This window comes from Podarcis bocagei (assembly GCF_964188305.1).
Source record: "Podarcis bocagei genome assembly, chromosome: 17".
In the NCBI taxonomy this organism is placed as follows: Eukaryota; Metazoa; Chordata; class Lepidosauria; order Squamata; family Lacertidae; genus Podarcis; species Podarcis bocagei.
Genome location: NC_138143.1, coordinates 6200550 through 6320212, shown reverse-complemented (window position 1 = coordinate 6320212; position 119663 = coordinate 6200550). Strand labels below are relative to the sequence as shown.

General features: G+C 47.8%; 2 protein-coding genes across 5 annotated transcripts; both read left to right on the top strand.

The window, feature by feature from the left end:
• The first annotated feature begins 8772 nt into the window (after positions 1-8772).
• Positions 8773-45048, top strand: TFE3 (transcription factor binding to IGHM enhancer 3). Of its 3 annotated transcripts, none has more exons than XM_081175757.1 (10): positions 8773-9112; positions 24880-24993; positions 33213-33426; positions 34250-34525; positions 34641-34730; positions 35234-35351; positions 35483-35539; positions 39897-39972; positions 42392-42539; positions 42653-45048. In XM_081175757.1, the coding sequence occupies exons 1-10, from the start codon at positions 9003-9005 to the stop codon at positions 42959-42961; spliced, it is 1512 nt and encodes a 503-aa protein (XP_081031883.1). In that variant the 5' UTR covers positions 8773-9002; the 3' UTR covers positions 42962-45048. The 3 variants fall into 3 exon arrangements, with proteins under 3 accessions (XP_081031883.1, XP_081031882.1, XP_081031884.1); XM_081175756.1 differs by having other exon boundaries at positions 35480-35539; XM_081175758.1 differs by lacking the exon at positions 8773-9112 and adding an exon at positions 14334-14683 and having other exon boundaries at positions 35480-35539.
• A 3246-nt stretch (positions 45049-48294) lies between these two features.
• Positions 48295-110254, top strand: GRIPAP1 (GRIP1 associated protein 1). 2 transcript variants are annotated; one of them, XM_081175691.1, is made up of 26 exons: positions 48295-48574; positions 53477-53543; positions 54823-54884; positions 55053-55079; positions 56377-56484; positions 57429-57582; positions 58576-58796; positions 60302-60349; positions 60490-60521; positions 61042-61089; positions 62165-62264; positions 63290-63367; positions 67587-67679; positions 68149-68283; positions 69209-69304; positions 70888-71100; positions 74074-74187; positions 74339-74416; positions 75908-76003; positions 77391-77447; positions 79126-79225; positions 89143-89270; positions 90366-90494; positions 91837-91930; positions 102647-102801; positions 109168-110254. In XM_081175691.1, exons 1-26 carry the CDS (start codon positions 48533-48535, stop codon positions 109258-109260), a joined length of 2568 nt encoding a protein of 855 aa, XP_081031817.1. In that variant the 5' UTR covers positions 48295-48532; the 3' UTR covers positions 109261-110254. The 2 variants fall into 2 exon arrangements, with proteins under 2 accessions (XP_081031817.1, XP_081031818.1); XM_081175692.1 differs by lacking the exon at positions 67587-67679.
• Positions 110255-119663: the final 9409 nt, after the last annotated feature.

The window sequence follows — 119663 nt, the reverse complement described above, 5'->3', positions numbered from 1 at the left end:
CATCTGAACACGTGCAGAATGCTTAGGGATCCGTTGATAAATCGGGGCTTCTGAATCGAAAGTTATTTGCTTGCAGGCAGGGTTGAAGAAGCTAGTCTTTTTAAAAAGAAATGAAAATGAAACCACCACTGTTTGTTGTGAGAATGAAAGTGACCTTGCACTTTCAATGTGATAATGAGGAACAGTCAGGCAAGGGTGAATGACAAAGACACATTTGCACACAGCACAAAGATTAAGTCAAATATACAGCCGCACGACTGTGACAACTGAGAACTACTGGCTTATTGGTACAATTATGCACACACTACGGAAATGAATTTTGGCCTGGTTCACAAACATGCAGGCTCATCACTCGATGTACGAAATCCAAAGACTATCTGCATGTGTGAATGGTCCGTCACAAATATAACACCAGAGACAGTTTCATGTTATCTCACTACACATGCAATAGTGTTAGTTATGTCAGTTCATGCACTCAGTTGCCAGTCACCAAAGTCTGATTCCCACATGTGTGCGCACATCATTAAAGGTAAAGGGACCCCTGACCATTAGGTCCAGTCGTGACTGACTCTGGGGTTGCGGCGCTCATCTCGCTTTATTAGCCGAGGGAGCCAGCGTACAGCTTCTGGGTCATGTGGCCAGCATGACTAAGCCGCTTCTGGCGAACCAGAGCAGCGCACGGAAGTGTCATTTACCTCCCTGCCTGAGCGCTACCTATTTATCTACTTGCACTTTAACGTGCTTTCGAACTGCTAGGTTGGCAGGAGCAGGGACCGAGCAACTGGAGCTCACCCCGTCGCAGGGATTTGAACCACCAACCTTCTGATCGGCAAGTCCTAGGCTCTGTGGTTTAACCCACAGCGCCACCCATGTCCCGTGCACATCATTAGATCTACTTTAATGCTGTAGAAACCTGTTAATGCTGTCCTGACTCCACAGAACTGTATGTGAAGCGCTCGAAGCACACAGTATGCCTAGGCATACTGCTCAGAAGTAAGTGTTATTTAGTTTACTGAAATTCGTGTGGGTATGAGACTGATGCTAAAGTAGTAGAATGGCAGGTATTATAGGTTCAAATGAGAAAGATGCAGGTGTGCCTTCTACCTGATCCACCAAACGCTCACTCTGCACCATAATAAAGGCAGAATTGATCTCAGTGTGGGAAGAATAAGGCAGGGAAGGGTGCAAGGGCATGACTGAGAGCTGGAACATGATGCGCAGTGGGCATGGCAGACTGGAAGAGGTGTGGCAGGCCCTCTAGAAAGCCCTGGGAGGCAGGATTAGGCCCGGGCACCAGATGTTCCACCCTGCTACTATAGAAACTGAGAGGAATGGGTAGATAATAGGAAGACAGAAGGATAACTGACAGGTGGAATCCATAGTTGCAAAGCAGAAGTAGAGAAGAGAGTAATGAAGAGATAGTGAGTATATGCATATACTATATGTATATCCTTAAGTGGATATGATCTCATTTTATTTTCACAGCAGCCTTGTAAGGTAGACTTGGGCTGCATTACACTATACCATGCATAGGCAAACTAAGGCTCGGGGGCCGGATCCGGCCCAATCGCCTTCTAAATCTGGCCTGCAGATGGTCCAGGAATCAGCGTGTTTTTACATGAGTAGAATGTGTCCTTTTATTTAACATGCATCTCTGAGTTATTTGTGGGGCCTGCCTGGTGTTTTTACATGAGTAGAATGCGCGCTTTTATTTAAAATGCACCTCTGGGTTATTTGTGGGGCATAGGAATTCGTTCATTATTTTTTTCTTCAAAATATAGTCTGGCCCTGCACAAGGTCTGAGGGACAGTGGACCGCCCCCTGCTGAAAAAGTTTGCTGACTCCTGCCTATACCTTTAAAGCACATTCTTTTTCCTCAAAGAATTCTAGGCGTTGTAGTTTGTTAAGGGTTGCTGGGAATTGTAACTCTGTGAGGGGTAAACTGCTGGGTTGTGGGTGGGGTGGGGAATATGCTTCTAACAGCCAGTGGCGTAGCGTGGGGGGTGCAGGGGGGGCCAGCCGCACCAGGCGCAACATCTGGGGGTTAGGGTTAGGGGGCGCAAATCCACGGGTTAGGGGGCGCAAATTACTTGCCTTGCCCCGGGTGCTGACAACCCACGCTACGCCACTGCTAACACCTGCTTTAAAGTGACAGTGTGTTCATATCCTTGACAGTGAAGGCAGCGAGAGAGAGGAGGGAAGCATCGAGAGAGTGTGTTAATCCCTGCAAAGCCTGGCATTGAGCAGCCAGCAGTTCGCACAGCTTTGTATACCAGGCATATGCGCGCCCCAAACAGACACAGTCTGTTCCTCGCCAGCTCCGTCAGTTCCCGGGAAGACACCGCTCCTCTGCTGGAGGGAGGAAAGAGAGCTTTGCAGACCCAGCCCAGGAGTCCTGGAATGACACTGGCGGCTGCTGGGGATGGTGGTGTTAGCAATGCAGGAAGGGGTACCATTTGCCCATCCGCGAGCATCGCCAAGGGGTCGCCGCGCAGCGCTGCTGGCTCCATCAGCTGAGCTGCAACAGAGGCCCGGGCAGCTGCAAATCGCCCCATCATTTCCTCGCCTGCATCTTAGGTGCGCTGGAGAGAGCAGGAATCCGGCAGCTTGGAAACCGCAGGTCGTGGCGACAGCGCCCCCTTCTGACTCTGCTTGCAGCCGCAGGCGCGTTCCCTGCGCCCACTTTCAGCAGGGGGGAAGAAAAGCTTTTGATGAAATTTGACTGATGAAATTTAGAGGCAACCAGCCGCAGAGCTTGCCTTGGGGACCGCGGTCATCGGGAGAGTGGGGAAATATTTTGCTAATTTTTCATTGTGCCGCCTTTACTTTTAAAAAGTTATATTTTTTTTCCATGTTGGCAGCTTTGAGCAGCTATAGAGGAAAGATGGGGATGGTGGCATATGAAGGGTTAAATAAATCAAATAAATCAACTAGAAAGAGGCTGGATGTGAACCTCAGTGGTCTTGATTTTGATGTTCACTCCATATATGCCTGGGGCATTTATTCAAACAGCAATTTTTAAATACTAAAAGTGATCGTTTGTATTCCTCTCGCAAAAGGCCGCTAGTCCCATGAGTCTGTTACATTAAAAGAAATGAGAGTGGAAATAAGTGAAGGGGGATCTTGTGGCACGACAAAGACCCACAAATTTGTTATGGTATAAACCTTCTTCAACCATTGCCTGCTTTTTCAGCTGTAAGGCTTCAGCATTAACCTTAATGCAATGTTAGATAGTTCAGTGCTATTATCATACCCATACTGCAGATGAGGGAGACTGAGGTTGAAGGAGAATGCAGTGTTTATAGATTAATTTTAGACTCTAGGCAATAGTCATATGGAAATCCTCTCTTTAGATAGTAATGTGCATTTGCTTCGACATATGGCAAGCCATTTGGGAGCCTTCCTGCTCATGGGGTTGTGTTTTGTTTTTTACCAGCTGCGCAAATTCGCCACCAGATACCCCACACTAAAAGAAAAAGCCTAATAAACACAAAGCATGCTTTGTTCCTTGCCTGCACCGCGTATCACTGGCAGTTTCTCCAAAGGAGCCCATGGCTCTTATGTACCATACAGTGACAATTCATTTGTGCATCTGCCTCAGCTCATTAACAGGCACAAAGAGAGAGAACTTTTCTTAAAGCTCAGATTCATGATTTTGTGGGACACAGATCACAGAATTGTAACTTTTGCCCAACATGGGGCTCAAACCCACAACCCTTAGATTAAGAGTCCCATGCTCTCCCATCTGAGCTACCCTGGAGTGTCACATAGCTCAGACATCCTAGCGCTCTCATTATATTTACAAGGGCGCAAGGAAGCATTACCTGCCTTGAGATGAAGGCGCAGAAGAGGAGGTTCTGGCCCAAAAGAAGGTGTTTTAAATTGCTCTGGGCGGTTTCAGTTTTCAGCATATTCTATCCTTTTGTAATTTGTGTACGTGCTGTTCCTGACATGCTGCTTAATAAAGACATATGCCTAACGTGTCTGATTGCCGTTCCTTTTTGAAAAACTCTGCATTATCAGCTTTCCAACAACACTACTTCCTACCCCCACTTCAAAGAGTCCCATGCTGTACCAGCTGAGCTATTCTCACTGCCTAAAGCCATCAAGTGAGTTTGTGGTAGAGAGGGAGGAGATCTGAACCAGGGATTCTCTGCTTCATAGCTCATACAGTGGTACCTCGGGTTAAGAACTTAATTCGTTCTGGAGGTCCGTTCTTAACCTGAAACTGTTCTTAACCTGAGGTACCACTTTAGCTAATGGGGCCTCTCGCTGCCGCCGCACGATTTCTGTTCTCATCCTGAAGCAAAGTTTTTAACCTGAGGTAACCTGAAGCGACCGTAACCTGAACTGTTTGTAACCCGAGGTACCACTGTACAGTGGTACCTCAGGATGCGAACGGGATCCATTTTGGAGCCCTGTTTGCATCCTGAACAGAACGTAAAACGCAATAGTGCGTCTGCGCATGCGCGAGCATCGAAACCCGGAAGCAACGGGCTCCGTTACTTCTGGGTCGCCGCGGAGCACAACCCGAAAATACTTATCCTGAAGTGTATTTGTCCCGAGGTATGACTGTACTTGTAACTGCTGTTCTCCCACCTCTCAATGCTACTTCTACAGCCTACAGGAGTGACAGGACTCTTTCATGTAAAAAGGTAAAGGTAAAGGACCCCTGACAGTTAAGTCCAGTCACAAACGGCTCTCGGGTTGTGGCGCTCATCTCGCTTTACTAGTCGAGGGAGCCGGCGTTTGTCCACAGACAGTTTTTCCGGGTCATGAGGCCAGCATGACTAAGCCGCTTCTGGCGAACCAGAGCAGCGCAGGGAAACGCCATTTACCTTCCTGCCGGAGCGGTACCTATTTATCTACTTGCACTTTGACGTGCTTTCGAACTGCTAGGTTAGCAGGAGCTGGGACTGAGCAATGGGAGCTCACCCCTTTGTGGGGATTCGAACCGCCGACCTTCTGATTGGCAAGCCCAAGGCTCAGTGGTTTAGACCACAGCGTACAGTGACATTAAAAAGAAAGAAAAGCACCCCCAGACTCCAGTTCTGAAGTGGTACACCCCACTTGGGCACCTCAGGATCTGGCCCTTGATTCTGTTGCAGGTGTAGGCAATGCTTCTGAGTGTGCGCGCTAGTCTAGCACTGGTTTGCCAGTTTATTTGGAAATGCAATTCGAGGTGCTCACATTAGTGCTTAAAGCCCTACAGCAGAGATTTCCAAACTTTCCTTGCTGGTGACACACTTTGTAGAAATGCATCATTTCGCGACACAGTAATTCAGTTTTACTAGCAAACCGGAGGTTAAACTAACCCCTTTCCATTCCCCTTCCCCGTCAATGCTCTTTATTGGTTTCATTTGATATTACATCTGTTCCATTCATCATCAAAAATATCATAGAGTACAAAAAAGAAAAAATAATGAAAAAACACCCAAAATTAATAAAAGAAGTCAACACCTCCATAACTTTAAACCGTAAATAAATACTTTTCCAGTGTGACTTCCATCTGCCTCACTGTGGGTTCTTTCTTCCTTTTTTAACTGTGTTCTTTTTCACCTTATCAATTATCAGCATTATATACACTATATTATCCATCTGTCATGCAATTTGTGGAAATTAATCAAAGCTCACTAAAGATTTTATTTGGGAGCAATGTTTTTTTTAAGTACCCTCCATAGCACCCCCCCTCTTTTATAACATTTTGGCTTGTTTGATTCCTGATTATTTCTGTCATTTTTGCAAGTTCCAAATATTCAGAAAGTTTTATCTGCCATTCTTCTCTCGTTTGAGTTTTCTTTCCCTTCCAATTCTTAGCAATCAACATTGTTGCATATAGGAATACCCTTCTTTTATCAATTGGGATATCTGTTGTCAAAATGTCTAGAAAAAAGGCTTCTGGGTTTTTTGGGCAAATGTTCGTTTAAATGTTTTTTTTAAAAATCCTCATAACTGATATCCCTTTTTCATTTTATTGTTGTACATCACCACCACTAACCCCTTTCCAACCCTGGGAGCATTCACACAAGACACCTACAGACTCCAGCCAACACACTAACATGTCATGACACAGTTTGGAGAGCTCTGCCCTACAACAACTTAGGCCCCAAATATCCAAAGGAATGTCTCCATTGCTACTGACCAAGCTTCTTGTGTAGGTGAGACTCCCTCGAGGTCAGGTGAAGCCTTCTTCCCCATCTTCCCTTGCAGGGAAGTGGCAGCATTTGGTGGTTCGCCTCAGTTGCCCAAATGTCTTGGACCAGCCCTGCTGCCACCCTCAGGAAAGGGCTTCCTTTGCAGCACTGAACTATGGCCTCCCTCCCTGCCGAGGTTCATCTAACATAGTTGTAATGAGTGTGGGGTTGCTCGTGTGTAAGTTACCGCCACTCCTGGCTGTGTTGCCTTGTTAAACCTTTCTGTCTGGACAGCCCTTCACTTCGTGGCTGCCTCAGTCGCTAGCAGAGTCCGTCAGTGGGCGTTTCTTAAACCTTTTCCAGCATAAAAGTTGTTTGACGCCAAGTCTCCTCCTACTCTCCCTGTGCGGAAGTCTTCTGCGTAGGGTGGGCGTGGGTAGCGGAGGACCCGTGCTCTCCCCGCTGGTGTCCGGTGAAGAGTCCTGGAGCCCTCTCACCGATTCCCCCATCAGCCCCTCTATATCCCTGGTGTTGCGCTGATTTGCTTCCCCATCTGCGGAGCTGCTTCTCTCCCTGCTGGGCCCTTCTCCAGCATCATTTGAGAGCCTTCCCTCCGCCTCTAGCTCCGATGTCAGTTCCCTGACAATAGTGAAGGCATAGTTCCATTTGGAATGGCTTTACATGTTTTTACAATTGCAACCATTTTATCTGCTTTTATAATTCTATATTCTACTGTTGTAAACTGCCCTGCCCAGAGACCATATGGCAGGCATGTCCAAAGTCCATTTCAGGGGCCTAATCCGGTTTAACCCTGTGGCAGTTTATTTTATGGGGTAAAATCCTAAAAAAACCCTCAACAACTTCTTTTTTAAAAAATCATTTTTATTGATTTTCCAATAAAAAACATCCAATTAATATATCCAATCATAATACTTTATTATTTCAATTGAAGTATTAAAACTTCAACAACTTCAATCCTAAAAAAAGAAAAAGGTCAACAATTTTGGTTGGCCCTTTTGTCGGCCCCTACGGCCCTTCACTACATCAAATCTGGCCCTCTTTGGAAAATGTTTGGACACCACTGCCATATGGTGAAAGGCTGCTAAGAAATCTTACGAGGGAAAAGAAGTAAGTCTATAATATGCCCCACAATTCCTGATGGTAGAAAATGTGACAGCTCATGGTGATATGCCTAAAAGTGATAAAACAATCATTTAGTGCAATCATACTGGTGGAATTATAAGATGGTAGTAAGGTTGTGCCTGAATCCATTATGTTCCATGTTCCATGTCTCTCATATACAAGAATACGAGTAGGCACGGCTGACGAAGCCCGGTTGGGCGAAACAAGGAATTATCCTGGAATCCTTGTCTTATTTTCTGCATGTGCCATTCTTCCAAGTTCTTCGTCTGAAACCTGCATACAAGGAACGCTAGAATTCTTGAAATCATCTTTATGTGGAACACTACAAGATTGATACTGTATTAGAATTCCACACCGTGGATAATGCTAATATAAGAACTGAATAGATTGTATTTCCTGATCAATCTGCTGGACTTTAACTTCTCATAATATGTTTTCTTTCTATGATAAGTTGGTCTATAGAACCATATATCTTGTTATGATATGTTGAATCACATTTGATTTTTTTTTTATAGAGTTACATACAGCCTGTTACGTTTGTGTTGTTGGTAGTTAAGGTACTATCAACTTATCTGGAAACCAGTAGGTGGGAGGGAATCGGGTATGATTCACCACTAAACTCACATGTGATTATTGTGGGAAATGCCAATTAACGTGTCTCGGACTGCAGTATAAGGAAGATTTGGAAGATAATGACAACAAATAATATCTATTTTGCTGGTATTTATGAGATTCCGTAGATTCTTTCCTTATATGTATGGCAGCTTTATATTGTTTGCTGGCGAAGGGACAAGACAGAAGAGAATGTGAGACAGCAACTGTTACCTGTGGTAATGAAACCCATTGATTTATAGAATCATAGACTCTTAAGAGTTGGAAGGGAGCCAAAGGTCATCTAGTCCAACCCGCTGCAATGCGGGAATCGATGGCTCAATTCTCTGATGGCAATATTGTCATATTTGTCTGTATAACAAATCTCTTCAATAATTTAGGTGCTCTTGCGAAGGAATGAATAAAATAGGATAACCGTGAGTAACACAAGCAAGGTTGGAACAGGGTCTTAGCTGATAGTCGAATTAATACAGGATAGGAAGAGTATTGCAAGTTCCTTTGGGAGAGCACCAGATCAGATCCGGACCCTGGAATCTATTTAGCTCGATGCTTCTCTCACAGATCCCAGCTACTGGTTGCCTTAGGGAGACCTAACCTTCCCCCCCCCCCCAGTTGGCAACGTCATGCAGGTGGCCCATCCGTCTGAAAATGTGAGGTTCAAGGGCGCAAGTTGACATCCTAACTCGGACCTGCAATCTCAGTCATCCGCGGCGGCGATCATTCTGCACATGCTCAGAGGCACGCTTGCTAGCGATCCCAGTCCACGTCCCAGCTCAGCGCCGACCAATTTTAAGACACCGTCGCTTCGCCTCGGCGAAGAGATCGCCTCCGATCCCAGCTCCACCCGGGGGAGGATCCCAGTCTGATGTCATTTCCCGTGGAGATCTCCCCCCGCTTGCTCCCTCTCCAGCCGGAAAATGAAGCAACACTCCGGCTGGATGTTTTTCTCCCGCGCTGGGAGGAGACGGGTCTCTTGAACCCGCAGCTCTTGGGCCTGAATCGCTTCTGCGCCATTCTCCCCAACTTGGATCCGGAGCGCCTCTCCCCGCATTAACCGCCGGGAGCCCCAGATTATCTACCGGGGGGGGGGCTCCAGTCGGGGGGGGCGGGGGAATGATGTCCCATGACACGAGCGAGAGGCCCCCCAACCCGGAGCCGCCCCCCGCCACGGTCTACGTCCTCGTGGAAGACCCGCGATCCACGGACGCGCTCCAGCTGCTCAGGTGAGAAGGCGCCCCCTGCGCACTTAGGAGAGGATCGGGCGGGGCATCTTCGGCAGGCGCCCCTGGGGAGTCCGAGTCGCCTCCCGGATCACTTATCCGTGCAACGGCAGTTGTGAATCCCCGTGCAAGAAAGGCCGGCTGCGTTTCCCGCTAGGCTAGCGTTCCAAGGCGCGCGGACGGGACGACTCGTGGGGAGAGGCCCGACGCGTGTTCGCTGTCGCGGTCCAATTGGTCCCCACCGTGTGAACGGAGCGGCGGGGAAAAAAGAGAACTCTGCTCTTGTGCACAGGGTCAGAAGTGACTCCTGGAGCACTGGCGTTATTGGGAATCGGGGTCTGTGATTTTTTTATTCTCTCCCCCCCCCCATTATGGAAGGGGAAGTGTTGTTTATTGGTTAGGGCTTTTGCAAATGTCTTGGAGGCAGTGTTAGAAACTGAGATATGAAAACAAGGAGCTAAATGGCACCTTAAACTTTCTAGGTTGTGGGCGCAACAACAGAATGTCTAGGTGCACTTTTTTATAACGAGAATACCAAGCTGAAAATGAATGAATTGCAGCTAAAATATTATGTTCATTTTTCATATGATCTAGTCCTTCCCCTGCCTTCCCACCCCTATATATTCTTAAGAGGGTCTAGTTTCCAGTCTTCAGAGAGTAGCTGGAAGTGGGGAGGCAGAAAAAGGTACAGTGGTACCTCGGGTTACAGACGCTTCAGGTTACAGACTCCGCTAACCCAGAAAAAGTACCTCGGGTTAAGAACTTTGCTTCAGGATGAGAACAGAAATCGGGCTCCGGTGGTGCGGCGGCAGCTGGAGGCCCCATTAGCTAAAGTGGTGCTTCAGGTTAAGAACAGTTTCAGGTTAAGTAAGGACCTCTGGAACGAATTAAGTACTTAACCCGAGGTACCTCTGTACTCCTTTCCTTCCACTATGCAGTTTTAATCTGAAATCTTAGGCGCAGTACTGTGCCCAGAGCTTAGAAACTCCTTGCACTAATGAAATTCCCTGTCGCAAAATGCGCCTAGAAAAATGGGAGTTTCGAACCCTGCTTGGAGACCTATATGCAGTCGATAATACTTTCCTGCTTTCAGTTTAAGACACTTTAGCTGTAGACCTGCTGGGTTTAGGAACTGTGCTACCCTTATTTTATTTCCCTCCTTGCGGTGCATGGCATGTAAAACTGCTTTTCATCCGAATGTGGGCTCACCTGGGTTAAGCACAGAGAGCTGGTTCTAATGTCAGAAGCCTGGCCCTTAGGAAGAAGAGTGGAAAGGAGGTGTCTCTGAGCATGTGCCAAAAGCATGTCTCTTACCACCTCTCACCCAGTTGAGGCTGGACTTCCATGACCTAGGGTTAACTATATAACCCCAATTAAAATGAAAACAGAAGACCTAGACCAAACCCCTTAAGGGAATAGGAATTCCCCTGCAAAATCCAGGCCTCTCGGGTTTGGAACAGGGACACAAAAGCTCTGTGTCCTGCCGGCTCCTGGTGTTTTCCCAGCCCCGTGGTTTGAATTTGCAGAAAACCACAAAATTATCTGTGTGTTCGTGGTGTGTGTCTGGGGGGCGGGAGGAGACAGAAGTAGCTCAGTCAGTGACTCATTTTCCTCCTGTTTTGCTGACAGCAGTGCCTCTCTGGGTGCAGTTAGCTCCCAATTCTTCCCTTTTCTGCAAAAACTTTCTGCTGATCTCAACTTTTACCTGCAAACCGATCAGTGCCAGCCTTGGGCTCTCTTGTTGACTGTCGTTCAAATTCCCATTTCTGCTCCGTTCTCCCTGCCCCCAACCCCCAGGCCACCTGCCTCAGACTCAAGAGCTGGACTTTTGCTGAGATGTGCACTCTTGGCTCACTGGGCTTTGGAAAAACAACAAATGTAGATGATGGACCTTTGAGACGCAAGTCTGACAATGATGTGGGAACGGGATAGTGGTCTCTGTTGATCAGGGCAGGGATGGGGAACCTGCGGTCCTCAAGAACATAAGAATGCCAAAGCCCTGCTGGATCAGGCGAAGGTCCAATTAGGCCAGCAGCACTTACAATGCCCAGCCTGGGGAAGAAGCTCAGAAACAGGATTTGAGTGCAACTGCATTTTCCCTCCCTCCAGTAGAGCTAGAATCATAGCTGTCAACCTTCCCTTTTTTTGCGGGAAATTCCCTTATTCCAGCGCCGTTTCCCGCTGCTATCTCGGATTGTTAGATATCCCATAGACTGTCCCCGGGACAGGTGAGGCTGCTGATTCCTTATTTTTGAGGCTGCTGGTCCCTTATTTTCAAATCTGAAAGTTGACAGCTATGGCTAGAATATAGCCATCAAGGTTAAAAGACACTTGTATTGCTCAACTACAGCTTCCATTGACTACATCCCAGACCATTGGCCAGGTGGGAAGCCAAATTCTGGGGCTACCTTTGGATAAACCCAAGTAGTTTACCCACATTATGTCTGAAATATGTCTGGGGAGGTGATTGGGGAAACTGTGGACTTAAGAGTAGATACATTTGTGGCTTGTAAGGTATGGGCAGTTGGATGTTGACTTGTGAGACTTGGGTTCAGGTCTTACCTTTCTCATAGACTTTGGTTGCAATCCTAACTAACCCCATTCATTTGGAATAAAGCCCCATTTGATTCAGTAGGATTTGCTTCTGAGTAGACAAGGATGCGGGTGGTGCTGTGGATTAAACCACAGAGCCTAGGACTTGCCGATCAGAAGGTCAGCGGTTCAAATCCCTGTGACGGGGTGAGCTCCCGTTGTTCTGTCCCTGCTCCTGCCAACTTAGCAGTTCGAAAGCATGTCAAAGTGCAAGTAGATAAATAGGTACTGTTCTGGAGGGAAGGTAAACGGCGTTTCCGTGCGCTGCTCTGGTTCACCAGAAGCGGCTTAGTCATGCTGGCCACATGACCCAGAAGCTGTACACCGGCTCCCTTGGCCAGTAAAGCGAGATGAGCGCCACAACCCCAGAGTCAGTCACGACTGGACCTAATGGTCAGGAATCCCTTTACCTTTACCTAGACCTGGTTAGGGTTGGGCAGGGGTGAAACTAGGCTTTATTTCACCCGGGTCAAAGACCCAGATTGGCATCTGTGTATGCACACACATAGGCTGGGGGCCTCAACAGTGCCCCTCTGGACAAAGAAAGCTCCCCCCCCCCCCATAGATACAGCTCTGGAATGGGCTTAGTGAGTCATTCTCTCTGATCCAGTTTGTCCCATCTGCAAAACAGGGATAATACTATATTATTTTAATGTATTGTCATGCCTTCTAATAGGCACTCAGCCACTAAGTTCACTATCAACTGGAAGTGAAACAGAACAACACAAAAGAAGCTAGTAGCTTCTAAGTACTCCCTAGGTGAGATGTGGGGAACTTTTGCCCCTTCAGATGTTGCTGAACTACAACTCTCATCAGCCCCAACCAAAATAAAAAAATTCCTTCCAGTAGCACCATAAAGACCAACTAAGTTAGTTCTTGGTATGAGCTTTCGTGTGCATGCACACTTCTTCAGATACACTGGAGATATATCTGAAGAGGTGTGCATGCACACGAAAGCTCATACCAAGAACTAACTTAGTTGGTCTTTAAGGTGCTACTGGAAGGATTTTTTTTATTTTGACTATGGCAGACCAACACGGCTACCTATCTGTAACCAGCCCCAACCAGTATGGCTGATGACCAGGGATGTTGGGAGTTGTAGTTCAGCAATATCTAGTGGCTCAGAGGTTCCCTACACCTGCCCTAGGTATACAAAAGTATATAAATTTGTAAATTTAAACCATAACATCCCTCAAAATGGCCTGACAAGGACTTGTGAGTTTCCAGGATGAAATGTTGAGGTACCGGTTGTGGAGATGAGGGAAAGATTGGATCTTGGAACGGGGGACAAAAAGGGGAATTAACTCACATCCCTTAAAGTAAGCTTCAGAAGTGGGAATCAGGGTTGTGGGGTGATGTGAAATTTAAACTCCTTGCCTGTATTATAGAGTGATATTACAGGAGGAAGGATTGGGTGGGAGAGAGGGAATTCTTTCCCACTCCTCAAAACACCTCCTCTATACTGTATAACTATAACTGCCGGACCAAACTGCGGAAGGCAGTGGAAGACAGGAGTGCCTGGCGTGCTCTGGTCCATGGGGTCAGGAAGAGTCGGACACGACTAAACAACAACAAATATAACTATAAAATGCTGATGTTAGAACTATAGTAAGCTTCCTTAAGCTGAGTCAGACCATTGTTCTCTCTGTCCCAGTATTGGTAACACTGTCTGGCAGCAGTCTTGAGGGTTTCAGGCAGGGGTCTTTTCCATCCATACCTGGAGATGCTGGCAAAAGCACCAGTGCTCTTCCGCTGAGGGTAGCTATGTAGCACAGCAGGAGGCGGCTTGTGGGGTGGTCAAGCAAAGGTATCTGCTTCCCCCCTCCCCATGGGGCTTCTGTACCTTCCAGGCTGGCTGGAGTCCTCCCCTTAGGAGAGGAAGACACACTGCAACATTTTGTTGCAGGCCCCCCTTGTCTTATTTCAGCCACATGGTGCACTGGGTGATGATCTTTCTCAAATGCAAAAGAAAATGTTTCAGCAGACAAATCATTTTGAAGAATCCTGCGAATTGTGATGTTAAAAATTAAGTGTCTTAAAAGTTTCAATTTCAGGCGCATCAAAACCTCACTTTTTGTGCCTTCTGCTTTGCAAGTTTTGTCGCTGATTCCTTCTGGTCCAGCGCTGGTGCCTGGAAATGTTTAGCTGATATAGTTGCCAAGCCAACTTAGCCTCTTTTGCAACATCGTTGAGCGAATGTTTGTTTTTTTATCAGTTTGAGCTTTGAGAAACCGTGTTCAAAATACAAAAGTAAAATATTATGATAAATTTACAAGACATAACAGAGACTAATCTGTTTAAAATCTTGCCTCCGGTACCTTCCTTCCCATGCCTGCAACTCGTTTCTCTGCTCAGGGCGCGGCGACAACGCAGCAAACGAAGAAGACCTATAGTAACCATATTGAAGAATCCAGGCGCGGCCCCTTTAAGCAGCCCCCCCCCCGCTGGAGGAAAGGGCGGGGGCCCCTTGGGGGATTGGAATGAAGCCTCCCTGCCGCCCCCTGGCGGCCAGCGGGGCGCACTGCCGAGCCGCTTGCGCTCCCGGGCTCGCTATTAATAGCTTCCAAACAAGGGCGCGTTTGCGGATGCGCAACACGGATTGCGTTTGCTCGTGTGGATTGGGGGAGGAGGAGGAGAGATAAAGGGAGATCGCGGGTGGGAAAGTGGCCCCCTTCGCGGGAAAGCAGCTGGGGCTCCTGGTGGAGAAGGCGCCGCGCGTGGGCGTGCAAGACACACACACACCCAGGGCGGGCTCTGCTTTTGCGCTCCCCTCCTCCCCACGCAGCCAGGGATGCCGGGTTAAAATGCTTCTCCAAAATGGCCCGCACCAGGAAATGCAGCCGCCGCCGCCGCCAGCCCTGGGCAGAGGCCTAAAGTGGGGCAGGGAAGCGAAGGATCGCGGCGCCGGCGGGGAGCTGGTGGAGGAGCAGCCCGCGGCCAGCTGGGGAAAAGACGCCGGCAAGGGAGGAGGAGGAGGAGGAGGTGAGCGAGATCCGGGCCCGATCCTAGTTCTCACGGGCTTAGGAAACTCCCAGCAACGCCCCTCTCCTTCCCAACATCGTCTGACCTGGTTGGGGGGTGGTTTTTTTTGGGGGGGGGGAGAGAAGAGGTGGAGTTGTGGGCTGGGGTTTATTTTCCAGAAAAGCGCTTTTACGCAAAGCCAGCCAGCAGCACGATCTCCTTTCGCAGCTTCTTATAACGCCGCCGCCTCGCGCATCAATGGACACAAATAACGACAGGTCGAAGCAAAGCAAAGCAAAATACATAACGTGGCATTTGAGATTCAGATGCTATTTTTTAAAAATGTGCGCCCCCAACAATCCCAAGTTCGAAATGAATCCCATCTCGTTCAGCGAGCTTGGCGCCCAGCCAAGGATTGCAGGAAGTTTTTGCCACTCCCCGTCCCTGCCCCGGTTGGTGTCAAGAGAGTGAGAGAGTTGGCTTTTTTGTCGGAAGTTACTAGTCCGCTTGAGGGAGGTTGGTGGGGAGGTTTCTTAACTCCTCTGCAGAGAGCTGTGCAGCGCAGTTTCTCAGAAGAGGAGCTGCTGGGACGTCCACACTTCAAATCTCATCTTTGCTCCTGAGAAGTCATTCAGTGCAGAGATGAGGAACCCCGTGACCCGCCGTGGTAGCAGGAGTCCCATCATCCATGGCCCAAAACTTCCGCAGGGCCACCAGTTCTCAATCCCTTCACTAAGTGGCCTTCTGGTGCAATCCTATGGCTTTTACTGAGAAGTAATGCCCACTATGGTCAGTGGGGCTTATTTACACGTTAGCTCTCAAACTTAATCTCAAACTAATCAAGTTACAGGGAACCAGGCAGAGGGCCTTCTCGGTATTGGCACCCTCCCACCAGATGTCAAAGAGAACAACTACTACCAGACATTTAGAAGACATCTGAAGGCAGCCCTGTTTAGGGAAGCTTTTAATGTTTGATGCATTATTGTATTTTAATATTTTGTTGGAAGCCGCCCCGAGTGGCTGGGGAAGCCCGGGCAGATGGGCGGGGTATAAATAATAATACATTATAATTAATCCGTTCCAGGAGTCCGTTTCACTCCCGAAACCGTTCGAAAACGAAGGCGAGGCTTCCGATTGGCTGCAGGAGCTTCCTGCACTCAAGCGGAAGCAGCATCGGACATTCAGCTTCCGAAAAACGTTCACAAACTGGAACACTTCTGGGTTTGTGGCGTTCAGGGGCTGATCTGTTCGACAACTAAGCCGTTTGAGAACCAAGGTACCACTGTATAGGATTGCAGCTTTGCAGCGCCTAACACAATCTGAAAGTGCCATTGAACTCACTGGGACTTACCTCTGAGTAGATATTTATAGAATTGGTGTGTTTGTCTCCCATCTGCCATATGGCGCTAATAATACTGACCTTTGCAGGAGTGCACAGAAATAATGTTGATCAGTGTTTCGCAAACTTAGGTCGCCAGCGGTTTTTGGACTACAATTCCCATCATCCCTGCTAGCAAGGGATGATGGGAGTTGTCGTCCAAAAACAGCTGGAGTTTGGGGTTTCCAAGTTTGGGAAACGCAGATTTAGATGAATTGTTTAGGCTGCTGAAACATGCTATATAAATGCTGTCAGCTGATTAAAGAATTTTAGTTGATTGATTACTGGCTTTTTAACAAGTTGTTTGGTTGGTAAGTTTGATGTACATCAGACATAGGCAAACTCTAGCCCTCCAGAGGTTTGGGACTACAATTCCCATCATCCCTAGCTAACAGGACCAGTGGTCAGGGATGATGGGAATTGTAGTCCCAAACATCTGGAGGGCCGGAGTTTGCCTATGCCTGATGTACATATTACCAACCTCATTATAGATGGTGTTTTTGTGGCAGTGGTGGGAATATATATTGGAGGAAGTCTGAAGTGGACATACAATAGCCTTTCTCAGCCTAATGATCGCCAGATGTTGTAGGCTTACAACTCCCATATTCCTTGACTATTGGCTGTGCTGACTGGGGCTGATGGGAGTTGGAGTCCAACATCTGTAGGGCATCAGGTTCACAACTTTAGCTGAAAAAAACAACCACCACCATTCATTGTGAGCACAAGCTGCCTTCTATTTACCCCCCATTCTTTGGTAACAGCAGTGTTTATTGCTGTGAAAATAAACACTGCAACAGCTGTAGTTGATGAATCTTCTACTGACAGCTTGCATCCCTAATTGCTGATATTGGCTAAAGCCAGTCGTGAATATCTTTGCCCAAAAGTTGCATGACTGATCCATCCACACACTTAATCAAAAGTAAAGTTCTAATTGAAATGGAGGGGGTAATCCCAGGTTGCAGGTTTTAAAATCAGGTTAAGTGTTTTGTTGCTGTTGGATTGTCTAGTGTGCTCATAAATTGATTACAGCCCAACATTTGCGGTGCGGATAACGCTGAAGATTTCCTTTATGTTGCTGTTCAAATGCTTTCGCACCTGCCCCAAAGATCTCGAATGTACGTCATAGAAGAGCAGCAACTTGAGCTATGTCTTGTGTGAATGGTGCACAAGGGGAATTGTGGAAAGGTGGTTTTGGAAGGCCATGGCAGCGACTGTGGATAGATAATAATATTAATAATAATAATAATAAATTATTTATACCCCGCCCTCCCCAGCCGAGGCCGGGCTCAGGGCAGCTAACAAGCAATAATAAAAACAAGTTGAATGAATACAATTTAAAAACAAGATTAAAATACAACTTTAAAACATTGAAACATTAAAATGCAGCCTCATCACAGGAGGAGATAAGACTAGGGAGACAAATAGTGTGTTGTCTGGAGTAATGGCTTCTATGTTGGTTTGGAATGTGGCATCAATGCTTCAGGGGTGCAATCCTATAGGCACTTTCTGGGGAGTAAACCCCCCAGCCGCAGTGGGACATTCTTCCATGTAAACATTTATACGATTATGCCGCTAAGTCTAGAATTTTAAATAGAAAATCAATTCCCTTTAAAAAAAATTTAAAACCCTGCTCTTCTTTAGGGGCCATGTTTTTAATCAGAGTACTTCTAACTGATTGATCAAGCTGATTAGCTAATTAAGCATTTCAGCTCTAATAATAGCTGATATTTATTTACACTGTACAGCAATTTCAGGTGCAGAGAGTGCCTCACATACTCAGTGCTCTGATGGTGCTGTATATATTGAAAAATCTTTACAGTCGTGCCCCGCAAGACGAATGCCTCGCAAGACGGAAAACCTGCTAGACAAAAGGGTTTTCCGTTTTTGAGCTGCTTCGCAAGACGATTTTCCCTATGGGCTTGCTTTGCAAGACGAAAACGTCTTGCGAGTGTTCCGATTTTTTTCTGCTCCCCCCTTTTTCTAAGCCGCTAATAGCCTTTTAGCCGCTAATCCGCTAAGCCTTTAATAGCCGCTAAGCCTTTAATAGCGCTAAGCCGCTAAGCCGCTAATAGGGTTGCTTCGCAAGACAAAAAACCGCTAGACAAAGAGACTCGCGGAACGGATTAATTTCGTCTTGCGAGGCACCACTGTATTGCTGTAAGCAACAGTCCTATGGAATGAGACAGTGTTATTCCTTCAGTACTGCAGACAGGGACCTGTGGTTGAAAGTACTGATTAGCTGAAGGCCTGGTGCTTTCATGGCTGAGCTCAGATCTTGAACTGGAGAAGCCCACCTCCCAGTTCATGTGCTTCTCAACCACTACACTAGGAAGGGCCAGTCTGTGGCCCTTTAGATGGTGTTGGACTACACCCCCCACTGTCTCTGACCATTGGCCATGTTGGCTGGGTCTAAAGAGAGAACAGCATTGTTTTTGAAAACTCCCAGGCACATTTTGTGGCTGGTGCAGGTCCAATGGTGACTGACATCTCCACCTGGCTTCCCCCTCCAACTTTCTTAAGCAGAAGAGCTTATCTATTGCATATATACCCCACCTTTTTCTCCATGGAGTACATGGTTCACTCCCCTCCTCAGTTAATCCCCAAAACGACACTGTGAGGTAGGTTGAGAGACTGACTGGCCCACGGTCATCTAGTGAGCTTCATGTCTCAGTGGGGTTTCGAACCCTGATCTCCCAGGTCCTACTCCGACACTCTAACCCAGCCTTTCTCAATCTGTGGGTTCCCAGATGTTGTTGGACTACAACTCCCATCACCCCTAGCTAGCAAGGCCAGAGCTCAGGGATGATGGGAGTTGTAGTCCAACAATATCGGGGGGCCACCCTGGCTTCCTAGAGTACTTCTGCTTTGGGACAGTGCTATAAAATAAAGTAGGTAAATAAATAAATATGGGGAAAGCCAAGCATTCCTTAGAGAAGGATCTGAAATGTTTTCCTTGAAGCTTGAATTTGTTTTATTCTGTATTGTTTTATTTGATATTTTAACATAACTTTGATATTTTTTCTTAAATATACAACAAAATAGAAATTAAAAGAATAATAATAATAATAAATCTCACCCCCCCCCTCAAAAGCACCTAGATATTCTGTTATGGCGACTGTAACCTAGGTTTAAAATGCCATTTGGTGATTAGTTTATATATCTGAGTTTCTAACACTGGTACAACAGCACCTGAAGGTTCCTCCCAGATTTTATGCTATACTGTACCAGTTCTCTCTCCTCCGCCAATCCAAGTGGGATGAACTTTTGAGGTTACTTACACAGACCAGGTACAGATTGTTTTATTCCAGGAGTGCAGACACTTTTGACATTGTGCTAGAGGTGCATATATGTTGATGGGAGGTGTGAAAAGAAAAAGTGTTCTTGTCACAAGTGGGTAAGATGAAACGTGGGAAGGAGATAATGCTGTGGGTCATTTGCCTATTGGTCCAGAAGGTTGACAGGGTGTGTTCATAGGAACCGCTGCATGGCTTGTGGTTCTCTGTGTTGATGCAGGTTGCATGTGTTGAAATTATTAGTGTAGTTGAGGCAGTTCATTCCTTGTAATTGGTCTGTGACTAGCAATTTTACAAGTAGTACATGACTAATAAGAATACTTCAATGTTTATATAGTGCTTTCAGGAGTGACATTATAGACCAAACAATCCAGACTTTTAATCTACTGCTGCAGTTTGTTGTTTTATTGTATTTGGCAGTCTACATTGTGAGCAGCTCTGAGAGCCAAGGCTGAAGGCCAGCTAATAAATGATAAAAAGACTGATACATGCATTGCAATGTGGGCCCACATCCTTATTTGAGCATCAGAACCTGCCTTATATAGCATTAGAACATGGATTCATTCAGCTCAGTATTGTCTGCGCTGGCACCAGATCTTCAAGGTATCAGGCAGCGGGGATTGAATTAGGCACTTTGCAAACCGAGGCGCTTGCAAGGCAGATCAACACCATACATTGAAAGCCCATCCAATGCACCTTCAAAGCCCTTGGCTTATCCCACAGAGTCCCAGGAACTGTAGTTTTCCGCACAAGCTACAACTCCCAGCACCCTTAACAAACTACAGTGTTTGATGTGCTTTATGGGTCTGCTCACAGTCCCTGTGCTATTAGATGCATGTTGGACAACAATGGTAGTGTTGTAATAGGAATGTATACACTGAGGGGGAACCTAGGAAGCAAGCCAACTCCATATATGTGCCAAGCTTGGTGTACATTGAATGGAGTTACCAAACTCCTCTAGATTACTCTTTTGAAGTACAGTGGTACCATGAGTTACAAACACCTTGGGTTACAAACACCTTGGGTTACAAACACTTTCGATTACAGACTCCGCTAACCCAGAAGTAGTACCTCAGGTTAAGAACTTGACCTCAGGATGAGAACAGAAATTGTGCAGCAGCAGCGGGAGGCCCCATTAGCTAAAGTGGTATTTCAGGTTAAGAACTGTTTCAGGTTTAGAACAGACCTCCGGAACGAATTAAGTTCTTAACCAGAGGTACCACTGTAAATATGAACAGGTTGAGATTTGGTTTGTAGGCTTATGGCCTCTGAGGCAATTTCAATATGTAGGTACCATAATGTGGGAACAGGTGATCATTCAGGTACCCTTGTCCCAAACGCTTTAGGGCTTTTGTAGGTGGGAACCAGCACTTCTAATTGAACTGAGAAACTGACCGGTAACCCAGAGTAACTGTTTCAAAACTGGCATGATATATTATACTCCATACTGCTGGCCCAGTCAAGCAACGGGCTGCTACATTTTGCGCTACCTGTGAATTTGTCAGTCTTAAAAGGTGACATAGGATTCCTGTTGTTACCACTATAGGTGTAACGGTCTGCCACACAATCTTGGTTACTGCGGTGTTCAGCCGTGTACATTCATCCCACAAGGAGTAGGAACCTAGAGGCCGACGGAAGGCAAGGCAGAACCACGAAGTCCCTGGTTGAAATCTTGCCCTTTGCCAGAAACTCCAAAGCTTTAAGCTATAAGTTACTCTACTGAACAGAACTCTACAGTTCTGTGGTTCTATGAAGGAGAATGCTGTCAATGGCTATTAGCCATGAATAATGGCTATGTTCCGTCTTCACTATTGAAGGCAGTCTGTCTCTGAATACCAGTTGCCAGGAATCACAAATGTTGTTGAGCTCAGGTCCTGCTTACAGCCTTCTCAGGGGCGTCTGGGTGACATTTATGAGAACAAGATGCTGGCTTGAGGCAGACAGCTCCACCTCCAGGTCACCACTCAAATGTAGGGATGGTTGTTGTTGTTGTTGTTTAGTCGTTTAGTCGTGTCCGACTCTTCGTGACCCCATGGACCAGAGCACGCCAGGCACGCCTGTCTTCCACTGCCTCCCGCAGTTTCGTCAAACTCATGCTGGTAGCTTCGAGAACACTGTCCAACCATCTCGTCCTCTGTCGTCCCCTTCTCCTTGTGCCCTCAATCTTTCCCAACATCAGGGTCTTTTCCAGGGAGTCTTCTCTTCCCATGAGGTGGCCAAAGTATTGGAGCCTCAGCTTCAGGATCTGTCCTTCCAGTGAGCACTCAGGGCTGATTTCCTTCAGAATGGAGAGGTTTGATCTTCTTGCAGTCCATGGGACTCTCAAGAGTCTCCTCCAGCACCATAATTCAAAAGCATCAATTCTTCGGCGATCAGCCTTCTTTATGGTCTTTACTACTGACCAACACTGTAGGGTTGCTGCGAGGATTCAGGTACTGTACATGGATGTTTTTTGAACACCTGAAATGTCCTTTATTAAAAGGCCAGAGGTTATTGCTGGAAACACTGTGGATAATTTTTAATGTTAAAATACACCATTGGTATTTTTTAGGGGAGCTGTTACCCTGCTAGAGTAGAAGAAAAGCAGACCTGTTAGGAAGATGGGACAAGGTGGCTGGGAGAGGCCAGGTCTAAGCCTATATCTGGGTTTGCAAACACAACAACCCCATGTGGGTGGGATTCTCACTCCTTTCCCCCAAGTTCAGCCCCAATACTGCTACTTTCTTTTTATTATGACATTCTGTGCAGTCCGTAGTTGTGAAAGTCTCTTTCGCTTCCTGATATTTGGCACACCAAAGCCTTTCTGTTTTGGTGAGCTTCACACCCGAGTGGGAATTTGAACCTGGGTCTCCCAAGTCCTCGTTCAGCATTCTAATCCCCACAGCACCGGGAGGGGCCTGGGTGGTGGGGCAAAGCTTGTGGAGATACCTCCCCAGCGCCAACGTCAATGGGCAGGGCAGGTAGCCGTGGGGCTGTGGCCATATGAACACACTGACACAGCCATTCCACTCTTTCTGTTATGCCCACACAGCCCTGGCATCGCTGCTCCCCTGTCTGCTCCGGCCTCATCTTGATAAATTGCAACGAAGTCGGTTTTGGGAGGTGATCTCTGTGCCACTGTCCCATTATGGCTGCTGTCGTATGGCACACAGACTTAGGTGTGGGCATTCCACATTCCCATTGGTTCAGCCTTGCTGTGTGAAACAGGACTAAGCTGTACTCTACAGAGATTTCATAGAATCATAGAATCATAGAGTTGGAAGAGACCACAAGGGCCATCGAGTCCAACCCCCTGCCAAGCAGGAAACACCCATCAGAGCACTCCTGACATATGGTTGTCAAGCCTCTGCTTAAAGACCTCCAAAGAAGGAGACTCCACCACACTCCTTGGCAGCATATTCCACTGTCAAACAGCTCTTACTGTCAGGAAGTTCTTCCTGATGTTTAGGTGGAATCTTCTTTCTTGTAGTTTGGATCCATTGCTCCGTGTCTGCTTCTCTGGAGCAGCAGAAAACAACCTTTCTCCCTCCTCTATGTGACATCCTTTTATATATTTGAACATGGCTATCATATCACCCCTTAACCTCCTCTTCTCCAGGCTAAACATGCCCAGCTCCCTTAGCCGTTCCTCATAAGGCATCATTTCCAGGCCTTTGACCATTTTGGTTGCCCTCCTCTGGACACGTTCCAGTTTGTCAGTGTCCTTCTTGAATTGTGGTGCCCAGAACTGGACACAGTACTCCAGGTGAGGTCTGACCAGAGCAGAACACAGTGGCACTATTACTTCCCTTGATCTAGATGCTATACTCCTATTGATGCAGCCCAGAATTGCATTGGCTTTTTTAGCTGCTGCGTCACACTGTTGGCTCATGTCAAGTTTGTGGTCAACCAAGACTCCTAGATCCTTTTCACATGTACTGCTCTCAAGCCAGGTGTCACCCATCTTGTATTTGTGCCTCTCATTTTTTTTGCCCAAGTGCAATACTTTACATTTCTCCCTGTTAAAATTCATCTTGTTTGTTTTTGCCCAGTTCTCTAATCTGTCAAGGTCGTTTTGAAGTGTGATCCTGTCCTCTGGGGTGTTAGCCACCCCTCCCAGTTTGGTGTCATCTGCAAATTTGATCAGGATGCCCTTGAGTCCATCATCCAAGTCGTTGATAAAGATAAAAAAATTCCTTCCAGTAGCACCTTAAAGACCAACTAAGTTAGTTCTTGGTATAAGCTTTCGTGTGCATGCACACTTCTTCAGATACGATCAGTTGATAAAGATGTTGAATAAGACCGGGCCCAAGACAGAACCCAAGACAGATTTAAGGAAGGAAAAGGAGGAACCTGAGCTTACGCTGCCAACTGTGGTGGGCAACATGCAGTAAAAGATGGCATCAAGGAAGTTGAGAGAAACTGCAAGTGTTGGTATACTTACAATAGCCTTTTCCCCAACCCCCGGTGCATTCCATTTGTTTTGGACTACAACTCCCATCAGCCCCAGCAGGCAAGGCCAAGGATCAGGGATGATGGGAGTGGTAGTCCAGAACATCTTTGGTGCACCAGTTTGGGAGAACACCCGTCTGCTACATGAACAGTTGTTGCTACAAGAATTCTGGCTTTCTTCCTCAGAAGATCTACATTTGCTCCCAAGACTGAAGATGAACAATTTGAACAAGAGTTCTCAAAACAAACAGTGAGAGTGCAGCAAATCAAAAGGCACAATCCATCAAAATAATAAATGCAGCAGGCAGACATAGGTCCATTGCAGCAGCAGTAGAGAGGTCTCTAAAAAGCCATGTTTGCCAGGGCATCTAAAAACACTCTCCGTCTGAAGCCACAACTGAAAAGACCCTGCATTGCTGGCGGTTGGACTAGATGACCCCGTGGGGTCCCTTCCAACTCTGTAATTCTATGATACTATGACTCTGCGCCCCTGCTCTTTCTGGGTATCTTCTGTACTTCCATCAGTGAGAAACACAGAGAACAGAGAAACACAGGGCGGTCTACAACAGAAATCTGAGTGCGTTGTTTACCTCCTGTCTGGCAGGTTACCTGTTAATGCTTACTTGATTGGATACTCTGGGGAGCCCGACACAAGGTGGGTGTGAGTGGGACGAGCATATTAAGAGAAGTCCATCCCTAATGTACTTTTAAGATGCAGCTTTCCAGATACAAACAGTGTCCTAACTTAAACCTGGAAATGAATAGTCAATCAGTGCAGATTGGACAAGACTGGAATAATATGCTCTGACCTGGTCCAGTGGTGGCATTTCTGCACCTGTTGAATGTTAGGAATGTTTCTTCACATCAGTCCCGTGTAGAGCATGTTTCAGGAGTCCACTGTGAAGATTGTGAACGGCCCTGGACAAGTCAGATGTCTCCAGAAAAGGGCACAGCTTGCCTCCTCAACAAAGCTGGTTAAATGCATGTTTTCTGCTCCTATGGAGAGAGGCTGAGTTGGGTCTGTGTCTCAGCCTGTTGTCTGAGATAACGGCCCTTGCAGTTCAAAGAGAACTGGCCTTTCTGACCCCGTGTCCTTTGTATTTTTCTTCCAACAGCTTCAACTCCCTCCTTCCAGAGTCTGGGATTGTGGCTGACATTGACCTGGAGAATATCCTCTCGCTGAGCAGCGACAACTTCTACGAACTGAAGAGCCAGCCCATTGGAGTCAGGTAAGGAGCCAGAGGGCCGCCATCTTTGAACCGCCTTGTAAGCTTGAGGGTAGGCCTTCTGGGCTGCGGCGGGGAGAGAAGGGGAAGGCTTTCTGAATACCCCAAGATCACCTTGAGGTCAGTCTGGATGATTTGCTTGATCTGCTGCTGTTGCGCAAGTGAATAAGGGAAACAAAGACGGACCGTCCTTTCCCAGGTTTCCTCACGTTTGGATCCTTGCGGTGCTTCTGCTACCCCTCCCTGGGGCAAAAGGATGTGTAGGTGCCTCCATTATTTTTGCATTGATGATCCTTAGAGCAGCATGGTGGCTCGTATAAGGACTTCAGCCTCCTAGGGAGAGGAAAAGAGGCAAGATGACGTCAGGTCAGGCTAAGCTATGGTTTCTTGCCCACATCTCCGGACAGAATTGCTGCCCTTGTTGAAGATTCTAATATGGTGGTGCCTTGGTTCTCAAACTTAATCCGTTCCAAAACCAAAGCGTTCCAGAACCAAGGCGCACTTTCCCATAGAAAGTAATGCAAAACAGATTAATCCGCTCCAGACTTTAAAAACAGCAATCCCTAAAGCAGCAATTTAACTTGAATTTTACTATCTAACGAGACCATTGATCCATAAAATGAAAGCAGTAATCAATGTACTGTACTATAAAATAAATAAGGTGGTATTGTAGATGATAAAAAATAATTTTTTCCCCCTTACCTGCACTGATGATAGTCATTGTTTGGATAGGGGGCTTTTATCCATTTCCACAGCCACAAAATCAATCCATCAGTAGCTGGACTGGGTTCCACACAGTCACAAAAACAAATTAACCAAAAAAGCCACAAAAGCTCAAATTAAATATCAAAAACAAAAGCTCCAAGCTTAATCCGTTCTGGAAGTCTTTTTGACTTCCAAAATGTTCGAAAACCAAGGGGCAGCTTCTGATTGGTGTAGGTGCCCTGGAAACAATAGCTGACAGCCGCATTTGGCTTCCGAAAAATGGTTGAAAACTGGAACACTTACTTCCAGGTTTTTGGTGTTTGAGAACCAAGGCGTTTGAGAACCAAGGTGCCACTGTATAGGGGCGTGCACATGTTTAGGAAATGGCCGAGACTTCTGCCGACACAGCTATATTTTTTTTGTCCTTGCTCAGGAGACCTAGAAGGAAGCTTCCTTATTTGAAACAGAAGTTAAATTCAGACTGCTTGGGCATTTTCTCCAGTGTAGCGTGGTAAACACTGGATTTTCATAAAGGACCCAAATGGTTCTTGGGAAGAGTTGTGAGGGATTTGTAACCCGGATGTTTCCTTGCACACATGAGGGAACCCTTTTCTCTTGGTGGCCTGGCATTATGGACTTATACTTTGTCCCTGAGGTTCCTATCCTGCCCCCATGTCCTCTGTTCCTTTATGAGTCTCTCTGTACAAACGTCTCACTGAGCATGGTGTACAGGCAGCGACCATTCTATTATTATTATTATTATTATTATTATTATTATTATTATTATTATTATTATTATATTTATTACTACTACTACAGTATTATTATTTATTTTCTTTTTTATACATTTCAATAATTTTACAGTCATTTTACCATTTCAAAACTCGACTTCCTTCCCCCTCTTCCTGCGGTTCTTTAAATTTATTTTTTATATTTTCTGCATATTCAAAATTAACTTAATTTACTCATTTAGTCATCTCCTTTAAATATATACTCTTATAAAACTGCAGGTTGTTGCAACAATCCTGCCAATGTTCTTATCTGTTTACAGTTTATTTGTAAATATAAATATTTCCATTCTTTTATAAAAAGTTTGTTATCTTGATTTCTTAATTTTCCGGTAAGTTTTGCCATTTCTGCGTATTCCATAAGTTTTTGTATCCATTCTTCTTGCACTAGGACTTCTTCTTTCCATTTTTTGGGCAAGTAGCATTCTTGCCGCTGTAGTCACATACATGAATATATTTCTGTACAGTTTGGGTAGTTCTGTCCCTATAATTCCCAAAGGAAGGCTTCTGGGGTTTTTTTAAAGGCAGTGACCATTTTGCATGGAGTTTCCCATGTGTGCATCAGCAAAAGTCGGGGATTGCCTGTCAATTGGACTGGGTTTGGTAGGCACTGACTGTAGAAGTTGGCTGTTGTTCTCTGACCCATGTTCACCTTTGGACTTGGTGAGGCAGGCAGCCGTCTGATGCAATGCAAACAGTGGGGAGGGAAGCAAACAAGACGTGGGAAATTCCCCTTCTCTGCCAACCCTTTGCTGTCTCCTGCAGCCAATTCCTCAGAGCACAAGATCTGCAACTGGCTCAGAGGTAGAGCATCAGTTTTGCATGCGGAATTTCCCACATCAGTCCCTGGCATCTCCAGGTGGAGCTAGGAGTAGGTAGAGTCATGTCTGAAATCCTCGAAAGCTGTTTGCAGTCAGTGCAGACAACAGTGAGCTAGGTGGACCAACAGTCTAGCTTCCTAGTGTAATAAATGAAAATCTGCCCTAGGTTCTCCATCAGTCGGAGGAAATAACAGAGGCCAACCAGAGAATATTGAGAAGCAAAGCAGCTAGTAAGCCTGGTCTTTATTAAAGCTGTTGCAACAGGGGGCTCCCCTCACACGCAAGAGAAGGAGGAGGACCCTGAACCAAGGTGTGCCCGCCCTTATATAGACATTTTAAATTGCCAGCCCTGGAGTCCAAGACCACCCCCAGAAACATCATACGTACATCACAGAAGAGGTGTAGCTCAAGACCACCCTGCAGACACACCATACCTACATCACAGAAAGGGTGGTCTACAACAGAAATCTGAGTGCGTTGTTTACCTCCTGTCTGGCAGGTTACCTGTTAATGCTTACTTGATTGGATACTCTGGGGATCCTGGCCAGTCTTTTTTAAGGATAAATACTTAGTTCCTGAGCCAGGTCACAGGCTCACCCTATTCATACACAAACATACCCTTAAGACAGGGTTTGTGAATGAAAAGACAATGGGGAGGCTTTTCTGTTTTCCTTGACCTTGCAAGAGAAATCTTCAGGATGAGAACAGAAATTGTGCGGCGGCGGTGCGGCGGCCCCATTAGCTAAAGTGGTGCGTCATGTTAAGAACAGTTTCAGGTTAAGAACAGACCTCCGGAAAGAATTAAGTTCTTTACCCATATTAAATGTTCATAAATGTACCAAGCAAACACGTACATAAAATAAATATAAACCACATATCTGAAGCAGCACAGGAAGACAGTCCTGAAACCATTTTGACTCCCAAGCTGACCAAATGTTTCTCTGCAAGGAGGGAGGAGGTAAAAAAAAGCCTTCCTTGTTCCAGGAATTTAGTAATCACCATTTCAAAGGGAAATACTACCAGGAAAGGCAATCAGGTAAGGCATTATCAGATAACCAGGGAGACAAGAAAAACAGCAACATTCAAATTTCTGTTGTAGACCACCTTTTCTGTGTTGTAGGTATGATGTTTGTGGGGGGTGGTCTCTGGTTACAGCCCTTCTGTGATGTATGTATGATGTATGGAGGGGTGGTCTTGAGCTCCAGGAAAAGGAATTTAAAATGTCTATATAAGGGCAGACTCACCTTTGTTCAGGGTCCTCCTCCTTTCCTGCGTGTGAGGGGAGCACCCTGTTGCAACAGATCAATAAAGATCAGGCTTACTAGCTGCTTTGCTTCTCAATATTCTCTGGTTGGTCTCTGTTATTTTCTCCTACCAATAGGGAACCCATGTAAGGACTCTATACGGGCTCTTGGATTCCCCATAAGGGGAAAAGGGCATATTTTGTTTACAACAAGGGTGAGGGTATGCCGCAGTTTTTCAACTGGCATAGTGGTTTTTGTGTGTGTGTGTTTTTACCAGTAGACCATTTTTTTACAACCTCTTCCTTGCAGGATGTGGGCAGGGGCTGCTTAAAGAGAGAGAGATTCAGAGTTGCAGAGCAGGGAAGGAGAACAATGCAGGGAGATTAGGTGTGTTGGAGGAGAAGGGTTGGGGGCTGCAGTTAAAGGACTATGACCGGTGAGTGGAGATAGGCCCTTAATCACAGGGATCTGCTGTTCTTGTGGCTAATTATTAAGCAGAAATTGACCACATATCTTTGAGTTTCTTCCTCACATCCAAGGGGGCCTGAAAATGTTCCTCCCTCTCTCCCCCAGCCCCTTTTCCTCTTTCTTGAAGCTCTGATTTTAAGGATCCCACTGCAGCAACCTTAAACTGCATTTCTGGGTGTTTCAGTCTGATGGTCTGCAGATCAGCTGCAGTTATGTTGTACTCTGTTCATGTTACGGATTAGGACATACTCCCAGCACAATGATCAAAGCAGCCAAGCTTCTTCATTTATTTTGTTACTGTATGGATAGTTAATGGAATTTCCCATCCTTTAATGGCACTCACAATTACTTTTTAAATTTACATATGCAAAGGTGGCCTGCTTATTCATAATAATATACAGTCATACCTCAGGTTACAGCTGCTTCAGGTTGTGTTTTTTCGGGTTGCGGACTGCCGAAACCCGGAAGTACCGAAATAGGTTACTTCCTGGTTTCAGCAGTCACGCATGTGCAGAAGCGCTGAATCGTGCTTTGCGCATGCGCAGACGCAGACGCGGGTTGCAAATGCTGCAGGTTGCGAATGTGCATCCTGCACGGATCACGTTCATAACCCGAGCGTTCACTGTAATAATAATTCAGAATAATTTATTTATATCCTGCCCACCTGGCTGGGTTCCCCCAGCCACTCTGGGTGGCTCCTAACCGAATATTAAAATACAACGTTAAACATTAAAAACTTCCCTAAGCAGGGCTGCTTTCAGGTGTCTTCTAAAAGTCAGATAGTTGTTTATTCCCTTGACATCTGAGGGAGGGTGTTCCACAGGGCAGGTGCCACCACTGAGAAGGCCCTCTGCCTGGTTCCCTATAACCTCACTTCTCGCAGTGAGGGAACTGCCAGAAGGCCCTTGGAGCTGGACCTCAGTGTCTGGGGTGAACAGACCTCATCAACCTCTGTGCTCAGGGCGTCTCTGTTGCAGCACTCTGGATGTGGAACTCTTTCCCACTGGACGTACGGTGGTCCCCCATGTCAGTAGGTCACCATCAAGTCAAGATGTACTTTTTCGTTCAGGTCTGTGGAGGTGACTGATTTATAGAACTGATTTATAGTCCCTTCTGCTGGGTTGTGGGTTCATGACAAGTTTTACAAGTTTCTATGTTTTATTTGATTTGTTGCTTTTGTAATGAAAATGTTGTCAGCAACCTCGGGAACTTCTGGGTTCAAGGGCAGGTAATAAGTCCAATAAATAAATAAAATCAATAACACAAAGCCCATTCTTATAAATTGTCTGTGTAGTTTTTAAAGCTAGAATGAAACTCCTGGCATTTGTTCAGTCTCCACTCACATAACTTACTTATCACCTCCTCTTTTTAAAAAACAAAAATGAAGACAGGCCTTGGTATTTTGTAGGCTGGAAAGAAATTAGACTTTGTGATCTTTATTTTATTTTATTTTTTTGTAAAGTGTTTTATTATTTCATTTTATAATGTGTATGGTAGAGAACATTTATAACAACAGGCAAATTAAAAGATGAAAAACAAGAATATAAAATAGGCATTTAGAATGAGTAGTTGTACACGAGTTAAAATAACGAAGTTCAAGTAAAGATTATCAACTTTTTCAGATCATCAAGTCTTGTTCCAAATCTAGCACGCTTGTGACGAGGGTTGTCTTCAAATGATGGTTTTGATACACAGGTCATAAAGGAATGCCAGAGCATATAAAAGGTATCTGGAGGTTCTAGCCTTTGTTGAAATCTGAAATTATAATAATAAAAAATAATAATTTTATTGTTTATGTGCCACCCATCTGATTTGGGTTGCCCCAGCCATTCTGGGCGGCTCCCAACAAAATATTAAAAACACAATAAATGTCGAACAGTGAAACCTTCCCAATACAGGTCTCTGGAAAGTCAAATAGTTGTGTATTTTCTTGACGTTTACTGGAAGAGTAGCTCTACAGAAGCAAGCCATAAGAAACAGAGCTGAGTTGGAATCAGCCTTTTTTATTTTTTAAAAAATTGGTTTTACAAATTCATTCACACAAATAATATTCTTGCAAATATTACAATTTTACATAAGATTCTTTATCTAAAGAATTTTATGTAATTATTTAAAACCTGCCAAAGAGTGGAATCAGTGTTGATTGATAATGTGGAATTCAACACTGCCCTCCTCCAGTCCTTCCTTCTGTGCAAGCGGAAGAAGGGGAGAGCCCCGTTAAACTGAGAGCTGAGTTCTGCCCATGACATCAGTTCTAGAGGACAGGTTTCAAGGCTACCTGCAAGCAATTAACAACAACACACAGAGAGATAGGATTTGCAAGGTTTGACAGATTGTTGGGAGAACGATTTCCATGGTGACGCTGTAGGGAACAATCTTTGGGAAACGGCACTGCCCAGGTCAGAGAAGCAATGCTTCACATGGTTTTTAAATGGCATTGCACACTGGAGAAATGGGACGTGGGTGGCGCTGTGGGTTAAACCACTGTGCTGCTTGGGCTTGCCGATTGGAAGGTCGGCGGTTTGAATCCCCGCGATGTTGTTTGGTCCCAGCTCCTGCCAACCAAGCAGTTCGAAAGCACACAGTACAAGTAGATAAATAGGTACTGCTCCGGCGGGAAGGTAAATGGCGTTTCGTGCGCTGCTCTGGTTTCGCCAGAAGCGGCTTAGTCATGCTGGCAACATGACCTGGAAAAACTGTCTGCGGAAGCAGACAAACGCCAGCTCCCTGGGCCTGTAAAGCGAGATGAGCGCTGCAACCCAGAGTCCTTCGCGACTGGACTTAATTGTCAGGGGTCCCTTTACCCTTTACCTTTACACACTGGAGAAACTCTCCTCCATATCCAAAACAGTCTCCCGCTCCTGCTGGAAGAGTAGGTCCAGCAAAGGAACATATTGGCAGCTATGGTGGGAATGTTCTGCAGTGGCATGCTTTGGGGATAATGTTTTTGAAGAACTTGATACTTTATTACAGGCCTGAATCTCTTGCTTATACCCTCCGTGTTCCTCGTGAAAAGGATCATGAGCAGATGTGGGGAACTTGTGACCCTCCAAAAGTTGCTGGACTACAACTCCCATCAACCCTGGCCATTTGCCATGATTTCTAGAGCTGATGGGAGTTTCAGTTCAGCCAAATCTGGTGGGCCACTGGTTCCCCATGCCTGAACTTGAAGGGAAAATGTATTTTTGTTCCATATTAAAAAAAAAGGAAAGCTTGCATAATTTAACGTTTATCCAAATGAAATTCAGTAACATCAGCTTCCCCCTACCTGTGGCCTCCATTTATGTTTTTCAACTTCTTAGAGACACAGGATGGCGATAGGGACAAATATTTAACCTTTAACCGAACCCAGTGCAGAACTCTGAATGTAGAAAACAATTTTTTCTTTTAAAAGAACTTTACCAACTCATGGAACTGTTGTCTGACAAAGATGTATGCTCAAATGGATTAGAATCTCAGCATTAAGTATTCTATTGACATTCAACATTAAATTCTCCTGTTCGGTAGGTTTTTATTTCTATTCCATCTCTGAGGCTGACCTCCCAGTTTTATATATTTTTTAAAAATAGTAGTAACATAGCTTTTGACTGCCTGTTGTGTTCTGTATCCAGGTTGTGTCTAGGGCAGGGAATCTTGTCACTACAGTGGTACCTCTGGTTGCGAACAGGATCCGTTCTGGAGGCCCATTTGCAACATGAAAAGAACGCAACCTGCAGCAGCGCGTCTGTGCAGGCGTGGGTTGCGACTCGCCGCTTCCGCGCATGTGCATGATGTCATTTTGTGATTCTGCGCATGCGCGAGCAGCAAAACCTGGAAGTAACCCTTTCCGGTACTTCCGGGTCACTGTGGGATGTAACCTGAAAGAACGTAACATGAAGCAACTGTAACATGAGGTATGACTGTAGTTTCATTACAGGAGTGTGCAGAACCCTGGTACAGTGGTATCTCCGGATGCGAATGGGATCCGTTCCGGAGCCCCGTTCGCATCCAGAAGCAAATGTAATTAGCGGTGGCACGTCTGCGCATGCGCGTGCCGCTTTTCGCCGCTTCTGCGCATGCGCGTGACATCATTTTGAGCCTCTGCGCGTGCGGTGTAACGCGCTCAACATGAAGCATATTCAACCTGAGGCATGACTGTAGTGAGATTTCCTTGATGGCTGCTGAATCTTCCCTCTCTCCTTCCTCTGTTCCGGCAGCCCTCCGAGTGCCCCAGCTCAGGGTCCCGCCATGTCGTCCCGCGTGCTTCTCCGGCAGCAGCTGATGCGGGCGCAGACGCAAGAACAGGAGCGCCGGGAGCAGCAGCAGGCGGCACAATTCACTCCGGCGCCCCCGGCGCCTTCCACACCTGCCATTTCCATGAGCCCCCTCGCCCGCCCTGCCCCTGCCCAGGTTCCTGTGGAGGTACTGAAGGTGAGTTGGAAGGAGAGAGGAAGTCCAGGAGGGGTGGCAGCCGGCTCTGATCTTGCCCGGAGGGACTGTGTGGCAGGAGGAGGGCTGGGTGGCCTAGTGGTGGGGGCATTTCCTTCTTTGGGGGGTGGGATGCTACAGCACTGTAACAGGGAAAAGTGCAAGATGGCCATGAAATGGTTGATGGCTCTAAACACAGCTTGAGCTGGCTGGCGTAAGTCATCATTGAAGCATCTTTCTGCTGCGTGCTTGTGGTACCATTGAGGTTAGCGCTCCCAGCTCCTGCCAACCTAGCAGTTCGAAAGCACATCAGAGTACAAGTAGATAAATAGGTACCACTCCAGCGGGAAGGTAAATGGCTTTTCCGTGCACTGCTCTGCTTCGCCAGAAGCGGCTTAGTCATGCTGGCCACATGACCCGGAAGCTGTAGGCCGGCTCCCTCGGCCAATAAAGTGAGATAAGCACCGCAACCCCAGAGTCGGTCACAACTGGACCTAAGGGTCCCTTTACCCTTTACCTTTACATTATCAACATGGTGCACCTTGCGATGCTTTGGGCTATAACTCTCCTCATTGCTTTGAGCTCAGCCTGGCTCAAGGGGTGGGCAGAAGGATCCCATGGAAGAGTCGGCAGCATGCTCTAAGGCAGGGATAGTCCAAAACATCTGGCAAGCACATAGGCTGCCCCTGCAGTTGCTCCTTATTCTTTGAAATGAACCCTTCTCCTTCGTAAGTGCAGAGGTTGGGCTTCAGTCGCTTGAGTTCTGGCTGGCTGGCGTTCTTTTTCCTGTGGCTAATGGCCCTTCTCTTCTCACCTCTGAGCTCAGGTCCAGACCCACCTGGAGAACCCCACCAAGTATCACATCCAACAGGCGCAGAGGCAGCAGGTGAAGCAGTACCTCTCCACTGCCATGGGGAGCAAGATGGCAACGCAGGCTGTCGCTGGGACCAGTCCGGGGGCCTCCACCTGCTCCCCACAGGCTGCCTCAGCTCCTGAGCCCCAACATGGTTTGGCCAAGCAGCCGGGAGTGGCAGGGGGCCCTGGCAGTGCCCCCAATAGCCCCATGGCTATGCTGAACATTGGCTCCAGCTCTGAGAAAGAGGTGAGTAAAACTCTATCTCAATTACCTTTGTTTGTCCCTCCCTCCTTGCTTTTTTAAAAGACTTCTGATTAAGGTCTCTTATCTCAGGTTTAACTGCTTCCCTTTTAAAAATTAGATTGATGATGTAATTGATGAGATCATCAGCCTGGAATCCAGCTACAATGATGAAATCCTTAACTACGGAGGTCTACAGATGCCCAGCACTGTGAGTAGCCTTTTTTGTGGGTTCTCGGCAGAGGCGTGATTGTGGGGGGAAGTGGGATTTAAAATGGACCAGAACTTCCAGCCATAGCTAGCACAACTTACAGGGCTGTCAACTGATTATTATTATTATTTTAAAAAAACAGTTCATTGATTTAATCTCCTCTGTTGCATTAATGGGTGGAAGTTAATAAATCTTACTTATGCAGAGAAACTTTTCAGCTTCTGCTTTCGTCAGCAGCTCTGATAAAAACAAGGGGATGCTGTTGCTGAATAAATTTCTCTTTTGTTAATCGCAGTAGCATATATCTTGTTTTAACCAAATCCCCAAAGGGACCTGCAGCCAGCTTGTGTGCAGCGCTGCTGGGTGAATTGTAATACACTGAAGAGCAGAGAGCTGGCAAGGTGGTGCCAGAGCCCTGTGTCCTGGAGACCTTGACCACTTCTCACTTGGGCCAGTCTTATCCATGTGAAAGTAAGTTGAACTCTTCCTATGATTATGTGCAGCTGCCAGTCTCTGGAAACCTCCTGGATGTGTACAACAACCCAGGAATGATGGAGCCAGCTGTGACAGTTAGCAACTCCTGCCCGGCTGACCTGCCCAATATCAAGAGAGAGATGTCAGGTACTGGGGGTTCTTGCATTCCAAACCATCAGGGCTCAGCAGAAGTAAGAGGCTGTACAGCTGGGAAGGGGTAGCGACTTCAGAGTCATCCCTGACCATCATTTTTGTGGCTTGTGTGTCTTCCTTAGCAGAAAATGAAGCCAAAGCATTCCTGAAGGAAAGGCAGAAGAAAGACAACCATAATCTGAGTGAGTACCCTTTACTGGTGAAAACACCATCTTAAAAATGTTTAAAGTGATATTGCGTTGTGTCCCACTTAAGTGCTGCTGAAATTAATGGACCCAAAGTTATTCACGTCTGCAAATTTCAGTGGGCCTGCTCTGAGGATAAGGAATGCTGGATACCTTGATGACGGCAGGAGAGTATTTAGTTATCTATTTGTTATTTCGAAACCTAAGCATTGCATAGGGATGCGGGTGGCGCTGTGGGTTAAACCGCAGACCCTAGGACTTGCTGATCAGAAGGTCGGCAGTTTGAATCCCCGCGACGGGGTGAGCTCCTGTTGCTCGGTCCCTGCTCCTGCCAACCTATCAGTTCGAAAGCACATCAAAGTGCAAGTAGATAAATAGGTACCACTCCGGCGGGAGGGTAAACGGCGTTTCGTGCGCTGCTCTGGTTCGCCAGAAGCGGCTTAGTCCTGCTGGCCACCTGACCCAGAAGCTGTACACCGGCTCCCTCGGCCAATAAAGCAAGATGAGCGCCGCAACCCCAGAGTCGGCCACAACTGGACCTAATGGTCAGGGGTCCCTTTACATTTAAGCATTGCATACATGGGTGGAGAAGCTTGTAGGTACATAGAAAGGGGCCTTATACTGACTCAAGACAGTTTCCATTGTCTGCTTTGATTGACAGCAGCTCCCCCAGGGTCCCTGACAGAGGATCAGTCTCATCACCAGCCAGCATGGCCAATGTTCAGGGATGAGGGGAGTTGCCATAGAATCATAGAACTGTAGAGTTGGAAGGGACCAAAAGGTTCATTAGCTCAACCCCCTGCAATGCAGGAATCTTTTTGTTTTTTTTATAATGATATTTATTAATGTTTCACAAACAATAAAAACAAATTCCAACATTTAAACTACAAAAACAAAACAAATAAAAAATACACAGTAGAAAAACAGCTAATAAAAGAAAGAAGAAAAAAATAGAGAATAAAGAATAAGAACAAAGAGAAAGGCCAAAAATCAAAACTAAAAATAGATTAATATTTTCAAATCTTATATTTTCTTCACTAGTTTCTTGACCTCCTCACACCTCCCATTTTGTATTCCAGTTCAAATATTAAATTCAGCAAATCCTTACCCTCTAACGTTCATCCTTACCCCATATATTAACCTATTATTATAGATATCCATTTCCAGTTATCAATCCCTATTTACATTTTCTTAAGCATCTCTTAACCAGTACCACTTATTTTCAATCAAACGTCATTTCAACATTCCTTAATTTTACAGTGCTTCTGCAGGTAATCTTTAAACTTCTTCCAATCTTCCTGAGATTAAGAGACTCATGCTCTATCAACTGAGCTATCCTAGGAGTGTAGAATTTTGGGGCTAAGCTAGAGTTGATACAGTACACCATGGGTAGCCAAACTCAGGCCCGGGGGCCGGATCCAGCCCAATCGCCTTCTCAATCCGGCCCACGGATGGTGTGGGAATCAGCATGGTTTTACACGAGTAGAATGTGCCCTTTTATTTAAAATGCATCTCTGGGTTATTTGTGGGGCACAGGAATTTGTTCATTATTTTTTTTCAAAATATAGTCCGGCCCCCTACAAGGCCCATGGACCGGCCCCCTGCTGAAAAAGTTTGCTGACCCTTGCAGTACACTCTACCGTTTGGGGGTGTTAGTTACACGAATGCCTTTGGTCCACTGATGCATTTTAACCTACCAAACTTGAATGCATATTTTAAATTTTGTGTTCCCTATTATTGTTTTAAAGCAAAGAGCAAGAGGAAATTTGTGGTGGTGTTAACCAAGGTTTATGTTTGGAGGTTTCGATGCTAAACTGGTTGGTCCTGTTGGAATGATCCAAAATAGGGGCGGGGAATGAGGGATGGTTGGTTGACACCACTCAAACCAGTGTTGGGAGTGGAAGTAAAAGTGCAAGGCTGCTAGGCTTGTGGACCTGATCAGGTAGGAATGTGCAAACTGGCTGAGCCAGTTAACAGAGTATGCCCTGGGCTAATCTGATGGGTTAAGAACAAGATTGGCTGACTCAACTTGTTTGGTAGCGGCCAATGTAACTTCGCTATCTCGCCCCCCCCACATTTCCCCAAACATTTTGTGTGATGTACCAACACAGCAGAGACGTGGGTGGCGCTGTGAGTTAAACCACAGAGCCTAGGACTTGCCAATCAGAAGGTCGGCGGTTCGAATCCCTGCGACGGGATGAGCTCCCGTTGCTCACTCTGTGCTCCTGCCCACCTAGCAGTTCGAAAGCAAGAAGTGCAAGTAGATAAATAGGTACCGCTCCAGTGGGAAGGTAAACGGTGTTTCCGTGTGCTGCTCTGGTTCGCCAGAAGCAGCTTAGTCATGCTGGCCACATGACCGGAAGCTGTACGCTGGCTCCCTCAGCCAATAAAGCGAGATGAGCGCCGCAACCCCAGAGTCAGTCACGACTGGACCTATGGCAACCAAGAGGCCAAAAGGGCCGAGGGTGCCAATAAGGCCAAACATGGAGTCCGGCACTCTTCCGTTGCGCAGCTTGCAAACTGTCCGTGCCGATCCAAAAGTCCTTATGCCTCTTTGGCCGGTAGCAGAGTGAACACAGTGGCGAGAAGCAATTGCAGCCAGTGGGTAATAATTCAGAACAGACACAAAGGCGTTCCTTATCTTCTTAGCCTTTAATCATGAAGTTTAACAGCATAAATCAGACCTGGCGAAAGCTCGGCCATCCTCCCTCTCGCATAGCGTCCCAGAGGCAGACTGAGACACTCAGAGCAAACCACTCCCGTAAGTGTCTTTGACCACGCCTCAGGAAAGAGACGTCACTCAGAACTCTTTAACTCTGTGAGTTCTGAAACCCATAACAATGGTTAGGGGTCCCTTTACCTTTACCAACACACCATTTGGAGCTTGTATCTGAGCTGCATTTGTGGCCATGTATAAGCCTAGATTTTGCACAAGCACTGAGAAAAAAAGCACCCTGTGTGGTACTGGAACAGGCTGTGGCACAACAATAGGAGCAAATCCTGCACCAAGATGCCCCAGCTTCTGTGGCAAAAAGGCGCTGGATTCTTGCAGCCTTTATAAATTATGGAAGTTAAACCTGTTCGGGCAGCTTCTCCTTCACATGTTGATGGTGGTGGGGAGGAACAAGGAGCTACTCAGGTCACTGAATTCCTGACTACTGGAAATATTATTGAGCAGACTGCCTGGCGCCTGAGACTTCACCAGCCAGAGCTGGATTTAGGTTTGATGAGGCCCTAAGCTACTGAAGGTAATGGGGCCCTTTATATGTCCAGCTGTCCTTCGTCAACAACAAATTGTGGCTGTTTTTTGTGTTGAATATATACTATATGGTAATTTATGGACCTAACAGGTATCTGAAGCCATTTGCACATAACAAAACCAGTGATATTTTAGGGAGCAGGCGGGGCCCATTACCTATACCATAGGAGCCTACACAACACAAAACGCTGTTGCTGCATGTAGGTTTTATTTTATTTGTTTTTTATCTTATATTTTGGAAATGTACATCCAGGTTTTTTCCTTTAAATTTTTTGGGGGCCCCCAAGAGAGTGGGGGCCTAAGCTATAGCTTCTTTACCTGATACAGTGGTGCCCCGCAAGACGAATGCCTTGCAAGACGGAAAACTCGCTAGACGAAAGAGTTTTCCGTTTGGGAGGTGCTTCGCAAAACGAATCTCCTATGGGCTTGTTTCGCAAGACGAAAATGTCTTGCGAGTTCCTGCGGGTTTTCCCCCCTCCCCCCTTTTTCTAAGCCGCTAAGCCGCTTATCAGCTGATCTGATAAGCCGCTAATAGCGCTAATCTGCTAATCCGTCAATGGGCTTGCTTCACAAGACGAAAAAACCGCTAGACGAAGAGAATCACAGAACGGATTCTTTTCGTCTTGCGAGGCACCACTGTACGTAAATCCAGCACTGCTACATGTTTACAAGCCTATATTTACAACCATAAGGGCTGGAAGCCCGGGTTCTCTCTCTAAAGAAAGCTGAGATCCTTGGGAAGGTGAATCTGGTGCCCAGTTCCACTTGGTTCTCTGCTTGTGTGGCATTTCATCATACCCCCCAGCCCTCAATCCAGGGCTCATGCCAGTAAGGTATAGTTTGAGGTTTGGAGGTGTACCAGGCAGAGAGAAATACCTGGCTGACTTTGGACAAGACACCGCATTCTCTGCCTAGTCTACCTTATAGGGCTGTTGTGGGGTTAAATGAGTTGATCGAATGGCAAAATGCTTTGCTTTCTGGAAAGTGCTGTGGAAATGAGGTTTTTTTGTTATTTTCTTAAACTAATAAAGATAACATGAGTAGCTGTGCTTTAATGATATCTAGTGCCACTTATGTTTCTCTCCCTCTTGGCAGTTGAGCGGCGGCGGCGGTTCAATATCAACGACCGTATCAAAGAGCTGGGGACTCTCATCCCCAAATCGAATGATCCGTAAGTGTAGTAGATGAATGACAATTGCTCAGCACCGTGACATAAAGGCCTGTTGGGTGGGGGGGGGGTGCGTGGAGGAAGGCCGTGAGTTCCCCTCCCTTGAGAAGCCTGAAAGTGTACTCCACCCTCTGCCAACCTGGCACCCTCTGGAAGTATGGGGCTACAGCTCCCATGAGCTGTGTTCACTGGGGCAGATGGGAGTTGTAATCCAAAATATCGGGGGGGGGGCATCAGGCTGGTGGCAGTGCATTCACCCATCTTCTAACTGCTGTTGTACAGTGGTGCCCCGCAAGACGAATGCCTCGCAAGACGGAAAACTCGCTAGATGAAAGGGTTTTCCATTTTGGAGGTGCTTCGCAAAACGAATCTCCTATGGGCTTGCTTTGCAAGACGAAAATGTCTTGCGAGTTCCTGCGGGGTTTTTTCCTCCCCCCCCCTTTCTAAGCCGCTAAGCCGCTTATCAGCTGATCCGATAAGCCGATAAGCCGCTTAAAGCTGCTAATAGCGCTAATCCGTCAATGGGCTTGCTTCGCAAGACGCAAAAACCGCTAGACGAAGAGAATCACAGAACGGATTCTTTTCGTCTTGCGAGGCACCACTGTATTCTAAATGTGTCTTCAGTACTGATAGTTTGCCTGTTTGGGTGGCAGCATTTTTTTGTTCTTTGAGCTGTATCTTACCAGTGTACAGTGGTACCTCGGGTTAAGTAATTCATTCATTCCGGAGGTCCGTTCTTAACCTGAAACTGTTCTTAACCTGAAGCACCACTTTAGCTAATGGGGCCTCCTGCTGCTGCCGCGCTACCAAAGCCCAATTTCTGTTCTCATCCTGAAGCAAAGTTCTTAACCCAAGGTACTATTTCTGGGTTAGCGGAGTGTGTAACCTAAAGCGTATGTAACCCAAGGTATATAGTGCTGAGTAGAATATATTGTATATATGTCTGTATATTCATGAAGGATTCATTCTCTGAATGCCTCTCCATATGTAGCCAGAATGATACCATCTGTGTAGAAGTGGGGAGGTGTCAGTAGGCTTGGTGCAACCCCAAAGTTGGAAGAGCTCCAAAATCTTTAGGATAAAATCCCTTGGGCGGCAGGGGAAGGAAAAACTCAGAAAACAAACCAATGAGGTCTTGGCATGCCCAGTGGTCATGGAAACTGACTGACTGGCAGGGGGAGAGAAGGAAGGAATGGGGTATCCTGGCAGTGGGTAGGGAGCCTGCCAGCCAGCCATGTACACACAGCAACATTTTACATTACTTAGCCCACTAGCCACAATAACTAGGGCTGCAGATTCTAGGGCTGCCATCCTTTTGGTGCCCAGGGGCATCTGACTGTCGTGCTGTTGGAAACTGGTTGTTGGAAGTCTTCGGACTCAACAGGACCTTGGTCTGGTAATTCTTCTTAGTGTGTGTGTGTATGTATGTATTGGAACGCACAGACCTTAATTTATGATGAGTTAAAAAAAAGTTTGGAAACATTTCTAAAAAGACCAGAGGCATTTATGTTAAGTATTGTTGGCAGGGACACCCCAAATGCCTTTAGGGAGGTATTTTTATATGCAACGGCTGCAGCTCGGACTTTGGTGGTGAAGGGGTGGAAGGAAGAAGAAGCCCCAACAATAACAGATTGGCATAACAAGCTACAAGAATTTGTTGAAATGCCGCAGTTGACAAATAGCCTGAGAGGCACTTCAAAACAAAAAATTATGGAAAAGTGGGATAGATATAAGATGTATGTTCAAAAATACAGTAAAGGTTCGCTATCTGTGCTAGCATTCGATTGACGTTGGAGAGAGACTGAGTTGAGAAATAAGACCAAGGGTACATATTGATATAGGAATGTATTAGATAAAATGTAAAGAAATATACAATAATAAGAGTACATTCATTTGTAAAAAAGGGATATGTAACATGATAGACAGGAAGTCCAAAGTGTTGGTGTATATATGATTCTGGAATAGTTTTTTGCCCTTGTTTTTTCTTTCTTTCCCCCCCTTTTAATATATAAACTTTGTAGAGTCATACTTCGGGTTGAAGTAGCTTCAAGTTAAGTATTTTCGGGTTGTTCTCCACGGCGACCCGGAAGTAACGGAGCGCATTACTTCCGGGTTTCACCGCTCGCGCATGCGCACTCAAAAATGACATCATGCGCAGAAGCGGCAAAATGCAACCCACGCACACACAGACGCGCAGTCGCGCCTTACGTTTATTTCAGGATGCGAACGGGGCTCCAGAACGGATCCCGTTCGTATTCAGAGGTTACCACTGTATACATGTTGAAAATTATAGTATAATCAGCCTTGCGATGTAATATGACAATGTTTACCGATGTAACGTAAGAACTTTAATAAATAAATAAAGGGAATGCGCGGACCTTGCTTGCCCAGGTGACGAGCTCCTCTTCCCCCACCTCCCTAGGGAGATGCGCTGGAACAAAGGAACCATTCTCAAGGCCTCGGTGGATTACATCCGGAAGCTGCAGAAAGAGCAGCAGCACTCGAAAGAGATGGAACTCCGGCAGCGCAAGTTGGAACAGGCCAACCGCAGCCTGCAGCTCCGAGTGCAGGTAGAAGAAGCGGGTGCTGTGCTCAGGAGGGGGTAGGGGTGGGGCGGGATGCAGAAGGTGTAGTTCAGGCATGCTGCTGGGTCTCACTCTCCCGTCTCTGGTCTCTTCCCCAGGAGCTGGAACTGCAGGTGCAGATGCACGGCCTGCCCTTGACTTCGGCACAGGGGCTTCTGAGTCAGCCCTTGGGAGGAGACCCGGTTCCTTCCTTTGCAGAGTCCCTGGACCTGCCCTTCACAGCAGAGGAACTGGGGCTGGGCCTCGCTCTGGGCTCCGACGGGGGAGCCCTGCAGGATGTTCTCATGGACGATGGGACCGCTCTGTCCCCGCTGGGTGCCTCTGATCCGCTCCTCTCCTCCGTCTCGCCTGGCGCCTCTAAGGGCAGCAGCCGCCGCTCCAGTTTCAGCATGGAAGATGATTCGTGATGGCAGCGCTTGGGACTTTTCGGCAGTGGAAGAGGAGCCGGAGAAGGCTCCCACCCTTACTCACCGTGCCCTGCTCCTGCTCTTGACTGTTCCTCTCCCTCAAATCTTGGAGGCTTCTTCCCCTCTGCTGCTATAGGCTGTGCCCCTTCCTTTCCCCGACATTCCATATTTTGGGAGAGCTTGAGCTACTGCCTCTTTAGCAAGAGGGCCATGGGAAAGAGGGCTTGCAGAGCCATATAGTACCAGTCCTCCCCTGGAGCAAGAGAAATAGGGTGTCCCATCACAAAGTGAGGGACCCTAAGCCTTCTGGACCCAAGCTTCAGAAACTTTGGGAATAGTGGATTTTTGCGTTTCCCTAAACCTGCCATTTTAAACGTTAGTAGGGCGTTTCTTTAACACTGTGTGAGGAGCGTATAGCCACAAACCTCAGTTCATCCACTCCAACCCTCAGTTTGCATTCTTGCGCCTTTGCTGTATATAATTTGGGGAAATTAAGGTGGGAGAGGAGGAGAAAGTGGCCTCCTTGCTTTTGCGTAATTTAGAGGCACTCTCCCCTTTAAAAGAAGTTAGGTTTATTTTATATAGGACGTTTTTTATTCGTAACTCTCACCCTTTCTTGTTTAAGTCGGCAAATTCAATGTTTTATCAAAACTACCGCTTTTAATTTTTAATTTTTTTTTCTTCGTCTCTTTCCTTTAGTTCTGACCTGACCGCAGAAAAACTTGATTTTTGTCCCTTGTGACTTCTTTGTGGGCAAAGAAAGGGAGTGGGGTGCAGAGGCAGAAAAATCCGTGAAATAATGTTCTTGCTCATGTGGTTGCATTTAAGGGTACATTACTGCCACACAGCATTTAATTGTCACCCCTGTTTGTTTTAATATAAATGAAGCTATAATCAAGTTTTTTTTATATACTCAAAAACTTTTTGCATACCAAATGGACATTAGGAGAAACAGAGAGCAAATGAGACTGTACTGTTTATTGAATCCACTAGTTTTTTAAAATACTGGAAGCGGGCTTCTGTATGACCCAACTCTTTGCTGGGTGTAAAAGTGTGGCCGCAATTGCTGCAGAGACAATCATTTGGGCTCCAGTATTAGCCTCACCACTGTGTGAATGTGTGTGAACAACCCTCGAAACAGAAGTGGTCACCCAGGAGTAGCTGTCTCAAAATATTATCTAAAAGCACTAAGCTTTTATGGCTTTCTAGGGTAACTTGTGCCCCTCTAAGAAGTTATTAGATTCTACCTGCCGTCGTCCACTGATCATTGGCCATCCTGGCTGCAGCTGATGGCAGTTTAAATCCAACAGCTTCTAGAGGGCCTTGCGTCTCTCCCGCACTTTAGAATCACAGCATAGTCTGAAGTCTGTGCTGGAAAATGGAATACCAGACGTCTGTCCTTTAGGAAGTGTAATATTGGGTGGGATTCAACTAATGAGGCCTGTCCACAGAAGCCCAGTGCCCAAACCTCCATTTCTAGTGTGGAGCTTCTCTTTATCTCATCCGCACGTCCCATGAAATTGGCTCTGGGGAGGTTGGGAGAACTTCTGGAACAGTGGGCGGGGGATTGCTCCATCTGGCAAGCCAAAAAGGAACTATCACCTTAGCAGGGTGTTGAATTTCACCCTTTGAAACTGAGAAGAGCTGCCTTACTGGAGGTTGTCATGGGGTAGGAGGAAATATGGGTGGTTTCTAGGCTGGGAGCTTTTTGAGCTGGAAATGAGGGTAACAGGAGTGAGTGTTCAATGTAAACCAGACGCTGTAGTGGTATTCCAGTGTGTGTTGTTTGTAAGAAGCAAGAGGACCGAGAGCAGAGGAAGTTGCAAAAATGAGATTAGGGCAAGTGGTCGTAGATCTTAAAAGGAGTAGAACTGGGTTCCATTAACTAAAGGTTGAGTCTGATTAAGGGGATGAAAGGGATAGAATTTCAGGCTGAGAGAAGGGACTGGTTTTCCTGGTGTGGATTCTACACCCTCAGTGATGACCCAGATTGCGCCTTCTGTCCTTTTACTTTGTATGTTTAAACATTCCCACTACCAGTACTAGAGGCTTCTAAACAAATAAACCAGCAATGACCATTTTCTATAGCTACTGTAGTACCTGTTTCCTCATTGTGTCGTGTGGAGAATTCAGTTATGAGTGTATATAAAGAGTTTTTCTCTCTGTTTTTAAAGCCACACTAAGATGGTGGGACTTTGGTGGTGCGATTCACCTAACCAGACCCTGTCAGCGGAAGTGTTGTGCTAAGACTTCTGCTTGCTCTATAGGGCTTTCATCCCTTCTCTTCCTCGACCCCCGCTGGCCTCCATGGAAGAGAAGCCCCCTTTGGCTCAGGGTGCTGGTCAGAATATCCTCCAGAGCAGAGCATGGGGGAAGGGTTCTTTTTGGTGTGTGTGTGGGGGTCATTCTGTCCTGCAAACTGAAATGCTTGCACAGATGGAATAAGAGGAAGAGAGTGATGCTGAATTCCACCCCTGGTGCTGAATAAGGAGACTGCTACACAGTTCAAAATATGCTGTTAAGGCTGGCAGAAACCAGCAGCCATGAAGTTTGTACATATACCTTATTTTAGGCCAGGGATGGCCAGCTTTTGAATTTGCAGGAGTCACTTGGTTACTCAAGGCAGCATTTCCCCACGCATTGATTACAATTTTGGTATAGCTGAGGGTGGGGGCCTTCCAATTTAGTCACTAATCCACAGTATACTTTTGCACTTGAGAGTCCAATTCTGAGACCATACTGCTAAATACACATATAGTCAGGAAAGGTGTGCATCAGTACGACTTGTCACTGCTTCTTTCACCTGTCACTCCCAGACAGGGATGTGGTAATTTCTCTTGCCACTTGTGAATATTTTATGGGGGAATGCTGCCAATCATACAGGTGTCTACCCTTCGTAAGTAGCAGATAACTGTGGTACAAGAACCTGAGGGCAAGTACTTTAAATCTCTTGTTGAGGCTGAATGAAAGAACTACAGTCAGCATTGAAGCCATGTCTGTACTCTAGGAGACTTCAAGAGGCTTAATGTTTTTTTGTATATGGCAGCCATACTGTGAAATACTGCAGCTAATGCCAAACCATAGATACATACACATATATGTTTGTACACGTGTATTTTTATTGGCATAAATCTTCCCTGAGAGACAAAAGAGATAGGTGACGTCAAACTACTGCATTTGCAGCACCAAAGTGACCTCCCTGGGGCACAAGCTTGTATGGAAGTCCAGGGCTGCCCAGATGACAACACCCTCCTCTGCCTCGCTGATGTGGACCAAACGAAAGCAGAGTAATACGTTAGGCATCAGCTTGGCTGCAAGGGTTTCTGGAAGGAGGTGTACAAAGCGCCATCCAACCACCTTCGTGTAGGGCTTACTCCTTAACCTTTCCCTTTCCCGAATATATCCTGCAAGGCAGCAGAGGTTTAGGATCAGTTTTCCAGGTTGGAAAGCCCCATTTGCTCCCCACTTCCCTCTACAGCATGTGCAGAAACCCACCTCTTGACCGTCGGACCCATGATGGCTCTCGTCCACCTGCCAGAGCCTGTCTTCACATGTAGGGGAAGCCCCAAGGGTTTGAGACCCATTGGCTCCCTTCACCTGGTTTAGCCAGCCAGTCAAAGCTGCTTCCTGGGATGTAGCTGCTAGTGCATGCTGACAGCTTCTAGGAGCCACAGGTAAGAGCCGAGTGCAGGGTGGAGACCAAAGGTGGACAAAATGACCCAGAAGGAGCAGGAAGTGTCACCCACCAGAGGTACTACCCCTCCCCTAACACCCCTCCCAACCCGTTTATGTATGTGTATATATTATATATATATATACATACCCACCCCAATGGCCTCACTCTGCTGCAAGGCAGCTTCTAGTGCTTCTGCAAGAATAACCCAGCAACGGCAGCTATAATCATATCTTAAACCAGGCTTCCTCAAACTCAGCCATCCAGATGTTTCTGACCTACAATTCCCATGATCCCTAGCCAGCAGGACTAGTGGTCAGGGATGATGGGAACTGTAGTCTCAAAACATCTGGAGGCCTGAGTTTGAGGAAGCCTGTCTTAAACTCTCCTGTCCAAGGGCAACCAACTTCCACTGACTGAAAGCTGCTCTAGGAGGGAAATGTGCCTGATCTCCATGGAGCCCACTTCCGCTTTGTGGGAACGTAACTTTCTCTCCCTGACTACACTGTAAATGGTTGCTGTTTTCCTTAATTATTTGAGGGGGGGGGGGAGGAAAGCGGAAACAAGGAGGACATCTAAATCTCCCCCTCCTGCGGTAAGAGTCTAGTAGTTTTCCTAATCTCTGAGAATTCTTCTTGCAATAGTTCTACAGCGTTCACTTCCTAAAAAATGTCCGCTAAGAGAAAGAAAAAGAAATTGGGAGAAAAGCAATGACAAACCTAGACAGCATCTTAAAAAGCAGAGACATCACCTTGCCGACCAAGGTCTGTATAGTTAAAGCTATGGTTTTCCCAGTAGTGATGTATGGAAGTGAGAGCTGGACCATAAAGAAGGCTGATCGCCGGAGAATGGATGCTTTTGAATTATGGTGCTGGAGGACTGCAAGAAGATCAGACCTCTCCATTCTGAAGGAAATCAGCCCTGAGTGCTCACTGGAAGGACAGATCCTGAAGCTGAGGCTCCAAGACTTTGGCCACCTCATGAGAAGAGAAGACTCCCTGGAAAAGACCCTGATGTGGGGAAAGATGGAGGGCACAAGGAGAAGGGGACGACAGAGGATGAGATGGTTGGACGGTGTTCTCGAAGCTACGAACATGAACTGCGGGAGGCAGTGGAAGACGGGAGTGCCTGGCGTGCTCTGGTCCAGGGGGTCACGAAGAGTCGGACACGACTAAACAACAAGAGAGAGAGATATATTAAAAGGATGGAGCTTGACGACCCTCGCCTGCTTCCAGTCAGGCCAGGAGGGCTGCGGTGCCCCCTCCGCCGAAAGGGGGGCTGTGGAAAGCGCCGAAATCTATCCAAGAGCGCGGGCCTCTGTGGGCTCCGCTGCGGCCTCTTTCCACCTCCGCCCCGTCATCCGGCTCCGCGTCTTAAGGCGCAGGGAAAGGAGCGCGCAGCTTCCCCGCTGAGCCAGCGGCCTCCGCACTTTTTACTTTCCCCCGTTCCATCCCATAATACTGGCGGGGAAGGGAAGAGGAGAAGCGCGAAGAGTTAAGCTGACTCCTGGCCTCTTGGTCATCTTCGCTCGTCGCGCTTCTCCTCCTCCTCCGCGCTTCCGGTCTTCGGCACCTCTATGCTCCCTTACTTCCGGTCTCCGGCCCGTCTACCCTTCCCACTTCCGGCCTCCAGGCGCCTTTCCCTCTCCCCCCCGCCTTCGCTCATGCCGCTCTGCTTCCGGTGGGAGTGGGGAGGGAGGAGAGAGCGAGAGCGAGAGAGCCTGAAACCCCCCATTCAGAGCGTCCCTCTTCCCGGCTTCCTCTCTATGATCTCCTCTTAAAGCCATCCCGGGCCGGCCGGGGGCGGGGCTTCTCCCCCTCCTCCTCCCCCGCCTTCCCTCCTCCTCTCGTGGGTCGAACCAAGCAGGATCCGAACCGGGGGCCGGAGGGGGAGGGAAGATGGCGCAGGCCTTGTCTGAGGAGGAGTTCGAGCGCATGCAGGTGCGTATGGCCGGGCGGCCCGGTGGGTGGGTGGGGAGCGGAGTGGGGCGGGGCGTTGGGAGGAACAGCACCCAGTGGGTGTCATGAGCGCGGGGTGGGGGTGGGTGCCGTTGAAAGTATTCAGGGGTGATGGGGGTCCAGTTGCCATTATGATTTTTTTGGGGGGGGGCAGGGTAGAGATGCAGAGAGTGATGATTCCTGAAGATTTGAGGCTGGGGGGCCAGAACTGGGTGGATGCTGTTATTATTTGTTTATTAAATCTGTATAGCACCTTTCAACCCAAGATCATCCATAAAGAGAACCTAAATACATGATGATAAAACCCCAATAACAAACCAACAACGCCCCCCTCCAATACATATTTAAAATGCTGTAGACTGTTTAATCAAAGGGACGCGAGTGGCATTGTGGGTTAAACCACAGAGCCTAGGACTTGCTGATCAGAAGGTCAGCAGTTCAAATCCCCACGACAGTCAGTCCCTGCTCCTGCCAACCTAGCATTTCAAAAGCACGTCAAAGTGCAAGTAGATAAATAGGTACTGCTCCAGCAGGAAGGTAAATGTGCGCTGCTCTGGTTTGCCAGAAGCGGCTTAGTCATGCTGGCCACATGACCCAGAAGCTAATGGTCACCGACTCTGGGGTTGCGGCGCTCATCTCGCTTTATTGGCCGAGGGAGCCGGCGTACAGCTTCCAAGTCATTCTGCTAATGATCAGGGGTCCCTTTACCTTTACCTAGATTGTTTAATCAGTTGTGTGATATATGTGTGTGTGCGTGCGCGTTTGCTGCATTTGTTCTTTTGGCTTCATGGTTAAAAACTCATTAGGTCAGGGCTGAGGAGCCTGTGGCCCTCTAGATGAGCCTTTTCCAAGCTTAGGTCCCCAGGTGTTGTTCGACTACAACTCTCATCATCCCTAGCCAGCAGGAAGAGTGGTCAGGGATGATGGGAGTTGTGGTCCAAGAACATCTGGGAACTGTCCTCATCCTGCCCTTCAGGTTGAGAATGGCTGCTCTAGATGTTTCTGGGTTGCAGCTCCCATCCCCCCAGTGTTCCAGCTGGGGCTGGAATTCAACAAGATCTGGAGGGCCACAGGTTCCCTGCTTGTGCCTTAATCCCCACGACGGGATGAGCTCCCGTTGCTCGGTCCCTGCTCCTGCCAACCTAGCAGTTCAAAAGCACATCAAAGTGCAAGTAGATAAATAGGTACCGCTCTGGCGGGAAGGTAAACGGCATTTCCGTGTCCTGCTCTGGTTGGCCAGAAGCAGCTTAGTCATGCTGGCCACAGGACCTGTAAGCTGTACACCGGCTCCCTCGGCCAATAAAGCGAGATGAGCGCCGCAACCCCAGAGTCGGCCACAACTGGACCTACTGGTCAGGGGTCCCTTTACCTTTAAGCCAGCCCTTTGCCTGTGGGAATTATCAAGCACAGTACTTTTGAATTGGCAGCCTCTGCTGATGTTTGCTTTAAACCTTTCGGTCTGCTTTCTGTTGCCTCCCCCAAAATTATCATTGGCAAATTCTCAAACGAACTGAAAATAAATTTATTTATTTTAATCTATATACTGTCCTTTATCAAAAGATCTCATGATGGTTCACAGATTTTTAAAAATCAAAAACCCCATCCTTTTCGTGGCCTCCTGTCTGTGGAAGTGTCACCTCATCTAAACTAAGCTGAGCACTAACACTGATGTTGTTAAAAACCCTTGTTCAAAACCCACTTATTTTCTCTGGCCTTCACTGGCCATTAGTGCCAGCATTATGCATTCTTTTTTATGATCTTGTCATTTCAGATGAAAGGCGGTATCTAAATATATTAAAGAAATAAACATGCTTCCCCCAACCCAACCTACCATGCTCTAACTCTACTTTTGCCTCCCCACTTCTTGCAGGACTTGCTGGCCCTCTGTATACTAAGAGACAAAGAGAATGAAGAATGGAGATCCTTTGCCCTTTAAATCGTGTGGGGAATCTTTGTTCCTCCAGATGGTGCTGAATTACAACTGCATCAACCTCAGCAAGTATGGCCAATGGCCAGGGATAATGGAAGTTGTAGTCCAGCAACACCTGGAGGGCCAAACCTTCTTCACATCTGTTTTAAATAGTTGTAGAAGAGGGGATTCTAGCAATATGCTTTCCTCTCCTGCCACCATTTCCTCTTCTATTTAACCATTCATGGAGCCCTGTTCTCATTTGCTGTTTGGTCCTCCTAGCATACACAAATGTATGCCAAGGCATCTTTGCTGATTTCCATCATCTTGCACCTTGCTGTGCCCCAGAATCTTTGGCGCCTCAGTTCATCCCTGCAGGGGAAGCAGTGTCACGTCCTCCTTTGCTTTCTTCTCTTGATGCTGCTTTCCTCAGTTGTTTCCCCTCTGGCTGCCCTGGAACCCAAGAAGATCAGGCCAAAGGCCCATCTACTCCAGCACTCAGAGCACTCAGTGGCAAAGCAGATGTCATTGGGAAGTCTGCAAGCAGGACCTGAAAACTGCCCCCTTGTGATTCCTAGCAACTGCTATTCAGAGACATAATACTTGCAACCTTGGAGGTAGAACATAGTCAGTAGCCCTTCCTGATTCACTGCTGAGAGTTTCAGCCACTCTGCTTTACTTTTGAAGCATGAAAAAATGGTGAATGAAGTTTCCATTCTCCAGTTGCTTTTATAAAAGAAGAGATCAAACAATAAAACTGTTAGCACATTTGGAAACCTAAGCAGGGTCTGGCATGGCTTCAAATTGGTTGAGATTCCTGCATTGTCGGCATTGAACTAGAAGATCCTTGGGGTCCTTTCCAACTCTACAATTCTACGATGATATATCCCATTCCTTGATCTTTTACTTCCACTCCCCAACCACCTTTGGTCCAATAACCAGATCACAGGTTGCTTTTCCAGAGTGCACAAGGGCCCATTGGTCCTTGATTAATCACATGCACAGTGGGGAATTTTACCTGTGAAGGGGCATGTTAATTTCACTGTAAGGGTGCTGCCTGTTTTTGCAAGTAGGTTTTTGATGTATACGAGGGAACCTGTAGCCCTACAGATGATCTTGTACTCCAACTCCAATCAGCCCCAGCCACCAGAGCCAGTGGTCAGGGATGATGGGAACTGTAGTCCAACAGCAAGGTTCCCCGTTCCTGATGAATATAACACAGTAAGAAACTTGGTCCACTTCATTTTGTTTTAGGACCTTGAGGGAGTCAGTTCAGTGTCAGGAGAAACCAGCTAGCAATGAAAGGAGCCATGGAGGGGGTTTGTCATGTGATAAACACAAGGACTCCTTCTGCCCTTTTCCAGACTTGGTTATGTTGACTTTCTGATACCTGCAGCAACTCTTTCCAGCACTCAAACAATGTATGCTTTTTACTTTGCTGCTGAAACACAACTATCTCTTGTGGGGAAGAAGGCAGCTGATACAATGATTTCTTTCACAGATCAAAAACATATGCAAGTTGTGGGGTGTGCTGTTGTGAGGGAACAGAGTTAAGACTATAAAGCAGGAGTGGGAAAACCTGTGACCATCCAGTGTTCCTGGGCTACAACTCCCATTAGCCCTGACCATTGGCTCTGCTGGCTGGGCTTGATGGGTGTTGTTTGAATATAACCTCTGGAGTTCCCCAGAAAGTCCCCAGCTCTGAACTCCTGAGTGAAATATGGCTGACCGCGTGGTGTTTGGCACCTCGTCCCACAATCCCAGAGTCACTTATTGGTGGCCAGAAAAACTAGTTGCTATCAAGGCTTTCGATGCCAAAACACCCTTCCCCAAGCTGGTGCCCTCCCCTCCGGCTGTTTTGGAGTGTCGGTTTTAATGTGGGGAAGGGGTTGTCTGTCTCTTTGGTAGTAAGTCACTTTGGGTTGCCCTGGGCAAGATAAAGCGACTTAACAAATTTAATAATAATAACTCCCATCAGCCCTAGCCCAGGGGTTAGGAACGATGGGAGCTTTGGCCACAAGTTGGGAAAGGCTGCATTCAAAAATAACAAATGGGGGAAACTGATGCAGACATATGGAAGACTGATGGCAGTCTTTCCATTTCTTCCAGATTGCTGCTTCCATATCCCCCATATCAAACACCAGGGTAGACATGTATATTACACTTATCCCGAAACAGGAAATGGACCTATTATCTGTTAAAAATTATAGGCCAATCTCTTAATGGATTATAAGCTGTTTGCAATTATATTAGCACACCGCATGAAAGTGGTATTAAAGAATATAATTCACCAAGACAAGGCCAGATTTCTTCCAGGCCGTCAGTTGAAAGACAATATAAGGAATACAACTAAAATAATAGAATATCTGGAGGTGAGAAATGAAAAGTAAGGGGCATTGATGTTTATAGATGCATAGAAGGCCTTTGATAATATTTCATGGACCTTTATGAATAAGTCTATAGAGATGATGAACTTTGGAGAGTCATTTCTTAAATGGGTGGTTACTGAGATCTGGTCAAGTCCTATCTCTGATCACCTTGAACTGTTAATACTACTACTACTTTTTTATTATTATTATTATTATTATTATTATTATTATTATTATTATGAGTCTCTTCTTCTCAGGGTTGTGGGTTTGAGCCCCATGTTGGGCAAAATATTCCTACATTGCAAGGGGTTGGACCAGATGACCCTTTTAGTCCCTTCCAACGCTATGATTCTATGATTTCTGGGCCTCATGTCTGCAAAATGAGAGTAATGCAGGCTTATTTCTTAAAGGTTGAGGACAGATGAAATAAGATTTGGATTACATTGTCCACAATTCAAAAAGTGTCCCACGCATTGTTTCCCAAGAAACTCATGTTCCCGGCTTGATCAGTGGAAAAAGCCCTGGGCTCTTGGCCACAAACTTGGCCAGAGTTCTGCATTGACTGGCCCTGCCAGCTTCTTCATTCTTTACTGTTTCTCTTGCTAGGCTCAGCTACTGGAACTTCGGACTCAGAATTACCAGCTTTCTGATGAACTCCGCAAAAATACTGCTGGTAAGAAGCAGACCTTTCTCTGCCAGTCCCCTTGAGACTGCCAGTATCTCTGGTTACTGGGTACAGCATGTTGTTCACAGGCTTCTGTGTTCTGCAACTGAGATTAAAGCAGCGGTTCTCAATCTGTGGGTCCCCAGATGTTGTTGGACTAAAACTCCCATCATCCCTGAGCTCTGGCCTTGCTAGCTAGGGGTGATGGGAGTTGTAGTTCAACAACATCTGGGGACCCACAGGTTGAGAAAGGCTGGATTAAAGTATCACAATCACCTTGACTCCTATTTATTTATGTTAATAGTTGCACACATGTAACATGTGCTCTGTTCTGTGTTTCACAAAGGAACTGTTGTAGAGTCTGGAATTTTAAGGAAAATAATGGTTGCAGGAGGAAAACATTAAGTAGGAGTGGTATTTTCTGTACACACCAGGCTACCTGTGTGTTGTGGTTTTGTTGGAGCGCAAAAAACAAACAAAAAGGAAGGGGGGTGGGATCTGGTGTTGACCACAGAATTCAGCTTTCATTAAAAACCACCAGTAGTCCATATGATTGCAAAGGCATGCTTGGAAGTGTACAGGCAGTGCCTGGTGAAACTGTAAAATTGAAGCAAATTGCCACATCACCTTTCCTGTGGTTAGAGGGTTGGGTGTTGGTGGCCTAACCACAGCCTCTTACCTTCCTATAAGTAGCAGAAGCAGAATAAACTATGCTGAAGTTCCAGGGGCTTGCCAGTCCCCCTTGGACAAGGGATGAAGAGGTTGCCAAACAGACAACTTCCCTCTCCAGATTGAAGCTCTCTAGCCTTGCCATCAGATAGGAAGTGGGGTTCCACCTCAACCAATCGCTACTGGCATCCTCTTTCGTCCTTTGTCCTTCTTTTGGCTGCTTTTGCCTTCCTTAAGATGACTGGCTGACGGCTCTCTGTGCACTGTTGGAAGGCCTAACATCTTTCTATGCCTTCTTACCTCTTGTGAAACTTCCCCCTGACACTCCCGTTTGGCTGCCGTGCTCCCTGAGCTTGTGGTCTCTCTGTCGTTTCCAAAGACCAGGAAAAACATCTCACTGCAGCAGAAACATACACACACTCTGCTTCTGAAATGCAGTTACAAGAGAGGACACAAAATTTGCTCTTTTATACGCATGTATTTAAAATGTTGAGATTTGAGTTCTGTGTCAGATACCAGAGTTCATGTCGTGTTCTACAAGTACAGAATCATAGAAAACCAGCGGCCCTCTCTCTAAAGTACTTCTTCAATTCTGATCTCTTTCCTTTGATATTTTTAGAATTAAATGGTCTTCGGCAACGGGTGACCTATTTGGATAAGGAATTTACCAAAGCTCAGAAGGTAAAGTTCTTCACTGCAGTGAATGTGTGGGAGGGAGTGGGGGAACCACATGGGAACAAGTGGGAACACCCTGCCATAGAAATAATTGACTCTGACTCTGGGGTGTAATGATAACTGTTTTCCCACCTTCCTATTGATGTATTATTAACCAATTTCTCTCTTTCCCAGGCTCTGAATAAGAGCAAGAAGGCTCAGGTAAGGCTTCTTGCATGTGGTGCTTGCTGTGGGTGCTCCCAATTATCATCCTGCCAAGGTCAACTCCATCTCTCCCACCAACACCTGTCATTTGATCATCAATGGTTTGGGGAGCACCTCCAGCTTGTGGGCCTATCTGAGCCCACCAGGTCCCCCCATTTAGTCCAGCTGTTTTCGCCAGACCACACACCTACCTGCCACACTAGCAGGCGTCTGGGTAGGGTGACCGACCCTTTCCACCTGTCAAACTTGGCCTAGAGGTGAGGTGGCAGGAGATCCAGTTCATGTGCCCCTGCTCTGCAAGGCCTCCTTTCCCCCGATGAAGGTCCGCCTCCCCATTCGTTGGGAATATCAATAACCTAAGCTGAGGTGGAAGCAGCCCTACCCCCAGAAAAAAACTGATTTCCCTACCCAGCCCTTCTCCACCCCATATCTTTTTTAAGATCTAGCATTCTGGGAAGATGGGCCATTTGAAGATTCAGGATATAGTGACACAGCTACTTTTTGTGTGATTATATCTGGCTCCAAGTGTCAAGTAGGGACGCAGGTGGCGCTGTGGGTTGAACCACAGAGCCTAGGACTTGCCGATCAGAAGGTTGGCGGTTCGAATACCCGCGATGGGGTGAGCTCCCGTTGCTTGGTCCCTGCTCCTGCCAACCTAGCAGTTCAAAAGCACGCCAAAAAGTGCATGTAGATTAATAGGTACCTCTCTGGCGAGAAGGTAAACGGTGTTTTTCCATGCGCTGCTCTGGCTCGCCAGAAGCAGCTTAGTCATTCTAGCCACATGACCTGGAAGCTGTAAGCCGGCTCCCTCGGCCAATAAAGCGAGATGAGCGCCGCAACCCCAGAGTCGGCCACGACTGGACCTAATGGTCAGGGGTCCCTTTACCTTTAAGTGTCAAGTAGGGAGAAGATCTGGGAACTGGCAGTGGACACTTGAGTAGGAATAATGCCTTCCAAATATCTTCCACTAAAATGTAGAAGGGGGGTCGGGTTTTCCTCCCCCTTCCCTCCCTTCCAGTTACACCCTTGTCCAATCAAGTACCTCTGCTACCCATCCTATAGGTTGCGGCACTCTGCCTATGGGTAAGTACCACTTGCCTAGGCTGAGTGGCTCTGTATGTTACTGGGAGAAAGGCAGGAAGCTAACAGGAAGATAGTGATTTCCTCTTGTGGTTGGGAAACAAGCAAACAAATCTTCTGCCTGTGGATGAGGTGCTGGCCCCTAGTGGAGGGACGATGAGCACCACAGGGCTTGCGTCTGAGGTATCATTGAATTCTCTCTTTCCCCCCACAGGAGGTGGATGCCTTGCTTAGTGAAAATGAAATGCTTCAGGGAAAACTGCACAGCCAGGAGGATGACTTCAGGCTGCAAAACAGCACTCTCATGCAGGAGCTGTCCAAGGTACTGACTGCTGAAGTTGCTTCTGCAGTAGCGCTAGCGGCCTGCCAGAGGGCGCTGCTGTGAGGCACAACATGGCATTGAGAGTCGCTGATGAGCCACCCAGAATTCTGGCACGGACGTTCACAGGAGCACAAGAATCACACTGTTGTCAGAACACAGTAGGCTAACTGTGTATATGATGCTGTATTTTTAGTCTTCCATCCACAGCTGTGGCCACAAGGAGATACTTCCTCCTCCAAGATCTGGTGTCCCCCTACACTTGGGGGGGTGTATAAATAAAATTTATTATTATTATTATTATTACACCCTTTCTCATGAGGACCACAGCTTAACAAAATAGGGTACCAGACAGAGAGCATGGTAGATGTGCCAAAGGACCAGCTGTCAAGAGCTGTCTCCCTGATTGCTTGGCTTCCTTTGGGTTTATGAAATAATATATTTTACTCCTGTGCCCCAGCTGGGCAGTCAGACTGGTAGGTGGCACCAGTACAGGGTTTCACCTCCCCTCCTCCCTCCCCATAGCGTGTTGCTTGAGTCATAGACACCGAGTTACTGAATGCTTTCCTGTGTGGGTGGCACCTTGTTAGCTGCAGCGTTACTGTAATTTGGATAGTGTGGGTTAATTAATGTGGGCAGGAGTTTTTGATACGATCATGGGTTTATTTCCAGACCTGGGAAGTTGGAGCTGTTGCAGCCCTTACCTGCACCCTTCCAAAGAACAGTCAGAGGAGCAAAAGAGCTGTGCAGTCGTCATGCTGGAACAGGGCTGGCTCCAACGACTGTTCTTCGGAAGGGTGCAGGTAGCCGTTGCTTCCTCTGGGAAAGAAGATCCTGGTGTAGCAGTGTTCCTGTTTCTGCCCAGATGGATCAGCTGCAAATGCCTCCCCGTTTCCCTGAAGACTGTGCTGTTGCCTGCAGTTAACCCTCTGGTCTCTCTAACCCAGCTGTGCGCCCAGATCGAGCAGTTGGAGAAGGAGAACAAGAGTCTCCGGGAAGGGGGGCCAGCAGCCCCCGAAGGGGCCCCCCCGGCCAGCCCTGCGGATGGGGAGCTGCTGAGGCTCCAGGCAGAGAATGCTGCACTGCAGAAGAACATGGCAGGTACCGCTCTGCATTGGGCTGGGCTTGCTCAGGATCAACACAAGAAAGTCCGGGAAATGGGGTTGGTTGGATGCAGCGGAAGACCAACAAAGTGGAGCTCCAAAGAGCTAGGAGTGAACATCTGGTGGCTTCTCGATATTGTTGGGTTGTAACTTCCATCAGCCTCAGCCACTGAGTGGTCAGGGGAGATGGGAGTTGGAGTCCAGCAACATCCGGAGGACTATAGCTTCTCCATCCCTGACCATGTATCTGTTATATAACCCATGTGCATGATGAACTATCCTCCCAGTCCTGTATTTGTCAAGATCAGGGGTCAACAACAGAAGGCCCATGGGCCACAAGCGACCCATGGGGGTGGTTTAACCAGCCCAAGAGCCACGCACAAACTGAGCCACCCGCTTGGCGAGTCCCCGCACTAAACCGGCGTGGTGTGGTGCGGCGACTCGCTTCCGCGGTGCCAGAAATCGTGTCTGCGCAGACGCAGATGTTGGAAATCACAGGCGTGTGCGTGATCCAGCCCACAAAGGGATCTCTGCTGGAGTGAACCAGCCCAGGCGAGGTAAACCTTGCCGACCCCTGGTCTAGAGAGAGATCCTTGCCTGCAGCAGAACACACGAACCTGTGGTCCTCCAGATATTGTTGGACTATAACTCCCGTCATCCCTGATCTTCGGCCGTGCTTTCTGGGGCTCCTTGGAGCTGGAGCCCAGCAACCCTTGGAGGCCATAGGTTCCCTAGCTTCCTGCTGCTGGGATGTTGGAGCCTCCAGAGTTCAGATCCTGTCTCAGATCTGAAATTGGGTGGTCTTGACTCTTGCCAGTCTTTCTCAGGCCCACGACTGTAGCGATGGCAAAGCGCTTGGCACCATTTTCAAAAGGCTGGTTTCCAATAATAATTTTGCAGGGCAAAGGGGCACTGGTTGAGATGGGCATGGGGCTTTGGAGGCAATCTGGGTTGAATCTGGGGACCCACATTGGCGGCTCTTGTTCCTCAGCTTTGCAGGAGCGCTATGAGAAGGAAGTGGCCCGGCAAGGAGAAGACCGAGGTGGCGGGGAGGGCGACGCCTCCGCGGAGTCTCCTGCTGGCCAGGCGGGTTCGGAGCCGCAGGCAGCTGACAGCAGCACCTCCCAGCAGCTCCTGTCCGAGGTGGAACTGAAGTGGCAGACAGAGCGGGAGGAGAAACGGCTCCTGAAGGAGCAGCTGCAGAGCCTCGAGGTGCGTGGCCGTGTGGAGGAGGCACCATTGGGTGCTGCTGCCATCCTCCTGCCAGCCTTTGGCTTCTAGCCAGGAGCGGCAGCTTGAGCTGGTCAAAAGCAGCCTGCAAGGAGAGCTGCTTCTTTTGACCCCCTTCTGGAATTCAGATGCTCAGCAAATTAAACCTAGTTCTGGTCTCCCCTCCAAAAACCCTTGCTGGAGAGCCCAGCAAGACATGGCAGAGAGCTTGGGTTTCTGGGCCGAGGGCTACTGTTCAAGCCTTGTGCTGACCAAGGGAAAAGATTAAGCATTCTCCAGTTTTCTGTCATCTACTCCCTGGCTAAGCATCCCTGTGCCAACTGGGCTCCAGGGGAACTGGCCCTGATCTGGGTGCTGCAAGTCATTCAGTGTTTCTTCCTGGCTGTTGCGCACTTCCTCCTGTGCCCTGTTCTCGCAGGGGCCAACCAGAGGTCTATGGAAAGTGGGACTTTTCTCTCTGCTTGTGATTCCCAGCAGCTGGTTTCAGAGACCTACTGCTGCTATCACTGGAGGCAGAGCTTAGCCATCGTGGCGAGAAGCCACTGATAATCCTCTCTTCTATGAATTTGTCTATGTTGGGGGCTGAGTCAGCCCTAGTTTCTTTTTTTTTTCTACAAATTTTTTTTTTCATTTTATAACACAACTTAACAACACAAACAGAAAAACAGACAATACAAACTAATTCTTGTATTATCCTTATTTTTCCTAAACATTGTTAGGTGAGCTTCCCCACGTCCCCCCTATCTGATTTTCATTTTACCTCATCTTTAGCAGTTTACATATATCATAATTTTTAACCATTTTTTTAATCACACTTACTTTTACCATGAAAATCGTAACATTTTATCCCTTACAAGTAATACTATTTTAAAACACACCATGTTCTACTTCTAACCCTACAGCCTATATCCACTTCCAAAACAATTATATATTTTCAAATATTCTTTACATTTCTTCCAATCTTCTTGTCTTCTCTCTGGTTTTGGAGTCTCCCAGTCAGTTCGGCAAGTTCCATATAGTCCATCATCTTCATCTGCCATTCTTCGATAGTTGGTAAATCCTGTTTCTTCCAGTTCTTCGCTAATAAAATTCTCGCAGCTGTTGTGGCATACAGAAAAAATGTAACACCCTTTTCGGGGGATTTCATCCCTGAGTCAGCCCTAGTTTCTTGGTGGTAGAGAAGAAGAGCGAAAGTCTTGCCCCTCTCTTGCTGCTGCACTAAGCCAGCTGTTCCCTTATGGACCAGGCTTTGCCAACCAGGTGTGCTCCGAACGTTGTGGATTACAGCTTCCCTTAGCTCCAGCCAGTACAGCTTGATTGTGAAGGCTGTTGCAGACTTGGCAGGGGTGCTGGAAGGGTTTTCTGAGAGAGAGAGAGAGAGAGAGAGAGAGAGAGAGAGAGAGAGAAAGAAAGAAAGAGAGAGAGAGAGAGGGAGGAGAAGCACTCTGAACCCTGGAGAAATGTGTGCTTTTCTTTGCCTCCTGTAGGCATGCAAGACGACAGAGATGTCTCGGTTGCAGCAAGAACTCAGCAAGGTAAGGAGGAGATGTAAACACCTGTTTCCTTTCCACTTCTTGAGGGCAGGGAAAGTGGAATGGGTAGGCGGCATGGATGTTTTTGAGGGGCGGTCATGGTTGCCATTGGGAACTCACAGCCCATTCTCTCCCCTGTGCAGCTGGCTGAGAAGCTCAAGAAGAAACAGGAGAGGTAAGTTTCTTTCTTATTAGCAGTCAGGACTTTCTGCCACACCCAGCTAATAAGCATATTTCCTGTCATTGGGCATTGACACGCAGGAGTGTTACAGGCAGGGCTGAGTCTGTTTTGCATCTTTGTAGAATCTGGAATCTGACATTCTGCAACTGGTTTGATTTGGGTTTATATATATGCATATTTTTATTGTATATTCTCATATAACACTTCAACAGCATAAAATACAGTGGTACCTCGGGTTACAGATGCTTCAGGTTACAGACTCCGCTAACCCAGAATAGTACCTCAGGTTAAGAACTGTGCTTCAGGATGAAGCCCCATTAGCTAAAGTGGTGCTTCAGGTTAAGAACAGTTTCAGGTTAAGAACGGACCTCCAGAACGAATTAAGTTCTTAATCCGAGGTACCACTGTACTGCGGGGGGAGTTCTTGCTGTGTTTAGGACAGCGTGTCCTTTTGGGAAACCTACCCTGATGCATGTGTTTAACATTTCCCTCTGTTTTGCCTCCCCCTTCTTAGCTTTCTGCGGCTTCAGACCGAAAAGGAAGCTCTCTACAATGACAGCAGGTATGGAGCGAGTTTCCTAGAGCAGGGTTTTCCAAACGTAGGTCTCTGGCTGTTTTTGGACCCTAGCTAGTGGTTCCCACATACACACAGTGATTGGAAACCCAGTCAGATGGGCGGGGAATAAATAATAAATTATTATTATTGGTTAACAGTTTGGACAAGGCCATAGGAGAAAGTCCCCTGGGGGGAGCAAAGACTCCTGGAGGGGCAAAGTGAGCAGTAGGCAATGGTGGAAGTCACTGCTGGTGGCTGCAGCCTTGATCAGCAGAAGACCACAAAAGGCTGGTGGCATTACTTGTAGCCTGGCAGGCTGGGACCAGGAAGATGAGCTTGCAAGGGCCAGTCAGTGGGTGGAATGAGCTGTGTCGCATGCCTGGTTGGGCTGGAGCAAAGACACATGGGCACATACGCAGGAAGCCCAGGAATGTTCCTGCATTGCACTGTGCCAGGAAATGTTGCGTTCTTCCCAGCCTCCACCCATATTTTATTGTGCTTTATTTACCCATTTTAGACCTTGACTTTCCGCTCTGAGAAGAGTGCTTAAGGCAGCTTCACAACATGTTGCAAGCAATGCAAAGAGCACAGGACACTTGTAGTGATGCAGCACAATATCGAACCGCAACCGGGCAACATGCTGTAGTCAGAGAGGTTAAGGCTGGTAACGCTAACCTCGCTGAATTTGGGAGTAAGCCCTAGTGAGCTCAGTGGGACAACTTCTGAATAGACATAGTTAGGATTGTGCAGGAACAGAACTGGGCAGAAAGCAAGCTGAAGGCTCACCTGAACAAGGAAGGTTTTCAAAGTGAGATGGGATTTGTGAGGCAAGGGGTTTGTGCAGTCTGGGGGTTGCCGTGGAGAACTCCTGTTCTCTTGTAGCTGAAGGTGGCTTGACCAGTTTGTGGTAGCGCCTGCTGGTTGCTGGCATAAGAGGTCTTGGATCCTGGTCCAGCAAAAGGAAGGCATAACTTCTTGTGTCCTCATGAAAATGAGATTGAAATGGCTGTAAGAGGGGAAATGGGTGCATTTTGGTGAAGCCCCTTCCCTCTGTTAGTAAGCCCTCTTGCCCGCCTTTCAGGACCAAAATTGAGGAGATCCAACAGAGGAAGGAGGATGAACTCAAATCCCTGCAGGTTCGCAACCAGAAGCTGCAGCAGGAGCTCCAGACAGCAAACCAGGTGAGAGTTGCCTTCCCCTTCCTTTGGAAAGGATGAGCTCCAGATTTAGCTCTGCTCAGGGCACAAGTTCATTGGTTGCCCCTCATGGTTCAGAAATAGAGTTCAAGGCCTTTATTTCTTCAGCTGGAAAACCTGTTGCTAGAAGTGTTTCAAAGCTCTGGGTTCAAAGCTCAGCCTAGCTCTTCACCTCTGTATCTGTTTCTCTTCGTCCACCCACCCCATCCTCAGTTCTGAAATCTACATTTGGCATAATTGTGGCCTAGCATGGATAAAGGTGTATCTTTATTGCTATGACGAACTGCCGCAGGAATCCTAGAAATTGTGGTTCAATGAGGGAGCTGAGGATCTCCACCAGAAAATTCCTAGCATCTCACTAAATTACACTTCACAAATTCCTTGGTTTGGGGAGAGCTATGACTGACGTAGGGGATGCAGGTGGCGCTGTGGTCTAAACCACTGAGCCTACGGTTTGCCGATCGGAAGGTTGGCGGTTCGAATCCCTGCGATGGGGTGAGCGCCTGTTGCTCCGTCCTTGCTCCTGCCAACCTAGCAGATCGAAAGCACGACAAAAGTGCAAGTAGATAAATAGGTACCACTGCGTCGGGAACGTAAACAGCATTTCCGTGCACTGCTCTGGTTTCGCCAGAAGCTGCTTAGTCATGCTGACCACACGACCCGGAAGCTGTCTGTGGACAAACAATGGCTCCCTTGGCCAGTAAAGTGAGATGAGCGCTGCAACCCCAGAGTCGTTCGTGACTGGACTTAACTGTCAGGGGTACTTTACCTTTTTTTTGTGACTGACGTACCATAAATAAGCCCAGATAGAACAGTCTTAAAAACAACAACATTAAAATGGGAAAGGCTAGAATATATCATCTCTATCTCTTGTCTGTTTTGCTGTGAGCCAGATTCCTACTTATCTACATAGTCCTTATGGGTGAACCACCTGTATATCGGTGACTGGTATGTTGGTGAAATCTTCCCCTGAATCTCACTGCCTGATCAGATTGTTCTTCCCTTCACAGGGCTGCTCAGATTTAAAGGACCAACTGCAGAGCCATCGGAAAGAGCATGAGGTGGCCCTGCAGGCTCTCCAGGACCAAGTGAGTTCCCTCTGCCACACACTCTCTTTGTTGAGAAACTCTGGTCTGTATCAAACTTTATTGGCAAGGCATAAATCCCTTTTATTATGGGTCTGTGCCAGGGGTCAGCAAACCTTTACAGCAGGGGGCTGGTCCACTGTCCCTCAGACCTTGTGGGGGGCTGGACTATATTTTTTTGGGGGAAATGAATGAATTCCTATGCCCCACAAATAACCCAGAGATGCCTTTTAAATAAAAGGACACATTCTACTCATGTAAAAAAAAACCTGATTCCCGAACCGACCGTGGTCCGGATTTAGAAGGCGATTGGGGCGCATAGTTTGCCTACCCATGTTCTATACAGAGTAAATAATCTCTCCATTTGAACATGTATCTTTGTCTTATGGTAAGAAATTATTTTATTTTTTTGCTGGGATGGGTAGGGCAGAACTACTTGACATCAAGGTTTGACATCAAGAAAATGGAATTCTGTATTTTGCATAATTTTGCTTCTGGTCCCAAAATTTGTTGGGAGCCGCCCAGAGTGGCTGTGGCAACCCGGTCAGATGGCTGGCATATAAATAATAAAAATATTATGGCTACTGTTATTTAAAATATAAAAAATAAATTTAAGGAACCGCAGAAAGAGGGGGAAGGAAGTCAAGTTCTGAAATGTTAAAATGAATATAAAATTATTGAAATGTAAAAAAAAAGAAAGACAGTCTCTGGCGGATGGAGCAGACAAGAACAATAGTGCTTCCAATAGTCAAGAAGGCAGTTTCTGCACATGCTGTAGAGAGACGTGATGGGGCTCTTCAACCTGAGAAGAAAGCCCATCTAGGAGAAGGAAAACTCTGATCCTAAACCTCCGCTACCATCCGGGATATGTTTGAGAGGCAATCTGCTATCTGGGCTACCTGACTGATTGTGAATTGTGTTGGAGAGAGGATTCCCCTCTAAAGGATTGTGCTTTACTTTTAGTTACTGTTTTCTGAACTGTAATGCCCACAGGGGATTTCTTGTGTTAAATGTTGAATTTCACTTCCTCCCTCCTCCATCTTGAGCTCCTTCAAAGGATGTTTCACATCTATCTTAAATATCCCATTGCTTGTTTGTGTTCATGGTGCATTCTACATTTCTCATGTTCTAAAATCGGAGCAGGAAATGTAAAAATGTGTAAAAGCTATAGAGCAGGGCAAGTTCTGGAGCAAAGAACTATATTATGAGTTTATAACATTGAGAATATATGTAGGGTTAATCTAGTGCCCCCATGGTTCCTTCCCTGCCAAAAAATGTTGAAGTGTGAACATTACAAATTGTGTGCTAGAAAGGTACAACTCAGATTCTGTACCAGGAAAACTGGATTTTGTAGCTTGCATAGAATGTGCCAATTTGTATAGTGGCCCACCTCAAATCTGGTGTTAGCGTTTGGTTGCAGTGAATGATGGGGACGCTTTCCTGGTGTGTGGACTCAGTGCATGTCCCACCATGCAAGTTCCCTGCACTGGGCTTATCATACACTAACTACTGGAAATCCATCTCCAGCGTTTGAGATTTCACCAGTCATTGCCCATATGCTTTTAAACCAAGTTTTACAGTCTAAAGACCCAGGTTTTTATTTTTAAGGAAAGCTGTGATTCTCAGGATGCTGAATTCTAGGCCAGTTTCAAAGTCTGTGTGGTATGAACACAGGATTGTGGAGCATGTAGCTTTGGATGTGGCCTGAAAAACTGCTGGGGCTTAGTTTGATCTGCCCCTAGGCTTCCCAGGCTTGAATTGGGGGCTCATATGAGAGAGAGAGAGAGACCAAAGAAAAGCTTTGCTTTAGGTAGGCTTTTCTTCTTCATAAGTGAGTTGAAATTGATTGTGTTAGAGAGGAGAAGGACCTGAAGGATTTCCGCTACTGGTTAAAGTGGCACAGTAAATCCTGGAAGTTTTCTCCCTTCTCTAACGCAGTAGATATTAGCTCACTAATCTTGAGCCATCTGGATTGTTTTATGCAATCCATCTGGATCAGCTTAGAAGATGACTTGCCTTTTAAAACTGTACAGGGTGCCTCTTCTGCGGAGTGCTGTTGGCAGGGGATCCGGGCCAGCGGGTGGTTTTGTCAGGAATCAACTGGAGGGTTTGTTTTCTAACCTCAGGTTACTGGGAGGTGTGGGGTTGGGGGTTGAGTCAGGATGTGGAACAGAGCAGGTGGAGGCTCAGCCTTATTAGGGAAAGGCAGCTAGCCAATCCAGAAGCCAGCCTGCCTGGCAGTGACTGTAGCTATTCCTACTGTCCTGAAGAGGACTCTGGGGTGTGGGGACCTGTGTCCTGGGGACCTCTGTAGCAGGGATGAGGGCCCGTGCCCCTCTACTGATTGCTGAACTCTAGACTCCTATCATCCTGTATCATTGGCCATGCTGCCTGGGGACCGCAGGTTCCTTATACCTACTACAGTGGTGCCTCGCAAGACGAAAAGAATCCGTTCTGTGATTCTCTTCGTCTAGTGGTTTTTTCGTCTTGCGAAGCAAGCCCATTGACGGATTAGCGCTATTAGCGGCTTATCTGCTGATCGGATCAGCTGATAAGCGGCTTAGCGGCTTAGAAAAAGGGGGGGGAAGGAAAAGAAAACAGCAGGAACTCGCAAGACATTGTCGTCTTGCGAAGCAAGCCCATAGGAAATTCGTTTTGCGAAGCACCTCCAAAATGGAAAACTCTTTCGTCTAGCGAGTTTTCCGTCTTGCGAGGCATTCGTCTTGCGGGGCACCACTGTACATAGTTTAGCCTGTGGGCTCAGTTGGAGCACAGAGTTCATGGTCAGGGTGGATTTGATTTAAATCAAATCGATTTCAATCACGATTTCAATCACTAGTCAGTAAGACTTGAGTTAAATCATTCTTTTACAGAAAGACTCATTCTTGCTGGTATAATCTTGATATTTACAAGCAGATGAAGGTTTCATTTTTGGAATAATAAATTTTCAGAGTAGTTTTTACAGTTATATCCAAAATTACTGATTTGGTTATACTATTAGAAACACATAGACAGATAATTATGAAATTATTGTGAGGTTAACTGTTTATATTTGGACAACTTTTCTGCTGTACTTTATTGGAAGGAGAAAAACAATCATTTCCGTAATAACAATTTAAACAATATATTTAACCAGCAATAACGTTATAGCATATGTATCCATGTTTGTTAACTGATGTGGTTAAACAATTTAAAAAACAACAAACTTAGACTTGAGTTTTAGCACACATGAAAAACTTAAAACAAATCCTTATTTCCTGATGAATAGCCTTTGGAATATAACATAACTTAAATAGAAAACTATCTTTAGAAAGATGTTTCCTACAAAAGCATTTTATTTTGAAAATCCAATTTAAATTTTAAAAAATCCGATTTAAATCAAAACAATTTAAATAAAAAAAATGATTTTTATCCAGCCTGTTCATAGTTCAGTGTCCAGGCCCTCTGTCCTCTAACTCCACCTGAGTTTAATTGTGCCCAAGGCACTGTGGGTAAACATAGGAAGATACCTTATACCAAGTCACACCTTTGGTCCACGTCACTCAGTCTTGTCTGCAGTGATTGGCAATGGCTCTCCAGGGCTTCAGACGGGATTTTCCAGCCCTAACTCGAGAGGTCAGAGATTGAAGCTGGAACCTTTGCAGGCAAGCAGATGCCCTGGCCCTGAGCCATAATGTGGAGGGCCTGCCTCGCGCTTGCCAGCTCCCCTCCACAACCTCCTTCACGACCCCCCCATCTTACCATCCAGTGATATTTTCCCCTTCGTGTTTTCCTTTCACGTTTCTTTTCCTAGGCCTCTTCTCTTCCTAAGAGGTTTCCCCTCCCCCTCTTCATTTGCATTTATCAGCACTCCTCCTTTTTCTAAATATGTCTTGTGCTTATTTTGAGTCTTTAATAACAGTGCCTTGTCTCAATAACCATGTGTACGAAACATGTTTTGTTTTGTTGGTCTCTTTGAAATTTGCAGTTTGTGTTGATTTCCCCTCCTCATTTGGTTTTAAAGCAAAGGAAACCTGCTTTTTTCTATTAAAAGCAACAACAACCCCCTATTGCAATACTGCTGCCTCCGTGTTCTGCTTTGTATTTTTAATCCCTTCTCTCCTTTTTCTCCTGCTTTGGTCTTTCTTTCTTTCTTTCTTTCTTTCTTTCTTTCTTTCTTTCTCCCTCCCTGTCTCCCTCTGGTCCCTATCCTTTGCCCATCCTGTGCTTCGTTGGGCATCAGGTTGCTTGCCAAAGTGCGGAGAGCCAGGAACAGGTTGAGACCATTCTGTCTGAGAACGATGCTCTGAGAACCAATCTGGCAGCGTTAGAACAGGTACCAGGCCCTCTGTGGATGCAAGCGCTCAAGAGGGTGGTATAGGGTGGCAGCGGAAGCTGGGATGGGAAAGACCAAGGCTGGCAACTTTTAACAGGTGTGTGCATGCGCGCGCACACATACATGTGCACGCACCCTATTTCCAACTCCAGAGCTCTGAGGCCCCATCTGTACTATACAGTTAAAGCAGCATCATGCCGCTTTAAACAGTCCCTGCTTCCCAAAGAATCCTGGGAATTGTAGTTTCTTAAGGGTGCTGAATGTTGTTAGGAGACCCCTGTTCCCCTCACAATTCCCAGATTGGTTTAACAGCCGGTCCTTCTTGGCAAGGAACTCTTGGGGAATCTGTGGCCCTCCAGATCCCAGAAGTCCAAGCGTGACTTGGGTGGGTGTACAGTCTACAAGGCATCCTGTGGTTTCCTCAAAAAGCCTTCCCTCTCCCCTGCTCCCCCCCTCTCTCACCATGTAGATACAGACCTCCAAGACCCAAGAGATGAATCTGATGCGAGACCAGGTGGCGGCATTGGGGGCCGAGCTGCAGCAGCGGCAGAGCGAGAAGGAGGTGCTGGCGGCCCAGCGAGAGGACCTCAACACTCAGCTTCAGGTAGGCCCAAGGTGCTGTTCACCCTCCCAGGCCTTTCCAGAGGCCCCCAGGGGCGTCTGCTGCGTCATACAGGGGTCAGCTGGCCCACTTTGCATATTCAGGAGGGGAGGGAGGAAGCACTTCTCAGCACACCGCGTTTCCTTCCTCCCACCACCCTTGGGGCACACTATGCAAAATGGCCAGTTTTAGAACCTTTGCCGTTCAGATTGCAACGACAGCAAGAAGGTAGAAAGAAGGCTCGGGTCCTGCTTCGCTGCCCAAAAGTTTGTTTCCATGACTTATTCATTTTCTCCTCTACTTTCATTTTATCTCTTTATAGTACCCCTTCCTGCTTCTAGTCCCCCGTCCCCCCCACCGCCATGACTTTTCCTTTCTTTCAACTATTCCTTTGGGTGCTTAGTCAATTTTCTCTCCCCCTCCCCTTCACCACCCTTCCTTCTGTTTCCAGATGAAACATTTCACCGACGTTTCGGTGCTGGACTTTGTCTCTAATTTGTTTTTAAGTGGTGGGTGCAAAATGGTGGTTCAAGTATATTGAGGGATCACTTAACAAAAATGACTTGGTTAAGTTGCATTTGCCCGTGTTGGAAAAAGTTCTGCCCTTTTTTCACTCTTGGATGGTGAGCACAAAAGGGTATTTAAAGTTCTTAGCATCTACATGAAGTGCTGGTGGCAGCGGGGGGGGGGGGGGCAGATGTGTGTTCAGAGTGCACCATGTAGCTGATCTCAGTAATCCTTTGAACAGCCTTGTAAGGTGGGCCAAAATGTGTTATGGGAAATCTGTTCTCAGTGATGTGCTCTTGGATGTTTGTAGTCCCTCTGTCAGAGGCCTAAGAGGGTCTGTGACAGAATTGGGGTGCTGAGCAAAGAACTTGGGGGATGGGGAAGGGCCTTGTTCTACAGCCACCTTAATTTTCTCCCTTAGGAGTCTCTCCGGGCCAACACTCGTCTCCTGGAGCAGCTACAAGAAATAGGACAGGAGAAGGAGAGATTGCTACAAGACCTTGATGAAACCAGAAAGGTGAGGAGTTTGGGGGCAGGAAGGAGGGAGGGGCAGGCAGTGGATTTAATTCTGTTTGGCACCCAGTTTAGCTGAAGAAACTCGCCACTTCACTTTGGACTCTGGCCACATTCAGATGTAGCTTCAAACCATGGTGCAGAACACAGAGTCTGAGGCTTGTGTGTGACTTCTTCCTCCCTCCTTTGCACCAGGGTTTCTGAACTGACACCCACCCCAATCATCAGCAAAACCTGGCTTTTTGTTGTGTCTGAATATGGCATACTATGGCTTCCTCAAATCATAAAGGTAAAGGGACCCCTGACCATTAGGTCCAGTCGTGGCCGACTCTGGGGTTGTGGCGCTCATCTTGTCGTGGCCAGCATGACTAAGCTGCTTCTGGCAAACCAGAGCAGTGCACGGAAACACCGTTTACCTTCCTGCCAGAGTGGTACCTATTTATCTACTTGCACTTTGAGGTGCTTTTGAACTGCTAGGTTGGCAGGAGCTGGGACCGAGCAACGGGAGCTCACCCCGTCACGGGGATTCAAACCACCGACCTTCCGATCGGCAAGTCATAGGCTCTGTGGTTTAACCCACAGCGCCACCCGCATCCCTTTCCTCAAACCATATTTTGCCCTGAATTCTGATTTTCAAAAGGCAAGTAAGAGATCAGTTCTAGAAATCCCCAGGTCTGTGATGGGAGGAGTGAGTCTGTGGGTTTGAGGCTCAGCTCTGCTTATGCATGGAACACCGAACAATAGTTTGCTCTGTCTCTTGATATGGCCAGCCTGTTACCTGCCTTAAACAAGACACAGATTGGATTCCATCTGATCCCAAGCATTTTGGAAACCCACAGCTGATGGGACTGGAGGAAAGTGAAAGACAAGGGAGAAGGGGAATTCGGGCAAGGAATGGTAGCTTTGAGAACTTGCGGTGAACTGAAGTGGTTCCTGCTGACTCATGAAAGCCTGCTCAGTTCTGCCTGGTTTCCAGGCTTTCTTGAGAAACTGGCTTATAAGTATAAAACCAAATTTACTAGAATAATAGCTAGAATAGAGATAGACTTGTAACCATTCAAGCAATAAACATACTAAGGTGCCACGTGCAAAACAAGGCCTGGAGTTACTGTAAACATGGAGTGGATAAATGTACAACTCTATCTTAACAAGTTACATGTGCAATAAACGTTATACAGACTGGATAAATGAACCGTTCAACAATTAGCGTAAGTCCAGTCACAGAATGGCAACCCCGTGGCGCCACAATGGCAAGGGTAGCACACTGGAGAATATGAAGAAATTTTTCAAAGCTGTTTTTCAAAGATTGAACTGGATGAGATGTTCTTCAATGGGTCTTGAGTTGGAAACACAAAGCCGTATGCATGGATCAATCACAGGAAGGCAAATCAAAGCCACCGCCCTGGTGAGAATAACGCAAATGGGCAAAAGGAGACCTGTTCTCCGGATATATTACAGGTTTCGCTACACGCTTCATCAGTCCGAAAAGCTGCATGATACAAAATAGCACTCCAATTACAATGTGTGTTAAACCATAAAAATTAGAAAATATCAGTCTCAGTGCTCTGACTTGTGCCTGCTTTCTAGACGGCAGAGAAGCGCAAGGCCATGCTAGACGAGATGGCCATTGAGACCCTGCAGGAGAAGGGGCGCCACAAGGAAGAGCTAGGCAACCTCCGCCTGCAGCACGAGAAAGAGGTGCTCGCTGTGCGGGCGCGATATGAGCGGGAGCTGAGGGAGCTGCATGAGCACAAGAAACGGCAGGAGGATGAGCTGCGTGGCCAGCTGAAGGAGGAGAAGGTACTGGTCAAAGGGGCCTGGGGGCCTGGTCTCCCCATCAATATGGGCATGTTCAGGTCTTAACCTTAGTACAGTGGTGCCCCGCAAGACGAATGCCTCGCAAGACGGAAAACTCGCTAGACGAAAGAGTTTTCCGTTTTGGAGGTGCTTCACAAAACGAATTTCCTATGGGCTTGCTTCACAAGACGACAATGTCTTGCGAGTTCCTGCTGGTTTTTTTCCTCCCCCCCCCTTTTTCTAAGCCGCTAAGCTGTTTATCAGCTGATCCGATCAGCAGATAAGCCACTAAAAGCCGCTAATAGCGCTAATCTGCTAATCCATCAATGGGCTTGCTTCGCAAGACGAAAAAACCGCTAGACGAAGAGAATCACAGAACGGATTCTTTTCATCTTGTGAGGCACCACTGTATATCTTCTTTCAACGAGAGCCTAGGTTTTAAGGAGGCTGAATTTCTGTGCCTTCCATCTGTAGGTACGAGGGTCCTATACGGCCTAGGACCCTTGTACCTACGGGACCGCCTCTCCTGGTATGTCCCATGGAGGACCTTACGGTCTTCAAATAAAAACTTTTTGGAGGTCCCGGGCCACAGGGAGGTTAGGCTGGCCTCAACCAGAGCCAGGGCTTTTTCGGCTGTGGCCCCGATCTGGTGGAACGCTCTGTCACAAGGGACTAGGGCCCTGCGGGACTTGACATCTTTCTGCAGGGCCTGCAAGACGGAGCTTTTCCATCAGGCCTTTGGCCAAGGCACAGTCTGACCCCCTCCTTTGGTAATCCTCACAGAACTCTAGCCCAATGGTTGCCATTAATTTGATTTTGAATTGATTTTAGAATGAATTGATTTTAGAATGTATTTCAATTAATAGATTGTGATTTTGTGTAAACTGTGTTACTTTTACTGTTGTTAGCCGCTCTGAGCCCGGCTTTGGCTGGGGAGGGCGGGATATAAATAAATTATTATTATTATTATTATTATTATTATTATTATTATTATTAAATTTGAAAAGCATTGATTCGACTCACAATGCCGTTGCGGTGAGAGAATACGCACAGCAAAGGCCACACAGTCCTTTGCAATGCTGTAAGTTCTTGCTCTCAAAAGCCACCTCCTAGGTTCTGCTTCATGCCAGCATCAGTTTCTAGAATGACCAGGAAATGGAACTTGGGGGCGGACCTTGGTAGGAAGGTTGGGGGGGTAGGCTTAGCTCCTGCCCCATCAGTGTCCCTTGATACAACCTTTTCTTACCCCCTCAGTGCAAGTGAATGATTGCCATTTTGCCCCAAAGTTCAAAGTAAAGTTTCTTCCTGTTGCAACAGGAGCAAAACGTGCCACCTGCTCACCACAGGAGGCATAATCTTGTACATAAAATGTGCAGAGCCATCTTGCCTACCTCCTCCCCCTCCAGTATACCTGAAGGAGCGTCTCCACCCCCATCATTCTGCCTGGACACTGAGGTCCAGTGCCGAGGGCCTTCTGGTGGTTCCCTCACTGCGAGAAGTGAGGTTACAGGGAACCAGGTAGAGGGCCTTCTCGGTAGTGGCACCTGCCCTGTGGAATGCCTTCCCAGCAGATGTCAAGGCAATAATCCCTTCCAGTCGGGATTCAGGCCTCATCGCGGGACTGAAACTGCCTTGGTCGCACTGGTTGATGATCTCCGGCGGGCTAGGGACAAAGGTGAGAGCTGTTTCCTAGTTCTGCTGGATCTCTCAGCGGCGTTTGATACCATCGACCATAGCATCCTTCTGGACCGTCTTGAGGGGCTGGGAGCTGGGGGTACTGTCATACAGTGGTTCCGCTCCTTCCTCCTGGGCCGTGTTCAGAAAGTGGTGGTGGGGGATGAGTGTTCAGACCCCTGGGCTCTCACTTGTGGGGTGCCTCAGGGTTCTGTCCTCTTCCCCATGCTTTTCAACATCTACATGCAGCCGCTGGGAGAGATCACCAGGGGGTTTGGGCTGGGTGTTCATCAGTATGTGGATGATACCCAGCTCTACCTCTCTTTCAAATCAGAACCAGTGAAGGCAGTGACGGTCCTGTGTGAGTGTCTGGAGGCGGTTGGAGGATGGATGGCGGCAAACAGATTGAGATTGAATCCTGACTAGACAGCACCGAGGGCCTTCTGGCGGTTCCCTCACTGTGAGAAGCCAAGTTACAGGGAACCAGGCAGAGGGCCTTCTCAGTAGTGGCGCCCTCCCTGTGGAACGCCCTCCCACCAGATGTCAAAGAGAACAACAACTACCAGACTTTTAGAAGACATCTGAAGGCAGCCCTGTTTAGGGAAGCTTTTAATGTTTGATGTATCACAGTATTTTAATATTCTTTTGGAAGCCGCCCAGAGTGGCTGGGGAAACCCAGCCAGATGGGCGGGGTATAAATAATAAATTATTATTATTATTAGCAACTATTTTACTTTTAAAAGACAACTGAAGGTGGCCCTGTTTAGGGAAGTTTTTGATGTCTGATGTTGTATTGTTTTTAATATTTAGTTGGAAGCCGCCCAGAGTGGCTGGGGAAACCCAGCCAGATGGGCGGGGTATAAATAAATAAATAAATATATTATTATTATTATTATTATTATTATTATTATTATTATTATTATTAGTAGTAGTAGTAGTAGTAGTATTAGTATTATTATTAGTATTATTAAACATACAGCCTTTCTTTCACCCCTTCCCTTGCTCACCTGAGATAGAGATGGCCATTTTGTTAGCAAATGGTAGTGTGTTCACTTCCTCTACACTGCCCTTAAAGGGCCAGTGCCTGTTTTCTGTGCTGATCTTTAGTTTGTGCTGATTCCCCTGGGATTACTACCTGCATCTGGGATAGCTCAGTTAGTAGAGCATGAGACTCTTAATCTCTGGGTCGTGGGTTCGATCCCCACGCTGGGCAAAAGATTCCTGCATTGCAGAGTTGATAACTCTCGGAGTCCCTTCCAAGTCTCCAATTCTATGACTGTATCCCTTTCTCTTGCCCTTCAGGTGCGCAGCCAGGAACTGGAGTCCATGCAGCAAACCGTGGAAGAGCTGCGCCTCCAAATACAGTCCATGGATGGCACAAAGGGCTGGTTTGAACGGCGGCTGAAAGAGGCGGAGGTGACTGGACCCCCCCTTCCCCTTAGTGACATGTCACAGGGCAGAACTGGCGTACCCTACCAGAGGGCCAGTACGACCCAACGCTTGGTCCCCCCCCCCAAGTCTTCCTGTCCTGCTCCAGGGATCTGATTGTTCCCATCCTCTTTCCCAGGAGCTGATAGAGAAGCATCAGCAAGAGCACGCAGAGGCCATGCGAGTCTGTAAGGAGCAGCATGTGGCTGACTTGCAGGTACAGGAAATATTTTGGGCTTTCCCAATTCGGAGAAATGGAGTGATCCGCTCTGGCCATTGAGCTGCTTCCACAGTCTTGTAAGAAGCTAGTGAACCCAGATGACGCCGTTGGCGGATGCTCCTTTGTCTTCTACTCTCCAGCAGCTGCCTTGATGCAGACCGTGTGGGTTACCCAATTCCAATTAAACTTTTTACTGCACTAGCCACAGGCCATGGCATCATTCAGAAGGAGAACGACAAGAAAAACAACAATAACCATAAAAATCACGGGGCGCCACACATACAATAAAACCATGGTCATGGCTGCTAAAATTATTTGTTGCATTAAATAGAATAGAGTAGCAGAAGATTCTCAGGTAAGATGTGCCAAATTAAATATCCGAATCCCCTTTGCAGTTTACCGCTATTTTATCTAGTTCCTTCTTCCTGATCTTCTTAGCTGCCAGAGCATAGAGTGCTACTTTATAAGTAACAAAGTCGTCGGTGTCGCTCAGCAGCCATTTCGCCCTTTCCGCCCTATTCTATATGCAATAAATAATGGCACAGGTATATGTGGGTTACCCTGTGGCAGGAGGTTGATGGGAGAAGTGTCTCTGGTGTGGACCAGCCGTTCGATGCAATGGATTTCTCACCAATTAGCAGGGGTCAGCAAACTTTTTCAGCAGGGGGCCGGTCCACTGTCCCTCAGACTTTGTGGGGGGCCAGACTATATTTTGGAGGGGGGGGAAAAGATGAATTCTTATGCCCCACAAATAATCCAGAGATGCATTTAAAATAAAGGCACACATTCCACTCATGTAAAAACACCAGGCAGGCCCCACAAATAGCCCAGAGATGGATTCTGCTCACATTCTTCTCAATCCGCGGGCCGGATTGAGAAGGCGATTGGGCCGCATCTGGCCCCTGGGCCTTAGTTTGCCTACCCCTGAACTACAGCAACGGGACGGTGAAGCTCAGTTATTCAGATGACCAGCAGTATGCCTCTTTCATCCTCTTATTTATTTAGCTTTTGCTGCAGTCATTCAGAAATGTTTTTTATACTGCCCTTCATCAAAATGGATCTCGGGGCAATTTGCAATAATAGAAGCAGGGTGGGGACCCAAATTTAAAATGCAACCACCTGAAACAGAACAACACATAAAAGATCAGAAAACATACTTTAAAACACATGGATGAATCCCCGAAGCTAAAAGAGAACAACATTAGCATTCGGCAGAGGGGAGGAAATGGTGGTGGGTGGGTTCTCTTTTGATATCTTTTTGCTTCCGCTCTTTGATTTGGAGTTTTTGATGATTTGGAGATGTCTGCTGGTCAAATGGGCAGGGGGAAATGACTGGGGGTGCAGGTGGTAGGTTTAAGCGTGTTTTCTTCTCCCCTGCAAGTGTCTCCTTCTCAGCCACTGGCATTTTTTAAACCAGCAACAATTGCAGGGTTGGGGAAATCCTGTATCTGCTCCTCAATGCCTGCTCTTGGGTTTTCTCCTCTGCAGCTAAAGGACCGTGAGGTGGAAGCAACCAAGGAGAAGCTGCGAGAGATTGAAAGAGCGAAGGATGAACACTTGGACACAATCAGCCGACTGAAACAGGTGTGTGTGTGCTGCTGCCTGCCAGCTTCCCCCAGGAGCAGGTGCTTGGCAGCATGAGGTTCCTGGGTCCACCTGTTCCCTTCCCTCCTGATGGGTTTGCCCATCTGCTGGATTGTGCCTCTTTTCTTTCCAGCACGCTTGCAGTGTCTGGCACGGATAGGCAGGTGGTGCTGTCCCACCCCAAGTCACATATCCAGACTGGGCTTCTGCAGATCCTTCTCAATGAGTCCCGGTTCCCCGTCTGGTTCACTAGGTGGAAAGTGCCCCGTGCTATGTCTGAGTGTAGCAGAGATCCTTGGGTCTGGGTCCCTTGGATCTCTCTTCAGATGCCTCACCAGTCTTTTTATCCCATTTATCCTAGTTTAGACCAAAGGTTGGACGCGGGTGGCGCTGTGGGTTAAACCACAGAGCCTAGGACTTGCCAATCAGAAGGTCGGTGGTTCGAATCACCGCAACAGGGTGAGCTCCCGTTGCTTGGACCCTGCTCCTGCCAACCTAGCAGTTCGAAAGCACGTCAAAGTGCAAGTAAATAAATAGGTACCGCTCTGACGGGAAGGTAAACGGCGTTTCCGTGCGCTGCTCTGGTTCGCCAGAAGCGGTTTAGTCATGCTGGCCACATGACCCAGAAGCTGTATGCTGGCTCCCTCTGCCAATAAAGCGAGATGAGCGCCGCAACTCCAGAGTCAGCCGCGACTGGACCTAATTGTCAGGGGTCCCTTTACTTAGACCAAAGGTTGGGAGGTAAAAATGAAAAATGGCAGAGTGACAGGAGGAATGTTTCCCTAGTGGTGGGTTGAAGGGGGCTAGAGGATTTGGAAGGGAGATCTGTGAGTAGAGACAGCAAAGTGTGAAGATTCTAAGTGTGAATAGTGCTCACTAACGGTTCCTTGTCATCCTGCAAAGAAGTGACAAGTGGGGTGACACAGGGCTCTGTCCTGGGCCTGTTGTTGTTCAATGTCTTTATAAACGACTTGGACGAAGGAATTGAGGGGATCCTAATCATATTTGCAGATGACACCAAAGTGGGAGGAGTAGCCAGTGCTGCTGAAGACAGAATCAGAATTAAAAATGACCTTAACAGATTAGAGATGTGGGCCAAAACTGAATGTCCAGTCCTCCATGAGGACTGGAAATGTCTCCTTTTTTAAAAAAGGAGGTATTAGTATTTTTCGGGAAACGGAAGGTGGGACCTGGATTCCACAGCTTTCAGCACAGCTGTGATCCACACAACCATTGTCCCCTGCATGATAACTATTCTGCCTCTTAGAGGATGAGACGGAGCAGAGAGGAGAATTGCCAAGCATTTTCACCCCCCCGAAAGTGTGATAGAAACATAATTTGGCACTTCTGGTCCCAGTGGTTTGTGACAGCCTTGTCTCCCTGGCAGGAAGTGAAGGACACGGTTGACGGGCAGCGGATCCTCGAGAAGAAAGGCAGCGCAGCGGTGAGATGGGCTTTCCCCGAGGGAAGTGGGGGGGGGCAAGGCAAGAGACCCTGCTGATCTTTCTCTTTGAACCCAGGTTGCCATTCCTTGTGGGCCCGGGCCATTAACTGCCCTTCTCCCTCTGGGCTCATTTCATCTTGAGAGCAGGGCACTCTCTCTCCAAGAAAGCATGTAGCTGGAGGCTGCTGGAGGTCTTAAAGACCCCCCTCTCTGAGCTACATTCCCCATCCTTGCTAAAGAGAGAACATCAGGAGCAGCAGGCCAATAGTTGTCCACTGCAATGTATCACTTGCGGTGGGGTGGGGCACTATGGTTGAAGTCCCAGAAAGAAGGAGCTGCTGTGAATTTTGAAGGCACAACAGCCACTGTGCTCCCCTGGTTGCCCCCTTGCCTGAGTCTTAAGTGCATCAGACTCTGAGCTGCTGCTGCTGCTGCTCCTGCTGCTTTGGGTCTCCTCACTCTGTGCTGAGCTGCATCTCACGCATGCCTTCTTGCCTGTCTGCCTCACTCCCAGCTGGTTATCCGAGCGACCAGACGCAAAGAAGCTGGGATGCAGAGGACAGAACTGCAGCTGCACTCTTCTTTTTATGGACAGCATCCCTATGCTCCCAGTACGTTTCCGAGCACAATTCAAAGTGTGGGTGTTAACCTTTAAAGCCCCAAATGGCCTCAGCCCAGTATACCTGAAGGAGCGTCTCCACCCCCATTGTTCTGCCTGGATGCTGAGGTCCAGCACTGAGGGCCTTCTGGCAGTTCCCTCACTGCGAGAAGCAAAGCTACAGGGAACCAGGCAGAGGGCCTTCTCGGTAGTGGCCCCCGCCCTGTGGAATGCCCTCCCATCAGATATTAAAGAGATAAACAACTACCTGACAATAGAAGACATCTGAAGGCAGCCCTGTTCAGGGAAGTTTATAATGTGTGACATTTTAATGTATTTTTAATCTTTGTTGGAAGCCACCCAGAGCGGCTGGGGAAACCCAGCCAGATGAGCGGGGTACAAATAAATTCTTCTTCTTCTTCTTCTTCTTCTTCTTCTTCTTCTTATTATTATTATTATTATTATTATTATTATTATTATTATTCTGTGATGCCTCTTCCCCTCCCACCCTTCACCACGCTAAGAAATTGCCCCCTTCCCCTGCTAAGCTCTCCCAAGGCTCTACCCACCCCTGATGAGGAGGTCACTGTGGCCTCCAACTGATGCCCAGTTTTGAAGGGTCCCAAGGTCCCTGGAAGTGTGTGTCTTCTGACCTTTAACTGCAGAAGTGCATTAGGGTTAGGGGTCTCCATGGAGTTAGTTAGACTGGTGTTTCCTGTTTCCACTGGATAGCAGCTATTTGGGTGGCAGCCTTCGAAGCTGGATGGGGAGAGAACCTCGTTCTTCCCACATCGTGGTCCCGGCACTCAGAGCAGCAGTTTTCGAACCGGAGCTTAGAGATTGTGATCTGTATGCAACTCTGATCTTTCCTTCTGGGTTGGATGGTTGTGGGCTCGCACTGGTGAGAGCGAGGGGGGAGTATTAACTCTGCCCATGCTTAGTGGCACCCTTTTTTATGCTGTTGCATTGGCCTGTTCGGGGCTGGGTTCTGGCACGGAAAATGGGTTGTGGGGCTAAGCCTTGCTGAAGCCTGCCTCCAGCCCTGATTTCCCTTGCGCCTCCCTCCCTCTCCCCCAACAGTTGAAGGACCTCAAGAGGCAGCTCCACTTGGAACGGAAGCGAGCGGACAAACTCCAGGAGCGGCTCCAGGAGATCTTGACCAATAGCAAGAGCCGGACAGGTGAGAGGGGGCTCCTAGGAAGAGGAAGGAACTTCCCCTCCCCTCTAGAGAACGTTGTGCTCAGAAATGGGAAGATTGTCCTGTGTTTCTGTACCTGGAACATATATGCACCTGGTGGATCAGCTGTGAAGGGTACAGGGGTTTTCAAAATAGCTATGTTTTCCTTGTGAAGTGCTGGGTAGGAAAGGGGTCAGTCAACTGCTGCCCCACCACTGCCTGTGTCTGTCTACAAGAAGGGTGGAGGTATTCCCTGCTGAGGGCCACATGTTGGTGGCAGGTGGTGCCAGAGGCAAAAGTAGGAGGGGCAACAAATGGAAATGTTGCCTTTGTACATTGGGCTGCTTTCTGCATGCGCTTAGCACACCCGTCTCTTTCCTTCCTCTAGGCAAGCAAAAGGCATTATCAGCATTCCTTCTGGGGGGAAACAGGATACAAAGCAAGGGGGCAGTGAGAGGTGTGGCTTGGGGAGACTGCCAAGGGCCAGATAGTAAAGTCTGGAGGGCCACATTCGAGCCTCAGACTTCCCACCCTGATTTACAAGCTTGCGTTCTTTTCATTTGGCAGGCTGCAAGCTGTTCTAAACAGCTTTTAATGCTGTGTTTTATACTGCTGTAACCTGCTGTGGGACTTTCTGGTAAAATAATAATATGTAGTGATTGGTGGCTTGTACCCAAGTAGAAAACAGTGTGACAAGTTGCCCCGTGGGCGAGCTGATAGGGATCTTGGAAGTAGCTTTTCCTATTCAACTGTCCTTCTCTAGGGGCTCCTTCACACAAAACTCTTCTAACAGGCCCATATTTCATACCCACTAAGATGATATTTGGAGCTGGGTGCACTTTCCCTTAAAAAGAATAATGAGAATTCTGCTCCAATGAAACCTAACTTCGTCTCTAAGAGAAAGCTGTTTTTTTCAGGCTATATAAATCATGCACTTTAAGTTGATCTGCACTGTTGATTTCCCAGCGTTTGCTATTTTGCATAATTCTGGTTTCATTACATGTAGAGTGGAGCAGAGAGCTGTGCGTAGGGCCACTCAGGGTTGCCTGCTGACCAGTAGAAATTTTATTATTCTGCCACCCCTCTCTCGCTTTTCAGCTTGACCAGCTGTTGCTCACACTTCCTTTGAGTCTGCCTGTGGAACTATAAGGACTAGAAACCTGCTTTAAAGCAAAAACAAAGCAAAAACTGATATTCTCACAGACAAGCTGAATTTTGCACCTTATACTGAATAGGATTTCCTTCCCCCACCCCACAGTTCCTCTAGAATCATAGCATATATATTTAGCCCCAACTATAATGTTAGCAGCACATAACATGTCTGTGTCCTCAACCTCATGTTAGATGCACCCCAGGGAGGAGAGGCAGTGATGACTCATTGTTGCGAGATAATGGAAGGTTTAAAAATGGTGAATGGTAGGCATTTAAAATATTACAGTTTTTAGCAGGTAAAGCGTTTGCGTCTTCAGCTTTTAGATACTGGAGAACTTTCCAGACTTGACTCTTGAGACTCAACTCAAGATATGGACTGGGGTGGCTTAGAGCCACCTCTGAATGGGAGAGCCATGATAGATGGAGGCACTGGATACAGTGGTGCCCCGCAAGACGAATGCCTCGCAAGACGGAAAACCCGCTAGACGAAAGGGTTTTCCGTTTTGGAGGTGCTTCGCAAAACGAATCTCCTATGGGCTTGCTTCGCAAGACGACAATGTCTTGCGAGTTCCTGCTGGTTTTTTTTCCTCCCCCCCTTTTTCTAAGCCGCTAAGCCACTTATCAGCTGATCCGATCAGCAGATAAGCCGCTAAAAGCGCTAATCCGCTAATCCGTCAATGGGCTTGCTTCGCAAGACGAAAAAACCGCTAGACGAAGAGAATCACAGAACGGATTCTTTTCGTCTTGCGAGGCACCACTGTACTTACCAGGCCTGTTTGAGACGTCACCTCTCCCCCCGCAGTGCTGAACGAAGTCAGCTTGAATTCTGTGTTTGGAATAAATGAAGCATTCGGAGGAAATGCATTTCCAGAAAATTTATTAAGAACTTGCTCAGGCAGCAGCTTTCAAAGCTCCTGGCTCAGCGTTGCTGTGAACACGGGTAGCATTCCTAATGGGAAAAACAGCCCCTTCTTCCATCCCCGGACACCGCTGCAGTAGGAATCCAGCTGCCCAGCTGGTGCTGTGGTCAGTCCGACACCTGGCTGTGTCAGCTGCGTGGCCCAGGGAGGGTAGAAGGAACTGTGCCACGGTAGAGTTGACCTGCAGGTGGGTAAGCATGAAAACAGATGATCTCTTAAATGAGCCATCTGGCTGAGGCTTCAGAGAGAGAGAGAGGATAATGGGGAAGAGAGAGTGTGGGTGTCAGATTTGTGTCTGGCAGCCCTGCACCACGATTGCATATGTTTGTGTGTGTAGGAGTGTTGCTGCTGGGGCAGAGCTGGGTTGTGTGAGGTCACAGTCAGAGCAAGCTGCTCTCCGTGGAGGAAACAGGTGACATCTATGAGGACTGCAAGCGGAAAGGAAGGTAACGGAGGTGGGGAGAGGAAGTCAAAAGGCTGATTCTTTAGAGTATCAACAGGAAACTGGAAGACATTGTCAGGACACAGTAGGAAGAAGAGAACTGTTTGAAAAATGTTCCCTTTTCTACGGGAAGAACTTCCCCTTGCTGCAGATGAAACGCATCAGAGTTTTTAATTGGCGAAGTGAAAGTACAGAGAACCTTGGGAGGAAGTGATCATGTCCTCTTGGGTTTCATTATACACAGGCAAGGGGAAGCTGAGCGTCGTCGTCTTCCTTGACGATCTTTTGTAGCCGAGTAAGATTGTCTTCCATAAACACGATTTTAACAATAAGTCCGTAAGTGACTGTGGAGGCCAATTCTGGATCCACACGTCCTTCCACAGTGGGGACATAGGTTTCCGGATGGGAGTTGATCACGGTGTGGATTTGCCAAGTGTGCCTTTCTCTTAGCATGTTTCTCCCTTTTGTCCTAAGTTTGAGAGCCTTCAGAGTCCATGACACCCTTGGTAAAGGCTGTCCTCCAATTAGAGCAATTGCAGACCAATGTTTCCCAGTTGTCGGTGTTTATACTACATTTTTAAGGGCTTGGACTCAGGGGACCTTCCCACTCTACAATTCTATGATTCTATGCAAGTAAGACTTTCTCAGTGTCTTCTGTCTTGGTTTATGTTAAGGGCTTATTGAGAAGGCCTGTGGCTCAGTCGTAGAGCATCTGCTTTGCTTTCAAAAGGTCCCAGATTCAGTCCCTCGCATCTCCAGGTAGGGCTGGGAGAGAACCCCGTCTGAAGACCTGGATTGCACTTGCCTGTCAGCGTAGACCAGTGGGTCTGACCCAATATAAAGCAGCTTCCTCCGTTTCTGTATTTCAAGGACCAGATGAGTAGACCTGGTTGACCCAAGCTTTTAGGGCTGCTGAATTTCTACTGTCTTCCAGTGCACAAAAGAGTTCCATGTAGGAACTTAATCACGTGAAAGTGAAAGTGCCCCATGGCCTTAATTTGGAGACTAGAACTCCTAGCCTTGCCCTGCAGACACCATCTGTCAAGCGAAGGCTGTCTGTCTCTTTCACAAGTTCAGTCATTGCCCATCAGTATGGCAGGGGGTGATCCTGGCTTCACCTGGTCTGCAGTTATAAAATAAATAGCATAATCTGCACAAAGTGTTTTCAAGCACGCGGAAAGGTGTCCCATCAACTCCTGCAATCAAGTTCTAGAAACCAGATCTCTTGACCTCCCTTTGCATGTTCTAAGCCACTAAACGCTGCTCACTTACTAAAGGACAAAAGCACAGGAAACTTCCAACCTGCCCAGTCTCCTCATGGGACCATCCACTAGGATCCATTCCTCTCCCAGGAGACCACCTTATCCCTTGATGCTGCACCATTTTGCGTTTCTTGGGCCACAAGCACAAGATTTCACCCTTGCACCTGGCAATCATTTGCATGCGCTTAGAAAATCGCGTTCGATGGGTCGCAAGTGCAGCCCTTTCTCTGCTCCCTGGCTTTGAGGACAGCAGAGCAGTCAAAAGGTATTTAAAGGAGCAGTTCCTCCATGTTTGAAAGCGATTTTCCTGATTGTGTCCTGCTTCTCTGCCTCCAAGTATGGTTGGGAAAAGGGATTGTCAGCTGTTGCTGCTAGTGCAACCTGCAGAGAACTCTCTCCCTCTCTCTCTTTAAAGGAGGCCTTGAAGTGAGCGCCATTCCTTCCTTGGTCCCCAAGCGGCACTGTCATTTGGCCCCTGGCAAATTGCTTGGGAGGGATGGCTTTTATCTCCCTGCTTTGATCTAATGCACCCTGGAGTGTGAAGGGACTTTCATTGCCTTCTGAATTCCTCCGTTTTGTGTGTGTTGTGTGCGCGCACACACGCTCGCGCCTGTTTTTTCCAGAGCAGCCTGCACAAAAGAGTCCTTCTCCCTCCACAGGGCTTTCTCCCAGCATGGAGTTCTGTTGAAAAGCCATCGTCTGCGTAATCCCTTCTTCTCTTTCCCTCTTAACAAAGAGCCAGTGACCTCCAACTCAGCTTGCTCCTTTAAAAGAAAGAAAGCTGAGCTAAAGAGGAAGAGAGTCACAGGCGGGAGATTGAAAGGCATCCGTTGGTCCCAGGGGAGGTTAGCGCTTGAGTTAACAGGTGGGCTTGAAAGGCGCTGGAGGCCACTTGCAGCAGGGAGTTCAGGAGGGGCGGATAGTCGGCAGTTCCCAGCATTGAATGGGTCTCTTGTTTTCACCACCGGATTAAAAATTAACCAGCCGGGCTGGGCAGCTGCATCACTTGCTTGTAGGATTTCTCACTTCCTACACACCCAGCACTCTCCCTCTGCAAAGCTCTCCGGCAGGCAGGCAGGCAGGCAGCACAAATGGCTAGAAATGCCATTTCTGGGCTTGTGGAACAGTCTGGGAACACCAGGTGCTCGGAGTTTAGTGGAGCAAAGTGGAGAAAGGACCTGATAGATCATTTGGATAGGAGTTCCTCATGAGGCCCCATGCAAGAGCATACCTATTACAAGCTTATGTGTGTGTGTTTCAAAAAATATATATGCCTCTTTTTGCTCTTTCTTTGATTGAGGCATGGCAGATAAACGGCGACTGTCTGCTTGCCATGTTGCTTCCAGGTTCCGACTCTGTTCCCGCCCTCTATTTCCCTACTCCCCCACTTTTTATAACTAATCACAGTTTTTGAGAATTTTTATTTAGGGAGATGTGGCACTCTAGCCTGACCCAAGAAACGGAATCCAGGCTGGAACTGGGCAGGGGTTGGGGTTGTGCATATGTCAACAGTTCTTGGTTCTCAGTGGCTGGCATCAAGAAGGGGTGAGGGAGCAGGGTCCACATTTAGCCTTTGGGTGTCCTGGAATACAAAATTTTACTTCCTCCCATAAAAATGAACAGTGGCCATATTACCCCTGTTTGGGGAATGGCCTCTGCTCGATTGCAGAGTGTACACCTTGCAAGCAGCCAGTAGCCCAGGTTCAGTCCCTATCACACAAACAGCCCATCCATCGTCACAATGGGCATTTTCCTAATAAAAGGCTTGGAAAGGCTTAAAGTGCTTCACTTAGGTTAACTCAGCGATGCTTACAGCTGCGCTATACGGGGACATCCCTTGTGTTTCCCATGGCTAGTGGGGGGCTGAAGCTGCAGCAGATGTGCCTCACTTTTAACTACCAAACTCGTGGCAGAGTTGGGAGTTGTATTAGTGTCTTCACATCTCCATGCAATGGAGGGGAAATTGGGTCTGCTGCTCAGCTTCTCTCTACATTTCCTCTGCTGTCTTTCTAGAGTAGGAATTTGTGCTCTTTTAGTTCTTTTTGGTTTGTTCCAAAGGATACTGTCCATTTTAGCTGTCCCATGGTGTGGGGATGTGGGAGTGCCTGATATCCTAACTTTTTAATCTATAGGGTTTATGGCAAAACAACCACAATAACATAAACCACAGTTGGTTAAGACACATTTGTTGTCGTTTAATCATGTCCAACCCTTTGTAACCCATGGACCAGAGCACGCCAGGCACTCCTGTCCTCCACTGCCTCCCGCAGTTTGGTCAGACTCATGTTTGTAGCTTCGAGAACACTGTCCAACCATCTCGTCCTCTGCCGTCCCCTTCTCCTTGTGCCCTCCATCTTTCCCAACATCAGGGTCTTTTCCAGGGAGTCTTCACTTCTCATGAGGTGGCCAAAGTCTTGGAGCCTCAGCTTCACGATCTGTCCTTCCAGTGAGCAATCAGGGCTGATTTCCTTCAGAATGGATAGGTTTGATCTTCTTGCAGTCCATGGGACTCTCAAGAGTCTCCTCCAGCACCATAATTCAAAATCATCAATTCTTCGGCGATCAGCCTTCTTTATGGTCCAGCCACATAAAGACACATAAGACGTTGCAAACCTCAAAACAAAAACAAAATCCAGCAATGTTATGCATCATAACAAGCCCAATTTTTCCCTATAAAAACTACGTTTCTGCTTGTCGATTAAAGCCTTGTGAACGCCCTCTGGACAGGAGTTTCATAACCTCCGCACACTGTTCAGAAGGCTGTGCTTTGTGTAGTTACCCATCCCACTTCAGATGGCAAAGCAAAGCCTCTGAGGGTGACTCAAGGGCCCAGATAGTGTCTTATGCAAGACTCCTAGAGCTGGAAAGTGCCTGGCAGGTCTAGTGCAACTCCTTGCTCAGTGTGGGATCTGCAACTGCAGCATCCCTGACAGATGTCTGTCCGGCCTCTGCTGAAGCACCTGCAAGGAAGGAGAGCTCTCGAGGCAGACTGTCCCACTGTCAAACAGCAGCCCTCAAGGTACCAGTGGTCTTCAGCCTTGTAGTCCAGCATATTCTGCTATTTTTATTAAATACAAAAATAAGGTCACACGCCATGTAGATTGTTTCAAGTAATATAATCTGGATGTTAGCAAGACATTAGTGACAGTGGCCAGATTCTTTTTAACTTTATAATTTGTGGTTGTTGTTTTTTTAAAAAATCACTTTATTAATTAATTCACTGCAGGCTTTAATTCATAGCAGTCTTGCAGTTGTTTCATTGACAAGCTCCTGCTTTCGCTCCCCTCTTTGAAAACCGTATCAAATGATTTGCCAAAGGGGGTCATCCCACATTACGATAAATTCGTATTCACGGTGAAATGATGCAATGCTGGTAGATGAGACCCTTGTGATACCAGCCAAGCCCAGGTAGGAGGACTGAGACAGGAGAGCTAGGAAGAAAGGAAAAACGGCCCCTGGATCCCCATTGAGCAGATGGTTTGGGAACCCCTCTGGTCTTGGATACTGGTTCCCCTTCCAGAGGCTTCTCTGCAGTCAGCTTTGCTAAAACACATTTAAAAAAAACAAAACAAAAGAAGCCAGCTCCGTTGTTTAGGGGGTCTGGTGAATGCACCAGATGGTCTGCACTGGAAGCTGCATTCTGCAATCTGCTGTGTAAAAAGTGTCCCTCGTCTTTCGTGTGTGTGTGTTGGGGGGGGTGTACTCAAGCAGATTTATATCCTGCCCTTTCTCTAATGAATTCGGGGTGGAGTACACAGTTCCCCACCCCCATTTTTATATAATCACAATAGATTATATAGAGAATGCTTGACTAGCTAGAGCTTGATCTGATCCATTAAGGTACTACTTTATGCTCTTCAGCAGCAAGAATACAGACTCAGGATCACTTCATACGTGCAATTTACATTTTAGCTGTGTTAGAGTATGCACTCTTGCTGTGTACATTATAAAATACACTGGTAGACAGTGTGGGCAGTGTGTTTCAGCACTTTGGACAGCTCCTTTGTCCTATCCCTTAGAATAGAGATGGGGAACTTGGAGCACTCCAGGTGTTGTTGGATCCCAGCTCCCATCACTCCCAAACCAGCATGACCAATGCTCAACATCTGGAGGGCCGCAGGTTTCTCTTCCTGGTCTTAAGAGAAGAAAATGCAACAATAATACCAATGCTAGTAAGGTAGAGGTACCCCTGACCATTAGGTCCAGTCGCGGATGACTCTGGGGTTGTGCGCTCATCTCACTTTATAGGCTGAGGGAGCCGGCGTACAGCTTCCGGGTCATGTGGCCAGCATGACTAAGCCACTTCTGGCGAACCAGAGCAACGCACGGAAACGCCGTTTACCTTCCCGCCGGAGCGGTACCTATTTATCTACTTGCACTTTGACATGCTTTCGAACTGCTAGGTTGGCAGGAGCAGGGACCGAGCAATGGGAGCTCACCCCGTCGCGGGGATTCAAACCACCGACCTTCTGATCGGCAAGCCCTAGGCTCTGTCGTTTAGACCACAGCACCACCTGCATCCCAGCTAGTAGTAACTGTTGTGATGTACAAGAGCCCTACAGGAAGCGTTCAGGAATCAAGCTGGATTTTCAGTATGGGTTTATTCAGTTGCAGTCTTTCAGCATCGTAAAACAAGCAGTGTGGGTACATTCAACATACACAGCACACAGGTGGAATTATATTCAGGGAGAAGCCTTCACCTCTTCATACTCCTACCAACTAACTGAAGTGGGAAGTCAACCATGCCTCTTTATACTAGCTAGATCAGTTAGGCAACGCCCCGTGTCTCATGATGCTTAGTCATCACATGCTGCTGAGTCAGCATTCCCAGTTAGCACAGAGTGTTTAACTCCTTGATCCCCACAACACTTCAACAGGAACAATATCTTGGACTTTTGCTATCTGTATCCTGAGCAGAAATAAAATATAGGGTACCTTTGGCAGGAAGGATTCCAAATGAGGTTGGCTGGTACATTGAGCATAATCTTTCATGAACGTGAGCAGACATAGCACAGAAGCTGGGAATTCAACATGAGCAAACCACTTCAGACTGCCAGGAAACTCCCATGTGACAAACACCTTGGGCTTGTGTGCGAACACCATGCTCCCAATACATTAACCATGGTTGGGGAAGTGGGCTTTTGGGGTGGGTCAAATCCCCCTGCTGGCCTTTTGCATGATTCAGAGTTACATTGACACCAACCTTTACAATGGCCAGTGTTTCGTTTTAACCAGCTTATGGGTCCTGGTTAAGATGCATAGTATTAACCATTCTATAAGAAGTATTAGCTGAGAGTAAAAGCCAGTAGAGGGAAGTCGAATTTGTACGGGGTGTGTGTGGAGGCATTGGTCTATGCGACTCTGGGATCCAGCAGCCTGCTCCTGATCCCTAATCTGTGGTTAATGGATTCTGAATGCTTGCCTCCACTGGGAACCTTGTGTGTTCCTGATTATGTAAACAAGATTGGTTCTGTCTAGCTCCTAGGGGCCACTTGGGAGTTCTGCAAAAGCAGAGAGGTGGTTTCTCCTAAGGAAAGAAGTTGGTGTTGTTTTGGGGGGAGATGTGAGAACAGTGAGATCAGTTTAGGACAAGATTCAGCTGCAGAGCAGTGCGGGGGTTGGAACTTACATCCAAACGCTCAGGTAAATCCTGCATTGGGTGGACAGTCTCTGACACCATCTTTTTTCAAAATACTCCTTGGGATATGCTAGGAAATAGCACCTTCCGGGAAATCAGATCCCCCAGGGAGCTAAGCTAACCACTCAGCTGGTTATTTGCAGCCAGGTACTTTCAGAGATTTGAGGGTGGGGAGGGAGAGAGAGAAGAGCCTGAATCTGTGTTTAATATGAACTGCAGCTTGTTCATGCCAGCCCTGTTTGAGGAGCAGATACCAGCCCGTGATGTGCAACGGACATTACCTAGGCTATGGTATATGCGTGTGTGTACTTTCTGACTGTTGAAAGTATTGTCTCTGAGCATGCAGAGAGTGTTCTTCCTGTGCCAAGGAGCTGCCCCCAGCTAGCACCTACACACCTGAGGGTTACAGGGCAGGGCAATGGGGAGCAGCTGTGGCTTTCTGCCCGCTTTGGGCCCCAGAACTGCCATCCTTATTTGCGTTTCTAACCTTGTGCTCTGCCCTCCAGGAATCGAGGATCTTGTCTTGGCGGATATCAGCTCGCCAAGCAGGGCACAGACGGGAGACAGCAGCAGCATCTCGTCCTTCAGTTACCGTGAAATCATGAAAGAGGGATCTGGAGCCGGCAGCAACAAGGTGAGGCATGATAGGTGTCAGGAGGTTTGGCTGTAGGTGCCAAGGACGCCAGAGCTCTTGAAGGGGTGAGGCCTGTAATTTCTCTTCCTGCACCTGTAGATGGGAGCAGACACCTGGAGCTTGCCTTTCAAAAACAGTGCCTTTCCTCAGATTTGAGGAAGGGCCATAGCTCAGTGGTAGATCCTTTGCTTTATAAGCGGAAGGTCCCAGGTTCAGTCCCTGGCATTTCTAGGTAGGGTTTGGAAAGATCCCTGCCTGAAATCCTGGAGAGCTGCTGCCAGTCCGTGTAGACAGTACTGAGCTAGATGGACCCAAAGCAGCTTCCTGTGTTCCAAAGCATCACTTCTGGGTTGTTGGTAGTTTTCCTATGGTGCCATTTTAGGGATGGTGCTGCGGGAGTCCCGTTCCCATGCAACTGGTCTTGCAGACAGCACAAAGACTCCTCAGAATCACCTCTATTTCTGGCCAGCTCATTGATTCTACCCAGGGGGTGATTGTTCATAACTGATCAACTTGATCTATGTATTAGCTGCACGAGCCAAAGGAATCCTTTTGTTGTTGTTTTTAAAGGTTGCCTGTGTGTGTGTGGTTGTGGTTGTTTGACCTGCCTTTGAAGTTGCCACAACAAAGACTCTTAAAATAAACTGGGTTTGTTATTCCCCACCCCTGCAATATAATCTTGAACATATCCAAGGGAAACTCTCACCCACCTACTGGCTTCTTTTCTCCCAAAGTCTTGTCTGAAGATTGGAGAAAATGGGTTTCTGTAAGAAGAAGAAACAGCCAATCAGTTCTTTACTGGAAAATTGGCCAGGGTGTCAGGCATGAGGTTCCTCATCCTACGCTATAGGACGATGGATATTCTGTGGGTGGCTAGCAGCTAGATTGGTAGCTTGGGGCCTGCATCCCTATAATTGTTACTTAATTTTTTACATGCAGTTTTGATGTTAAAGTTAATTAGTGAGACACCTTTGAGCACTTTGCAAAATGAGAGAGAAATGTTTAAAATTACTTTGGGGGCGGAGGGTGATGGATGCAGTGAAAGACTCTGCTTGGGCTGCCAGCCTGCCTGCCAACCCCCTTCTCTGCTTGCAGTCCACCACAGGCAGCCCGCAGTCACAGTCGCAACCCCCTCGGCCAGCTGACCTCTCCGATGAGGAGATCTCCGAACTCTTCCAGCGTCTGGCAGAAGTTCAGCAGGAGAAATGGCTGCTGGAGGAGAAGGTATGGTAACCTTTGCAGGCCCGCTTTTGGAATGGCAGAATAGGCTCTTGCGTGGCACCTTACGGCAGGTCCATACTGGCTCTCCTGCAGTATGGCTGGCGAAGCCGGATGTCTGTACACAGTGATACACTCCCAGCTCCTGCCAGTGACTGAGAACGTTACCTCTCCGGAGTTTTGCCTGTGCTTGACTCTGTGGTAGGAGTGCAGAACTTTTATCAGTCTGAGGGCGGCATTTCCCCTGGATAACTTTTTTCCGGGGGGGGGGGGGCGGGCATGCGAGGGATGGTGGTAAGATCAGGGGCAAAAAGTAGGTGGGTTGATGGATGTGACTATTAACCTTTGTCTAAAGGTAAAAGTACCCCTGACTGTTAGGTCCACTCATGGATGACTCTGGGGTTGCGGCGCTCATCTTGCTCTATAGGCCGAGGGGACCGGCCGGCATTTGTCCGCAGACAGCATGTTGTCAGCATGACTAAGCCACTTCTGGCAAACCAGAGCAGTGCACGGAAACGCCGTGTACCTTCCCGCTGGAGTGGTACCTGTTTATCTACTTGCACTTTGACGTGCTTTCGAACTGCTAGGTGGGCAGGAGCAGGGACCGAGCAACAGGAGCTCACCCCGTCGCTGGGATTCGAACTGCTGACCTTCTGATTGGCAAGCCCTAGGCTCTGTGGTTTAGACCACAGCGCCACCCACATCCCCTATGAACCTTTGTACAATAGGCTATTTCGAGCCACACAAAGCCAGAGGTTCCTACATAGACCCCTGTCTCTATCAACCATTCAGAAAAGCAAGAGGCGCTGCAGTTTGGGGTTACATTCCAGCCATACAAAACACACTTCCAAGAGAGTGTGGAGCAGTACCAGCAAGTAGAATGTGGCAGGGCCCAAGCCCTGGCCTAGTGAGAGTCCTGAGGGCCACATCTGGCCCCCAAGGCCTCTAAAGTCCCCAGAGGAACCACCATGTAGCAGCACATTCTGAACCTTTGGAGATTATTTCCAGAACCCAGACTGGTGAGATGACTTCCAAGAGGAAAGTCAGCGATGTTAGGGTTAGATGAAGGAATATGTTTAGCCAGGAGCTCCGTCTGTAAAAGCATGAGACTCTTAATCTCATGGTCATGGGTTCAAACCCCACCAGGGGTGGGGGGGGTGGGGAACAACTGCATTGCAGAGGGCTGGATTAGATGACCCTCATGGTCCCTTGCAACTCCGCAACTCTATGATCCTATGATCTAAGAGGCACAGGCTGGCCTGTCATTGGTGGAGGTTCTGGATTCCAGGGTTTTGGGGGCAGGTAAGCAGCACTGACTGTGAGGAATGATGCCATCTCCCTCTGCTAGGTGAAACACCTGGAGGTCAGCAGTGCTTCCATGGCTGAGGACCTGTGTCGGAAGAGTGCCATCATCGAGACGTACGTCATGGACAGCCGCATCGGTGAGGACTCCTGGCAGTCAGGAGGGAATAAGCTTGAGCAAACCAGGGGCTAGTGGCCTTGACCTCAGCTTGGTGGAAGGGGGTGGATCGAAGCAAAGATTGTGTGTCCAGGAATTTCAGATCTACTATGGACACCTGAGGATTCTCTCCGCTTCCATTAGGTAGTGGTCCTAGGGAACCCTGAGGCTGCTGAATAGGCTTGCAGCTGGGGTGAGCTCTGAATTGGGGCCTCACACTTGACACAGTTCTCTGGTGTAATTCCCAATGGGTAGTGCCTGGTCAGGCCAGGAGCAAAGTGAGGCGGCTGCCTCAGGCAGCAGGAACCACCAGGGCAGCAGATCTCAATGTTGATCTTTCTCCTCACCCCCACTTTATTCTTGGTGTAGATCTTCTCTCATCCCTTCTTCTGTGGTGAGGGAGGGGAACTATTTTGGGGTCTGCAGGGAATAAGAGGTGATGTCAGAAAGGAAGTTTGAATGGAATGTCCGCATCCCTCAGGAGTACTGGCAACAAATGAGGGGCAGAACTGGGCAGGCATAGTTGCACTCTCTCTCTTGGTCACACTGGAGCATAGCCATGAGTCTTTCTATATTCATAGATCTTAGGAGAAACTGAAGGTGCTTTGGAAATACTTTATAATTAGGGATATACATCCATAAAAGAAATAACATGAATCATAAACAAAAATAGTGTTATAGTTAGAGTCTCCGCCCCACGCTAGCTTGCAAGTCCAGAATCTGACAACTTCATTTTAAAGAAAGACCAACATCATGGCTGCTAGGGGAAAGAATGTCAAGGGTGTGTGGATAACATTGGCTAAAACTGGGGAGGAAGATGGATCTCAGAGGGGTCTCCTGAGACTTTGATGCCTCACCTCCTTTTTTGGCTAACCTCTCTCTTCCACCATGGGGCCATCCCTGTTGTACACGAGGGAAGAGAGAGGATGGTAAAAATTCCACACTTCACACTCTAGAATGGAAAGGAGGTGCCCTTTAAATGTTACACTGGTGCCCTGGGAAATGTTTTTCTGTAGGTTCATCCCATGGCACACCTGTGACATTTCATTAAAGGCCTGAAGCCATGGGGGGGGCGGTCCAGCCACGCAGAACTTTCGCACTGAATCAGCACCTGCCTGCCCATTCCATGGGAGCGATGCTTTGCCTTCAGCCTGTCCCCCACCTCTTAAGGAAGCCTTGTCCCTGCCTGAAGTGTGGGGCGCAGAGTAAATCGGAAGAAGCTAAATCATTTCAAACCGGCCATATTTGCAGAACTCAAGCTTGTGGGGAACGGGCAGGTGTACACATATATAGTGGTACCTCAGGTTAAGTACTTAATTCGTTCCGGAGGTCCGTTCTTAACCTGAAACTGTTCTTAACCTGAAGCACTACTTTAGCTAATGGGGCCTCCTGCTGCTGCCTCACCACTGCTGCACAATTTCTGTTCTCATCCTGAAGCAAAGTTCTTAACCCGAGGTACTATTTCTGGGTTAGTGAAGTGTCTGTAACCCGAGGTACCACTGTATTAGCAGCTCCCCCTTTTGCATATTTGACTGCTGACGGGCATGGAGTGAATTTGGGCAGCAGGCATGAACCGTGGCCTCTACTTTAGCAGCCTTGCACACATTTGGGGGTAGAGCGCAGGTATCCTCTTTTAAGCGCTGGGAAGGTTTTTCGGCCTGTGAAGCTAGGCCACGAAGAGGGGTGGAGCTGGAAAGAGCCCTTTGAAGCGTCCCCTGCTTGCATGTGGCTGTTCCTCCTTCCCCATGTCCCTGTCCCTCCCACCCCTGCGTTCCTTCCGTGACAGGCCGGGCCTGCGGAAGGGACCTTTTTGTGCCATCGGTGAAGCCGAGGGGGCAGGCCGCTCCCCCTGCAGCAGCCGGAATGACAGCCTCCGTGGGGACCTGCTGTCAAACCCTGTTAGCGCCACTTCTCATCACCAGGCACAGACAAAGGCAGGAGGAAAGGGCTGCTCCCACTCGGCTTCACTGCGGTACAAAGGGAACCATGTGCAGCGCAGCTATCCCAGGTCCCTCTATCTGGCTGCGCCATCTCCTCCTTTGCTCTGCGGCTCCTCTTGCAGGCCTTGCAAAGCCTGCAGGATCTGCCGGAGGGCTTGCTTTTAACACCTCTCCTCAATGTTCTGTAGATTAAAGTCCTGGCTTTTCAGTGTTGGTGCTGACCTTTAAAGCCCTGAACGGCCTCAGTCCTATATACCTGAAGGAGCGTCTCTACCCCCATCGTCCAGCCCGGACACTGAGATCCAGCGCCGAGGGCCTTCTGGCGGTTCCCTCATTGCGAGAAGTGAGGTTACAGGGAACCAGACAGAGGGCCTTCTCGGTAGTGGCGCCCGCCCTGTGGAACGCCCTTCCTTCAGATATGAAGGAAATAAGTAGCTATCTTATCTTTAAAAGACATCTGAAGGCAGCCCTGTTTAGGGAAGTTTTTAATATTTAATGCTGTAGTGTTTTTAACACTCGATTCGGAGCCGCCCAGAGTGGCTGGGGAAACTCAGCCAGATGGGCGGGGTATAAATAAAAAAATTATTATTATTATTATTATTATTATTATTATTATTATTATTATTATTATATTAATTTTGTTTTCCTTACAAGTTTCTAGCCCATGTGGTTGCAGAAATAAGCTTGAAAGAGTTGTGGTTCTGGCTAGAGGCCCTCTGGGAGGTGACTCCACTCGACAGCTCAGTCCCAGGCCAGCCGTCGTCAGTCCCACAAGGTGGTCAATGGTACAGGGTGAAGCAGGTCCAGACAGTGGCCTGTCTGCGGAGGCTGCCTGGGAACTCCCATCTTTGCAGCCGTGCCTTGGTCTGTTGTGGAGGGAAGGCAGGGTAAAAATGAAATAAGTACAAATAAAAATAGATCTGCCCGTTTTTCCCCCTGCTGCCCACCCATGTCTCACTCCTTCTCCTCTACTGTATAATTTTGCCGCGAGGATGAGAGGACTGAACCCTGTGTGGGTGTGAACATGAGTTCAGTATTAAGCTTCAGATAGGATCCCGAGCTCCACGAACTGTGGGTTCTTCGTTTGCTACATCCACACACGCAAATTGTGGGGAGAAGTAAGATCTGGGCATCCCTGCTGCCTTGAATAAGCTGCTTCTGTGCTCAGTGCTGGATGGAACTGGTGTCTTAGCATGTTAACTCCGGCATTTCCGATATCAAATAATCCTTGTGACAGAATTCCTGCTTAATGTTGCTTTTCAGAGAGCAGATCATTGGTAATGCGGCTTTCACAGCTTCTAGGTTGCTGCCATTTGCCCTCTGGATGGTGGTGGTGGAATCTCTCAATGGCCGCATGTTACCTGCATGGCTAATATGTAAGAGAGAGAGTACAGGAGAGGCTCTGGTTATGCAATGTGCATCCTGGCCAACGTAGGTTTTGAATTCACATCAGAAACCTGACTGAGGCATCAAGCCCTGTGTGGTGTGAAATTACCCTTGATGTGAAAGGGGACTGACGTGAGGACTGCTGCCACGGCCCTCAGCCAGGATTCTTTGATATAAGAGAGCCTTCAGATCCTTTGCAAGTTTGATTCCACTGATCTTTTAAAAATTCCTCTCTCATACTTCCGGCACCCTTGCCAGCATTCCACCTGGAACGTTCCCAAAGCTTGTTGAAGCTTTCGGAGCTCCCATTTTGGTTTTTGGGGATCATGATCCCTTAGTCTTAACCAAGATGCTTTGTTGGGGATGGGGCTGAAAATTGCGCCTCGACGGAAGAACATTTCCACAACCTGCATAAATTATACCAAAAAAGGATTTGCATCTGTTTGCATGATGCGTTCTGCTACTCCAAGTGAGATAATAATAATAATAATAATAATAATAATAATAATAATAATAATAATAATAATAATTTGTATAGAGTCAATATGCTTTGCATTGCAATGAAGCCCCATTTCCTGACCAATGGCGATCTTCCTCCATGCTCCTCCTTCCCTCTATCTTGTGCCTTCCAAAATTCCACTCCAGCAGCCTTAAGGACTAGAAGCTTCTTTGCCTTAAAAATAAAATAAAATCAAAGCTGCAAATCTCATGCTACTGAAATTTGTATCTGCCACCAGATTCCATGGCTCTGCTGTGTGATTGCAGAACCATAGCCTATACAGAACTTTAGTCCCAACCAACTTGGGGGAAAGGGGGCTGGGCCCCAGATAAGGATCTGACCACAGCCTACAGTTGCTCTGGTTTGATTCCGACTACCAGTGAAGTAGAAATTCCACAAGTTTGGGGGGAGTTTGAAGTAGGGAGACAACTGCTCGGGACTTCAGCTTCACTTTAGGGCGGGTGGAGAGAGCAGAAGCCCCCCGTATCTCTTAAGGAAGTGTCTTCTCTGTGCTTTGTGGGCTTCCTCCTTGGCAAGAGGGAAAGAGATGGAGGAGGAGCAGGGCTCTTAAGGCTTGCATGACTTGGAGATTGGAGGTTCCGTTATAGGTGGAAGGAGAGTCCAGGGAGAGCTCTCTTGTTTTTTTGTCCCGCTTTCTGCGCACCAAGGTGGAAAGCACAGGTGGCCCTCGAGTCTCTGCTCTTGGCACGAGAATGTGCGGGCTCAGCAGATTCATTTGGCAAGTCAGTTGGAGCGAGAAGCCAGGTCTCCAGGCCATGAGATTCTCATTCCCAATTCTCATTCCCAGAGCCCCTCTCCGACAGACTGCAATCCGTCCCCCAGCCCCACAAACCCACATAGCATTCACACAGGGATTGTCTCCTCCGTTCTGCTTCGTTTTCCCTGGCTTTGGCCCCCCCTCTCCCCCCTTCTATAAGAATCCCCACCCTACTCTCACCCCGTTGGTGATCCCGCTGCCATTCCTTTGGCCCACCTGAACTTGCCAAAGAGCAGTGGTGTTGGGCTCAGCCACAGTGCCGAGGGCGAGAGAGAGAGGGTCCTGCAATGTTGAGGGGCCTCTCCTGTGCTTGGAGGTAAAAATCCGGCAGCCGGGGTGGTGGGTCCTCTTGAGCGGCTGTGGATAAGTTTTCCATACTTCCACGCAGAACTGCGCCGCGGGCAGGGAACAGGAGCCGGTTATAAATAGCTTGCGCAGGGTCGCCTTCGCCTCAGCTTGGCAACACACAGCCCAGCCAGTGAATATTTCATGAACGCTAAAAATACAAACCTCCTCCTCCTCCTCTTGCATCTTGTGCCACTTCCTTCTGCCTTTGCCTGTCATTCTCAGGCAGATTTGTCCTCCAAATCTTTGTAACTGAACCCAGAAGTCACTGCTGGCCCTTCTGCTCCAACCACTTGACCCCGCTGCCCCAGGAGTCCTCAGGGTGTGTGTGTGTGTGTGTGTGTGTGTGTGTGTGTGTGTGTGTTTCTCTCTCCAATTAACTCCTCTTTTATTTCTACCTCTCCTACAATATAAACTAGATGGATTTAGCCTCAGGCAATTACCTTAGGTTTTGATAATTGAACTGAGGTTCCCTCTCCCTCTATCTCTGGGAGGGGAACGGGCTCAATGGATTTGGGCTTTGCAGATAGGAGGCTGAGAGGAGAGCGAGACGTTTCAGCTGGGAGGCTTGGTCCAGGGAAAGGATGGTAAGCCTGGTGAATTGTGCAGGGGCAGACGGTGGCTCATACTCTAGGCCAATGTTTCTCAACCGTGGGTCTCCAGCTATTGTTGGACTACAAATCCCATCAACCCTATCTAGCCGGACCAGTGGTCAGGGATGTTGGGAGTTGAAGTCCAATGACAGCTGGAGACCCAAGGATGCTAAACACTGCTCTAGGCATTATTCCTAAAGCTTGTGAGAGCAGGCCAGGCTTGTGAACTCTGGGACCAGCCAGAGAAAAGTGAGCCTGATGTCAATGTACTCATCAGCTAGGAGGATGGAGAAGAGAGAGAAGCAGCAACACTAAGGGTGCCACAAACAAAATATCGGTGGTTTTTCATTCCCATTGTAAAAAAAAAAAGGGGGGGGAAGCATTGACAATTAAACGTTTCCAACTTAGGTTAAAAAATGCTATTGAGAGATCCATGGAACAAAGCAAACCAAAAGAAAAACGGTTTGAGATTGAACAAGTGATGCAGTTTGGCAATGAGGCATACGATATATTGGGAATAGATAGATATATCGGACCTGAATTATTCTGTTTCTGTGACGCCTCTGCTTTAGTACAGCATGATGTCAGCCAAAATGCACATGCAGGCCCTTTAAAGATTTCATATTTCCATTGCAAAAAATCAAAAACAAAACAAATTGGGGTGGGGTGGGGTGGGGGGGAGATGCTAACATCAGTGGGAAGAAAGGGGTTTTGCACTCGGAAGCCCCACACTGACCGACTTGAGCAGGAGGACTCAGAGGTTGCGACCTCTACTGGATGGTGGGGGTGATTTTGAATGTGGAGGAGCTGGCATGGGCTGTTGGAGGCGATGCAGGGATTTCACTCAGTGCTTTTAAGACACGCCTAGTCATTTGGATGTTGCTGCCGGTCTGCTCTCTTTATCAACAGCAGTTAAGCACAGCACAGAGGGAAGTTTTGGCAGGCACGCGGCCCAAATGCTAATGCACCTGTTATCCTGCCCTAAAGAGCAGCTTCCTAGCTGTGGCAGACTTCATGCTCAGGTTGGCAGAACCTTCTCTCAGTTTAGACTGTTTGCAGGGTGGGCAAAAGGCTGAATTTCCTCCCGCCTTTCAGTGAATTCTAGCAAGCAGAGGTGGGCCCGTGTGGCGTTGCGGTACATGACTTTTGCAGGCCGCAGAATTGGGCTTTTTGTTGTTGAAAAGTGGAGAATTTTAATTTTTAAACTTGCGTATACTCAGTCCTGGGGAAGGGCGCCACAGAGATCATAACTCATGTTGACAATTGTGCGCAAGGGACACCGGAGTGGTTGTGGTAGTCACCCAGGGTGAACCGAAGGGTGTCAGAGGCGATCCTGCGTATGAGTTGGGTTTGGTGGCGGGAGGAGTGGAGGATTCCTGGCTCCTTCCTGTCCTGTGTAAGGTAGGGGCGTTGCGGGGGTGAGCGACGCATGACGGCGCAGCCAAGGGATGGAAGGATTTCTGTCTTGAGAGACAGGCCGGCTGATGAGTGCTGAAGCTGCAGAGCAGGGAGAGCAGGTGGGATCGATCTAGTTGTCAGGGTTACTTTAGCTCGGCATCAGTCTGGGGAATCAAGGGAGCAAACTGCAACGGACAGCTACTGGGGCAGTGGGGGGAGATGCCTGCAGAAAGAGCACAGGAATCCTGGTGCTCAGCCATAGCCTTTTCTCTGCGACTCTTTCAAGTACTTATTACAAAGCACAGAGGGTGCCACCATCTAAGCTTCATCCTCGCAGCTGCTTGGAATTGAGCTGTGTGCATAGAACCAGGGCTAACATGGGAGTTGGTTGGAACTTTTGCATTCTAAAATTACCGGCCCCATAGGAAGGAGTAGAAGTGGGGTCAAGCCCAGCGGTGATGGGTCAAGACGTGGAACCTAGAGGAATCTGGTGGACCAAGACAGAACCAGAATGGAACCCGGCAGGTTGTTGGGTGGAGATGGGCAGTAAATTCCAGGTTCTGGTTTCTTGAAACTCAATACAGTGGTACCTCAGGTTAAGTACTTAATTCGTTCCGGAGGTCTGTTCTTAACCTGAAACTGTTCTTAACCTGAAGCACCACTTTAGCTAATGGGGCCTCCCCATGCTGCCGCGCCGCCAGAGCACGATTTCTGTTCTCATCCTGAAACAAAGTTCTTAACCCGAGGTAATATTTCTGGGTTAGCGGAGTCTGTAACCTGAAGCGTATGTAACCCGAGGCACCACTGTACTGGTTAACTCACAGATCACGGTTTTACCATGCAGCCTGGTTGACCACTTGGCATCCCTGGGCTCGACTCGATGATGTTGCATCTAGCCTGTGGACATTCATTCCCTGAAATTCCCAGACATGTGCTCCCCAAGTGTGGTTACTCAGTGGTGAAGAGGAAGCACTCTGCACAAGCTCAGAGGAAGCTCTTGCTAGTTCACCCAGAGCTCATCTCTGTTTTTTGAAAACAGGCTCCAAAGTGACGTGTGTGTGTTTTATGATGCCCTTGTACCTGGTCATAGCCTGTGCCCTGCTTGCAACTTGCTTGTTTGCCTAACCCCACCAGTCGAGGCAGTGGCTGTGATGTTAATGGGGGCCATGTCATCGTCATCCGTCTGGTGAGCCTGCCTTCCCACTCACAGAAGTTGCAAAACAGCAGGAAGGCCTCTTGGCTGTTCCTTCTAGCATACGAGTTAGGAATCTCATTCAGTTCCTCTTCCGCAGTCCCCCCCCCCCCCTGTTTGAAGCCACTTTCTCGGGGTGGGGGCAGAGAGGATGGGTGGCTGCTGTTATCTGTTCCCCTGCTGTTTTGCTAATTTCGTGGCTGAGCAGGTTTCAGGGAAAGACCCCAAATTTATGTCAGCTCCCTAAGGAGATCAGAGCAGGCCCAGGCTCTGGAGAAGAGAGCAGTGAGCAATGGTTAGAGAGCAAGGGAGGAGATGGTTGTGGAGAGAGACGTCTCAGCTGCAGGCTGCCAGTTCTGAAAGGAGGAGCGGGTGATGGGAGGAAAGAGGTGGGTGTCACTGTTGTTGCTTTTAGTATACAGTGGTACCTCTGGTTGCGAACGGGATCCATTCTGGAGCCCCGTTCGCAACCTGAACGGAATGCAACCCGCGCCTGCACACGCGCGGGTCGCGATTCGCGGCTTCTCTGCATGCACGTGATGTCATTTTACGTGTCTGCACATATGCGAGTGGCGAAACCCGGAAGTAACCCTTTCCGGTACTTCCGGGTCACCGCAGGATGCAACCTGAAAAGACGTAACCTGAACCGAACATAACAAGAGGTATGACTGTACAGTGGTGCCTCGCAAGACGAAAAGAATCCGTTCTGTGATTCTCTTCGTCTAGCGGTTTGTTCGTCTTGCGAAGCAAGATTAGCGGATTAGCGCTATTAGCGGCTTTTAGCGGCTTTTAGCGGCTTATCTGCTGATTGGATCAGCTGATAAGCGGCTTAGCGGCTTAGAAAAAGGGGGGGGGAGGGGAAAAACCAGCAGGAACTCGCAAGATATTGTCGTCTTGCGAAGCAAGCCCATAGGAAATTCGCTTTGCGAAGCACCTCCAAAACGGAAACCTCTTTCGTCTAGCGAGTTTTACGTCTTGCGAGGCATTCGTCTTGCGGGGCACCACTGTACTTAATGTAACTCCCACTAGCGGGAGAGGAGTGTGTGTTTGTGTTGCCCCTGGGGGGAAACGCTCATTGTTTTAGTGGTTTTTCTAGGCATGGGGGCCTTCAAACAAAGGCGAGATTGTTTCAGCACAGCTCCCTCCCAATGCTCATTCAGAGCGAGGGATAGCGTGGCCTGCTTTCACTCTGAATTGGCTTTTTAACATTGTCAGATAAGCAAATCTGATGCTACAATTGCTTCGTGTCTCCCGCATGATCCCTGGGATTGCTCAGAGAAGGAAGGGCCTAAGAAGAGAAAGGGGAAATTATTTTCCTCAAGGGTATCTCATGGTATTTGTTACCCCCCTTGGAGAAATGGCCAAGAAGCCCTCAAGGTAACTTGCAGTAAGCAGACAGCCATATGCAAAGCATGACAATAAAATAACTGTAAAACCAGCTCAGCAGCTTGGGGGAGAAGGCCAGCCAGTATCGACCTGAAACCGTGTTTGTTAATGCACTTCCTAGGAGTCTCCAGGGGAAAGAGCCCTGCAGAACGGCCTGGGAGACGTGGCTCCAGCGGGAGGTGAAATAGCTTGTCTTCTGTTTAGGAAGGGACCTGGAGCAAGACTGCTGTCTGAAAGTCCTGGACATGAAGTTCGTTGCGTTTTACAAGTTATAGTGCTGGTGCTTCCGTCCCATTTTCCAGCATTTCCCTTTTTGCACTGCGCTACCGGTTGTGTTGCGGAACTTTGGCTTTTCGGCAGTCCAGATTTCAAATGGTGGGAAAGAACTGTAGGCTGGGACACCGCGCCACCTTTCATCACATGACATCACATGGTGAAATTCTCTTGAGTTGCAAGTGGAAATGGGGTTGCAAATGGATTTTTTTCCCTGGGAACAATTAAAAATTAGCACTGAACTTCTTCTGGATTCCACCAGATTTCCTGACGTGGCTTTTTGCAGTCTCTTTCTCCCTCTCTGAGGTGCTAGACCCTTGTCCGATGCTGCTACTTCAGACTGATGTCGGAGAGAAGTACGTCTTCTACACAAGTCCCCTCCGTATCATACGTTTAATATCCAATCACTTTCAACAGTCATGGCTTCTGCCATAGAATCCTGGGAACTGTAGTTTCTCAAATGAGCTGAAAGTCGTTAGGAGAGACCCCTCTTTCCCTCACAGAGCTACAATTCCCAGTGCTGTGTAACAATCAGTCTCCCTTCTGAATGGGAATAAGTGTCTCCTAACAACTCAGCACCCTTAAGGAACTACAGTTCCCAGGATGCTTTGTGGGGAAGCCATGACTGTTTACAGTTTTATGATACTGCTTTAAATGTATGGTGCAGATGGGCTATAGAAAGCTAGTTGTCAAGGAGCAGGATTCTAGCAGAGTCCTGACATGCTAGCTTTCTGTGTACAGAGAATTGTTTTCAGGTTAAGGAGTGTGAGGCCCCCTTTTGCTCTCCCAAATGGGGCAGCCCTGACAGAGATTTGTCCCCCTAAGTTTGAGATGCTCATCAAACCACAACACACCCACTTTCTCTTCCTCTCTCTCTTGACTCTCTTCCCCTCTGCCCAATTCTGACAGATGTGTCAGGGGCCCACGGGCAAGTCGACCGCAGCAGCCTGAGCAGCGTCTTGCGGGACCTGGTGAAGCCGGGAGATGAGAATGTGCGGGAGATGAACAAGAAGCTTCAGAACATGCTGGAGGAGCAGCTGACCAAAAACATGCACTTGCAGAAGGTTTGTGGGGGCAGCCTTGGGGATCACGGGTGAGGTGTGTGCCTGGGGAGGGCATTATCCAAGGATGCTAGAGATGGGAGTTGGTTCCAGGAGAACAGCAGAGCCAAGAGCCAGTGTGGTGTAGTGGTTAAGAGCGGTGGACTCGTAATCTGGTGAACCAGGTTCGCTTCCCCGCTCTTCCGCATGCAGCTGCTGGGTGACCTTGGGCCAGTCACACTTCTCTGAAGTCTCTCAGCCCCACTCACCTCACAGAGTGTTTGTTGTGGGGGAGGAAAGGAAAGGAGAATGTTAGCCGCTTTGAGACTCCTTCAGGATAAAGTGGGATATCAAATCCAAACTCTTCTTCTTCTTCTTCAAGAAAAGACAGCAGAGCAACAGCCAGCCCTGAACGCTGCTCCCCAGTCGAAATTGAAAGTCGCCATTAACATAGTGCAGATAGATCTCATCTTTCATGGGGGTTACGTTCCAGGCTATCGTGCAAAGCCAGAAAAACAAAACAAAACCCCCGACAACCGAGCAAATCCCTCAAACCCTCCTCTGATGACTCTCCAACCTCCTCTACAACTTTCTCCTTGCAGCTCCAAAATTCTCTGCAGCTTCCTCTGCTCCCTTTCCACACTCCACCGACTCTCCAGCCACACCCAGATGTTCTCCCAGTGGCTGGTGGGTTTGCCAGTCATCTCCCCTTCCTCTTCCCCTCCTTCCCCTTCACGTTTATGTATTTATTTTTCACCAATCCACGTAAAGTTGCAGTCACATCAAGGAAACCAGCGATCTGCCTGTATAGGATTATGGGCACGTTTCTGAACACACATCAGCCTGGATGGATAAAGAGTGTGGTGCTGATAACGCCAAGGTTGCAGGTTCAATCCCTGTATGGGACAGCTGCCTGTTCCTGCATTGCAGGGGGTTGGACTAGATAATCCTCAGGGTCCCAGCTCTACAATTCTATGATTCTATGTGGTTAAAGTGTTCCTAGTTCATGCATGTAACACATGCACACAACAATGTAAGGGAGAAAGTTAGAAGTCCTAGCAAACTTTTTGGAGGGGCAGAAAGCATGCCGTTATGCAGCTGCTGCCTGCAGTCTGGAATGGCACAGCCCAGGAGCAGTTTTACCATAGGGCGAGGGTCCTTCCGAGGAGGACCAGGGAGTTCCTAGAGGAGGTACCAGCTCATCCGACTCAGTTACAGCATCAGCTGGGTTCTGTGCTCTCACCCGGCTGGGTGAATCGACAGCACTGCTCAACACTGGGGCCACACTTGCTCCTGCAGGCTCTTCTTCTGTTCTTAGAGAGACTTTGCCCCTAGATCTGTTGTTATTGTTTTGTTGAGAGCCAGTGTGGTGTAGTGGTTAAGAGCGGTAGATTCGTAATCTGGGGAACTGGGTTCGCTTCCCTGCTCTTCCACGTGCAGCTGCTGGGTGACCTTGGGCCAGTCACACTTCTCTGAAGTCTCTCAGCCCCACTCACCTCACAGAGTGTTTGTTGTGGGGGAGGAAGGGAAAGGTATTGATAAAGCGGGATATCAAATCCAAACTCTTCTTGTTGTTTTTGTTTTAAATATTTACTTGTGTTTTTATCTTGTATTTTATCCTGTGAACCACCCTGGGGTCTTGTGATGAAGGGCAGTATATTATTATCAATTTTTATCATCATTTTTAATTTGTATACCGTCTTTCTATCTTACAATACTCAAGGCGGTTTAGAAGCTGAAGAAACAAAAAACGTACATCTTATAACAATCTAATGCAATAGAAAAATGTGATAATAAAACATAACTTTAAAATAGGTAACCTATATCAAAAAAGTAATGTTCAGCAATCATTAGAATAGTATTAAATAATAATAATAACAACAACATATAAAAGTTAAACAGAAATCCACTCAGCAGTTGCAATAAATAATTTCTAAACTATAATCAATAAAACAACGGCAAACCACAGTACATAAAATAATACAATACAAATTGAGAGGCAGAGACTAGAGAGTGGGTCAAGGCAGGTGGAAGGAGGCCTTGCCTGATGGAATCTCTCCCCTCACAGTTCTACTTCTTATTATTAGACTCTTCCTTGTGTGGAAAAGGAACTCTGCACATGCTCAGAAGCACACAACCTGAGGGAGTAGGGTTTTTCGGGTATTTCCCCCCAAAAACAGTTGGCACATGTGAATTGCATGGGGTCAAGAGAGGAAGCCTTATTGGAGCACCTAGCCCCCCAGGAACTAACAGTGGCAGAAATGGATTGGGTGGGGCAAATTCTTGAGGGAGAGACCCCAGCAAATAGCAGCAGAAGGTGGGGTCAGCGGGAGGAGAGCCCTGCTGCATCTTAACAGGGACATGCAACTGCAAAATGGAGGCCAGTGAGGACCTGGGGTGGTTCCAGACCAGGCGTCGGCAAGGTTTACCTCTCCTGGGCTGCTTCACTCCTGCGGAGATCGCTCTGTGGGCCGGCAGCGCGGAAGCGAGTCCCTGCTCCACGCTGTGCCGGTTTAGTGCAGCGCGCGGGGACTCGCTGAGTAGGCAGCTCAGTTCAGGGGCCGTTTAGACGACCCCCGTGGACTGCTTTTGGGCCGCAGGTTGCCGACCCCTGTTCCAGAGAGATTGCAAGCAGGGTGGCAAAGGGGCCACCTTGGAGGTTGCCATCACAGTGAAACAGCAGCAGGGGCCCGGGGCCCTTCCCCACAAGCTCGCTTTCGTCTCACCCCTGATTCCACATGCATGGAACAACTGGGAGCTGAAAGCAAGCAGCGGAAGGGGGAGCAGCTCCACAGCTGCGGGAGATGGGGAGATATTTCCCCCTGGCGAATAAGGGCAGCTGGCAGCTCCTGGGACGTTAGCATCTTTCCCGGGTGCTCCTGCCTTGAGCCCACGGGGGCCGGCTCTCGCAGCTGCCCTCCCGCTGCCTCTCTCCATCCTCCTGGTCTCGGGAAGCAGGTCAAGGTGACTGCGAGGGGAACCGAGGAGGCCAGCGGGAGCCTGGCTCCTGGCACCGAGCGGCAGCTGAGGGAGTAGCAGGTTTCCCTCCCCATTACGAGCCGTGGTGACCTTGAGCTGCGGAGGAGCAGCCGCCGCCGCCACTGCTTCCTTGTGCCAGAGATCTGCTGGGGCTGGAGCCGCCTCTCTCCCCTTGTCACAAATGGGTGACCACCCAAAGCCAGAGAGGAAGGCTGCTCCCTGGGCTGCGGCGAGGCTGCCTCTGGGGCTGAGCAGTCAAACAGAACAGGACAGGGTGCGCAAGGCAGAAATTGTCCCTGCAGCCTTGAATGGGGGCGGGGGGGGGGTCCATCAGAGAGGCATGGCAGCAGGGGTGCTGTGTCCTGGGCCTTGCCCCTCTTGGCCCCTCCTCATCCCGGGAAGATGCAGAGGTGTGGGGGACAGAAGAAGAGGATGCTAGTGCCCTCCCCAGCCCTTGCGCTCCGAGAGCCATAAATGCTCAGATCCTGCACAAGCGTTCCTTGAGAAGGGGCAGTGAGAGACTGGGTACAAGACCTGACCACTCAGAACCCCACTTAAGGATGAGGAGCATCAGATACAGTGGTACCTCGGGTTACAGACGCTTCAGGTTACAGACTCCGCTAACCCAGAAATAGTACCTTGGGTTAAGAACTTTGCTTCAGGATGAGAACAGAAATCGTGCTCTGGCAGCGGTGTGGCGGCAGCAGGAGGCCCCATTAGCTAAAGTAGTGCTTCAGGTTAAGAACAGTTTCAGGTTAAGAACAGACCTCAAGAACGAATTAAGTACTTAACCCGAGGTACCACTGTATTTAAAATGCATCTCTGGGTTATTTGTGGGGCAAAGGAATTCGTTCATCCCCCACCCCCAAAATATATAGTCCAGCCCCCCACAAGGTCTGAGGGACAGTGGACCGGCCCCCTGCTGGAAATGTTTGCTGACCCCCTGGCTAGCCTTTCTCCCTAGCATGTTATTTTTCGATGAGCAGGGAGGGGATTTGGGGGTGTTGATAAGGAATATGGATTTAAGTACTTAACCTGAGTTACCACTGTATAGGATATTCTGAGCATATGCAAAGCGTTTTCTCCCCACCCCACTGTATTCTTGCCTTTGGAAAACTTGCAGCAGCTTATTGGGTGGGGGGGAATTCATGGGAAATATCTCTTCCACTGCACCCCTATCAGCCACAAGAGCTAAGCGAACCCTCCATGTTCAGAGGCAATGTACCTCCAAATACCAGCTGATGGGGACATAGCAGCGGGCGGGCGGCAGTCTCCCTGCCCTGCTCTTACAAGTTTCTCACAAGCATCTGGCTGACGGCTGCTTAGCAATCAGGGCTGGGTAGACCTTAAGTCTGATCCCGCAAGGCTGTTCATGTGCTCACCTGTTTTAATCACCAGCGCTCACCAACACAGGCTATAGGGAGAGGCGAGAGGGAGCCCGCCCCAGCAAAAGACTTTGCAGCATATTGGCCTTTTTTCTCCCCCTTTCCTTTTTCAATATTAACTTGATGTAGAATCTGATCCTTCCAACGTCCTAATGGAGCAAGGGGACGAAAGAGTGATGTCAGCGGAAAGAGGCGGCTATTTATAGCTGCATCTGAGTGGGGAGGGATGGGGGGGAGCGGAGCTGCTTCAGAGGACAGACTGTCAAGGTTGGGGCTGCAAAGGAGCGGTCAGTGCAGCGGGGGGGGCAGAGGGAGGATGCTGTCTTGGAGACAGGGTGGGCGTGTTGCAGGGGGTGCAAATCCACAGATAATGTGGTGCTGGAGAGGAGGGGTGTGGGGTTTGGGGTTTGGGGCAGGTTAAGGTGTGTGGGCGACCTGAGTGATGGCCTCTAGGGGGCGCTGTGCAGCTGGGAAAGAGGCTGCCAGCCAGAAATACTTCAGGTGGTGTGGTTGGAAGGAGGCACTGGTCAGAAGGAGCCTTGGGGGGGGGCATGCTGTAGCCGAGGGAGCGTGGTCTGAGAGAAAGCACGTGGCTTGCATCCAAGAGGACCCTTTCGCTCTCGAAAGCCACACTTGGTTTGTTCTCTCTCTGCCTCTTTTATTGATTGTGATTGGTTCCTTATCTCATGATTTTAAGAAACAGTTTCCCTCTGAACTCGAGCCCAGTGGTGATCAATAAGCAATTTTTAACTGCATAATCCCATAATGAATTTATATATTTATAAGGTTTTAATCCTGGCTCTGGTCACAAGTCATCTCATTGATGTGTGTCAATAGGCGCAGCCTGAGAAGGATGTCCTGTTCAGATCTGGTGTTCCTTCTTGGCTGCATCTTTTCCCAAGATGAGGCAGGGGACCGAAGCATTGCATTCCCTTCCTTTCCCAAACTCAGATATTTGTGCCTGTGGCTTCTGCCTATGCCTCTGTTGTCGGGGTTGACAACTTGCTGTTTTGAAAAAAGACTCTCCCCCCCCCCCGCCCCCCGGGCCATCCCTGAAGAGGACAAAAAGAGCTAAGGCAGTAGTGTCTCAGAGGCAAGCCAGAACTTGATAGACCAGAAGCAGGACTTGAAGAAAACTGGCCAACCAGAACCGTAGAATTGGAAGGGGCTGTGGGGGTCATCTGCTCTGGCCCCTGCAGTGCAGGAACCTTTTACCCAACGCAGGGCTTGAATCTATGATCTCGAGCACAGCCTTGCAGAGGCAGGCAGAGGCCCGGGCCAGGTAGATAATGTGCCCCCCCTTTTTTACCCTGGGGATAGTTGAAGTCTTATAAATAAGTATATAAATAATTTTCACAAAAGTTATGCTGACAAATAATTTTATTTCAAGGCTTGAACCATATCTGCCTATAAAGACAAAATGGAAAATATAGATATACAATAGTGCTTTTTAAAAATACATAGGGGAAAGGATTATTTTAAGTATTTACATTTAAAAATGCTTTCCTAGCTTTCTTTTCTGCGAATTCTTGAATTATGCAGGAAAAATCAAGCAACTTCGCCTTATCGTGGTTGATGTTTATCATTGCTAAACCATTTGGGCGTTCTTGAGCCATTGCTGAGCAAAAGAAAGACTTAATTTGTTTTAATATATCGAAACGTCTCTCATTGGAGGCCACTGTAGCTGGTAATGATAAGAAAATGTGCCATGCAGTTAGAAGATTTGGAAAAACGTTTTCCAAATTCAAGTTTAGTATTTGACCAGCAATTTCTTCAATTTCTTTCGGTGACCGAGGCCCCCTTTGGAATCGGAGGCCCAGGCCAAGTGGCCCGTATGGCCCCCCCTCTGTCTGGGCCTGATCCCGAGATTAAGAGTTTTACCAGGTAGCTGCAAATGTCAGCCATTAACCTGAGTAGGGGCAGAGTGTGAATATGGTCAGGGTTTGTCCTGTGGGAGATGATGGCACAGTCTTCCCGTGGGCTCAGCTGACCTGCTTCTCCCCCTTCCTTTCTTTCCCCTCACCAGGATTTGGAAGTGCTCTCCCAGGAGATTGTCCGCCTCAGCAAGGAGTGTGTTCCGTCCCCTGACGCTGAGCCTGCCCTCGATGACGCCGTCTGAGCTCAGTCCCGTCCTGTGATGCCCATCCTTCACTTTGCCCTCGACTGCACTGCTGGCATGGGAGAGGGGGGTGGTATTGGCGCCTTCTGCCTCCCTCCCGATGGGTCAATTCTCTTAACCTTCTTTTGTTTTAGGGAGGTGTTCAGTCCTCTCCAGCTAGCTGTCCTTCCCTTTCTTGGCACCAACAAACAAGTTTGCCCTTTAACCGCCTCCCAACTCAGGCCTCCCCACTCCCTGCCCTGAAACGGATTTGTTTCTCCTAAGTAACACACACACTGACTACCCTCCATCTGCTTCTCTTTAAGGCTGTAGATGCTGGCCCTTTAAGAAGCACTGGTTGAGGTGGCCTTCCTGCAGCAGCACTCCTTGTGAGCTGGAGGGCAAACTGCAGCTTGGTTTTCAAAATTGACCCAGGGTGGGATGCTGTGAACAGAGGGGAATAACAGAGGAGCTGCAAAGCAGAATGGGAGGCATTCCTGCCATGGTAAAGAGCCATTTAAAGCACCACTCTTGAAATACTATTGCTCTGGGGATGTTTAACTTTCTCCCAAGCCTCTCTGTCTGCTTCCGACTCTTCAAGCTATGTCTCTGAATCCTACAGCTTCACCTTCCTGATTCATTCACAACACCCCCTTCCCCTGTTCTCCCATCACCTTGCATGCTCAGTCAGTCGTGAATCTTATTCTGCCCCAGCTCTGTCCAGCTGTTGCTGCTGTTAATAAAAAAAGGTAAAATATTATAGATAAATAAATATATATATAGATATATATATTTGTGCTGATTCCCTCCCTCTGGGTGGGACTTGACCCAAGCGGAGCAAAACCCTTATGTCTCCAGGAGGGGGGACTTGGGGCTCATTCAAGGTTCCAGCTGTACTCCCCCCCCCCGTTGGGTGAGGGTAGCGTGTGTGTTTTATTTAACGTATCAATGACTTGTACAAGGCTGTAATTGTTGAGCAACTGATAATGCAAACAATGATTTTTGACTGGCTTCAGCTCTGTGTGTTGTTCTTGTTTTGAGGAGGTAGGGGGTGAAATAGGGGCTGAGCCTCCCTCTTTCTATGCCCGAGTAAGTTGCTTTCAGCACCCTGGATTCATGGTAAGGGGTGGGGGCTGCTGGGGGGGGGCTGTTTCAATGGCGCTTGACATTCTGTGTTTGCTGGTGTGGCATCAACACCTGAGCTAAGTTCACCCTGCTCTTTCTTTTAAGAGGTTAGACCAGAGTCAGATCCCCTCTCCACTCGTCCCCTGCAAATCTTTACTTGCTGGCCCTGCAGCGGATCCTTACTACTGAAAAGAGGCAGGTGGGTGGCATTCGTAGACTTGAGAGGGGTGTCGTGGGGACACATCACCAAAGTAAAGTGACCCTGGTTCTTCCCCATCCCGGTGTTATAAGAAAAAACTGCTCCTTTATCCCTTATGGGGTATCCAAGAGCCCGTATAGAGTCCTTGTGTAGGTTTTCTGTCGGTAGGAGAAAATAACAGAGGCCAACCAGAGAATATTGAGAAGCAAAGCAGCTAGTAAGCCTGATCTTTATTAAACTGTTGCAACAGGGTACCCCGCTCACCCCACGCAGGGAGGGAGGAGAGGAACCCTGAACATTGGTGTGCAAGCTCTTCTATAGACTTTTGAAATTGCCTACCCTGTAGCTCAAGACCACCCCCCAAAACATCATACAGTACATACATCACAGAAAGAGGTAGTGCCCGGCAGAAATTTGAGTGTGTTGCTTCTCTCCTGTACTGCCAGGATACCTGATCATGCCTTATCTGATTGCCTTTTCTGGGCAGCCTGGCCATTCCTTTGAGATGGTAAATACTTAGTTCCTGAATCTCTTACACCAGGCATGGTCGGCCCTCACACATGTTCACTTCATCAAATCTGGCCCTCTTTGAAAAAGGTTTGGGCACCCCTGTCTTACGCATATTGATAGTGTGCTCAGCCTAACTGATACTTGCCAGGCTGTATTTACAGAGAGGTGTAAGCCCCTACAGTCCAAAGATAATTGGAAAGCTTTTCCCATTTCCTTCCTCCTTGCAGAGAAATATTTGAGGTCAATATCGGGAGAGTCAAAATGGCTTCAGGATTGTTCTCTGTACTATTTCAGACACGTGGTTTATATACTTATGTATGTGTTTGCCTTGTACATTCATGAACGTTTATTTTATCTATATAAGACCTTAGAATTCCTATAACACCGTGTTCTTTTGACACCCACCAACATTTTGGGAGCTCTCTCAACTCCTCTTGGTCTGGAAGAGGCAATGCAAGCCAAGGATTTACTCATGCCTCTCCCCAGAGCTCTCTGCAAAGGGAGAATGGTGGGGTAGTGGGCTCTTGTCTGTGTTTGTGGCCCTAGTGAACACCTGACCTCGCAAGCCCAGCCCCAGAGCTTGGCAACTGCTTGCCCCCCTCCCCAGTGCTTCCATTGAGAAAAGGACTTTTGCATCACAGAGCGGGAATGATCCGCAAGCTCAGCCTTTCCTAGACAAAACCAAAATAATGTTTTTACGTGGGTCTTCCACTGAGATGTCAGGGATTGCAACAGACTTTTATTGCCTCCAAAATTGGTGTGTGTAGTCTGCTGGTCGTCTGACAGAGCAGTTCCATAAAAACGCAGACTCTTGCTTGACCCTGGCGAAAGAAAAGGGGAACTTTGAACCTTCCACCCCAGCAAGACAACCTGATGGAAGCTTCTGCAGCCCAACTGTTCTGTCCCATAAAAATAGTTAATTTTGCTTCTAAGAGTCAGGTGTACAAATAACCTGCCTCCCCTCCCTCTTTGAAAAATGCTGTGAGGAAAACGGAGGGAGGCTCTGGTAACTGAAATAAGGCGAACAGGTGTCTCTCAGCTTCTTTCAGAGAAGGTGTCAAATATTGCTTCCAGAGCCCAGATCGGCTCCCATCAGGTGCAAAATTATTTCCATAACCTCATCTCAAGACTTCTGGGTTTGTGATGTTTCTGTGCAGCCTTGAGCACTGCCCTCCCTTGTCAAATGAGAAACGAATGTCTGGCTCTAGAAAATGCAGTGGTACCTCGGGTTAAGTACTTAATTCGTTCTGGAGGTCCGTTCTTAACCTGAAACTGTTCTTAACCTGAAGCACCACTTTAGCTAATGGGGCCTCCTGCTGCTGCTGCGCCGCCGGAGCACGGTTTTGTGTTCTCATCCTGAAGCAAAGTTCTTAACCTGAGGTACTATTTCTGGGTTAGTGGAGTATGTATCCTGGAGTGTATGTAACCTGAAGCATATGTAACCCGAGGTACCACTGTAACCATCTTGGGAAGAAGGCATGGAGCAATGCTGGACCCCTGCTTTTGAGTCACTCACAAAGCTTTCTCTGCAACCACGAGGGCCGGGATCCTGCTTTCTTTGCGAGGGGAAGAGAGTGGATGAGAAGAGAGACCTCTCGCACTGTGCAGGTGTCAGCAATAGGATTTCCCAGCTGCGCAGCAACTTGATTGGTGCCCGGATTCAAGCGATGCCTTTGAGGGCAGCTCTGTTTCAGGCTCTCTTCACCCGCATAGTCTTGCTTTGAGATGCTGAAACCAAAGTGCCTGGATTTTCTCTTGTTCCTCCCCCTCCCCTCCCTTTCTTCTACTGCTTAAGACGCCTCCGAGAATCTAAATAAAACTGGGCCTTTGATCTGGGGAAACAATAACAATGAAATATTTATCCGTGCATCAGGGACTTAGCAACATTCCAACATGCAGGTGTTGCCAGTCGAGGAGGAGATGCAAATTGTATCCATCAGACTAGTTTCCTACCCCTCCATCAATTCCCCCCCATACTGATTCCCTATATTTGTGGTAGGATACACCTAGGGACGTGGGTGGCGCAGTGGGTTAAACCACAGAGCCTAGGACTTGCCGATCAGAAGGTCAGTGGTTCAAATCCCTGCGACGGGGTGAGTTCCTGTTGCTTGGTCCCTGCTCCTGCCCACCTAGCAGTTCGAAAGCACGTCAAAGTGCAAGTAGATAAATAGGTACCGCTCCGGCGGGAAGGTAAACGGTGTTTTTGTGCACTGCTCTGGTTTCACCAGAAGCAGCTTAGTCATGCTGGCCACATGACCCGGAAGCTGTACGCTGGCTCCCTCGGCCAATGAAGCGAGATGAGCTCCACAACCCCAGAGTTGGTCACGACTGGACCTAATGGTCAGGAGTCCCTTTACCTTTACATGCACCTACCTATAATAAAAACCCAGTATTCCCATTATACCAAGTAACAAACCATTCCAAATGACTCCCTCTTTCCTCCTGTTAGGAAAAGGAAATCGGCTGCAAACCAGGATACAGCTGAGAGGGATAAAACCTTCCTTTTAGACCAGTTACACCAGGACTTCTTATGCTGTTGAATTGACCTTAATGCTGCTAGCATTTTCACCTGTTTACAATTATTTTCCAAATACTCCAGAAAGTTTTCCCACTCCACAGCTTCTTGGTCTTAGGTGCTTACATCTGATAATGATAATAGCAACTGATCTGCCTCACAGGGTGTATTTATATATCTATTGCATTTCTATTCCTCTCTTTCTACAAGGAGCTCAAGGTAATATACTGTACATCGTCCCGTCCCCCCCAATTTAATCCCCACAACAACCCTATGAGGTTGGTTAGGCTGAGGGGCAGTGAATAGCCCCCAAAGTCAGCCGGGGAGCCTCATGGCTGAGTGGGGATTTGAACCCGGGTCCCTGAGGCCCTAGCCCAGGGATCGGCAAAGTTTACCTCACCTGGGCTTGTTCACTCCAGCGGAGATCCCTCTGCAGGCCGGATTGCGCACGCGCATGAGCGTGTGTGCCCGTGATTTCCAGTGTCCATCTGCACAGACGCGATTTCCGGCATCTGCGCACGCACAGACGAGATTTTTGGTGCCGCGGAAGCGAGTCCCCGCACCGCGCCAGTTTAGCGTGGCATGCAAGGACTCACTGAGCACATGGCTTGGTTCGGGAGCAGCTCATGGGCTGGTTAAATGACCCCTGTGGGCTGCTTGTAGCCCATGGGCGTTAGGTTGCCGACCCCTGCCCTAGCCTGATACTCTAAGGATGACACCACACTGGTGGCGTAGTGGTTAAGACGGTAGACTCGTAATCTGGAGAACCGGGTTCGTGTCTCCGCTCCTCCACATGCAGCTGCTGGGTGACCTTGGGCCAGTCACACTTCTCTGAAGTCTCTCAGCCCCACTCACCTCGCAGAGTGTTTGTTGTGGGGGAGGAAGGGAAAGGAGAATGTGAGCCGCTTTGAAACTCCTTCGGGTAGTGATAAAGCAGGATATCAAATCCAAAGTTCTTCTCTCTAAACAATGCAAAATGTTACTCTGATAACATTTGTCAAGTGGTTTGAACACTGAAAGTGTTACATAAACATCCAAGATTATTATTTTTGCATAATTTGGTGCATGTTTAATACACAAAGCTACTTTTAGAATCTGGGTTCTTGTCACTACAGCCCCTGTGAGTGAAGATGCAGCCTTTAACTGTGTAGATGCGCAACTGGTTCTTGTGCTCTACAATAAGGAATCCAGAGTAACTACCGCTTGCTCATGCGACGCTCACCACAGTTCCTTGCCATCTCTTAAGTTGGGGACAGGTGCTGCAGAGCAGGTGAGGAGGGCAGGCAGCTCAGATGTGAAGGAAGGCAACAGAGTCACACCTGGAGATTCAAAGCTATGCCTGGCGTTTTCTTGGTAAGAGGCAGCAAACCCAGCTCACGACTGCTAAGACCTAACACACACATTCAGAAAGAGTCACATTAATTTTAGTTAACAAAAATATATAGTGCCCACTCAGTAGGAGAGCACTCAGCAATTTACTAAAAAATAAAAAATGGTAATGCTGAAGAAATAGAGCACAGCTGTAAAGTAACACAGAGACTGAGACTGTGCCACTTGAGGTGGGGAACTGTATATATGAATGCTCCCCTGTGTACATTTGGGTGTTGTTTTTTTAAGCCCAACAATAAACACCCTGCAATTAAAAAGCTTGTGCGTGATTAAGATGTCACTATAAATAGATAGATGTATAAATACTATATTTATTTTATAAATAGATGAAATGGGACGGCCAACCTTTTGCAACATTAAGCCTGGATGTTGTAATTATGGCACATCCGTGGACCAGTTGGGGAGGGGGGCAAGGATACAGAGAGGCTGCTGTTTAGCACTAAGCCCCCTGTTCCCATCTACCAAATGGGCTTGCTAATTCACCAGGAAAAACAGCAACCACCTCCCCTGCACGTTTGCCTTTAACAATGGCTTTGTTTGCAGATAGCAGCAGGGAAACTTTTCCATGCTGCTGGTAAAAGACCCTGGAATGGGAGCTTGCTTTAAAAAAGGGGAGCTGGCAATCCTATCTACCAACTTCAGGTGTCTTGCCACCTTTTCCTTCTATCAGGGTCTTTTTGCTTGATGCTGAAATTCAGCCAGTGAAGTTTTTGTTCCTTTATGCGTGTGCAAGGCTGATGTCCCTAAAAGTGGCAAGCCCTAGGACAGAGGGATGGGCAAGACCGGATGAGGGGAGAGACAGAGATTGCTGTGTGTGTTACATCACAACCAGCCAGGATTCCAGGGGGGAATTGGATAACAAGAGATCCGAGGAAAAGAGGACAGTGAGCTGCAGTGAGCAAGACTTCCTGAGAGGTTCCAACTCCATCTGCAGAGCCATTGCAAATGGAGACATCTTTGTCCTCCAGGGCCACTCTAAAGCTAACTGCACAGCAGAAAAGAATTGAACAGCCAAAGCAATAAGGCTACAATCAGTGTGTGTGTGTGTGTGTGTGTGTGTGTGTGTGTGTGTGTGTGTGTGTTGGTTGGGTTGTGAATGCTGCTGTTGTGATTTCCCTGCTCCGAAATATGCTGAGTGGAGGGACGCAAGTGGCGCTATGGGTTAAACCACAGAGCCTAAGGCTTGCTGATCAGAAGGTTGGCGGTTCGACTCCCTGTGATGGGGTGAGCTCCCGTTGTTCGGTCCCTGCTCCTGCCAACCTAGCAGTTCAAAAGCACATCAAAGTGCAAGTAGACAAATAGGTACCGCTCTGGTGGGAAGGTAAACGGCGTTTCCGTGCGCTGCTCTGGTTCGCCAGAAGCGGCTTAGTCATGCTGACCACATGACCCAGAAGCTGTACGCCAGCTCCCTCGGCCAATAAAGCGAGATGAGCACCGCAACCCCAGAGTCAGCCACGACTGGACCTAATGGTCAGGGGTCCCTTTACCTTTACCTTTAAATATGCTGAGTATCTGCAGAAACAGTCACAGTTCCTGGCCTTCTGGGACCGGTAGATTGCCTCTGTAGTGAGTGTGCCAGGTTGTCGATCAACCTGTCAGGAAAGGTGGGGTGAAAGTGACTTTAAAAAGCGAATCTGGCCATTGGAGGGAGACTTTGGTCTGGACCAGTGAAAGTGTCAAGCCCAGGAACTGCCATGACCATGAGGAAAGGTGAGAAGGGCTGCTCCCAGCTGCTGATTCAAAGAAGGCTCAGGGCTATGGAGTCCAGTGAATCGTGTGCACACCTCACTGAAGTGAGCATGAGCTATGCAAGAACAGCTTCCCCCCTCTCAACAGCCCTATAAGGTAGCTTAGTCTGAGAGATAGCAGCTGGCCCAAGGTCATGCACAGAGCTTCCTAGCTGAGCAGAGATTTGAATCCATATTTTTCTGGCCAAACTCAACACTTTGCTGACTGTTGCACCACAGTCAAGTAGAGTCAATTTTTCAACATGCCTCTGTACCCATGCTTTGAACACCAGCTTCATTGGCTGGAATTAGCAGGTGCTAACAGCTCCTCATGCTGTGAAAAACACCATCTGGCTTGTATCTGTGGATCAAGCTGCTGTTGCAAGAGCCCCCTGTGCCAGTGAATTTTCCCTGTCAGTTGGCAACTACTCCAGGGTTCTGTTATGCCCACCTCCCGCTGGAACGCAAGTCCAGAAGGAAAAGTGCTCTATGCGCTAGAACTCTTCTGAGCCCCCTCCATTTCAATAAGAACTTCCCGATGGAATGTGCTCTTACTTCAGGACTGCCAACTAGCCAGAAAAAGCCTGCAGACCTGCTCTTGCGCCCCCAACAGCAACTCGATTTGCAGGAATTAGCAGCCTACATTAAGGATTCCAAGGCTAGCAGTGCAGAAGGGGAGAGATGTTATTACTTTCCGATGGCTGCAAATTACACGGTTGTTAAAGGGCCAGTTCAAAAGTTGGCAGTCCTTCGTTATTCGGTATGTATTATGCATATTTAGGTTTTCTGCCGAGGGCATCTAAGCATCTTGAGCCAGCCTTTGCTGAAGCATCCGGAGAGTTTGGGACAATGATTAATTTCTTTAAAGTGAGGTTGTCAGGCTGCTTTTAAAAGCACAGGAGCAGGTGTGCTGTTAAAAGAAAAGAAGAAAAGTGGGGGGGGGGGGAGAGACCTTAATAACTCTCCAGGGAGCCTTTTTTGCCTTCCAGCATTTTACAAATATCCTTCTCCAGTTCTATCAGGAAAAGAGGTTCTGGAGCCGAGTCCTTGCTTGCATTAAGCCCTGGCCTTATACCTACTTGCCATTGTGGTGCAGTTGATGCAGGACACGGAGAAAATATTGTCCCTTTGCAACCTGACTGTCCAGTAAACTAACTAAAACTACACCAAGAACCCTGGGAACTGTAGTTTCTTAAGAGTAGTTGGGAAATTGTAGCACCGTGAGAAGTAAACTGTATTTCCCATGATTCTTTGCCAAGGGGTGTGTTCTTTAAATGTGTGATGTGTATGCAGCTGCCCAAACATAATGTAAGCTTTGGTTTGTGTAAGCAAATTAAGGAGAGCCGTTTATGATTAGCCTGCAGGGAATTTGCAGGATTTTTTCTTGATTCCCCATAATGGCTTCATCTCTGTCCTTCACTTGCATTTTAAATTTTCTATACAAAAACGGATCCAGATTCCTGATTGGCAAACACTTTCGGCTACGATCAGGCAGTATGCAAAGTTCATCCCCAACGAATCTTCTTTCTTGGCAAGGAGAAAAACTTTTCTTGATAAAATTGTAAGAATTCCAATTTTCAAAGAAATAAAAGGGCTTGGGGTGTGGTTTTTTGGCTGTCCCCATCTAATACAAGGCAGGACTATCTAGCAACTTAAATTAGGCAGCAGTAGCAGCACCTCTGTGCCTGTTCTGCTCCCTTCCTGCCTTGTCAGTAGAGAGGGCTTGCCATTGATCAGTTTTCAAAGCACTCGGGTAGAACAGATCAATGACCATAATATATATTTTTAATGACCATAATATTAATAATCCTTAATTTAGTTTGGTGGAAAGGAATTGATAATTGGAGAAAGGATTCTCAGCGACAAAGGCATGATAGCAAGTATTGATACTTGCTCTCTGTGGGAGAGCTGCCAACTTCTTAGCCAGGCTCCATAGTTGTGCCTTAGCATCAGTTTCAAATTAGCAGTAGCTGCAGTTTATGCCCCTACTATGGAAAGCTTCAGCTGCTGCTAAAGCCACCGAAGCAAGTCAAGCAGAGAGGTGTTGCTTATAGGGATGGGCCAAGGAGCACAGTCCCCAAATACCTTTCTAGGTGTCTTGAGAGCCAGCGTGGTGTAGTGGTTAAGAGCAGTGGACTCGTAATCTGGTGAACCAGGTTCGCTTCCCCGCTCCTCCACCTGCAGCTGCTGGGTGACCTTGGACTAGTCACACTTCTCTGAAGTCTCTCAGTATCACTCACCTCACAGAGTGTTTGTTGTGGGGGAGGAAGGGAAAGGAGAATGTGAGCTGCTTTGAGACTCCTTAAGGGGAGTGAAAGGCAGGATATCAAGTCCAAACTCCTCCTCCTCCTCCTCCTCCTCCTCCTCCTCCTCCTCTTCTTCTTCTTCTTCCTCTTCCTCTTCCTCTTCCTCTTCTTCTTTTTGAGTAAGTAATGATTCTGGGTGGGGAGGCCTGATCTGGGTTACTGAGTAGGATATGAATGTGGGTAAATCAATTTGATTTTATCTAGGGGTGATTTGGCAGATAATGCCTGGGGTTAGTGGAAAGACAATTGAACTGATCTTGTGTGGGTATAGGATCTGTTGGAGATAAACTGGCAGTGCCTGAATTGAAGAGAAGCTGAGCTGGGGATTAGGTGCAAATTAACTGAAGATTTTATCTGGGGTGATCTGGATGAGAAATCAGCTGACTTCTCTTCTGTGCTATATACAGTGGTACCTCGGGTTACATATGCTTCAGGTTACAGACACTTCAGGTTACAGACTCCGCTAACCCAGAAATGGTGCTTCAGGTTAAGAACTTTGCTTCAGGATGAGAACAGAAATTGTGCTCCGGCGGTGTGGCGGCTGCAGGAGGCCCCATTAGCTAAAGTGGTGCTTCAGGTTAAGAACAGTTTCAGGTTAAGAACGGACCTCCGGAACGAATTAAGTACTTAACCCAAGGTACCACTGTACATCC

What these genes read in the sequence shown, in the direction of transcription:
- TFE3 (XM_081175756.1), top strand. Translation starts at nt 9,003, where the DNA reads ATGATGTCCCATGACACGAGCGAGAGGCCCCCCAACCCGGAGCCGCCC. An exon ending in AGCCAGCCCATTGGAGTCAG is followed by an intron (nt 24,994 to 33,212) that starts GTAAGGAGCCAG and finishes CTGTTCCGGCAG; the next exon opens with CCCTCCGAGTGCCCCAGCTC. An exon ending in ATCCCCAAATCGAATGATCC is followed by an intron (nt 39,973 to 42,391) that starts GTAAGTGTAGTA and finishes CCACCTCCCTAG; the next exon opens with GGAGATGCGCTGGAACAAAG.
- GRIPAP1 (XM_081175691.1), top strand. Translation starts at nt 48,533, where the DNA reads ATGGCGCAGGCCTTGTCTGAGGAGGAGTTCGAGCGCATGCAG. An exon ending in GGCGGCTGAAAGAGGCGGAG is followed by an intron (nt 74,188 to 74,338) that starts GTGACTGGACCC and finishes CCTCTTTCCCAG; the next exon opens with GAGCTGATAGAGAAGCATCA. An exon ending in AATGGCTGCTGGAGGAGAAG is followed by an intron (nt 90,495 to 91,836) that starts GTATGGTAACCT and finishes TCCCTCTGCTAG; the next exon opens with GTGAAACACCTGGAGGTCAG.